At 40.6% G+C, this 134,871-nt stretch overlaps 9 protein-coding genes and 1 long non-coding RNA gene across 11 annotated transcripts in view; 5 read left to right on the top strand and 5 right to left on the bottom strand.

Moving 5' to 3' along the window:
- The window catches only part of LOC308092620, a 48,169-nt gene extending 46,505 nt beyond the window's left edge, over nt 1-1,664 (bottom strand). The window contains exons 1-3 of the long non-coding RNA XR_013933803.1: nt 1,454-1,664; nt 1,148-1,243; nt 780-911 (exon numbers count right to left, since the gene is read on the bottom strand). This is a non-coding gene — a long non-coding RNA (uncharacterized lncRNA). The remainder of the gene's footprint in view (nt 1-779; nt 912-1,147; nt 1,244-1,453) is intronic.
- A 2,047-nt stretch (nt 1,665-3,711) lies between these two features.
- Nucleotides 3,712-10,420, bottom strand: LOC308092644 (ADP-ribosylation factor 4). Its single transcript, XM_080438686.1, has 6 exons — nt 10,199-10,420; nt 8,766-8,846; nt 8,398-8,507; nt 7,211-7,282; nt 5,460-5,585; nt 3,712-5,109 (listed from the first exon to the last, which is right to left on the bottom strand). Exons 1-6 carry the CDS (start codon nt 10,263-10,265, stop codon nt 5,023-5,025), a joined length of 543 nt encoding a protein of 180 aa, XP_080294812.1. The 5' UTR covers nt 10,266-10,420; the 3' UTR covers nt 3,712-5,022.
- Nucleotides 10,421-13,405: 2,985 nt separating this feature from the next.
- LOC308091855 (uncharacterized protein) lies at nt 13,406-20,028 on the top strand. Its single transcript, XM_080437594.1, has 12 exons — nt 13,406-13,542; nt 13,687-13,730; nt 14,407-14,470; nt 15,347-15,484; nt 17,379-17,483; nt 17,793-17,842; nt 18,002-18,112; nt 18,238-18,289; nt 18,399-18,470; nt 18,661-18,814; nt 19,108-19,190; nt 19,343-20,028. The coding sequence occupies exons 1-12, from the start codon at nt 13,510-13,512 to the stop codon at nt 19,484-19,486; spliced, it is 1,050 nt and encodes a 349-aa protein (XP_080293720.1). The 5' UTR covers nt 13,406-13,509; the 3' UTR covers nt 19,487-20,028.
- A 3,845-nt stretch (nt 20,029-23,873) lies between these two features.
- Nucleotides 23,874-42,022, bottom strand: neto2b (neuropilin (NRP) and tolloid (TLL)-like 2b; the record flags this gene model as incomplete). Its single annotated transcript, XM_080438028.1, has 13 exons — nt 23,874-24,775; nt 25,435-25,524; nt 26,722-26,852; nt 28,778-28,891; nt 29,626-29,752; nt 30,300-30,401; nt 31,149-31,276; nt 32,280-32,327; nt 34,198-34,446; nt 35,614-35,769; nt 36,828-36,884; nt 41,307-41,318; nt 42,010-42,022. 13 exons carry the CDS (start codon nt 42,020-42,022, stop codon nt 24,323-24,325), a joined length of 1,680 nt encoding a protein of 559 aa, XP_080294154.1. The 3' UTR covers nt 23,874-24,322.
- A 7,458-nt stretch (nt 42,023-49,480) lies between these two features.
- On the top strand, nt 49,481-55,001 carry LOC308091531 (uncharacterized protein). The gene is made up of 3 exons (XM_080437194.1): nt 49,481-49,680; nt 50,585-50,675; nt 53,969-55,001. The coding sequence occupies exons 1-3, from the start codon at nt 49,571-49,573 to the stop codon at nt 54,323-54,325; spliced, it is 558 nt and encodes a 185-aa protein (XP_080293320.1). The 5' UTR covers nt 49,481-49,570; the 3' UTR covers nt 54,326-55,001.
- Nucleotides 55,002-62,083: 7,082 nt separating this feature from the next.
- Nucleotides 62,084-65,549, top strand: LOC308092617 (uncharacterized protein). Its single transcript, XM_080438627.1, has 2 exons — nt 62,084-62,223; nt 63,401-65,549. The coding sequence occupies exon 2, from the start codon at nt 63,409-63,411 to the stop codon at nt 64,291-64,293; it is 885 nt and encodes a 294-aa protein (XP_080294753.1). The 5' UTR covers nt 62,084-62,223; nt 63,401-63,408; the 3' UTR covers nt 64,294-65,549.
- A 1,648-nt stretch (nt 65,550-67,197) lies between these two features.
- terb1 (telomere repeat binding bouquet formation protein 1) lies at nt 67,198-82,798 on the bottom strand (the record flags this gene model as incomplete). The annotated part of the gene is made up of 17 exons (XM_080438027.1): nt 67,198-67,302; nt 68,229-68,399; nt 71,793-71,986; nt 74,455-74,525; nt 74,668-75,128; nt 75,980-76,471; nt 77,285-77,424; nt 78,671-78,796; nt 78,969-79,100; nt 79,200-79,352; nt 80,021-80,149; nt 80,845-80,963; nt 81,343-81,403; nt 81,574-81,705; nt 82,130-82,261; nt 82,541-82,651; nt 82,771-82,798. The coding sequence occupies 17 exons, from the start codon at nt 82,796-82,798 to the stop codon at nt 67,198-67,200; spliced, it is 2,757 nt and encodes a 918-aa protein (XP_080294153.1).
- Nucleotides 82,799-84,638: 1,840 nt separating this feature from the next.
- On the top strand, nt 84,639-91,982 carry pdp2 (putative pyruvate dehydrogenase phosphatase isoenzyme 2). The gene is made up of 9 exons (XM_080437173.1): nt 84,639-84,707; nt 85,247-85,385; nt 86,470-86,694; nt 87,770-87,889; nt 88,218-88,504; nt 89,287-89,392; nt 89,487-89,723; nt 90,079-90,378; nt 90,719-91,982. The coding sequence occupies exons 2-9, from the start codon at nt 85,305-85,307 to the stop codon at nt 90,992-90,994; spliced, it is 1,632 nt and encodes a 543-aa protein (XP_080293299.1). The 5' UTR covers nt 84,639-84,707; nt 85,247-85,304; the 3' UTR covers nt 90,995-91,982.
- Nucleotides 91,983-92,326: 344 nt separating this feature from the next.
- Nucleotides 92,327-105,849, top strand: LOC308091524 (B-cadherin). 2 transcript variants are annotated; one of them, XM_080437185.1, is made up of 15 exons: nt 92,327-92,901; nt 93,345-93,443; nt 93,848-93,973; nt 94,104-94,259; nt 94,823-94,964; nt 95,406-95,533; nt 96,521-96,649; nt 97,508-97,693; nt 98,143-98,387; nt 98,803-98,945; nt 100,799-101,023; nt 101,481-101,705; nt 102,134-102,261; nt 104,359-104,502; nt 105,019-105,849. In XM_080437185.1, the coding sequence occupies exons 1-15, from the start codon at nt 92,752-92,754 to the stop codon at nt 105,286-105,288; spliced, it is 2,496 nt and encodes an 831-aa protein (XP_080293311.1). In that variant the 5' UTR covers nt 92,327-92,751; the 3' UTR covers nt 105,289-105,849. The 2 variants fall into 2 exon arrangements, with proteins under 2 accessions (XP_080293311.1, XP_080293310.1); XM_080437184.1 differs by having other exon boundaries at nt 95,406-95,578.
- Nucleotides 105,850-106,329: 480 nt separating this feature from the next.
- Nucleotides 106,330-127,372, bottom strand: LOC308091781 (uncharacterized protein). Its single transcript, XM_080437502.1, has 2 exons — nt 126,888-127,372; nt 106,330-107,060 (listed from the first exon to the last, which is right to left on the bottom strand). The coding sequence occupies exons 1-2, from the start codon at nt 127,066-127,068 to the stop codon at nt 106,702-106,704; spliced, it is 540 nt and encodes a 179-aa protein (XP_080293628.1). The 5' UTR covers nt 127,069-127,372; the 3' UTR covers nt 106,330-106,701.
- Nucleotides 127,373-134,871: the final 7,499 nt, after the last annotated feature.

Here is a 134,871-nt window from a genome sequence, read left to right as displayed (position 1 = left end):
GCTGTCATAAATTAATTGGAACGGACATTTATAAATCATTATAAGCCCCATATAAACGCCTGCACTGCTATCACATACACATACCCTGTATGTACTGTACCTACTGTATACTGAAGCCGTCCGAGTCTTTCTTACTCAGATTTCAATATCATCATATATATATATATATATATATATATATATATATATATATATATATATATATATATATATATATATATATACAAATGGCGAGTGAGCATTAGTAATTATATGAAGATAAGGTTGACAATGGGTGGAGTGTTCCTTTAAATTAACACAGCATTAAAAGTAGCCTACTTTTCTTTTCTAAATAAACAGACATTACACATGTTTTTGAGTTACACAGGTTTTTGCAGTTTTTTATTTTCAGATTTTCTTTTGTTTTACAGGAACATATGCGTACAGCCTTAACAAATGCGTCTGTAATCGCAGGCACCTCAGGCCTACGATCCAAGCACTGCAGCTGGAAGGCCACTTACTGTAGGCCCAACAGATATATACCACCGTGCATATACAGTATATATATATCTTCATCTTTATTTCAGCCCCATGTACTAGGGCATTTCGTTTCTTTGTTGGATGCTTGGATGCTTCTCCAGCATTTTTACATTTTTCTACATTTTTGGTTGAGAGGAACCAAAAATTCACAGGAACTGTAACAAGTTCACTGGAATTTTTACATTTTTCTACATTTTTGGTTGAGAGGAACCAAAAATTCACAGGAACTGTAACAAGTTCACTGTCTGGAACACTGGAACTGCGCACCTCAGCCCCTGCAGTGCATCCCTGGGACTCCATGAAGAGCACTCACGACTGCATAGTCAAGGGACAAAGGTGACCGCACCCTTGGGTAGTGGGAATTTAGATGTGTCCTTCTCGTCCCCACTGATCTCTTCACCTTAATGATATCAAATGAAGACTTACTCACAGACATACATACATAGTTTACTCACTTTGTGTCACAGTACATTTAAGTAAAAGAATACGTACGGTATTGCTTTTTTCCCTCATTTTCCCCCACACAATTTACATTAGAATATGACCATATTCTGGCAATGTTTATGAGAAACAATGATTTGATACACGATCTTGCAGTTTAATAATAACATATAGGCTTGTTTCTCACCAGTTAAGGTAGATAAAGGACACATTTGACGCATTGTTTAGTAGAGCAAGCAGACAGATTAGGGCTCCATAGAGAATTTCTCCATTATGTGAAGTCCTGGAAGGGGAGTGGGGGGATAGTATTCAGTTTTTGTACAAAAAACAATGATCACATACTCCACCCTGATACAATAATAGTTAGTCAAATGTTACTGGAACCGTTGATAGAAATTATAATACTTAATAGGTCTTTCAATATAAGATATTAATCAATACAAAACAAGTGCAAAGTTTATTAAATTACCCCAGGTGTGTTGAGACAACTCACCCCTGTATCCATGAGCAGAGCAGCAGGATAGAAAAGACATTTGGATTCCTCTGATCTCCTTTTATATGCCAATGAAACACACTATCTGCCTGAGCCCTGCCTATGAGATAAGATAAACTGTACTTTAACGTGGACTCTGTCCTGCAATTCCACAGAAGATAAAAGCCGTACATAAACACATCTCAACAACACATAGCTTTCAACAGTTTCCACATACATACCTTCTGACAATGGCGACATATTGCACAACTCCAGCGTCTCTAACATCATACGTTACCTGGTTGTTAATGTGGGGAATCTCATGAACATAGGCAGGACATAACAAACATGATTACATTAGATAATTTTCTACTACAGTAATATACTATAATGATACTATACACACTATACGTGTGTGTGTGTGTGTGTGTGTGTGTGTGTGTGTGTGTGTGTCTCTCTCTCTCACTCCACCAACGGCTCCACCCAGCCGTTTCATTTTTAACAAAATGAAAGGACACAATTCCTCTAAAACTTGTACTTGTTGTGGTATCTGTTTCCACTGGAGAAAATCCAAATCATCCAAGTGTACATGTCTGTTGCATTGTCCTTCACTGTATCCCAATTGTACTGGTTTATGTTTGTGTCAAAGGTTAAAACAAAACGTTCTTTGTTAAAAGGTAAAGCTCTATATTCTGATAGTAATCATTGCTATAGTGTTTGTTCAGTAAGGGTCTCCCCGTCTCTCCAACTCTTTAGTAAACAGAAAATACGTTTTCAGGTGGGCCACCAATTTCATCCAAGGAGAGAACCCATTCATAGGCTTCCATTTTAGTGTTCCAGTTAAGAATGTTATGTATCCTATGTTTTCTCTCTTGATTGGATTAAATTAATATCCCAACCTTAAAATGTATTTTCTGTTTAGAAAAGAGCCTAGAGACAGGGATACCCCTGTTCCTGAACGAACACTCAAACACAAATGATTTGCCTGCCAGGGAGTGCTTTGGTGCCACCCAATACAGCCCTCTGGTGTATTGAGATTGAAAGTCTGTACGGAATAATAGCTTATCAGCTGTGAAGAGCTTCCTCACCTTAGTCACCTGCCACAATTTGTTTTACATAGATGCATTACACTTTAAAGGTTTAATGACATTCACTTTTACACCACATTCAAAGTCTTTGTCCTGGTCCTTCAAAAGTGTACAAAAAGTTTTAAGTGAAAATTCCATTCCAGTGATCCATGGCAGGTGTTTTTCTCTCACATTTCTAAAGCCTTTTCAACTGCAATGAAAAAATAAATCTTTGCCTGCGGGTGTCGCTGGTGAGGGATTTTGCCTGTCAATCATCGCCTCTGCTCCGCCCCCCCCCAAAGGAAAGGATAGGGGAGGGGAGGTGCGAAGGAGTGGGCGGGATTAATCGACTGTGACCTCACTGTCAAAGGGCCAAGCTCAGATTACTTTTCAGCCTAATTATTCAGAAAACCCCAGACCACAGAAAATCCACTGAATGTTCTAAGTTCAGGTTTTTTGGGTGTAATTGAGGTCATAAAACCCCAAATAAAACATTGAAAATAAAAAAAGTGAAAATGAATGTCATGATACCTTTAATGTGCACACAACCTGAGGCATCCCAGGGTATATTCTAGATTGAGGAAGTATCATATTTTAACAGGATGTGTCCTGTGGTTTAAAGCCAAATACAGATGCAATATTATAATCAACTAATTTGATTTACGACTTCTTTAGTGGCAGCTCTAAATACAGTATGCAATGGTCTGTAGTATACCCACTTTGCTCCTATCAGAAATGCCTACAGGTAGGCGTAGCCAGACGATCAGAGATCTCCACCTACTGGCTGGTGACACTAAGTGAATCGGCCAAAACTATGTGGAAACACTTGGGACATTTAAAAAAAAAGTGACAGCATCACAGGCCCAATGCAAAGACTTTAGGGTGTTCCTTCATATGGGATGGTATCAGCATTGGTTTTGAAAGCAGTGGGTGTAGGTTCGTTACCGCTGGTTTTCTCTAGCATCAAGCCCATTCGTTGAATTTAGATTTCCCCAGACGGATCAGTAGACTGAGATCTCTGATAGCCTGGCTAGTGGCTACGTGAGACTACAGGTATAGCAGCTGAAAACCTTCACTGCCCAGTAAGGTCACATTGTGGACATTATCTGCAGTGCCAATGTCACAGTTTAAATTAATCTTTGAGAAAAAAAAGCCTTTGTCTCATGAGGCATTGCTTATCTTCACCAATCAGTCGAGTACAGGAGTCACGTCTTTATTTTTTTAAAACAGTGATTTATTTAGACTTTTTTTTGTAAAACATTAGTTAGCACATCGTTTTAAAGAGTGGCAACTGCATGCAGCATCAGAAAGCATAGGTTGGAATGTATGCCCAGACATGTTAGTGGGCAGGTTTATCTGTGTATGTGTGTTTTGTGGGAGATGGAGGGGTAGAATATTAATCAAGCACATAGCATCAGCCATCAGAGAACTGCAATAAGCACTGCCAAATTTAAGGAAGGAAAAAAAAGCATGCCACTTATCTATAATCACACTGACCCTGTGCCAATACTGAAAACAGCACCTCCCTTCCCTCTTTTCTTCCCCAAGGTTGATCTTTTATGACACTTTGAGAATAGAAGGAAGAGTTTTCAATCCAATTCTTTTGTCCAAGGCGGTTATAAAAAATAATGGAAGAAAGGAAGGAAGAGAGGGTGAGGAGTGTTTGACAAGGTATTCAACGAAGCAAACATCCTGGTTGAGGTTTGTACTCGGTTACAACGATGCCTTTTACGCGCACACTCCCGCCGTGGTTTGGCTTCACCACAGCTTTCAATTGGAGCACAGAAGGAAATGTCTTCTTATATCGCATAAATCTGTCTTACAAAAAAACAAAACACAAAACATGAATACTAAAGCTTCTTAGGGAGGAAAAGGGCTACCTAAGAATGAGATTAAGAAAGGATTACACAGATTTGTTTAAAGAGAGACCAGAAGGCACAGCTTTCCTCATCCTTTTTGGTTCCATTCACTGAAAAAAAAAAGAAGGTCCACGTAGTTCTGTACTACCAGAAAGAAAAAAAAATAAGCAAAAAAATAAACAACTCTCTTTGCAAAATCACCGCAATCTTTCTCCATCTCATTCTACAATACCTCTGTTGTGAAAATGTCCAATGTTGTCAAGTGGTTATGAGCCATTTCTACCAACTGCGGCTGAGCAGGAGCCGCGGCCTCGCAAGAAATATAACTTGTGATTCTCTTTGCCGTCTCCAGGACACTTCCTTGAATGGCCCCCCGTTTGCTCATCAACTGAAACTTAACTTGTTGTAGACCGTATATTGAGGTTGGGAACAAAGGGGAGAAAAATAGAGACTATGTAAAGGGATAATAATGTAAAATAAAGGTGTAAAATAAGGATAATAAGATGTTCCAATTAAGTTGATTGCATTGTCCACCAGCCTTGTCCTTTGAATACAGGTGTTTGAAGACCAAACGGTTTCTAAAGTGAACGCCTCGGTCTTCTCTCCTGCTCTCCGGTGTTCTCTCACTCTGTCTCCATCGCTCATCTGTCCAGTCAATCCCACATCACTGCTTGGACAGTTCATTGGACAGCCAGTCCAGTCCTTCATACAGCCCCGTGCCCTGCGTGGCGCAGGTTGACTGAACGAACCACTGTATAGGGGATTAATTAAATGTTTTCAGATATTATAGCTGTAATATTCCTACAGGCAATGGGCATAGAATCTACAACCTTTCAATTATTAGACCATCTGCCATCATTAGGATAAAATCCTCCAAATTATAATAATTACTGATTGATCAGTTGAATAATTGTACCATGTAGCAGTGAAGTCATGTTAAAAAAAAACAAGCATGTAATGCATGATAAGCTGTGACCAGCTCTCAGTTTGCACATTGGACAGACAGACAGGCTTATAATAGCTGTGTGGTCGCAGCAAAAAATATGGAATAGGGACTCTGTAATCAAAAAGATTCTCATTATGTAATTACTTGTGACTTACAGTTCTGTTACGGAGGCCCTGTAGGGCTAGTTTGTCTGTGAGCTCGCTGACAGATAAGGCATTGGGAAGGTCCTGTTTGTTGGCAAACACCAGCAAGACGGCATCTCTCAGCTCATCCTCCTGCAGCTGGGGGCACAGAGAACGAGAGTTCGAATATCAACAGAAGCCACAAGATTTGACGTTTCGTGTGACTTTTTCCTCATTAGGATTCGATTATTCATTTAGCGAAAAACCTCCACAACATGGTGCAAAAATGGTTACGGCAGTTCAGCATTTTGACATGACAGAGACAGAGCCGTGACCATTTTCTATAGCTATATTGCTCGGCCCAACCCTGGCCCATAATTCTGAAATAGTAAATGCTGTAACTTGTGGAGCCTAAACTAGAGAGTGAAAAGATGTCACCTAAAGGCATGACTGACATTCAAAATTATTCTACTGATAAGACCCTTTGTCTCGGTGAACATGTGAGATGCTAGCAGAGCAGGCTGCACAAACATTCAGCCATTCCGCAACCAGTGTTGGAACTAACTCGTTAAAAGTAACACACGTTACTGTAATGCAACTACTCGTTACTCAGTAACTAGTAACGTAATTACCGTAGTTACTTTTTCCAACTCTGTAACGCCGTTACAGTTACTGACATTTAAATGGGCGCATTACTCATTACTTTATGTGAAAATAGACGACAACTTCCGAGGATTAAAGGTTCATTATGATCCAACTTTTACTGTCACACAAGCCCTGTCTGTCAACTCCCTCCGCTCGCTGGCTGCAGCTGCGGGACTCCCTCACCGTGTTGTCGTTTAGAGCCGGTTGAGGGGACGATGGGATCCTCAATTCTTACCTTTTTCTGTATCGTATCTAAAACCGGTTTTAGCCAGCATGCCTGCGCTTAATTTAACAATGGATGCACGTTTATTAACCCATTTAGACCTGAGGCCCGATTATAGAAACGCCTTCTAAAACCTAACCTAGGTTTTCTGAAAACGTTCAAATTCTTACTAAAAAAAATGAATACAAAATGATTGACTAATGAAACAGAGGTGGCTCCCGGATTGAAAGGTATAACAACGTATAGGTTACAACAGGTCTAAATGGGTTAATATGGAGACGTGAAAGACTGATTTCAAAGTATCTTGTTGTGTTAGACATGATTCCCATTTACTTTTCATCAAAGTGAGCTGCCTACAATAGATGAAAGTTGTCATTTTGTGCACACACAAAAATAAACTGAAGGAAAAAAAGGTAACACAAAAGTAACTAGTAACGTAAATGCAATTATTAACTAGTTAATTAACTAAGTTACTATTTTAAAGTAACTTGTCCAACACTATCCGCAACACTCTCCCCTCATTTCCTTTACTCCCCACACATCTCTCTAAGTAGCTATCACCAAACCAGTGCCACATGTTACACAATCACCAATCTGGAAACCCATTCGGTTAAACTATATATTTTTTACTATCTAGGGACAAGCTTGTTACAAAGCCTGAATAACGCGTCCTAGTTCTTCTCCCTGAAAAACAGGGGCCCTGGCCCCTGACCAACGTGTAGGATACGCCATGGTGCCGTGACGAATATCGCCCTCTCTGCCCGGCTAATTGTGTTTGTAGGAGCGCCCAGCCAGGCCAAATGCACCGGAGGATTCAAACACCTAGTCTCCACGGTGATGGGCAGGAGCTTTACCCTTGTGCTACCCAGACACCAGAGTAGTAAGGAGGAGCACGTTAAATACTACCAATACGTACCATCTTGGAGAGCTCCTCTGCAGACTCAGTCACTCTTTCTCTGTCGTTACTGTCCACTACAAAGATGAGACCCTACATGGTGAGAATCAAGTCAAACCAGTTAGATGTTTACCAATGCAGTTCATGTAATGGCCATGATTATAGCATTTAAGTGGGACGGACAAACAAGATGTATGTACATTCGTATTTTTCTTTCTCAGTGGCATGAAGAGAAACAAACAAGTGTAAACATTGGCGGTGCTTGCCTCATTCTATATTTATTAAGTCTTCTATTGTAGGTCTGTTGTTAGCCTGGTAGTACAGACAAAATGTATCACCGGGAGTGAAAAGTTGTCTCATCTTTAAAACTCTTCTGAAGATCCTACACTCCAAACATAAATAAATGCTGAATTTGTATTATAAAAGTGTTATATTGAGGGAACAAGCGAATCTTGGGTTACACAATAATCCGTTAATGTGCTTCCTCATTCCTGCCTAGTGCCTAAGTCAAGTTTCACATTTACTAATAGGATATAATGTAACTACGGTATTCCCTGAACTATCAACAACGCCTTACTCAACTAGAACTCGAGTAGAAGCTGTCGTGGATGTTCAATATGTGGAAGGGGTCATCTGGAATTTGGGTTATCGTTTTGACTCCTCCCATTGAATTGGCCTTGAGGAACCAACAACATTGTTGCCAACAAATGGCTGAGATGAAAACATGTTAAGGCTGATCCTGTTTGTGTATGCCATGAGAACTAAAACAGAATGAAATCAGTTTTATTCAAGAAGGTCTCTTTTGGACACCTTCGCCCACTCTGAGTGAAGACCAAATGTTATGGTCATTTTCTTGTCATTGATTCCCTTTCAAACTCAATGTCCTTTGACATTTCCTAATAATCAAAATCTCATAAGTGTTATGATACATAAACCTAGCCCATCACTGTTGCATCTGCAGCCAGCAGATTGGATGTATTGTAAAGGCTGGCATCTTTGTGTCTGTCAGAGTCTCAGAGATCGTCAGCAATAACTAGACAGTTTTAATATAATTTGAGTCAAACTTGGCAGATGAGTTGGGTATACGGTCAGGTCCTGTTTAATATTGAATCCCGCCCCCCAAAAAGGTCATTGTTTGGCTGTATGCTCATACACAGCATGTGGCGCGGGTGTAGCATCTCCATGAGGGCATTTCAATGATGTCATACCTGTGTGTTCTGGAAGTAATGTCTCCAGAGGGGTCTAATCTTGTCCTGGCCACCCACATCCCACACAGTAAAACAGATGTTCTTGTATTCGACTGTCTCCACATTGAAACCTGTCCAAGACAAAAAGGGAGGAGAATGTTAGAATTAAGCCTAGTTTATGCTTTGACAAAAAAAGTGTTGTGCAACATGATGAAGCATTCATATGACACTTTTTTGTCAAGTGACACACATTGACACTTTTTCACCAAAGCATATCATATAAATGTTAATTACACTTTACACTCCATTCTGTGGCTAAAACATAAAAGACACGTATAGAAATTAATTTGAGCATGGATAACATTGCTATTAGACCAAACACCTCTTACCAATGGTTGGGATAGTGGTTACGATTTCACCAAGCTTCAGTTTGTACAAGATGGTAGTCTTTCCAGCAGCATCCAGTCCAACTGCAAGTAAATACAATGGGATTTAAATGTAGCTGAGGTTGGACAAAAACATTATTGCATCAGATAATACCCCCTAGTCAAAAAAAATATCGAATTTTGGAACATTGGAAAATCCTATAGGATATTTTTTGACTAGTGTAAATCACATTGTGACACTTTCCTGCCTATCTCACAGATGAGTCACCTTTCCTTAACTAACCAGACCAAGGCAGCAGAGGACACATTCAAAGAAAACTAACCTACTGATATGCTTATTAATGTCACAACAATTAATAACATTAAGCATAAATAATACACAGGTTGAGTACACCGGTATCAACGAGAAATTAAACCAATCAGAATGCATTTGTAAAACCAAAAGACATTTTTACAGGATATGTTATGTGTTCTTGAGGAAAGCAATGCCCCCAAAATGGGTTCCCACGTGAAACTGAAGCTTGATATTAAACATTAACCAAGCTTTTAGTTTCTTTTAAATCTACAGAAACATGCAAAGTGTTAACTTGTGGCTAAACTTTAGATACCATGCTAAGCTAGCACTATAATGCATTGGTTCTCAAAGTGGGGTCCGGGGACCCCCAGGGGTACTTGAGGGGATACCAGGGGGTCCCCAGTTAAATGATTTATAGGAACCAAATGGACCCTTATGGGTCTGTAACTCTGAGAGTGTACAACGGGTCCATTTGTACACTCTCAGAGTTAAATTAAGATAGATTTTACAATATGAATTGGGGTCCCAGAGATAGAAATGCCATTAAATGGGGGTCTGTAGCCTAATGCACGTCAAACTGGGGGGGTCCTTAAATTACAATGATGAGAATCACTGCTAGAGCCGTACAAATCTTCTCTTATGGGGGTCCCTGGCTTATCTTTTCAAATGGGGGTCCGCAGGCTAATAAGTGTCAATTTGGGGGTCCTTGACATGAAAAAGTTTGAGAACCACTGCTACAATGCACACGGAATCAACCATCAGTAGAACTAATCACATACAACATACAATCAATTTCTCCTGGTGTCCCATCATAACTGTGTGTAATAGTGTAATAGTTTACTAGCAACAAACTGAAGTATCAAAGTGAGCTAACGTTAGCATTAGCTTAAAAAGTGCTTGGGGGAAAAACTTCCCTGGAAAGCAACAGCCCACATTGTCATAGATAAATAAAAAACTTCTACAAAAAAATCTATTTTTTCACAAGCGACGAATTGCGGATGGTTCAACGCGTATTAACGAGGCTATAGTGGAAAAAAAGTTTGACATTATAAAATCATTTAATTTCCTTTTAGACGGGCCAACACTAAAAAAAACTAAAGTAAAGCTAATGCTAATGCTAACCCTTTAGCCACAAACTCACCCATAAGGATTCTCATCTGTTTCTTTCCGAACAGCCGGCCGAACAGCGACGAGATGGTGAGCCCCATGATAATATAAGTCTCTTATATTATAACACTATGGAACTGTTGTTTACACCTCTAAAACCAGCTGTATGTGTGTGTGTTTTTTAAGGACGCTGGGGTGTATTCTATTCTATGTGTTTGTGACTCTAAAGAAGTGTCGTCTCTTTGCACTGTGCCACGTCCGGGCCAACGTGGAACCCGTGACGTCATCCCAGTTTGAATTAGCTTTATTAGCAGCGGTGTTAGATGACACAGCTTCAGAGGGCAGAGCTGTGGCCTCTCCTATATCAGTGGTGGAAAGTAACTAAGTACATGTACTTAAGTACAATTCTGAGGTATTTTTTATTTTTACTGAGTATTTCCAGTATTTTCAGTACCGTAAATATTGTACTTTTACTCCACTACAATTATTTGAACACTTTAGTTACTAGTTACTTTATAGATTTGGATTATTATTACAAAACATGCATTACCCACTTCAGCCCATTTCGGCCATTGGAAAATGTGAGCTTGTAGAGCTGCTATTTTCAAAAGATTTTTATACATTTTATACATTTGAATACTTGTGAAATGGGACATTCTGCACAATGATTACTTTCTACTTTTGGTACTTTAAGTACGCGCGGCGTTACCAACATGCAAAGGTTCATTTGGAACTCCCCCCATTGGCCCCAAGGTACCCTGAGCCCTGGACCCCACTTGTCTTCTAGATCACCACTGTCCTAGAATAGATAGATCAATGGTCCACAGGTATGTGACTCTGACAGGGTCCTGGGTCCATTTGGTTTCATGTACAAACTCTCATGGGGTCCTTGAAATTAAAAAGTTTGAGAACCACTGTCCGAGATACTTGGAGGGAGCAGTTGGTTGTCAGGGTTGATTTTAGCCAGTGCTTAGAATGAATATATTCCTAAATATATATTTCTAGATATAGTTTAGGCCAGCCAGTGTGTGAGCAATATGTTACAGTACAACTGTGACCATATTTGCTGATTACCTACTTTGACCTTTCCCCAGAAGATCACTCACTGCCTGGCAGGCACACAGTGCATGTTGACAAACCTGTTTTTTGAGATTGCTATGCAGTTCCAATTCCTGTCACATGATGGAAATGTAAGACAGAGTTTCGTGTCTACATGGATCGACTTTGAAATAGTAACTTCTGCAGTGAAGTGAGTATGCATTTGTCTCTCTCTGCCCCCGCCCCCCCATAAAAAGCATTTGCAGTCATATGTGTGTGTCAGCTGTCTGTGACACAGAAGAGGCGTGTCATTAAAGAGGTGTGTCATTAACAACCACTATCACGTGCTCAGTACAGGTGAGCAATGAGGTTAATAAATGCAGGGCTTCATCAATTGAGTGAGAGTTTGGCTTGCTAGCAATACAAAACAAATTCAATGAATTCACAATTTAGTCATTCTACAGAGTATTTATTCAGTATTGAAGTATGACAAATAAACATATGATACATATGATACGCACACACCAAAATGAAAGAGGGTTCATTATTGAGGTACAGATGACAGGAGCTTCAGTCACAAATACTGCTCAGCTGTTTAGTGTAGAAACAGTGGCTAATGGGTTGCGAGTAAAACCTTTTGTTTATCGTTTCCTACATTTAAATTTTTTTTATTGTTATTTAAAAAGATGTTCTAGAATAGCATAGAATTTAATAAATAAAGAAAAGAAAATCTAAGAAATTCCATGAATTAGAAAAAACTAAAAGGTTTGAAGAAGTAGTGAAAATAGCTACAAGCTCACAGCACGTCATGACTCGTTGTGAGCTTGTAGATCGGCTATTTTCACTAGTTTGGGTCCCAAGCTAAAAAAATTGGAAACCACTGCTGTATACAGTAAATAGGGTCGGAAATCCAATGACCGTCATGCTCATGAATTTGTGTAATATAAGGAAAAACAAGAGCAACTCTTCCTCTGACTGAGAATGTAAATGTAGGACATGATCAAACTGTCAGCAAGAACATCGATAACTACATAGAGAGGGATATTATAGTTTATTTTTAGGCTATGTAATGTTATGTAAATGTATCCACCGTTTGTCTGTTTTTCTGATTTTATGTTTTGTGTGAGGACTGCGGATGAAAATTAGCATCTTTGCTAAATCCGGTGTATTTACGTTCATGTGACGTTCATTAATATGCTCTGTCCTGTCTAAATAAACAAATAAAGTAAAAAGTAAAGTATAGTAGAGTTACGGTGCATAAACCCCACATTACAAAGGAAAAAAACATATTTGAGTGCAAATACCATAGGCCATAGACCAGTGGTCTACAGACATGTGGGGAAAAAGTGGTATGGTCAGATGAGTCATCCTTCACCATAATCTCTACAGCAGTGGTTCCCAAACTTTTTTAGCTCGAGACCTAATAGAGAAATACAAACTATAGTGAAAATAGATGCGTTGTGAGCTTGTAGATCTCCAATTTTCACTTCTTCTTAAAAATGTTTGAATTAGTTTTTAATTTATGAAAAATATTGAATTTTTGGGGGCAACATTTTGAAAGCTTTAAAAAAATAAAATAATAATAATAATAAATAATTACTCCCGACCCATTAAACTGGGTCCGTGACCAAAGAATGGGTCCCGACCCAGTGTTTGGGAACCACTGCTCTACAGCCCCGAGTGCATGAGTTGCATACATTACAAACATACACCAAGAGACAAGTACATGCCTAAAGGTTTGACCCTCTGGCTCTGTTATGCTGGGTGGAAGATTTTAAACATCAAAACACCAAATGAGGGAATATTATTTGTTAGAACAGTGTTACATCCCTCCATAGAGTTCCAGAGACTATTATGCCATGGCACATTAAAGCTGTTCTGGCTGCCTGTGGTAGCCAAAAACTTTACTAAGTTACTTAATGTTGGTTTTTCCTTTAATTTGCCACTGTATAACCAATAGAACACACAAATAAATTCCTGTTTGTTGGAATTTTGCCTACTCAATCAGTCATTTCAGGATTTTACTTTCAGTTAAGACAGGGGAAATCCTACTCTGTGGGGATTCACGCACCAAATTTGACAAGATTGGCAAATCAGGTGGAGCAAAAGCATTACACCTACAGTAGGCTAGACTTGGCAGTTGGCACGTGACGTGCAGGTCCAAGGTGCAGATTTTAAAAGAGGGCGTGCTCTCGTAATAAGACGACGCAGTGTTATGAAGGTCTATCATGGACACTGGCCACTTTGCCCACGCTAAAACACAGCATCAGTTTATACCAAGTTGTTGACCGTTGTTGGATATTCACCATGGAGTTAAACGGCACACTGAGTAACGATCAGGTAGGCACCACACTGTTGTACAATTATATATTATTATTCACCAAATATGTTCATATATCAGCAATAATCTATAGGACATAATAACGTGATAACGTTAAAAGATAAATAATGCATTTCTAAAACTTGCTAAATCTTATATTGCAGATCCGTGCTCTCTCTACTGTATACTTAGTGTCCCTTACTCCAAGGTAATCTTCCTCATGTTAGACACATGTTCTTTCTGCACATGCTGCTATACCGGTTATTTGCTCAAGCCATTTTTCCAGTACTTTCATAATCTCAAATATGTCTCTGTAACACAAAAGAACATGTCAGTTTGTCAATGTGAACCCTGTAGAACAGTATGTGACATGCCTGCAGCATGTAATTGCAGCACAGGTGTTCGCACGCATGATCTGGAATTACTGTCTGTCACCCATGAGATCCTTCATTGTTCACATATATCAGAACCAGGATCACCAGAAACCAGAACCTTAATTTGCTGACAAGTTTTGTTTGCACATGCAAGGGATTTTAGTAGGCTACTTATGTTGAATCTAGTGAATAGGGAAATATAATTTGTGTATTACGAGCTTTCAGTGCTCCTTAGGAACTTTGGAACCACAAAGATTAGGTTTTATTTGGTTAGATGTGTTGATCAGAGGCATCTCAGTGAAGATGGTTATTGTCAGTTTCTTACACTGGAGTCATCAGGACAAGAGAAAGAATTCTGTTGATTTCTTATCTGAAGGCAATTGTTCAATCAATCTATCTGCCTTGTGTGCATTATTAACCTTATGCTTTACCCATGTGCTTATTTGTTATCGTTTTACACCAGAGAGTCTAGTATTTCATATTAATGACACGACTTATATTGAATTGCAGTTTGATTGGAAGCTCCTCTGTCCTGGTGGTTTCCATAGCAAGATGGAGGCATCTGCAACAACAGGTGATTGAGGGTGCACATGCAGTATGTGTTTGAGCCAGTGTGTGTGTGTGTGTGTGTGTGTGTGTGTGTGTGTGTGTGTGTGTGTGTGTGTGTGTGTGTGTGTGTGTGTGTGTGTGTGTGTGTGTGTGTGTGTGTGTGTGTGTGTGTGTGTGTGTGTGTGCGCGTGTGCATGGATATTCATGGGAAGCACTTTTTCACAATTCTTTTGAAAACCCATATATTTTATATCTCAGTTTACTCAGTGATAGCTCTATTGAGGTATGCTCTTAGTTAGTATGAGTACAATGTTATCATCAGCTGGAAACAAATATGACCATAGACCACATTGTTCATGAAAGATATTACACTCAAAGACAACCAACATAACATACAGTATATCCACAGACAAACATACAATTGCACATAGCTGCTGTACGTGCGTGCGCACACACACACACACACACACACACACACACACACACACACACACACACACACGCGCGCGCGCGCGCGCGCGCGCGCGCACACACACACACACACACACACACACACACACACACACACACACACACACACACACACACACACACACACACACGCACGCATGCACACACGCAAGCGCGCACGCACAATACTGAGCTGAGCTGATCTTGTATAGATCATTCATTCTTTCTACAGATGTTAAGATGTAATGTTTTTGTCTATGGGGTAAGTACCATATGTTCATCTCTCTCTCTCTCTGTGTGTGTGTGTGTGTGTGTGTGCGTGTGTGTGTGTGTGTGTGTGTGTGTGTGTGTGTGTGTGTGTGTGTGTGTGTGTGTGTGTGTGTGTGTGTGTGTGTGTGTGTGTGTGTGTGTGTGTGTGTGTGTGTGTGTGTGTGCATGTGTGTGTGTGCAGGTAATGCCCCTAGTCCAGTTGGCCCTGGCAGACCTCCTGGCGGGCCTCATCCTGATGTTTACCAGTGCTATGAACATAGTAGCAGGCCAGTCCAGCCACAATATAAACATCTGCCAACATGCCCTGCCTCTGTCATTGGTGAGCCACAGATTCTCATCATTTTATGTCTATTTTTAAAGGTCAGTGTTTCTGAACCACTGGACCGGGACACCAAACATGGGTCACAACAAGATACCCTATATTTTTTTTATTTAAATAGGAGAGTGTAGAGCGACAGGAAGCCTAGGAGATACATGACAAGACATGACGCTTAATAGTCAGTGCACTGTGTATGAAATGTTTGGGTCCCAGTAACAAACCAGTGGAGTATCATGTCTTATAAAATGCAATTGTATGATTTATCATACTAAAAAGAAACAAAAAATAATCTCATCTCAAATTTCTTTTCAATGAGACAGATGTTCTTCCTTAAACGAGACACACAAAATCCAGAAGAGAGGACATCAATGTGGGAAATGTCCCGGTTCTTTTCGGGGAATTGTGACAGTTCAAATATCTGTGCTAAAAGTTACATTTGAATTTTCCCAGAGTCACTGTAGAGCACAGAGCGGCCGTATCAGTAAAGCAATAAAACAAGAGAGAACCCAGTGTTCCTTTACAATACCTCTATAAAGCAAAGCAGTGAAGCATGTGTACTTTATCACAAAGGCGAGTTGGAGATAACTATTCAGTCAGACAGCGTGCTTCATTCCTATGCTATGAGTGTTTATGTTTGGCAAATAAAAGTGTCAGAATCAGAAGCACTTCATTCAAGTCTAATAAATTCATAGGAATTTGTGACAATGGTGGAGGGATACTGTATGAACACATACAGTAACTGACATAAGTACCAAATTAATGGAGATGAATATCTATTAGCACATGTTTACAGGGGCAACAAGACAACCTGATTAGTGTCCTTAGTGTTAGCAAATGAGTGATTTAAGTGATAAATATTCTTCTATCCTATTGGCTTGCCTCATAAGTAAACTGCAAGGATGGATGCTGTCTACGTATAATTGTCCATGTAGTCTGCATCAGTCGGACCGTTTAGGACGTGGGCGGTTACTCCAGGTTATTCATATTCGTATAAAGAGACCTTTGAGATGGTTTCATTATGGATGACAAGTTGTCACCAACTCCCCTGGAGTCAAACACCATCTCCTCAGTATTTTTAACATTCAAGACAAGGTGGTTGTCATCACAACATTTTATAAACCTTTGTATCTCTCAATATTTGACAGACAGATGGCTATCCTTTTTCATTCAAGCAAAGATTGCAATATCATCTAAGATAATCATGTGATTGTTGTGGTTATGCTTCGACATTTGTTAGTGTATATAGGGTAAAAAGGACAGGTGAACGGACACAAACCTGGGGTCTGTGCTCAAGGTTCTAGATTCTGAGAGAGTGCCATTAACATGGTCCTATTGTTTACGATTGGTTATAAACGAGAGGTGCCATCTAATAATGAGAGGGTTGAGACATTAAGGTCATTCAGCTTCTTAATTAACAAATGCGGCTGTACCGTATTAAAAGCTGAACTAAAATCTACCAATAAAAGATGAACATATGCTATGGCCATCATCGTCTCTACCACTGTTACACCTATAGGCAAACTGAAAAGGATAGTGAGCAGCTGTTTTCAATAGGTTGATAATGATTTTCATAACTAGGCCTACTGACGTCAAAGCAACTGGATGGTAGACATTATTTTATTTACATCTTGTTCTTTTGGCATATAAATGATAATAATTATTATTATTATGGGTTCTTTGCTCCCTGCATACCTTCATACCTTCATAGGGGAGCAGGCATAAAAACGAGTTGGGCAACATACTACTACTGTACAACGACTGATGTGCCTGTGTGTATTTGAATAATAATGTTCTCTCTGTGTGTGTGTGTGTGTGTGTGTGTGTGTGTGTGTGTGTGTGTGTGTGTGTGTCTGCGTGTGTGTGTCTGCGTGTGTGTGCTCTTTTTCCGTTCCAGACATTTTACTTTGTTTCGTTTCTGCTGGTGGTTGTTTATGCATGGAAATCCAAGTATGCAATGCGTGGATGGAGAGCAACACAGGAAGAAGATGAGCGGCAAGAGGTCAGAATGCACACATCAGTGTTGTCAGCTCTTTTATTGCTATCATTAGATTAGGTTTAGATGCACTTTTTTAACCATAAACTGAGAGTCACCCTGCACAGAAGAATACAGTTACACATCCATTTTTTTACTCTGAAATTAACAGGATAAAGATACAGATACAGTACCTTGTTGTTAGCAGGCATGATGATTGGAACAAAACACATTACAGTCATTATTTTATAAATCATACTTAACACTGCACAAAATATGAACAAATATGAACCCTCTTTAACATTCTCTCCACCTGCTTTCTGTCTTGGCTTGCAGGCCCAGTGTCGGATGAGAATATTTACCGTACCAGTGTATGCCTTTGTGTGGTAAGACTGTTTAGCACCTCTGGTTGCATACAATATTTAATACAGTAATTACAGTTACACCCCCATGAAAATGGCATCTAAAAGAGTGAACACTATCTTTCTGCTTTCTTTCGCTGCGTCACACTCACACTTTTTCTCTGTCTCTTTATCATAATGCAGGCTTATACCCATTGCATTGTACATCGCATATGTGCTTACTAACTATTTGACCTCGGCCTCGCTGTTTCCACCCCCCGACGCGGCGGCAAACGAAAGCAAATACTGCAGCAGGTGAATATGCATTTTGTTTTCGACGTATAGTCATTCTTTTAAGAATAAGTTGTTGTGATGTGGAGTAAATTATTAAAATCTGATTTGGTTTGTGACCTTTTTTGATTGCCTGCTTGCCTCCCCAGCTGTATTCTGTTCTTGCACATCTGGAATCAATTTGATCCCTGCCCACATGCTGTGAGTACCATGTATAACAGGCTGCTGCACCTTCCAACAAGCAAATGCAATATTGCAATTGCAAAACATCCATAGATTGTTACTTAAATGTCACCCCTTTTTCTTTTAGGAGAGATTCCATGACATATTCGTCAATGTTTTTCTCATCCTGGCTGTGATACCAGTGTTAGTGTACTGCTCAGTAAGTATCAAATTCAATTCACAAATATTTGCGATTAAGAATCTCACACACACACTCAGTAGTGTGTGTGTGTGTGTGTGTGTGTGTGTGTGTGTGTGTGTGTGTGTGTGTGTGTGTGTGTGTGTGTGTGTGTGTGTGTGTCAAGGTGTACTTTTACATTTATTTTGTTTTCCTTGTTTCCTTGTTATAGGTCATTTACTATAAGGTTGGCAGTTGGTATCACAGATATGAGCAGGAAGGATTATTTCCTGTGGAGGGGGATGGACGCTCTAGAAGGAGACTGAGAACCATGTTCTCCACAGCCCGCAACATGGTGGCAGTAATCATCATATGTTGGGCACCAGGTAAATACAGTACTTTTTTACCACACAAAATATAGTTTATTTAATATTGCAAAATATATATTATACTTTTAGGCCATTGTGTATTTTGAAACATGCAAAGACATTTACTTAAACATTATGGGAGATAGATTTTGGTTAAACCAACATTTCTCTTTGGCTGGTATTTGTCTCAAGTTGGAAGTTCTTTTTATGAAATGAACATAAAGTTGTAGCTTTGTAAGTCTGAGATAAACTGTACTGTAGGTGATCCTTTGTGTCAAGAGGCAATGTCTTATGTTTCTCTCTCCTTACAGCACTTGTCCTTATTGTTCTGTCTACCCTCACGGCATGGGCCAACGTTGAACAACAGAAGCTCTTTGTCCTTTACATCATACAGGTATAGTTTTCAAAGTGAACAACATTTCAATTCTATGCACTGTGGGGGCTTTGCCATTAAAACAAAACAAAGGGTTAGGGTTAGAAAAGGGAAAAAGCAAACAAAAGATGAAGATTTCTGTCAATGAAGTTGCTGGTTTTGGTGTGTTTCAGGCAGTGACGGTGTCTCTGCATGGCTTTCTGAACAGCATCGTTTACGCATGGAGACGAGCCAACTTCAGGGAGGCTGTTCTGGGAGAGCGCACACGCCTGATTAACCGCCAGGCCTTCTTTGACGAATCATTGAGGGTTCAATGATGACTTCTGACCCCTCTAAACACCTAAAGACAATGGGACATACTGTACTCATCCCCTGTAGCTCCAAGGACACATGGAGCCCCAGGGGAAAACAACCACCCACGCCATCCCAATATAAATTCTAACTGTCGGACTATAACGTTGACACTGTCTATATTCATGGGAAACGTTCTGTTCTCACTGGAGGAGTGGAAGGAAGCAAAAAGGTTGAAGGAAGCACACTGCTTACCAAAATGATATGCGGTGTACCACTTCCAATTGTAGCTGCTGATTTAATTATTTCCGTGAACAAATAATGGATTAAGCATCTATTCACAATATATGTTTTTTGTGTGTGTATAAGTGAAAACAGCTGCCAGCACTTTATTTGGGCACTTTTAGTGTCTGTATTTTTTGTACCAGTACTGTATGATTGTTTGTCTGTTATATTATGTTTTTGTTATATGTTATTTATGCTACTAAATAAAACAGATTTTCACTAACATCTTTTCTTTTTGTAATTCTAAATTTATCCTTCATCGTCGTTTGAAGAACAGAGCTAACAACACGTTGCACCATGACGCATTGTTACCTTGCATTGGTGTGTATCACATTTTGACCTCTCATCCTTGACTTGAACTACATGTTCAAGGCCAGGATGAGCCATTTCCCATGCTGGTCTATTAAATTAAATCTGGAACGTTCATATGTGTAAGGAAAGTGTGCTGAGTCATGGCAGAAAGGAGAAAGGAGTGTACAGCCTGTACAGTATGCAGAGTCATGTGTGCAAAACCACTCTCATTAAAAATGTAATAAAAACAGGCACAGTTATAAAACTGAGGTCATGCAGGCCATCTCTCGTCACACACATACGCACTGTCAGGCACTAGAAGCTCTATGATAGGACACATTTAAGTTTTTGTGGAAAGGGGGTCGTTCAGAAATCTGGGCCTTGAAATAAAGGGAGGAATTATTCATTTATATATATATTTAAAAACGTTTAAAAAAGGGATTCTGTCCCCGCATTGACATAGTAAGTACCTTTAGCAATTGCTTTTGTCTTATGTCTATCATTAGCTAAATGATCATTTCGCTCAATGAAGACTGCCTTCACACACTGTGAAGGCAGTGAAGACTGTTCACTACATACATGTGGGAAGCTAGTGTCATGAGACAAGCTATCCCTCTCTCAAGTCGCTGCCCTATCACCTGACCATTTAGTTTTATACTAGTTTTATCACAGTTGGAACAAATTCAATAATGCCTGACCAGTTCATCATGTGAGGTCCACTCCTAGATGTAAAAAAGAAACAGTACGTCATAAGCAATTTATCTGTAATGAGATGCAAATTACAACAGCATGCACTCTCAGCATGCCTTATATGTATATCCTAGGAAAGATTCAAGTAAATAGTGATAAAAGGATAAATTAAGTCCAACTTAGCATTTGAATTCCAATACAACTTATTTTGTGAAAGACCCATTTACTGTACTAAGCAGCTTTTCTTTGGCTAGAGGAAAGAACATTTGGCTGCCGCTACAGTACTAGATGCCATATTACCTAACCTCAATGTTTGAGCAACCTAGATTTTACATGTTTACTAATATTGGGCAGTGGTGTAAAGGAACTAAGTACATTTACTCAAGTACTATACTTAAGTACAATTTTGAGGTGTTTTTACTTTACTGGAGTATTTCCAATTTGCAGTACTTTTACTTCTACTCCACTACATCTCTGAGGCAAATATTATACTTTTGCTCCACTACAATTATTTGAAAACTTTAGTTACTAGTTACTTTTAGGATTTTTAGATTATTATTAAAAAACATACATTAACCACTTCAGCCCTATATACATTTCGGCCATTTGAAAATAGACAATGTGACGCGATTCTGCCTAATGTGTACTTTTGTGCTTTTACTCAAGTAAATTTTTAATTCCGAACTTGTACTTGTAACAGAGTATTTCTATATTGCAGTATTGATACTTTTACTTAAGTAAAAAAATATTTTTCCACCACTGGTATTGGGCACATTAAACCAGGTCAAATACCATACGGCAGGTGTATGAGATACGTCACTGACCTATATGACCTATATATAGATATGGGTATGTTCCTGTTTGTGTCCGATAAATCACAATGAACGTCATTCATCAGTTCATCGTAAGGTCAGTACTTTTCTGAATATGATGAATGGTCTCATATATCAGTTATTGTATTTCCTGACCTGACTGTGACTTGAATAAAATTTCCTCTGGCGTTCCGAAACTACAGTAGATATGCAATCATCTATAACCTGTAGGGCAAGTTGAACATAAAACTGAGCCAATGTGAACACGTGCAGTTGATACCACACCGATCACACTAGAGCATGGCAGATATGGTGGAACTTTAATCTTTTTAGGTCATATTGTCCTAGACCACCGTTTACTGTTGACCGATATTTTGTCAATTGTGAATTTGTCTAATGTCTAATTAATTACAAAAACTTAGATTTGATAAAGTACCTATTAAAGTAATTATTTAAACACTTAAGCTACTTTCTTTCTCTGACAGGGCTGACAGGAAATGGGGAGAGAGGTGGGGGGGGGGGGTGACACACAGCAAAGCTCGTCGGGAGCGGGAGTCGAACCCTCGACACGCCGTCATTCTGGCATTGCAGCCTACGGTGCCTGGACCGTCACGCTACGGCCCAGGCCCACTTAAGCTACTTTTGAACCGTTTTGAAAACTTTGGAACATTTTCTCCAAGAATGACATGCCCAAAACATAGGGACGGAAAGGTTGAAACTTGAAAGTGGTTAAAAATCGGGACACATCGGCTGCATAACTGACTGTAAAAAAAATGATATATCGGTAGATTATAGTCACCTCAAAAACATGCCCAGTGCACATTTAGATTGTACACAGACCAAAATGTTGATGAGCTAAAAGGTCAGAGCATGAAGATGCTCATTATTAGCATGCAGTTTTCATTTCTACAATAGTCTTTTTTCAAGTTAGTTAAGTTGAGTTCATAAACAACCTCCAAGCACACACATAATGTAATCCTTTACTACTTGTATAACTACATTTAATAGCATATCAGTTCTAGCCTATAGTAGCTACTGTGTAGCATGTGTGAGAAGAAAAAGAAAATTAAACGAATTCAATGAGAGCACTGGAAGTTTCTGTCATGGTCCTCATTTAAAAGTTTTATTATTACTAAACAATAGGCAATAACCAACTATATAATGCCAATGTCAATCACAGTGGGAGTTTTGGTGTCTATAAAACCAGTTTACAACACTGAATCATCATGACATCACCACAACCAAAAAAGAAATTCCGGGTAGAGTGTCGCATTGGAGCAGTATTATTCATTTACCCGATCCTTATTTCTGGAAGAACAGGACACTGATATTGTTATTCACTATTAGAAATATATTATTTTGTTTTAGATATCCACAGGTTGACACACTAGACAAAGCTAATGTTCTGGTCACGTTATTTTATATTGTGAAAGAAACGTCCATAGACTTTCTACCTGGAAACAAACATTGTGATCTGGTCTATAGGCTGGTGGGTCATGAATGGCCTGTCTATGTAACTTTTAACTGGGGACATTCCTACCACCAGACACACCTTTTAGAAAAGCGAGTGAATTACCAAAGGGGATTTACAGTCATTTTGACTCCAAGCAATGATGCAGAAAAATCTTTAAAATCTTTAAGAAAGTTTTCACTGTTGTTCCCCAGGTGTGGGAACACACTCTCTTAAAGCAAACATTTTAAACCCATTTGGAGTAACGAGGAGGAACATTCTGAAAGAAAATTGTCCTGCTTTGCAATAAATGTTATTTTTCACAAAATGTTAAAACAAAAAAGCAAATATTATTGCCACTCTTCAGTTTCCCACAGTATGCAGCGAGAACGCAACAGATGGATTGAATTGAACAAAACATTTGAGCATATTACTTAGCATCGTGGTAAATCTACGCGGCAGCCGTTTGCGTTGTTCAGCCATGCCATCATTTATCCACAGCGTCTCCATCAATAATTAATCCTTAAAAGAGGTCTAATGAGACAATTACATTCTCTGAGAAGTTAGACGTTGTACATACATACATGATGTCTTTCTTTCTTCTCCTGTGCTTCCTATCCTTCCCTTTCTCTCAACAAATGGCATCTTGATCTGAGTACAAAATCATTATTCTGCACCAAAACTGTGGGACAAATCTAGAGTAAGCATTGGTTTGATCATAAGCGAGGTCTCCACGTGGCTTAACCCATTCAAACAGGGAACGCATCTGTGTAACCACTTTAACCATTATTTTATACTTTGGCTATTCAAAAACAGCAGATCTACAAGCTCATAGCACGGCTCCAAGTGCCGCGCTATGAGCTTGTAGATCATTTTGTTCTGCTATTTTTTTTAAATCGTGAACATTTGTGCAAATCTTTGAATAAATATATTTTTTAAACCGAACATTTGTAACTCAAATCTTTGCTTCTGGGGGGTCCCTGGAACAAAATATTTTGAGATGGGGGTCCGTGGCCAAATACATATCTTGGGGTTTGAGAACCACTGATTATAGCAACATAAGTTAAAACAAAAAATAAATAAAAATGTTAGGATTTAGAAGACATTTGTAGAATCCCCCAGAAGAAGAAAGATTTGAGTTAAAAATGTTCGCGATAAAAATAAAAAAAATGCAGATCTACATAGCATGCAGATCTACATAGCGCGGCACTCGGTGCCGCGCTATGAGCTTGTAGATCTGCTATTTTTGAATAGCCAATGAAATCTAAAAATGACACATTCTTTCCCGGTCTAAATGGGTTAATATTCTTCGTGCTCCCTTTGTTCCTCTCGTTTCAGAAATCCATGGACAAGGATCTTTGTTGAGCCATCTCACAGTGGCCTCTCCTACTCCCGGGCCTACGAATATAGATGTCATACCTCCCCTTCTCCTCCTCCTCCTCCTCCTCTTCCACCTCCTCCATCACCCTATCCTGCCGGCCCAGTCCCCTAGTATCCTCCATTCCTGGGTCTCCCTCCATTCGCACCAGTTTCAGATTGGGCCAGCTCTTCTTTTGCAGCATGCTCCTGTTGTTCAGACCACGGACGGGGGGGGAGGCACCCTGGACGACGTCACCCCTGAGCGGGGTCAGCTCCATGGATCCCACGCCCTCAGCGGGCACAACTCGACAGGACTTGATGGAGTTAACGGAGGCCTGGGAGCCGCGGTGGTGCTCGCGGACACAGCAGGAGGCCACAGGGGAGTTCCTGAGGGCCTGTAGCTCCTCCGATAGCTCCCCAGACAGCTCCTTTCAGGGGGGGGGGGGCAGCAGTACAGTTTTATTACGCTTTTTAACTACATGTGTAATTTAACCCATTAAGACCGGGAAATAATTCGTCATTTTAGATTTTAACCACTTTAACCATTATCTTATACTATTCAAAAAATGTCAGATATACAAGCTCATAGTGCGGCACTATGAGCTTGTATATCTGAATTTCTTTGAAAAATCATGAACATTTTTGCATATCTTTGAATATATATATTTTTTAAAGCGAACATTTGTAACTCAAATCTTTGCTTCTGGGGATTCTACAAATGTACAAAAAATGTACATAATTATATGTATTTGGCCGCGGACTCCCATCTCAAAATATGTTGTTCCAGGGACCCCCCAGAAGCAAAGCTTTGAGTTACAAATGTTCACTTTAAAAAAATATATATATTCAAACTAAAGATTTGCACAAATTTTCACGATTAAAAAAAATAAATAGCAGATCTACAAGCTCATAGCGCGGCACTCTGTGTCGCGCTATGAGCTTGTATATCTGCTATTATTGAATAGCCAAATAAATCTAAATATGACACAGATGCGTTCCCGTTCTTAATGGGTTAATGGTGCTGTACCATCATTCACATACAGTAGTCTGTAGTGTATATAGATAGTGCAGGTCTAATCTCACCCACCTTGTCTCTGAGAGTGAAGAGTTCATAGTGAGGAGGGTCAAACACTTCCTGGAAGTCAGCCGGGTTGAACAGGTTCTTACGCACCAACACCTTGGAAACAGGATATTGATACATTTTACTGACACAACTGGATCTTTTTTTTTGTAAGTTTTGTGGTATGATTGTTTGATTTGAAATAATCATAATTAAAGAAAACAACTGAAGATTGGGAGTCTTCTTTTTAACAATGAAGAAGGCCAGTAGTAAGGTACAATTAAAGGCTTTTAACTATTCTACAAATGGCAGTAAAAGTGAATCACTTTTACAAACAGAAATGTTGAACCTTTCACTGGAGCAGAGCATCTCAAATGTTCCCGTTGTTTTGCACTGACCTAAATATTTGGTTTGAAATGTCTGAGCTGTCTTTCTTTTATTTTAAATTAAATTTTAATTCATACACACACGCCATAACATTAGAAATGAATAACAAACACACACACAAAAAAAGGAGACTGCCAGTGGCAGCCATAAACATTGGATATGAACTATATACAATTCTTCAATTCTTTTCAAGATAATCTATGAAGAGTTCCCAATTCTTTTTATAAACAATTGCTGTATGTACCAACTTGGTACAAATATAAGAACCCTGATTATAAGATGACCCCCTCTCCCTTTTTAACATAATTATTGTAAAATAATAATAATAATAATAATGTAATAATAATAATGTTTTTGTTGGAACTGACACACGTCTTAACATTGATGTATTGGTCAGAAAAACTAAAGCAGAAGATGTGAATTCCTCAGGATTGCCCTTTCAGTGTGTGAGCCAATATAAAGGAATGATGGTGAAGACAGCAGCGAGAAAATGAAAGTAAAGCTGTGAAAAGACTAGAATTGAAATCAATGACAAGATGGCATGAGACGCTGATCTGTGCACTTTGTAAGCAATCAAAACAACATAGAAAAAAAGGCAGGAGGCTCTGTAATAGTCTATTCCATGAATTAAAAACAATATAATTAAAAACAATCTGTTGGAATAAAAAAAAAAAAAGCCCACTGTGTTATATTTGGGCAAATAGCAAATACGGTAACATTTACCGTATTTGCTATTTGCCCAAATATAACACAGTGGGCTTTTTTCTTTTTTTCTAGAAATTCTAGAAGAAAAAAAAATAGAATTATAGAAAAAAAAGAACATCATATAGAATTTCAAATGAATTTACCGGGTAAATTCATTTGAAATTCTATATGATGTTCTTTTCATCTCTATGTCTGCAATCATTTCATTTTAGTTGAGCTGACCTTCTTGCGTGGCTGTTTGACCTGCACCACGATGGAGATGAGAAGCAGCAGCACAACAATCCCAGTAGATGCACAGATGATGGTCTGTTGAGTCTTTGTGATCTGGGAGAAAATGCCTTTGCCTTTCCTTTCTATACGTCGTGAGCAGGAAACAAATAGAAAGATAGAGAGGGATAAGCCACCTTTATACTTTGTCGTACGATCACGTTTCTTTTTTTTCCTTTTTTTTTCTCTCCAGTTTGACTTCATTTTTTCTTTGTTTTGTAAAAGGGTAGGCGTATTAAGCTATGGCTTCAGCCTATATCTTTTTGGTCAGAAATGTGGTTATCTTTTCTTTATATATATATATTTTTTTGTATATAAAATCGTTTTAATGTTACCACAAAATTGACTGAAATAAACTAAACTAAACTAAACTAAAGGTATGAGCTTATGTGAACTTGTAGATCGGCTATTTTTGGAGTATTAAATTGAAACTTAAAGAACAGTGTAAATATCTTTACTTATACTGCTATATCTCTCAAGACGATGTCATGTCACAGTGACAACTTTGATATCTCTGTGATGACACTGACATGTATATCCAACTATTATGACATGCTGGGATACTGGTTGATCTTGTTCCTTTGCTGACATTCATATGAATGGCTTTTTACGGTGTGGCTCAGCAGTAGTCTAGTCTATTAAGAGATCTGTCTGTGTGTGTGTGTGCGTGTGCGTGTGCGTGTGTGTGTGTGTGTGTGCGCGTGTGTGTGTGTGTGTGTGTGTGTGTGTGTCCAGAGCTAATCTCACAAACTGCTGATCCGATCTTACTTTCTTGTGCATACTACCAGACGGCCACAGAAGTTTATGTATCACATATAGTTTTTTTTAACTTTTTGACTAACTTTAGCTTTATAATGGAAGTCAAAGGGACTAAAACCTTGACATAACATAAAAAGAAGCAGTGTAAAGTAACTAAGTCCATTTACTCAAGTACTGTACTTATACAATTTTGAAGTACTTTTACTTTACTGGAGTATTTCCAATTTTCAGTACTTTTACTTCTACTCCACTACATCTCAGAGGCAAATATTGTACTTTTACTCCACTAAAATTATTTGAAAACTTTAGTTACTAGTTACTTTGCAGATATACATTTTTATATTATAAAACAAACATTAACCACTTTAGCCCTATTTTATACCTAAGCTATTTGGAAATAGCAGATCTACAAGCTCACAACGCGTGGAATCGCGACACATTGTATGCATTAGGCCACAGACCTCCATAACTCAGGAGAGTGTACAAATGGAACCCAAGAGCTGACTTGTAACGATCAATCATTTAGCTGGGGACTGCCCGGAACCCCCCCTCGAGGACCCCGTGGGGGTCCCTGGACCCCACTTTGAGAACCACTGACTTGGGTATAAGTTGTTACCTTACAGTACTGTATATCTAGGTGGGCGACCGGCACGTACAGAGCAAAGTCCAGAGTGTAAATTTAACTCGTCTCTGAAAGTGTACAAACAGATCTGTATCAATGTAATAAAATGTATACTGTGTAGTATTATAGTGTCTGTCCTCGCCTTCTATTCATCAGTGAGGGCTTGAGCAGCCAAAACATGACAGGGTCTCGCGAGTTCCATCAATAAATCACAGTGCAAAGGAAGCCACCTAAATTACATTGAAAGTATAGCAGTGTCCTTGTGTCTCCATCATAAAAAGTTGAGGAAATACAGGGCTGATTTACAGCCGTAACAATCAGTCAGGCTGGTTCTAGACAGGCGGCGAAGAGTGCTATGTAAAAGCTAAGACCTTGCCTTTATGATGTACCACACAAAAATAAACACTGAGAGATTTATTTGCATTGCAATGCATACCACTTGCCAGGATGTTGGAGGCAAAAGGGCGTGCAGATAATTAACGTAATTTTGATCTGCTGTGCACTTGTGTATAGTTTGAATGACAGTAAAGTTGAACTGTACTACAGTTAACTACAGCTGCATTTGATTGAATTGAGGCCATGGAGATTAAAGAAGGTTTAACAGCAGAGACTGAAAATGGTTACATTTACCTTTACAATTGCTTTCATCCCACGGAAACACACAGTTTTGAAGTCCATTGCATACCAGAGAAGTGTTGATGCACATGTTGCTATGGCAAAAGAATGCATTTCCTGCACAGGGTGCTGAAAAATCATGATAGATTAGACAGACACTGAATTTTGTATCAATACACAGTATAAGTTCACAGACTGACACTTCCACCAAAGCCTGTGGATGCCTTTTTTCATGAACGCAACAAACAATATTCCACTCAAAAGGACAAGCTAGAGTTGTTGTATAGAGGTAGCAAATATAGACAGTCATAGAGTTACTACATTAATGCTCCACCACAAAAAAACAATTATTTGTCAAATCAGTGGATTTATTTTCTATTGTATGTGCAGCTGCACAGTCTGCGTTGGCTGAATAAGCTGTAGTACAATATAACAACCATAGGAGGGTGCTGCTATTATCGGAAATCAATTGGTTTGCAATCATTTTTCCAAGCACAGTGGCACGGAGTCTGTGAATGGGAAAATAATGATATAGTATAAAATATAGGGGCCCTGGGTGCTAAACCAGTTAATATGCCAACCACATAACCACAATGTCTTGGGTTGAATTCCCACTTTGGAATCTGTGTTGCATGTCATTTGCTGCCCTTCCTGTCTTTCCAGTCCTAACCCAATAAAAAAACAGAGGTATATGTTTACAGAGAAACCCAAGCCACTCCAAAAAATGCATTCAAAAGACATTATTTCATAATGGCTTAATATATTAAAAGACGCCAAACATGGCCTTCATCATCTTCATAAAATATTTTAAAAGGGGTAAAATTGAAGAGATAAAAGAGAACCTTCATGGAGATCAAACTCACGCTCTTGGAAAGAAGTGAACAGCATGCGGAAGCGGCTGAGACGACTAGTTTCATCGGCCCACATCCTCACTACCCCCACACCGGTGTCCAGCATGACATCATTAGCAACCGTACTGCAGAACTTTGCCTGAATGAAAATAAGATACCAATGAAAATAGCAGCAAAAACATGACCAAAAAAATAATAATTTGAGAATGTAAAAAATGAATAAAAGTTACTCTTCAGTTCTTGCCCTCTATGATTCTCTATGACCACTGGAACATTTTCTGAACACTATAGTTCTGATGTAACTTGTTAATATTGATTTCTCAGCTTACTATTTTTCCACATTCTGTCTTCACTCTGTCTTCACACCAAAATGTGTTCTCGTCAATAACTTCTGCTGTAAGTGAACACAGTGTATGGGATTCCTTCTTTTTCCTATGCGTTGGCTGTTCACTATACTCACCTGTCCTACTAAGTGGGTGTGCAAAACTCTTTTACCCAGGCAATCATTTTTTTAAATAGCCGATCTACAAGCTCACAACCTTTAGCTGTAGATCTAGTAGATCTTGTAGATCAGGCTTGTAGAGTTTGTAGATCTGCTATTTTGTCTAGCAGAGTAAGTCAAGCTGTGGTTTGTAACATCTACAAGTATCAAAGAGGCTGTTTTCTCACCACGTGTGACAACTTACCTTCAGGTCTTCGATGGCATTACTGCCGTCATAAACAGCCACAAAGTTTTTCTTGCATTCGTTGGAGTTCTCCATCTGGTACTCCAAGAACCGCAGGTAGATCTTTGGTTGAACAATGAGAAAAAGGAGGTGTAATTTCTTTACATTTTACACCTGTGTAAATACATTTGCATCAAGCAACAGGGTTCGATTAAAAAAAGAAAGAAAAAGGGGGAGGATGATTGCTTGACCACTTAAGACCTGTAGTACCCTGGGGACTCCCAGAACAGAGCCGTGCCACTAAACATAGAAACTGCTTAAATATTGCAATGAAATTACTGTTTTATGATTCAATAAAAAAGGTTTTATTTTGAGAAAGCGATCCTTCCTGACAGAAGTGAGAGAGTGGGGCTCTAAGGAATGAAAAGTCAGGTGATTCAAATCTTCTGGAACAGGGTTTGTCTGCCATTGGTATGTACTGTACAGTATTTATGTATTGTACTGTGGGCATCTAATAATGTCTGTACCGACTCCCCTCAAAAGTAGAGTAATCACAGCTCATTACAGCTCCTTAATCAAACTAATTGATTTAACCAATTATCTATTTTCAAAACTCACTTCTCGATTATTCGATTCACTGAAAAAGCAACCAATATAATAATCACTAAAAAGATAATCGATAGAATTTTGCAGTCATAGTCATGAAACAGAAGTGCTTGACAAAGTGAAAGTGAAAACTCATAATGAGAGTGAAAGTTTGGACTGTGGCGCACTTTTATACTTAAATAGATACTGTATGGAAGGAACGGCTTTTGTGGCTGTGCAGTGTGTGTGTAACCAATCTGTGCAGTGTGTGTAACCAAGCTCTACCCTGTTGTTAGTCGGGGCACGGATGGTCCAGATGCAGTCTACAGCCTGATGTGGACTGATTTCGGTCTCCTCCTCAACCTGACTGGAGTGGATCAGTCCGTCAGCCCCTGACAGCTGAAACTGACAGTCTGATACGCACGCACGCACGCACACACACACACACGCACGCACGCACGCACACGCACACGCACACGCACACACACACACACACACACACACACACACACACACACACACACACACACACACGCGTGCACGCATGCACGCATGCATGTATCCAGGTAACAGTACAAACCCACACATGTATACAATACACAGAAAACAGAAGGGAAGAGAGAGAGAGCATCAAGGTCTGTCCTATTCAGAAGCCAATGTAAAATGGCTGATTTCGAAGGCAGCATCCTTCTCAGGTTAGGATATTCCACAATTCTGTGCCGACAGTAAATTCACTTACATTTGTCAAATGCGATGTCTTTTTTATTTTAAGTTGGATGCTAATTTAAATGGTGCATTTAACCAAAACGCTTTACCCACCGAAGGCAGAGGAAACCATGTAAGGAACCAACCTGCTCATTGGGGGCAGTTAGGGGTGCAGTGACTTGCTCAAGGACACTTCGACACTGACCCAGTGGGAGCACGGGAACAAACCTGGAACCTTCCATTTCCCAAGCGGCACCTCTACCTCCTCAGCCACTGCTGCCCCAATTGACTCATACATTATTTGGAGTGTGAATTTGACTAAGTAACATTTTAGTGTTTTTATCTTATTTTTTATTATCTTGTAATAACCGCTTGATTATGAGGGGGGGGGGAGTGAACCGCTAAAACATTCAAGTTCATGACGAACTTCATTACTTAGAAGCCTGTTTTAATCACATCCATTTTCAGGTAACTGCACAGTAAAATCCCCAGTTTTCATTTATCCATTTCTAACTCTGAGAGTGTACAATTATAACCAAATGGACCCCCAGCAGGGTTAAATGAACACTGAGGATTTTACTGTGTGCACACAAAAATGCTGCCCTTTGAAGGAACGTGGCTAATCACGCAGCTGCGCTCTGTTTGAGACGCAACCTAAAAGTCTTATGACACAGGAGTGTGAAAGTGTGCTGAGCTCTGTAGTTACAACACCTGGGATTGGGTTCAGCAGTCCTCCAGCATGCGGATGAAACTCAGGATCTGTAGGGGGTAAATGAAGACAAAAGACAACAAGCTGCATCACTGTCAGCAACAAAAAAAATCACACCCAGTGTGAAGAGAGTGGTGCCTTTCATGAGTTAATTTCATTAGTTACTTTTTACAGACGTTGATGACGTCAATGTATTTTTACTCATTTTAAGTACTTGAAAATGTTTGTACAGATGTGTACGTGTTTTTACTAATTTTAACATCTTTTAAGTATTTTTACGCATTTTAAGTATTGTTACTCATTTAAAGTATTTTTACTCAGTTTAGGAACTTTAAAGTATCTTTAGTAATATTTAAGTATTTTTACTCATTTTAAGTATTTTTACTCATTTTAAGTATTTTTACTCAAAAGTGTGTGTGTGTACTGTACTGTACTGTACGGTCTGTACTGTACTGTACCTGTACTGTACCTCTACCTGTACCTGTATGTACGTACTGTACTGTACTGTACTGTACTGTACTGTACTGTACGTACTGTGCTGTACTGTACTGTACGGCCTGTACTGTACTGTACTGTACTGTACGGTCTGTACTGTACTGTACGGTCTGTACTGTACTATACTGTACTGTACGTCTGTACTGTACGGTACTGTACTGTACGGTCTGTACTGTACTGTACTGTACTGTACTGTACTGTACTGTACTGTACTGTACTGTACTGTACGGTCGTACTGTGCGGTCTGTACTGTACTGTACTGTACTGTACTGTACCTCTACCTGTACTGTACTGTACTGTACTGTACTGTACTGTACTGTACTGTACTGTACTGTACATACTGTACTGTACGGTCTGTACTGTACTGTACTGTACGGTCTGTACTGTACTGTACCTGTACCTGTATGGTTGCATCTTTGTGTTGCAATCAGCCGCAGCTGTTGAGGCTGTGCTCAAACATACAGAGAGGCCGTGCTCATACGGACACACAGACGGACACACAGACGGACGGACACACAGACGGACACACAGACACGGTCAAATGTAGGAGTGGTTGGCACCACTCAAAAATCCATTAGAACACTTTGATTCAAATCAAATTAATATATTATATTATCATTAATATATTACATTAAAATGAACTTCTTTTTACACAAGGGGGAACTGCGCTGCATGAGAAATAACATACATCTTGCCACATTAATTGACAAGCACACTCATGGAGTGTACACGAGTGTATGTGGAGGGTCTCCAAGCAGACACATGGCCCAACTACCTCCAAACTTTCCACAAAAAATCCTCAACATTCTGCCTGTAACAACAGCTGCTTCCCATACTGTTACTGTACTTGCACGATGTACAATTAATATCAAACGCGTTATGACCCAATACTATTCAGCTCGCAATTTACTTCCGGATGGTCCGTTTTAACAGCCAATCATCATCATCTGCGACAAAAAGTGAGCGCCTTCTTTGACGTTGCCACAGCCGTGACACAGGCAAGAAACAAGCGCTGCCGTGGTCTATGCAAACAAGCCCAAAAGCGCGCCCAAATAAGCCCAAAATCGCTTATACAAAAGGCAGACCTGGCAACGCAGGCTACGCCAATCATGTGCGAGAGATCTACAAGCTATGGGGCAGAGACGCTATGTGCCATACACCGTATCTTAAAGAATACAAAACATCCTGGATTAGATCTTCTAGATCTGCTATTTTTGCCGAAGACATTTGGCGTAGAGAAAAAAAAGGAGGGGACCTAGTAATAGACCCCTGGGGGACTCCGGTCAACCAATTATATGGGGTTTAAGTGGTAATTGGGAATAAGGGTAACCCAGGTGAGGTGACCCAGTATTATGCTAAAGTGGCGCAGACTGACGTTGGTGGTCAAACAATTTAACCTGTGTGTCAACATTCTGCATGTAGTACCTGGGGTGAAGCTGTACTGGACCTGGAAGCCGGTCCCTTCCAGCTCTTCGTCACTGTAGAAATGGATCCACATATAACGCCCGCTGGAGAGCACCAGGCCCGGGCTGGTCGAGCCACAAAAACGGTCGATGAGCGGCGAGAAGCTGAAGGGGCCGTCGCGCACCTCGACGTGGTCGAAGCGACACTCAAAAGACGCCTCGATGTAGAAGGTCTCATCAAACAGCAGTTCTATCCTCTGACGGGGCAGAGCTGGCCGATGGGTGGAGGATGGGGAAGTAATTCATAAATGATGGCTAATACAAAAAAACTAAACATGTTTTTCTGTATAAATCAGTTTTCTTCAGCGAGTGAGAATAAAACATAGTCAATTTAATTTCCTTAACACTATTTTTATTTTTTTTAAAGATTTTATTTATGGCTTTTATTGATAGGATAGTAGTCTGACAGGAAATGGGGAGAGAGATGGGGAGTGACATGCAGCAAAGGCCGTCGGGATCGGGACTCGAACCCGTGACGCGATGTCAGGCTACTTCAGAGCCTGTGCCTGGACCACTACGCCAACGTTCCAGGCCTCATCAACACTATTAAGTGTAAAGCTGGACCTAAATTTGGGTCTATTTGGATCCACAAAGTTGACCCTTGTGGGTCCATTTGGGTCCATTCTTACACTTTCAGAATTGAATAAACACAGCAGATTTTGCTACACAGATGAATACATACACTGTACACAAACCCTTTGTACCTTCTATGATAAATTATAAATTAGGCTTAAAGGACCATGACAGCCTACTTTATGTCATTGTCTACTCACAGCTTCGGCCATAAATCATGCATAAGCACTATTTCTATTTCCCCATTTCATTATTTCCGTTTTAGAGGCTGCATTTGTCGTACACACAGTGAAATCGTAAGGGTTAAGTTGAATTAACACTGGATTTAGCTGTGTAGAGTTTCATGTAGGCTACAAGAGCAGCAAGAACAAACATTAGTTCATTGCTGTGTGCCTGTGTGAGTGTGTGCTACTGTGCCACTACTGTATGTTGGTGTGAACCAAATGCTAAATATTTTTTTTTAAATGTGATGTTAGGTATTTGATTTGAGTGTGTGCAACATGCATGCATGCATGTGTAAATGTGCTCCTGTACCGTGCAGTTCAGCAGTGTGTGGGTGTATTCTTTTATTATTGATGTGCACTTGTTTGCCTACGCACCTGCTCTTAAGCTTTTATTCTAGGTGTGTGAAAGTTTTTCTCAACACAAGAGTTAAAAGGGAAATGTACTTTTCCCTTTTGTCACAATATCGATATTGAGGTATTTGGTAAAAAAATACTTGTAATATTAGGTTTTGTAGTGTGCGTGTGCGTGTGCGTGTGCGTGCATGCGTGCTTGTGTGTGTGTGCATGCATGTGTGCGTTACCTTCCAGTATGTACAAACAGTCCTTGTTGGCAGGATATATATTTGGGTAGTTTGGGGAGCTGAAGACCCCTCCATCTGTATTCCGTACCCAACTCCCACAGTAGCGAGGAGTAGGCTGAACACCTTTCAGTGATGCACCCGCATTCTGCTTGGCCTCTACAAGCAAGCATTATGGACAGTCAACCCAGTTACATATTATATATATATAGCATACGCCAACCATATAGCCTATTTTATTTTCTCCCAATTTAGTCATTGCCAATTCCCCCATGTGCACTGCTATGTCTTGGGGAAGGTGTAGACCAGTGGTTCCCAAACGTTTTAGCCCAAGACCCAAAAGAGAAATTACATGTTTGCCCGGGACCCAAACTAGTGAAAATAGCAGATCTGCAAGCTCACAGTAGATCTCCTATTTTCACTACTTCTTAAACGTTTTCTTTTTTTCCCCTGGAATTTCTTAGAATTATTTCAATTTTATTAATGCAATTTTGCAATTGTTTTTAATTGATGAAAAGTTGTAATTGTTTTGTTTACCATTTTTTTGTGCATCAATTTTTATAGTATAGTTTGTTGATTACTTTTGATGCAGTAGGTCTTTTTTCCTTTTCTTGCTTTCTTATTTCTTTAGGTATTAAACAGGTCTTAAAAGTCCTTAAATTGTCACTTCACTGTCATCTCGGGGGACCCCCCAAAGATCGTGGGGGCGCCGACCCACAGGTTGAGAACCACTGTAGACAACCACATGCCTCCTCTGATACACATGGAGTCGCCAGCTGCTTCTTATCACCTGACAGAGGAGTGTAACATCCACGGAGGTGCACGCTGTCTTTCGCAGTTCTCCTCCCCGCTGAAACAGGCCCCCGACCTACGAGTAGGAGTCACTAGTACAGTGACAAGGACACAATCCCCTAATCTGGCTTCCCACCCATGCCATGAACACAGCCAATCGTGTTCATCAGAGCGCCCTGCCAAGCCGGAGGGCACTGCTGCTGAGAATAAAACCAGGGCGGAACAGTGTTTTACCTTCATGACAAGTGGATGCAAAGTTAATCAATCATTTTATTGTTCACTGTATTCCGGGCCATAACACAGTCAGTAACAGATTATTGATTATCAACATTGCATAAATGTAAACCCGAACTGTGCCCAGAACATTGGCATTTGCAAAGAAAGCACTATTCGTGTCAAACTGTGTGTAATAAGGCCAAACTCACCTTTAGTCCATTGAGCAAATGCAAAGCCCTCCTTGAAGAATAAGAAAAAGATCCACGCTAAAGAAGAAAAGAGGTAAGATAGAAAATGGAGTTCAGTGAGAAAGCCATGAGTGCATGAAGGGTTAACAACAACAGGAATTTAAAAAGTAGAGAGAAGCTTAGCAGGATCTCAGTATTTGTGACTGGTCTGTCTGTCTGTCTGTCTCTCTCTCTCTCTCGTTCTGACTGTCTGAGCATGTTATCGGGCCAGATGTGTGGTGTTCATAAGCCATAGAGTGAGACAATGACATTTGGAATGCATGTTATGTGGGCCCAGTTCTGGGGGACCACTCGTCCGATTGAATTCACACACACTCATCAACACTGCACTTTCTTGGGTCCTCAGCAACAGCAGTTATCTTGACTGGTCTGTATGGTATTGGCAGAGTATGTTAATATAACTAGTACATCTGCAGTGATTGGAGGTGCTCTTCCATCGAGAACTTTAGGCCCTGGTGTAGAACGCCTACTTGGTAAACAAGCTGTACTTAACTGTAGGGCATCCAGTACCCCTGGCCAAGAGAGTATTTCCTCTTGCATAAGCGGTAGATGTTTGGTCTCCCATGTGGGAGACGGGTTCGAATTGCGGACTAGGATATAAAACGTATGGATTGCAGCTTTTAATTGACACACTGAAGATTTTACTGTGCATACAGACAGACAGACAGACAGACGCATGAATATATGTGAGCCTTTGTTGTGAGGCATACAATTGAATGGAAAAAGCCTTGGTAGTCCATATCTTGACAAGCCTGTCATGTGTTAAAAGGTGGTGGGGTGGTGCTGTTAAGCCACGTGTCAACAATCTCATGAGGCACAATTAGTGTCTCTATCAGTGTTCCTTGATCTATATAACCTTGGTGTTCCAAAGCGTGTTCCCTATGCCTCAAGACAACTACACTTTTTTAGTAGCCTATATGTGCTATTTATAGCCACCTGCACATTTTGTAGACTGGGTGGAGGGTGGGTGAAACGGGAGCTGTCACTTCAGCACCGCGTTTCCATCCCCAGGCTGCCACAGTGGTGTAAAGTAACTAAGTACATGTGTACTCAAGTACTGTACTTAAGTACAATCTTGAGGTACTTTTACTTTACTAGAGTATTTCCAGTTTTAAGTAATTTTACCACTACATCTCAGAGGCAAATATTGTACCTTTACTCCAATACAATTATTTGAAAACTTGAGTTATTATTATTACAAAATATACATTAACCACTTCAACCCTTCATACATTTCGGCCATTTGAAAATAGCCGATCTACAAGCTCACAATGCTCGCGATGCAACACATTGTGAGCTTGTAGATCTGCTATTTTCAAAAGATTTTTATACATTTGAAAAACTTGTGAAATGGGTCATTTCGCATAATGAGTAGGCTACTTTCTACTTTTGGTACTTTATGTAGGCTACATTTTGATACCAATACTTTTGTACTTTTACTCAAGTAAATTTTCAATTCAGGGCTTTTACTTGTAACAGAGTATTTCTACATTGCAGTATTGATACTTTTACTCAAGTAAACAAATGTGAGTACTTTTTCCACCACTGCACACCTGCACATTATTGTCGACTGGGTGGAGGGTGGGGGAAACAGGAGCTGTCACTTCAGCACCAAGTTCCCATCCCCAGCCTGCCAACATGTGGGAACAACCAACAACCCAGCCATTAAGAAGAGCTGTCACATTTGTCCTTGGCATAGCCTACATTTTCCTTTGCTTTCTAGGATGCAGCATGGATTCAGGTTTCCAGTGCTTCTCAGCACAAAGCCAACTGGCTTCATACAATAATTGGGTTTTGTTCACTCTTTGCACTGCGGTCTTCGTTAACATTCAGATGAATACATTGGTATTGGATTAGGCTATAAATTAGTGCCTATACGCGAATGGGTTGAGTAGATGGAATACAGAACCTTTAAAATTAGTCACATGTGTTTTTTTTATTTATTTTTTATTTGTTTGCATGGAGTTTCAATGAACGGTCGACATGCAATAGGTAAATAGACTGTTGAAACACTCATTAATACGTTTGTGGAGTACAAACTTGACTCTCTGTCTCTCCCATCTCATCCTCTCTGAAACATTGGCTACATAAAGGGACACAGGATAGGTGGGCACTAGGGACATCTGGGCACCTCGATGTAAAATTGGCTATTTTTCCAAAATGTTAAACAATAAAATATTTGAAAAATGGCCTTAAATAATGTAAAGTATACATGATGTGCACAATGAACATGCATGGTACATCATTATCAGACTTAATGTTATCCTTCAACCTCTTCTTGTTTGTGCACTAAAATGACTGCATATTCAGATTTGTTTTGCAATTTGTAGCAATTGTAGAAATATTAAACCTTAATTGTCGAATGTTTAAGCATGTTCTAATCATGTATACTTTACTTTACTTAAAACATTTTCCAGATATTTAATTTTGTAACGTTTTGGACAAAATAGCCATTATTACATCGAGCAGCCCAGGTGTCCCTAGTGCCCACCTATCCTGTTACCAAATAGACAGTCACTATTGCAACATAAATGAATACGTTCATGGAGCAGAAACTTATATCTCTGTCTCTCATCCTCTCTGAAACATAAAGCCTATACACAAGTCATTTAACAATCACACAATATCTCGACATCACAAGCACATTTCTCAAACCCACCTCTATGCATCCTCTCAGCAGGAAACCGATTCAGAGATTTCAGACGTCAAAGTTTCCAACTGAACCTTCTTGTCTCGTGGTGTAAAAGAAGATGCCTTTATAAAACACGGCGTCATTAAATACCTCCATATTCATATGGCGCACGGCAGAATGAGAATGAACACTTTTCCTCTGATGTCCATAATATCAGACCTCATCAGGTCCAGATCATAACTAATAGTAATAATTATTACTCCTCACAGAGCGAGTCCAGATCAACTTCAGATTCATCTCCACATGGTGCGTAAATATTCCATGTCTGGCTCGGCTGTCTGTCTGGTAAAGGACAAACCCGCAATCTGCCGCGGCTCTCTGTGCGTCCTATTGGTTTAAAGACAGTGGTGGAAGAAGTAGGCTACTCGCATTTTTTTACTTAAGTAAAAGTATCAATACTGCAATGTAGAAATACTCTGTTACAAGTACAAGTACGGAATTCAAAATTGACTTGGGGAAAAGTACAAAAGTATTGGTATAAAAATGTACTTAAAGTAGGCCTACCAAAAGTATTATGCTGCATTATGCAGAATTCAGAATGACCCATTTTTGCATCGCCGACGCCATGCATTGTGAGCTGAGCTTGTAGATCGGCTATTTTCAAATGGCCAAAATGTATATGGGCTGAAGTGGTTAATGTATGTTTTGTAATAATAATCAAAATCTACAAAGTAGCTAGTAACTAGTTTTCAAATAATTGTAGTGGAGTAAAAAGTACAACATTTGTCTCTGTACGTACTTGACTGAAAAAACTGGAAACACTCCAGTAAAGTAGAAAAAATACCTCAGAATTGTACTTAAGTAGCCTACAGTACTTGAGTAAATGTACTGAGTTACTTTACACCACTGCCTCCTGGTTTAAAGATCGGGCTCAGTTGGCGCGGGCAGCGGGGAGAGAGCACAGTGCGCATGTGTGTCTGATGACACTTCATTAAGCCTCTCCTCTATTTAGGTTTTAATTTGGTAGTCTACTAGGACAGGAGGACTGTGCATAGTAGTCCAAGAATTTTCATTTTGTGACACACACACACACACACACACACACACACACACACACACACACAACACACACACACACACACACACACACACACACACACACACACACACACACACACACACACACACACACACACACACACACACACACACACACACCTGTGTCAACATCGCAATAATTGGGCATTAATCAGGGCCACAGTTCTGCTGAGCTGCCTTTGTTCTTCTTTAGTCTATCTATATATGTCCATAGGAGAGAGAGAGAGAGAGAGAGAGAGAGAGAGAGAGAGAGAGAGAGAGAGAGAGAGAGAGAGAGAAGATAGGGGATGGATGGAGATTTACATTTTAATTAGTTGCTTTTTTTCAACAGCAATATACTGTATCTTATCGAGCAGCAGCAGTTAAGTTCCTCTTCAACTGATTGTGATGGCTATAAATCAGTGTCTTGGCTTTCATTGATGGAATACCTTGGCAACCACAGATACTCTCACTTTCATTACAGTTGTAGTCTTTCTTGTGACATTCAAAGCTGTAACTTACTGGGCCAGAGAACTCTGTAAGTGTCAGTCTGTCTGTCTGTCTGTCTGTCTGTCTGTCTGTCTGTCTGTCTGTCTGTCTGTCTGTCTGTCTGTCTGTCTGTCTGTCTGTCTGTCAGTCAGTCAGTCAGTCTGTCCATTTATTTCACGAGAGGCAGATGCAGAATCTGGACCTGGATCACAGGTTTTGCATTATATGACATAAACACTGACCTGGCTGGATCTCTAAGGTCACATAAGGAGTGCAAGAGAATTAACACAGAATTTGCTGCTGGAATAGTTACCCTTGACCTTTGATGAGGCACAAGTCACAAACTCCTACAAATTCATTTGTGATTCATACCTCATCCAGATCGTTGCTGTCGGGTGGAAACCTCATTATGTCCAAAACTGTTACTTTTCAAAACTATAATTAAAAAAATAACAAGATTGCAGGTCTACAAGCTCAAAACGCGTTGCATCGCACTGCGGAAAAAAAGTTAGAATGGACAAAGTTAAAATATGGAGGAAAGAGGGTTCTGCCCAACATCAACAACATGAAAAAGACATAAGACACTTAAATAATGGACTAGGTTGAAGTGCATCACACACTTCACAAGTTCACACAAACAACCCAACTATTCGGATCAATAGAGAGCACAGCTAAATCAATATGAAATCATTTATTTATTTTTGGATACCTACTGTATTTCATCCAGCGGGGGAATTTCAGTTTTCAGCTTCACCCAGCGAGTATGGAGGGGGGAGCAGTCAGGGGTTAAGTGTCTTGCTCAGGGACACATTGCTGAGGTCTGAATTGAACCTGGGACCTCTCTAACCATTCAGCTATGACCGCCCAAACTTGCCACCTTAAAGAATGAGGCATTGTGGAAGGAGCTAAAAGCATGAACAATGGGCTTGCTTGTGATCTATCTACCAGTTAGAATCATAATCGAAGTAGTCGAAGTAATACAAATCCAATTCGTTTTTACTCATTTTAGATCTGAGAGATGGTACTGTCACCATCTTTCACCTGATGGACGGTACTAAAATATCTGAGGCAATACTTGGAAAGACTGGTGACGCGAGGTTAAGGCAATACAGGGTCTCAGTTAAAATCGGTATGCCACAATAGTGTCAAAATCTAACATATTATATTAGTAACATATTGTTATTTTTCTTCTACCGTTTTGTTTCTGAGAGAAGAAAACAAGCAACAGATAAGGGCATAACCTTAAATAGAAAACTATAAACCATAAATCTACACAATGCCACAACGTCAAAGGGCCATTCTGTATGTTCCGGGGGACCAATTTCTCTTCCACAGCAAAAACCCAGTGGTAGATTAATTAAGCGAGCAGGGGGGAAACCACGCACACACACACACACACACACACACACACACACACACACACACACACACACACACACACACACACACACACACACACACACACACACACACACACACACACACACACACACACACACACACACACACACACACACACACACACACACACACACACACACACACACACACACACACGCACACACACTCGCACACTCACGCAGGAACAAGTTTGTGCACACACAAATAAACATAACCACCAGTACATCCAATCATAAAGTATCATTTGGGGCTATGTTTAAAACAAATATAGCCTTTATGATTGATTAAAGTGAAAATGTCACATCACAGAAACATGAATCGTTTACCAGAGTCTGTTGGGAAGGATTGCTGATCCAGTAGCTTTGTCTGCCCCTGTTGGGAATTACAATAAGAAAGTATCAGCAAATGCTCCTCAATAATTCCTCTGGGAATACGGTTTCTTATCAGTACACATACACTCACACATGATGTGACACCCTCTGGCAACTCTTGACTGATTTGTCCCTCTCTCAAATATACTCACACATGCATGCAGGCACGCACGCACACACACATGCGCGAGTGCTCGCTTGCACACACCATTGAATGTTTACCTCACATCAACGATTCTAACCCATGAATCTGTTTCCATGGTAACCCAACTGTCTGCCACCTCTTGAGGACTAAAGAGCATACAGTAGGTTTGGGATTCAAAAAGCATATTGGGGATGTGAAAGGCACTCAGTAGTTTGGGATTCAAAAACCACTGACAGCGACAACGTCAGCTCTTGTAGGTTGGGGGCATGTACTGTTGAACTTGGAACCCGACCAAGTGGGAAAAGCTATTTAATTTTTTTTATTTTTTATCTCAGAAGCAATGCAGTGTACCGTAGGGCAACAACTTTTGTAGGATTCGGGGGTATGAAGATGAGATAAGAAAAGCTTCAGTGATCCTTGTGGCATGAATTCCCCATGTGTTGCGAGTTCCTCTGTGTTTTCTGCTATGCACTGAGGGAGTAATGCTTTACTTACTGTTCTCAGTGTGTGGCGGTTGTGTGTGTGTGCAGTCCACATTGTAAGTCTGCACAGGAGGCTGATGAAATGGGGTATTTTCTGATAAGAACTCAATGTTCCCAATATACAAGTTGATCCGTTTTAGCTGTAGCCTACTAGCTTTGTCGGGAATTGCAGCCAAGGCAACAAATAAATTGCACACCCTGATTTTAAGTAAAACAGGGAGAAGGCAGGAAACCTTATGATCAGAATGAATGTATGACTAGAAGGGTACAGGCACCTTGAAGATCTTATGTTGCCTTCTTGTGCATGCACAGTAGACATACAGAGACATAAGCATTCATTTCACATACGGCTTGTCTAGACTGAGCAATGGTTCTCAAGGTGGAGTCTGGGGACCCCCAAGGGTCCTTCAGGGGGTTCCAGCGGACCTCCACCAAAACTAGCTAGTTTAATACCCACTTTAACGCATTTTCATACTTCGGCTATTTAAAAATAGCCCATCTACAAGCTCACAACATGTTGCAATATCTGCTATTTTTGATATATTTCTAAAAAAGACACATTCTAAATCATTTTTAACGCAAATCTTTTCAGATGGGCTCCGTGGCGGCGTGGCCTAATACTTTTATAATATTTGAGGGTCCTTGACATGAAAAAGTTTGAGAATCACTGGTCTAGAGCAAGGTAAAGACAGGTGTACAAGGAGATAGAGAGCAGAGTGGAGAATATTGAAACTGAAGCATTCCATTTGGAGGAATAGGAGGACTGTAATTAGCATATTCATTAAGCAACTGGTGGATCCTTTTAGTGTGCCTAAGTGTGAGAATGTTTAGAATTTTTTTTTATTTGGCCCAGGCTATGGGTGAGTGAATTATACATAAATCACTCGTTCTCTTCTATCGGTCTCCATTGGGTCTTCCTTTACTTTGTGTGTGGGATTGTGCATGAGCGAATGCATTTTGTAAGTGAGCATCTGTGTGTGTGCTTGTTTGCATGGGTGCATCTCATGTTACAAATCATCTTGTTTGTCTGAGCGTAGATGTGAGCAGCAGGGTCAGGGATTATCATGTCAGACAGTTAAGTCACACACAAAGCCACCATCATCACCACACAGAGCAGAGCAGGCCCGGAAGAGAAGCAGCATAACAATGGATTCGAGAGATCGTGACATCCTAGTGGATTCTAACCATCTGCAAGTGGAATAAGGCTGATTTAGCCTACGTCCTACTCCTCCTGCCCAACACTCCCTGCTGACAGGTGCCCTGTAGGAATACGTGTAGTGGCAAATATCAACCCCCCCTCCCCCCCCGGCTTCCCACCCCCAATTCATGGGCTAGTTGTGTTCGTATAGACAAAGCTGGTCCATTCTAACCCAGATGGTGGGCAGCTACTTAACGCCACCAATTTTGATCAAAGAGTTCCTTCTGGGGGGAACACACTGTCTTCCTCTGTCAGAGTCTATTGCTTTTTGGATTCTAACCCCGATACATTTTCATTAGTATAAAAGATGTGATAAAGCCCCTGGAACACATTTATGATGAAATACCACTGAGGTGAGACTGATCAAGCATTCTTCTGGCATTCTGTGCATGCTGGCAGACAGGGGACCTGCTGTATTTTGGTATCTGTCATCATTTAATGCTAACTATATAGGACTCAAGGGAGGATGTCTAAAGAAAGAAAGGCATGGTGGCATCCATCCAAGATGCTGAACTCTATACACCGAGGAGCCAATTATCCTTTCTGTAGAATTGGACACAATCCAATTCCAACTGAGACTAGAATCACAGAGAAACAGCATTGTTTATTTATTTTACCCTCTTTTTTACTGAACCAGAAATAGTAGAACTTTAGCAGATTGAATAATCATCTCAACCTGAAGACGTTTCGGTAGCTTCAAGTTCGCTTCATGACAGTCACATCACATTGAGAACTTTTGAATCCTAATCCCAGGGCCCCAGTCTAACTCTTTTAATTAGTTGCACTAGTATCTCCAACCTCCTCATTTAGGTGCACCCAAAACCTTTTACACAGCCTTATTTAAGCACTACCTTTTGTCAGTTACCATACACATGCAGTAATTTCTTAACACATTGTGTAAATTATTGTAAATCCGAATAAAGGTGCCGATACATCATTTTGTTAATGTCACACCAAATTTTGTTTTGTTTGTTCTTTTTTTCTTATTTTTTTCTTCAAAACACAAACTTATATTTACTTTATCTCTTTGCTCTTTTAACACCACTCCTTCTTTTCTTTATCTCTTTGCTCTTTTAACACCACTCCTTCTTTATCTCTTTGCTCTTTTAACACCACTCCTTCTGATTCCTAGTCTGACCAATGATATTTAAACTTAAGGTGTATCCAGAAAATGTTTGACAATGACAATTACTATATTTTTAATCTATGCAAAAGTGGAGCTTACAGAGCACATGGAGATGGATAGCATTTTTCAGTAATTTATATTTCTCACTTATCACATAAAACCAATGTCGCTTTAAAATGTGAGGGTCAGTTATTACGTAACTATTAGGGGTGTAACGATACGTTTTAACAACGATTCGATATGTATCACGATACTTGGTTGTCGATACGATACATGAACGATGCAGTTACTGTATCGTTACGGGCCTAGTAACTATACATTAATGTATCATGTAGACAAATCTGACAACTTTTAAGGGCGTTGTCAACCTTTGCAAGGCATTGTATTGTAGCCTATAGTGTATAAACAAGAAAGGGTCTAATAAAAGTGTGGCTTCCCTCTGGATCTCTGACATCATGATGTGAACGCGATTTATTTTCTTGGCCTACTAGCAACACATTTGGTGCTGATCAGTCTAGTGGTCTCACACACACACACACACACACACACACACACACACACACACACACACACACACACACACACACACACACACACACACAGTCAATGTTTTTTGTTGGATAATTACATAATTTTAATTATGGTTTATTGTCCTGGTTAAAAATAGCTTTTGAACAATGACCGAAATACAAGTACCATATTGTAGGCTACTTATTTCATTAATAACCATAAGTGGAATACCGTGGAAAAGGAGAATATAAAGCTATAGATGAAGATTCTCTCCAACCTATATGATGTGAACTTTTGGGACAATTACAATTAATGAAGCACAATAAATTAATTAACGTTTTTCTGTAATTAATTGCAAACTGCCCCTAGTTAGTTGACATATACAACACTGCTGCTTAACAGGGAAATAAGCTCTGAAAAGCAATTCAATATTGTAAAATAATCATACCAAAATCCCCTGTTCTTCATTTTTAAATAATAACCTGCAGCAATACTCTTTTAAAGAGTGGTAGGAGATTTTGAGTAACAGTTCAATCTTCCAATTGCATAATTGTTAAAATGTCGCTGGCTTAAAATATTAAGGAAAATGTCATAGTCCATGTCTTGATCTGCGCAACCCGATCGCCAGAGGAAACGTTCGCTTTGAACGTTTTTTAAAATCCGTGAATAGACAACTGGAAAACCCGAAATTCCGTGCATAGCCGCCTCGCATCTCCACCATTGTGACTAAACCATTTCGGAGGCGCGCAGTCTCAAGGGAATTGTCGCCACGTAAGGGGCCACCGAGCGAGCTAAAGCGAGCGAGTTGCCGTCCCGAACGTTGCGACATTCCCTTGTGCCTACTCAGCGCCGTTTGAGTTATGTACCGATAGGCACAGAATCGTAAATTTTGTTGTGGGGACTGCTCTGCTTCCGGGTTTTTCCACTGTGGGACTCGCCGTACATATGCACGGAATTTCGGGGTTTCTAGGCGACTATGCACGGAATGACATGCACTGGATCCGTGCAATGTATACTAATTGGCGATCAGGCTGGTCTTGATATGAATGAACAAAGAGGAATGCACTCAGAAAGGATCAATTTACTTTCTACCATTCCAAACCACAGAACATTTTCCACCATCTGGCATCAGTGTGTATAAATGTTAGCACTTGTTCCCCTTTTAACCACTTGAACTGCTGCATCCCTATTCTGGGGGGAACGTTTGCAAAAGAAATTGCAGATCTACAAAGAAGAGATTTGGTGGGACCAGTAAAAGGCAGTTTTACTAAGAATAGAGGGTTTAAGTGGATAAAGGGGAAGGGTTGATAGCAGGTGGATTTGTGATAATCAGTTGCCAATCATTGTAATGACACCCACACCCAAGAAGACATCTACGATATAAATTATACATCAATTAGACATACTGTAAAGATCATCATAATAATAAAAACAAGTATAAACCACAATAAACAACAACAATCAATGATCTATCAATAGACATTCCAACAACCATGGTTGTCACTGAGAGGACGTATTTTTTTTTGCTGTTCATCAGCTCCAACCACTGGTTGACAAATAGACATAAAAAGGCATATTAAATATTGATGCATTTGAATGTCACCAAGGAAAATAGCCTAAATCTGTTTCTCAATTTTCACCTATTATTTAATGTAACACACACGCACGCACACACACACACACACACACACACACACACACACACACACACACACACACACACACACACACACACACACACACACACACACACACACACACACACACACACACACACACACCGCGCGCACACACACACACACACACACACACACACACACACACACACACACACACACACACACACACACACACACACACACACACACACACACACACACTCACACACACACACACACACACACACACAGTATAGAAGAGGGAGATCTTATGTTCACTAGATACAACTTTTACAGTTAATTTATTTCTCCAAATTCTATTTGTGTTGTGATATGTCTCTAGTATACAGGTTTACTGTACATGTCTATGTCATACACGTTTGTGGTGAAAAGGTGGCAAATTATTTCACGCTAAACTATAAAGCTCTACTGACACCTATGGGACAAATATTTTACAACTAACAAAAATATTCAGCAGGAGTGCAAGACCTATTAAAAATGGATAAATTCAGTCAAACCAAATGTGGACATTTAGACTACAACAAATAAAATAAAGGTTAGACGCCTTTTTAATTTCAATAAACACAGTGGTGGACGAAGTACTACTCAACCCCAGTACTGAGTCAAATATTAGCCAACGAAACTACAGGTGAATGCTGCTCAGTCAAATTTGTACTTAAGATAAAGTACTGCAGTGCTTGCTTTGAAAAAAAAAAAACGTATGTATTCAAAAGCAAATGCTTTCTAAAATACTAAGTAGCCTATTCAAAACTACAAATGACAACGTACACTTTAAAAATAAAACGATATTAATATATTTCTGTATGAATTCAGACATTTTCCAAACAAATTCAAAGATTATTCAGACATTTTCCAAAAAATATCAATAATAGTAAAAATGGCAGATCTTCAAGCTTGGAGCTTGCAGATCTGCTATTTTCACTATATTTGAGAATTCATAATGTCGTTTTTCCCTTCCTAGAAATGTAGAGGCGTCAAAAGAACAATATTGTCTATGAAATGTAGTGTAGTGAAAGTCATAAGTTTCCAAAACCAAATACTCAAGTAAAGTACATATACTCAAATAAATGTATTTAAGTACAGTACTGAAGTAAATGTAGACTGATTTACTACCAGTGGTGGAAAGTAAAGTACATTTACTCAAGTACTGTACTTAAGTACAATTTTGAGGTACTTTACTGGAGTATTTCCAGTATGAATTTTTTTACTTCTAATCCACAACTCAGAGGCAAATATTGTACTTTTTACTGTACTACAATTATTTGAAAACTTTTACTTGTAACAGAGTGATTCTACATTGCAGTATTGATAGTTTTACTTATGTAAAGAAATTGAGTACTTTTTACACCACTGTTTACTGCCCACCACTGTACATAGTAGTATATATTAATAGTTTGAACATTTGAAAATAATGTGCGTTCCTTATGCACTGCAATATTTGGCCACTGCAAGGCGATAACGGACAACAATCTTTTATGCCCTCATTCCCAGTCGGCCACCACAACAACAATGCTATGCTATGCTCGCATTACACGAGGGAATATAAAATGACTCAGTAGCACAAGTACAAAAGGTCCGTTTAGAGTAACTCAATATGTCAGAGAAGCTTAGACCATTGCCAACCTGGATGGCAAAGAAAGAAGAGAAAAAAGCCACAGGAAAGGAGACACTGGGAGGAAGCAGGAAGAGAAGACGAGTTGCTAGGTAAACAATAACAGCTAAATATCGTGATTCGTGGCAAAACGCAAAACAATGTCAAGCGGTGTTCAGATGAAACGCAGCCCTTTCACTGTCCCAGTGGTTTTCAACCTTTTTCATGCCAAGGACCCCTAAATTGATATACATTTGGCCGTGGACCGTGACGCTATGTTAACTAATTTTGCTGGCTGGTATCCCCCCAAGGACCACTGGTTGAGAACCACTGCACTGACCAATATAATTATAAATAATTCGCTAACAAGTCAGGTTGTTATAACTGTAGTAGAATACAACTCTCGTAGACGTATTTATGATTCTGACGTTTTCAATTTACGAGAGTTGTAGGGTTCACCCCCCATGGACACAGGGACTTTCAGCACTATGCCCCGTAGACACTCCAAACATGTACAAATTGAAAAACACGGTGCTTACCGCGACGCCCCAAATGTTAACTCTCGCTACGGGGTAGTAGTTTAATGTAATAATCCATATCTTTCAATAAATGTTAATGCCGTCTGTGGCCGATTCTGTCTGAAGTTCCCAATGAGCGGTAGTGACGGGGCGCATCCGGTGAAACCCGGAATTACACTCAATGTAAACAGGAAGTAAACGAGGGTGAAAAAATGGCGTTCGGCCACAGACGGCATTAAAACACTTCTTTATTGAAAGATATGGATTATTACATTAAACTACTACCCCGTAGCGAGAGTTAACATTTGGAGCGTGGGGTAAGCACCGTTTTTTTCAATTTGTACATGTTTGGAGTGTCTACGGGGTATAGTGCTTAAAGTCCCTGTGTCCATGGGGGGTGAACCCTACAACTCTCGTAGATTGAAAACGTCAGAATCATAAATACGTCTACGAGAGTTGTATTCTACAGCTAAGGTTGTTATTGATCTTTGTCTTGCAGAACCATCTATTGTATGAATGAGAAAGAGCTGGTGGAAGCAGCTGTTGCATACCTCACCAGTGAAGATGCTGATTCGCCGATCGACCTTCAGGTGGCGCACTTTCTCCATATCTGTACTGAATTGTACACCAGTGGTTCTCAAACTTTCATGTCAAGGACCCCCAAATTGACACTTATTAGCCCGCGGACCCCCATTTGAAAAGATATGCCAGATATGACCCCCACAAGAGAAGATTTTTACGGCTCTAGCAGTGATTCTCAACCATTTTAATTTCAAGGACCCCCAGTTTGACATGCATTACGCTACGGACCCCCATTTAATAGAATTTCTATCTCTGGGACCCCAATTTATATTATAAGCCACATTGGGCTTGTTTTTCTGAAGTTGCTTGTAAATAATGTTAGAACGGTTGTGAGCTTGTAGGTCGTTTATTTTCAAATAGCCAACATATATAAATATGCACATTGTTTAATGGACGACATATATATAGGTTTGAAGTGCTCATGTGGCCTATTATAGTCGCTTCTTTTGGCCTTGTTTTCATAGACCTAGTTGCTTATTCCTCTCGCACAATCTGGCAACACTGCTCACGTTCCGACAGAGGGTACAGCCACACATGATGGGATACCGTCCGTAACACGGGCGGAAGTCCCATACACACCCATGTTAAGTTTAAAACCGGAAGAACGGTCGCGATAACATGGATGTGTATGGGACTTCCGCCCGTCTATCCCATCCCATCCCATCATGTGTGGCTGTACCCAGAGTCTGACATGAACTCTGCAGCCGCACCATGGGGATTTTACATTGAGCACACACACCCGATGTTTGGCTTCTAACTTAGCTCTGGACTTTAATTGCCTTTCAATAAAACCACATTTGATAGACATAAATATCACCTACATGTTACTGATTAGAGATTATTTTATATTTTTGTAATCAGTTCATTATTTCCTGCGTAATCGATGAATAAAACTGACGTGTGTAAATTGGAACATTGCATTGTGTGATGCTTAACTTGCCTTCTTTAAATAAATTAAATAGACTACCATCTTATATAAACACAATTGGCACAAGGAATTGACACTCTCCCTTCAGCTGATTATAGTAAAATTAGAATCACTTTGTTGACAATGATAGCTGTAGAGAGAGGTGTGCGCTTAGTTTTAACAGGGATTTTGCTGTAGCGCTGCGGCTTTGTGGGTGGATAAAAATAAACACCTTCACTTTGGTGGGTAACGCACAAAGTAACGTAGTAACGTAGTGTCATTTTAATAATATATTACAGCTTCTCCTTGTAGTAATGCGCTATATTACCCGTTACCGCAATTCGGTAATATATTACGTAACGGCGTTACATTACTACAGCACGTTACCCAACACTGCTGGGGACCCCCTGGAACTCCCTCAAGGACCCCTGGGGTCCACTTTGAGAAGTACACAGTACACACACACACACACACTCACACACACACACACACACACACACACACACACACACACACACACACACACACACACACACACACACACACACACACACACACACACACACACACACACACACACACACACACACACAGTATAGTATTTTGTGTTTAAACAGTTTATGGGCATTTACCCATGCAGTGCACATGCTGTGTTACAGCCGTGGCATCACATTTACAAACACAACGGTATAAAAAGGCATTCAATAAATAAAGCAAAATTTTTTTTTTGCAATTTGTAAGCTAAAATGTTTTGATCATAAAAGCCTGGAATTAAAGGAATAGTTGGTGCAATCCTCAAATAATATACTCTACTATTTGTGGCATAAAAACTAAACCCTGCTTCAAGCAGTAGCAGATCTACCAACTTTCCCCATAATTATTATTTTGTTTTAATTCGGCGAAAGGTTAGTAGATCTGCCACGTCAGGATTCATTATGTAAATGCAGGAACATGTGTTTGGCCCTAAAGCATCGAGTGATTTAGATAAGATGGATAGATACCTTATTATCCCGCGGGGGACATTCAGTCGCCCAGAGGCAGCACAGCAGTTAAGGTTACAGAGTTGCAGGTAAAGAGTAAAGTAACAAAAAGAAAAAAGACATCTGAGAATTGACATAATGTGTAACGTGTTCAGCTTTCTTAGTTTTAGTTATAACTCTAGCAGCTGCATTCTGTGTGAGCTGTAGGCAGCTGTCTGTCTGTTTTGGGGAGACCTGAGAGAAGGCCATTGGTGATGGAAGAAGAACTAAAATTCTTCACTTAAAGGGATATTTCTCTTTCAAACATGTTTGGGTTCATTTTAACATCTACTCAGGCTTTTGTGAGCACCCCAGATTGCAGACAGTTTTTACGTTGCTTGATTCAGTATTTAGATATTTGATATTTTTTATCAGACACGCCCCCTCCAAACCCATTGTAACTTCAAACTCCATTTTAACCATGTTAGACTTATTTAAAACACACGTCCTTAGTTTGACATGCATTACGCTACGGACCCCCATTTAATAGAATTTCTATCTCTGGGACCCCAATTTATACTGTAAAATCAATGTTAAAGGGACTACACCATGAATTTTAACTTTTTCTTATTTTTTGTGTGTTTTTGGTCTCCCTTACCTCTCTTCTATCCCAAAAAATACCCCAGTTTGAACACTCAGGCTTTCACAGCAAATCTGGGGTTTTCTGTAAATTGGTCTCAAAACAGGCCAAACTGATTTGCACCCTGACGTGACGTCACGTTCGGGTACAATCCCTCCCGTTTTTCAGTAAAAAAAAAAAAAAAAGAACCCTTGTTTTTTGTTTTACTTTTTCCACACAAAACTAGGAGATAACATGCATACAAACTGGCTCAATAGCTTCCCGTGCCAAACAGGACAATGTGGTATTGCAGGTGAAAGTGCTTTATAAGCCAGAGAGAAGTTAGTTGGAATGAGTATATCTGAGGCTTGATTTAGGCTCAAACCTTTTGAAAAACGTTTGAGGGACATAAACAATATGATGTTAAATATTATTTTATTTTTTTTAATTCATGGTGTAGATCCTTTAATTTAACTCAGAGTTACAGACCCATAAGGGTCCATTTGGTTTACTATCCATCATTTAGCTGGGGACCCCCTGGAACTCCCTCAAGGACCCCTGGGGGTCCACTTTGAGAACCAATGTTGTACACAACACACACACACACACACACACACACACACACACACACACACACACACACACACACACACACACACACACACACACACTACAGTATAGTATTTTGTATGTGTGGGCCTGTCTGTATGTGTGCCATAATGAAATGTTGATCACGTTTAAACAGTTTATGGGCATTTACCCATGCAGTGTTACAGCCGTGGCATCATCCTAATAATGAGTGTTTCTGCTACATAGGTTAAAGGCAAGGCGAGTGACGACAAGGCGAGGAAAGGCTTCGAGAAGAACCCTGCTACAAAAAGGACAGCGAGAGACTCAACAACATCAGCTGGTCGTTCCTCTGGGGTCCAGGAGACGACGTACGTTTCAGAGACTGACGACACTGACATTACTGAAGCAGAAACGGTGCCATACACCACCAGTAGCCCAGAACGCCGACGGCCTGAGGGGCGCGGTTTAAGCGCCTTGCGGGATCAAATTGGTCCAGTGAACCCTGGGCTGGAGGCCCACAGGGCAGAGGAACACACCCATACGTCACCTACAGCGGAAGCGGATGATGCCCTTCAGCTTGTGCGGGAGATTTTCTTCACCTGAGGAAGAGCTATGTTGAACTTAGTTCGTTTCTGCACTGTAAATCCCGAGTGTTCATTTAAATGTGTGTGTACATTAACCTGAAAGGGTCAATTTTTTTCACACTCAGATTTAAAGGAACACTCAGGAGTTTACTGTGTGTCAACCAAGTGCTGTGGTCCCTAACCCTGGACCTCTTGAGTCCCGTCCTGGTTTTCTATCCTACCTGGAAGTTGCATTTATCTGGCATTCTTGTCAGTCGGGCCCACGTCTACATTTGATAATGGTAACCGCTGGCCTAGTGTCCTGTACATTGACCACATGAACTAGCGTCCCTATTATGGGCATGTCATAATAAGCAAACATTCCGCGAAAATGGCAGATCTACAATGAAGTATATAGGGTTAACATGGTTAAAGATGAAATGTACCCTAAAACAGATGCTGTATCATGTTCATGTTATGTATTATCATGAATGGGAATTATGACAAGACTGTAGAGCTGCTCAAGTTCATATGAACATTACCCACAGTGATTTTATAGTTAGTTAGATTCATAACTTCTACTTGTTAAGAGAGTTGAGCAGCTCCTTGAGTGAGAGTTGTTTACAGTTATTAAGACCATGGAGTAAGGCAAGGAAAGTATACTGTATTTGTATAACACGTTTACAAACACAAGGTATAAAAAGGCATTCAATAAAATAAAGCAAAAAAATAATAATAATAATCTGAAATTTGTAAGCTAAAATGTTTTGATCATAAAAGCCTGGAATTAAAGGAATAGTTGGCGCAATCCTCAAACAATATACTCTACTATTTGTGGCATAAAAACTAAACCCTGCTTCAAGCATTAGCAGATCTACCAACTTTCCCCATAATTATTATTTTGTTTCAATTCGGCGAAAGGTTAGTAGATCTGCCACTTCAGGATTCATTATGTAAATGCAGGAACATGTGTTTGGCCCTAAAGCATCGAGTGATTTAGATAAGATGGATAGATACCTTATTATCCCGCGGGGGACATTCAGTCGCCCAGAGGCGGCACAGCAGTTAAGGTTACAGAGTTGCAGGTAAAGAGTAAAGAGTAAAGTAACAAAAAGAAAAAGTACTGTTGTGTAAGACGATCACTAATCTTTTTTAATCAATTCTATGACTTTAGTTTTAGTTATAACTCTAGCAGCTGCATTCTGTATGAGCTGTAGGCAGCTGTCTGTCTTTTTTGGGGAGACCTGAGAGAAGGCCATCGGTGGTGGAAGAAGAACTCAAATTCTTCACTTAAAGGGATATTTTTCTTTCAAACATGTTTGGGTTCATTTTAACATCTACTCTGGCTTTTGTGAGCACCCCAGATTGTGTGATTCAGTATTTAGATATTTTATATTTTTTATCAGACACACGTCCTTGGTTCTGGTGACCAATATTGTCATTTTAATACATGAGGGGGGCATGTTTTTTCAATTACTTTTTTTCATAGATTTTTTAATATTTTTTGGGAAAATTTCAAGAAAGAAATCCAATAAATGAAAAAAATAATTGTAAAGACACAGTCTCGTCACGCATTAGAAGGACAATATCAGTCACCAGAAACAAGGATGTGTATTTTAAATAAGTCTAACATGGTTAAAATGGAGATTGAAGTTATAATGGGTTTGTGTAGGAAGGGGCCGTGTCTGATAACATTAAAATCAAATATCTAAAAATACTGAATCAAGCAACTTAAAAACTGTCTGGGGTGCTCACAAAAGCCTGAGTAGATGTTAAAATGAACCCAAACATGTTTGAAAGTGAAAGTAGCAATACCGCAAAAGAAATAAAGGCCTGTATTACAAAATGTACTTAGTGAAATCAAAATATATACAGTACCAAAGTAAAACTATTATGAATGGCCAATTATACAAATAACTTAAGAAAAGAAAATCTAAACATTTCAGAGCTTTTCAAAAATAGCAGATGTACAAGTTCAGCTTAGTACGGATATTACAAAATAGTACAATATTTGCCTCTGATATGTATTGGAGTAGAAGTGTCAAGTATTGAAAAATGGACGTACACAAGTAAAGTACCTCAAAACTGTTAAGTACAGTAGCCTACTTGAGTAAATGTACTTAGTTACTTTCCACCACTGGAGACCATAATAGTGGTCTAACCTGCTGGAGATAAAAGCATGGATACGTTTTTCCAAGTCTTGTTTGGACCTGAATGCTCCAATTGTAATCCTGTAGTGTTTGCCTTATGGAGTAACCTAGTGTGTCATTCCTGTTTTCTGTCTCCCAGGTTACTTGCTACCATGAATGCAAACCTCGCCAAACTGTCACTTAAAAGCTACAAGCTATCACTATCATATTGTCTCTGTCGGGTGGAAACCTCATATGTCCCAAAACTGATACTTTTCAGGATTCCAAATTAGTAGAGGCCCTAGGAGTGTGCCCCTACACAGGGACAAGCTGGGTTTACAGACCGGGCCATGGCCTCGTTGGCCCCAATGACGATACGCGCCTGACGCGCACCCTCAAATTTTTTCTCCTAGTTTGGCTGAAACGCCGGCGAGACTGTCTTTCGGAGACTGTGGCACGCTCAAATTTAGAAGAAAGACAGTCTCGCCGGCGTTTCAGCCAGCAATCCTGCAGGTCTCATAGGGATAATAAAACATTAAAAAAAAACACTTTGGACCACTTTTTTTCTTGGGATCATCAAAATCCCTATATTAGAGGTCCTATGAATGCCAAACATCCAAACTAGGAAAAAAAATAAGAGGGTGCGCGTGGACCCCTCCTAGGGCCTCTACTAAATTCAAAAGTAGCAGAAGCTCAAAACGTGTTGCTTTGCGCTGTGTTTCGAGCTTGCAGATCTTTTGTGTGACACTGTAATATGATGGGGCATTAATTTACGAAAATAAAACACAAAAAGTTAAAATATGGAAATAAGAGGTTTCTGCCCGTAAATCTGTAAATCGACAGGACCTTTCTCCAAAGCACTTTACAGTGTATTTCATATTCACCCATTCACACTCAAGGGCTCCAGGACTTGCTCAAGGACACCTTGACACGCAGCCAGGAGCTGGTGATCGAACCAGGAACCTTCTACCTCCTGAGCCACTTCCGCCCCAATTCTTTTTTTTCTCTCTCTAAATTTAGAGTAGACAATTATTTCACCCCCTTTTTCTCCCCTATTTAGTCGTTATGCCATTTAATTCCTCCCCACACACATTTCCGTGTTGTCACTGCTGTTGTATCCTACTGACTCACCTGCCAGTGAGGAGCCCCCTGCGGGAGGACGTAGAGCCTTCGTGTCCTACTCCTCCCGCCCAACACTCCCTGCTGACAGCACCATGGTGGATTCGAACCCACAACCCTTCCGCCCCAATTCTAATAAGAAAATATCACTAACTAGATAACAATATAAGATTAAAAAAAGAGCAGAGCTGCAATTTTTGTATTTGATGGATTGCACTGGAGGAAGCTATTATTGGGTGAGTTCGGATATAGGGCACTGAGTGCACTGGTCCAATACAAACCAATACGAGTGAGTGTGCTCCCGGTGCGCATATCCGAACGCACCCTATGTATCTGCATATTACCAACTTTTGATATTGAATGCTTCAGTGGAAAATCCAATAAACAAAGGGCTGTACGTTAGAGTATTGACATACTCTACCAAAGAGGTTCCGTCATTAAAATAAGTAAGCTGGATTGCAGCTTTAATATTTAAAAACAGATTAAATCTGTATTATATTTAACTGAATAAAAGAAAACGAACATCACATGATGTAAAAGCCTTTTGGCTTGTGCAAGCTGTTTTTATTGTAAGAATGTAGGCCATGATTGAAGATGATTTATTATCTTACATGGCTGTTTTCTCAGACCTAAAAATGTACACAAAAAAACGTATAGAATGCAACAAATATTCATGGAATTCTACTTCACTTTTTTAAACAAAACAAACTTAAAATTATACAACCTCATCAAAATGTCACTATAACATTTTAAGACAGAAGCATATTAAATCTCTATTATATACTACAGTCTGAAAAACAAAAACCTGTAGGCTATTAATTTATAAAATATTGTACTTTTGCCTTGTGCAAGCTGTTTTTAGTAAATGAGTAAAAGTAGGCCATGCACAATTCAAGCTCTTTACCCATTTTAAATTTCAACCTATCTTCATATAATTGGTCCTCTTCACTAATGTTCATGATAAAAATGGTACCATTCTCTCTACTCGGTCTGTGTCTCATAGGAGGGCTGAGGACACAAACCCGCCTACCAGTGGCATCATCGTTTTTCTCAAACAAGATTTAAAAAAGTTCACAAACCAACATTTTACAGAATGCAACAAGAAATATCCAGACTTGAAAATATGCAAAACAGTAAAAAAACAAATGAATACAAAAAAACAAACAAAGGAAAAAAACAGTTCAAAGCCCGGCTGAAAATCAATCGCTCACCGGTCTCCATCCTGACAGGCAGAGCCAACCAAGCTGTGATGGCCAGTTCAGCAGGCAAACACAAACACACATAGAACCATACAGTCATGTCAGCCAGGCTCACACAGCACCAGTACAGGCCCACAAATGCAGCAAGGCCCACCAGGGTGGAGAGGCTGGACACAGCCAGGCACAAAACACTGCACCACTGTGCCCCTTGGTCCTCGCCATAGGCAGAGAGCAGCATGGCCAGCAGGGCAAAGCTCACCAGCACCAGCGGAGAATACACACCCAGGATAATGGTAATTCTGAGAATGTTAACAATCGTCTCAGGAAGAGTAGATCCACTTGCTGGCAGAAAAGGACTGATGGAGGCTTCGTTGGAGACAATGAACAAACCATGATAAACTATGAGCGCGGTTAACATCTGGAGGAGGATGGTGATGAGGAGCAACAGTGTAACCCACCACTGTTTTTCTGCAGGCCTCATCATCGTCACAGAGGGGATTACCATGGTTGAAGTCTTCTGACCTCTGGCCTATATAGGAAAACCAGGGTAGTTTCAGTTTGCCTACTCAAACTGACAGATTAGCAAATCATTGAAAATAATTGTTTACCAGTGATATATCTAAACTTGCGTTTTAATAACATGGTGTGAAAAGCAATTAATTTTGTAACAATGATTGGGTATTTAATTTATTTTGAGATTTTTCAAAGGAACATTTAGTCAGGACTCCTGTCTGAGTCGGGACTCCTGTCTGAGTCAGTTGTACTCCTGACTCAGGAGTACAACTGACTCAGACCTACATACACAGTCACAGTCAATGTAAAAAATCCTACACATAATCAGACACATTTATAGTAATACAAAAATAAAAACAATAAAACGCAAAAAAATATTTTAAAAAATAATTTGCCTACATTTTCTAATTCATTACCTTCTAGTAGAATTCCAAGTTCCAAGTCCTGTGAAGAAACAGCCTCGAATAAGATAGATGACTGTAAAGTTGTTCAATAACTTTAAGTAGCACTCCAAGAAGCAAATGTTCAACTTAAAGTCAGCTGAGCATGATAGGTGCTGACTCATGATCATATGATATATAACTTATCAAAATAAACCAGCATGGGCTACTATCAGTTTCGTTGGGGCTTTAACTTTCAGTTTCGCTTAAAGGGATATTTCACTTTTTTCGCTGTCATTTTAAGGGGTACTCAGGCTTTTGTGAGCACCCTAGACAGTTTTTAAGTTGCTTGATTCTGTATTTAGATATTTGACATTAATTTGATCATGTTAGATTAATTGAAAACACCCGTCCTTGGTTCTGGTGACTGATATTGTCCTTCTAATGCGTGAGGGGGGCCTGTTTTTTATACTGTTTTTGGAAAAGTTTAATAAAATAATAATAAATGAAAATAAATGAAAATAAATGAAAATAAATGAAAAAAGTAATTGAAAAAGCACGGCCCCTCACGCATAAGGACAATATCAGTCACCAGAACCAAGGATGGGTGTTTTCAATGAATACATCATGGTTAAAATGGAGTTTTAAGTTACAATGGGTTTGTATAGGAGGGGTGCGTGTCTGATCAAACTAATATCAAATATCTATATACTGAATCAAGCAACTTACAAACTGTCTGGGGTGTTGGCGTTCACAAAAGCCCAAGTTGACGTTAAAATTACCCCAAACATGTTTGAAAGTGAAATATCCCTTTAAGCTGTTTAAAATTCCAAATTCAGCTGTAGTAGGCATATAATATGTCAAACTTTTGTGCTTGTTCCAAGTAGCAATTAAACACCCATCATAACTGCAGGCATTTGACCACACGTCGTTAATTGGACAATTAACAACAGCATGTTTTGTTATGCTTCGCGCGCGACACCACCATACGATGATGTATTCGGCAATCAAGGGTTCTTTTGTTTCGCCGTTGAAACAACTCAACCGTTAAACGTTAATTCAATTAAAACGCTACTGGAGGGGATCATGCCGAAGGGGTCTAAAGTAACTAAGTACATGTACTCAAGCACTGTACTTAAGTACAATTTTGAGTTGCATTTACTTTACTGGAGTATTTCCAATTTTCGGCAAATATACTTTTACTCGATCCACTACAATTATTTGAAAACTTTAGTTACTTTGTAGATTTTGATTATTATTACAAAACATAATAAGTGCTTTCTACTTTAGGTACTTTAAGTACATTTTGATACCAATGCTTTTATTCAAGTACATTTTGAAATCCGGACTTTTACTTGTAACAGAGTATTTGTACATTGCAGTATTGATACTGCAAATGTAATGGATCCACCAGCAGTGTGTTTACGTCGAAGTGTGTGTGTTGTTGTTGTTGTTGTTGCTGTAGTCGACGACTCCCGTTTTCTCTCTAGTGATGCCAGGTTTTGAGAGAGAAACAAGCAACCGGGATCTTTGAAAACAAGCCCAAAAGAAGCGAGCCCTTTAAACATAATACGTTGGCTATTTGAAAATAGCCGATGTACACAATGCCTCGTGATGCGACGCGTTGTGAGCTTGTAGATCGGCCATTTTCAAAACAAATCTTGGAAGTATTCTTTTTTTTAATTAGGAAGATTTTTGAAACATTTTAACAACACAAATCTTATGGGGGTCCCTGCCATAAAATGTTTCCAGATAGGGGTCCGCAGACAAATAGGTCAGGGTACTAAAGTATAATTCGTTGTCCTTCCCTTGAAAATGTTTGAGAAACACTGGTTCAAACAACGTTTGGAAACAAGCCCAAGAACAGTAACCATCAATATTTACAAGCAGGTTTACAGGAAAAACAAGCCCAAAGTCGCTTGTAATAAGCGGACATGGCAACGCGGCTTCTCTCGTAAAAAATAAAGAATGCACGAGCAGTGGAGGTGAGCGCCAGCGTTGCCATGTCGGTTTATTATAAGTGACTTTGGGCTTCTTTTTTCTGTAAAGTTGCTTGTAAAAATTGGTAGTTGCGGGTTGTATTTTTTGGGGCTTGTTTCTTAAGTGTAATTTTTGCTTTGGGCTTGTTTCCTAATGTTGTTTAAACCAATGGTTCTCAAACATTTTCAAGTCAAGGAACCCCAAATTAATACATATTTGTCTGCGGACCCCAATCTAAAAAACATTTCATGCCAAGGACCCTCATACAAGATTTGCGTTGTTAAAATGCCAAATGTTTCCTAGATTTGTTTGAAAATAGCCATATTCATATATGTTTAAAGGGCAAAGGGGCTCGCTTCTTTAGAACTTGTTTTCCTAGACCTGGTTGCTTATTCTTTTTCACGAAGCCTGGCAACGCTGGTGAGCGCGCGCGGCGCGCGTTCCCCCATTCGCAAGTTGTATTTACGGTGCACGCGCTCACAGCCAGCTCACTCTGAGCGTCCCTCAGCAAGTCATGAGAGCACCGTGTCTCCTGTGCACGTCTTCTTCTTAGCTCTCTTTCCCCGAAAAAACGTGTGGTTTAATTCTTTTTTTTAATTCGCCGAAAACGCACATAAGGTGGGTTTACATGTTTTACATTTGTTCAATGCACGCTTCAAATTGTTATTTGTTGTTTTTATTCGTGTGTTTTTTTTCCACTGCTTTTACAGTTTGTTCAGCACGATACAGCTTGTTCAGCACGATAGGGAGGCGGGGTCGTCTCTGCAAGCAAGAGAGCTCCCTTTGTTCTTTAGTGTTTTAATCTTTATATCTTAACCGACCGTTCTTTCACTGATTACTGATTAACAACGCTTAACCGCTTAATAGCTAAACCGTGGGTGCTCTTTCTTGGTGTTTATACCATTTGCAAGGTGTGAAAAAAAGTGAGTTTGGTTGGGAATGTGATCCGTGGTCTAATGGACAGCAGCTAGATTAGAAGGTGTGGCAACTGGAGAAAAACAATCGGCTCATTTGATTTGATCGGCAGCTTTTACTTTCATCAACAATCGATTTGTAAACATTTATTCAACACATGGTCCAGGCTTGTCCGACATTAATTTCGTCAAGGGTTAAAACATATACATTGATAGTGCCTATTAGTTGTGATTTATTCTGAAATAACAGGCATTAAAAAGGGGAAGTGGTGACAAATTAGGCCTTATGTTTTAATAATCGTGTGTTTTCACGGAAACCAATGAGGATTTTGATGGATCCGTGCTTTAACAGTGGCCGTCTTCTCCCTCTATACCATAAGCACACACGTGATAGCAGTTGGTGAAGGGAAGAGTACATCATGTTCCAATACATGCAACCTTGCATCTCCTTGGCGTCCATGTGCAATGCACACACTAAAGTGCACAGATTTCCTTCCGATGAATGTTTTTATTTACAGTCTAAATGACGTGTGCGAGTGCTCAATCGGACCTAGTAAAAACAAATAGTTTTGTTCAAGACGGTATTCGACACGTTGCGTTAAGTCTGGTAAAGTTTTGCAAGGCATTTTTGCGCAAGTAGAGCAGCAGGGCAGGGTATGAATCATATCCTTTCCTCAACGAAGTCGCATGTAATCCTATTTAAATTCATAACTACCACTTGTCCACTTCAGAAACCAGTTAGAGCAATTTGTGAATCCCTCTGTTTACTGTTGCGATATGGAATTGCATCACCCTGACCCATGTGCTGATTTCTGTCTCTCTCTCTCTCTGTGTGTGTGTGTGTGTGTGTGTGTGTTTGTCTTGGCAAATTTAACTCCTAGGCTCAGCCATGGGAAACAGCTTCCGCAAATCGGTCTCACCCAACAAGGCTGAAACTGTTGCCACCCAACCAAAGGTTGCAGAGGCGCCAGCTCCTACACAGCAGGTAGAGGCTTCAGTGATCCCCCCAGAAGCTGTGGTGGCAGAGAAACCAGCTGCGGTAGTAGAGGAGCCAGTTGTCGAGTCGGTACCGGAGACCAAGGCAGAGCCTGAACCAGAGGCCCCTGCTGCCCCGGTCCCGGTGGAAGAAGTCGTACCAGAGGTCCCCGCTGCCCCACTCCCAGTGGAAGATGTCGTACCGGAACCAGTTGAGGTGGCAGCCCCAACACTGGCTGAACCAGAGCCAGAGCTCCTAGTCACAGTCTGTGAACCACCAGCCCCAGAGCCTGTTGTGGAGGCAGAACCAGAGGTAATCCCAGTGGCTCCAGAGCCTGTTGTGGAGGCAGAACCGGAACCTGCTGTAGACCTCTTCACCCAAGAGTCCGTCCCTTTCTCAGCCCCTCTGGTAGACCTGGGTGTCCCTGATTTCGCTACCATGTCTTTCGACACGCCTCTCTTCCCAGACCACAGCGCTGAAGCAGCCAGTCCACTCGAGCCCGCAGATGTCCTTGGGGATGAGGGCTGTGAAGACAGCATCGAAGCCGCCGTGAATTCCGCTGCCAGCCCAGAAGAGCCAGAGGAATGTATGGAGGAGCCAGCCGAGCTAGTGAGTGAGGGCATGGGCAATGTGGTGGAGCAGATTCTGTGTGATGTCAACCAGGAGGTGAACGACGGACCCTTAAAGCACTTAGACCTGACAGGAAATGGCTTCATGAATGACCTCATTCCCAACGATGTCCAGATCCCTGACGACATTCCCATTGCCGACATTAGCCTCTCCAATGAGCTGATGTGAGCCACTGGCAAAGGAAGCAAATTAAAAGCAGAGATTAATGGACAATGACGATCTGAGAAAGCTTCTTAACCCTTTACTGTGTGAATTCTGAAAATACCATGGAACCATTTTTTTTTCTTACCTGAAGTGGTCTAATAAAGGGATATGATGTTGAAATTTTCAATGTTCCCATATGGTGACACTGAAACATGCTGTAAAATGCTTTATCTCCTTCATGATTCTTATCTCAGCTCTGGGCCCATCTTTTTCTTCTGTTTAACTGAATGAACATCTCTGTTACAACTTAATGTCCTTTTTTGACAGGTTTGACTAGAAATTATTTCATAGAAAAGACATCTTACACAATATAGAAGCTTAAGGTTGAGCATTAAGATTCATGTTCAGGTCATGGGCTTACACTCAAATGAGCTAGATCTGTCACTACACTATTGTGGTCTTAAACAAGGGAATATATCATTCTGATCCTGATAATCAACAGCATTTATTTCTGCTACAAAATGACTTGGACCAGCCTAGGGTATGATGTGTTCTGTTTTGGTTTAATATCTCAGTGCCATTTTCATGTGTTTTCTCTTACCTTTATGCATGTCATGCACATTTGTAAAATTTGATATCTAACCTTGTAACTGATGAAACATTAAGTAAACATAGATTGAGTTATTGTAGGAGAGATGCCCGCATTGTGTATTTAGAGGAGACCCTGCCTGGAGCACTTTGTTGCCTCATCAAAAGTGTGGGCGGGGCGTAAGGGACACACCCTCTAGCTGAAGGAAGGGATTTGAACCAACCAAAGTGCATCATTGGGTTAAGGGAAATGAGGGGTGAAACAGAAAATACATAATTGGATTTTCATGTTTAGTAAGGCAAAAGGGAAATAACTGCTTTCTAAGGAGATGGTGATGTAGGTATGTAACACTACTTCTGGGTCAATGCCGAGGGAATTTTGGTGAACAGGCACAGAGGGGGCAGGCAAGGCAGAGTAGCAGACCAATCAAATCTGATCAAAGTAGTGGAAGCCAAGAGTCCAGCAAAAATATCTGTACCACATTGTCCAGCAGCTCGCTAGCTGGAGAGATGATAGAATCGGTCTGTATGCTGTGATACTCAACGCTTGGACTCATATTCCTCTTTCTAACTCTGTGAAACAGAGTAAGTGACCTTATTGTTTTTTCTCAATGGTGAGAAACAGTGGGGGAATGTATATTTCAGGCGATGGCTTGGTTGTGAAAATAAAGTTAAAGATTATTCCACCTCAACATGTGTTTGGACTCTGAATACTTTTTAAAAACTTTACCACAGCATATTTTCAGTTTGTCCTTGTGACTCCAATAATGCTATAAATAAGACCAAGTTTGACATGTAATAAATTGTACAGACATGCACTGTGAGAGAGAGAGTACAACTTGGTTAACCAGTAACTCGGTGAGATTAGAAAAACCTGTTAGGTTTGCATGGGGGGGGGGTCTTTAGAGAGAGATGCAACTTTCACCCAGTGCTCCCAGTCAGACCCTCAAAGTTTCTGGATCAAACAATTGTAGTCTTACAAATAACGTCAATGATTAGCAGTATACTATTAGTAGTAGTAGTAAAAAGTATTGAAGTCTGCAATAGTAATAATAAGTATTGAAGTCTGCATTTGTCAAGACCTTGCCTTATTTCTAACTTTCTTAAAGTTGTGTGGGACTATTACGATGAAATATATATTAAGTTAGGCTTAATTTTGATATGCTAGTATTGATATGAATTGTGCACAGGGAATGGAGAAGTGTCTTGATGGTAGTACACAAGTCCTGATATTACAGTCATGTTCTGAAGAAACATCATTAGGTAGACCACCAAGAAGTGTACACAGATTAAGATGTCTGTTCAACTCATTAGTGAGAAGCGTGTGGGATTTTAGCTCAAGTAAAATAAGCAGAGGAATCATGAGTGTGCGTGTGCACATATGGATCTTCTGTTCCCCTGCTAAAGGGAGTTTCCTCTTTTTTCATGTTACATAAGACTCAGTTTATCAGCCCGGCCCTCAACACCACACACACACACACACACACACAAACACACATGTTCTACACACATGTTCTAAACACAGACATGTGTGTCTGTGCACATGAGAATTCAAGTTCCTGCTAACATGGTACATAACATGCAAAAAGAGACAGAGGCTTCTCACAGTGAACTGGCAGATGAATGTGGGAGAGAGGAGAGAGAGAAAGAGGGGGGGAGGCGAAGTAGCATTCTTTCCAGAGGAAAGGGGGATTTCGGGGGGTCTAGGTCAAAAGTCTCCAATGTGACTGCCGCAGTGCATGTGAAATCTGCTCCTCACATACCTCTCCCACCACACTCTTCCCTGCTCACACCACATTACTCTCCTATAACTTAACTACCCACACTGAACTATTCAGCCTGGCTTAAAATAGATAAATGCAAAGATGGATATTAATTAACGGTGTGTTTGTGTGTGGTATTTATTTTAGCTTACCAATAGTAAGCAATACTACTTGAAAAATGTACATGCCATTCTTCTGAGCTATTTCCTTCCAGTACAGTAACAGTTCACCCACTAGCCATGAGATTGATCAAGAAAGTTTTACACCCCAATGAGCTTAATGTTTTTAATTGATTATTGTTCTGTACCACACATTCCTTTTGGGTGCTCCTACAGTCATGAGTTAATGCTCTGCAGAAATATACACTAACACAACACACATGCAGGGTTATATAGGGAAAGCAGATTCTGGTATAGTGCAAAGGTTTTTGGTCAGCGTGGAACATTGTGTAAGTTTACTGATTCAAACTGTCTGCAACCAAAGGAAGAGCATTTGACTCCCTACATTTAGCCACATTCCTGTTTAACTCTCAGGATTATGCCTTCTACAGCCCCTCCTAGCTGTAACAGCCTGAGCCTCAGGGCAGGGCAACATGAGGAAGTCCTATGGTTTTGGCTGCACAGAGATGAGTCCCTGTGGAGTGGGATAGGCGCTTGTAGACGGTGATCTCAGTCAGGCTGGCCTTTAGCATGCCATGGATTTAAGAGTGAGCTGATTTGGGATCCGGAGGACATGTGATAAGTGGTTCGTTTGTCACAATTTATGATTCCTGTCATACCAGAGGCTTTCGCCTCAATAAACAAAACTGCTGCCGTTTTGATTCATCTCCCTCCCTCCTTTGTTGATTTCCTGTTTCCCCATGGACTGGACCAAATGACTGGACCGACTGAACAAAACATAAGCAGAAAGAGCTTTTGTTTCTGTGCTCTTGTTCGGTTTAGGAGGTAAGATATGTGATATCTGGTTTATGAATGAATAACCAAATACATGGAAACAATGACACTCAAAGCAGAAAGTTATACAGAAACTCAAATGTTTACTGGAAATGATAAACAAAATATACATTGGGCAGTGTAAGGTACCATATACAATTGCTGCATACATTGTTGCTATATAGGGGCAGTGTAAGGTACCATATACAATTGCTGCATAAATTGTTGCTATATATTAGTAAGCGGAGAACACAAGTTCAGCTTCATACAGAGAACATCTTGTACAGAAAGCTGCCTTTTCAAGACTGAACCTAAATACCTATGCCCTAAAGGATAACTTTAGGGCAGAGGAACAAAGTGCAACAGAGCATTTCTGTTGCAAATTTAGTCAAATATATTAGTGCATCTCATTTCACAAAATATGGTGTTGCAATCGACAGAGTTTCAAACTGTGGCTTGAGAGTGAAGGTCTTTTAGATAAATCACTGTTGTTTATTTGCGTAGAACCACGATTAATGGTCTCAGGGCCATGGTTAGATACAAGGGCCAACATCAAGGGCTTCAGCTTTCTGTAAAACCAAACGGTAAACAACAATAGTCAATCTCATTGGTATCAACGCACACTTAGAAGAATTGATAGAATTCCATATGATATCTTATCTTTGTTTCTGTTTACCATTAGCCGCATGTATTTCTTGGCCAGGTCGACATTGGTGCGTCCATTCTTGAACGGGTATGACCACAGGATAGAGTTCCAGCGGGGGCCAAACCTTTTCACCCCTTTCACCAGGTAGTCAACCTCCTCGCGGTCGAAGTCCCGCCTTCTCCTCCGCTGCCGTTGTGGGGACTGGGGAATGAGGTGGAACGAGAGAAACAGGGATAGAGATGACACAAAAAACATTGTGTTACTGTGTGAATCGAGAGTACGAGCGAAGCTTAGAGGTGGCCAGAAAGGAGGGTAGGTGTGGTGGGCTGTGGCGTCACATACGTTGGTACATACTGTATGTACATGGGTGCATATTAACACAGGCTCGGTGCAGTTTGTTATTTCACTAGTTTTTTACAAGCCACACTCATGGTTCAGGCATTCAACAACACAGACATTTTTAAAATAGCATAGTCATTCCACCAATTTCACATTCCCAAACTACTCAAACACCTACTTTGCATGATCTCTCCACTATACACACCACCCCTCATTTAAACATTTAGTTTGTATCAATAAGCAGAGCAGGACATGTTCACCTGTTGAAAGCCCTATGATAATTGAATGGATGTAGAATTGCTAACGCAGAGAAATTCAGTCAGTACAAGAGTAAAAGAGCAGAATAAAGATAGCAAGTGGCATCGCTACAAAGTAAACAAAACACAAGTCAATACACAACTAGGACGAATACACTCAGTAGAGTGCATACCTCCGCCAGCACTAAGCCATGTTCATATGGTGGATAGTTCAGCATTATGTTCAGTGGCCATAAATGAGCTCTACAGCACCCCCATTTTGACTGGGGCGGTAGCATGATTTCTTTTCAGCAACTAGATTCACGGGCCAGTAATGTTGGAGTTTCCTCTTAAGAGACATGCAAAGTTACATTGTGTTACGTGAATCCGTTTGGAAGTTACGGTATATGAGTTTTGTGACCCCATCCCCACCCAAAATGGAAATATTTATACAGTCACATATCTACATACACAAGAACAGTTCACAATCAATTGTGGATTTGTTTTCACGAGGAGAACAGGTAAACAAACCTACACCAAGTGTCTTTATGCGGTGCTGGTACTGGCAGCAAGAATCAAATAGGGAAGAATACAGAAACACTCAATGTAACTCCATTTAGATTGTTTTACTGTAACTACCAACGTTTTGACAAGCTGTTTTTGTTTTCACCCCAACTTACAATGGAACTCAGTTCGCTGTTGAGTTGCATCTTCAACTGATTGCCCTCTCCATCTTCACGAATGGTTCTCTCTATAGATTGAAAGACAAGAGAGCATTTGTGTGTGTATGTGTGTGTGCGTGCGCATGCGTGTGTGTGTTTAACAAAGGCTGAGTGAGAACAGGCCAAGTGCAGATGCTGGACAGCTCATTCTGTTACACAACAGGACATCACCAGGCCTCAGACTACACTGAATAGAAGGACAATTTCTCTTTTCTGCCCCTCTCTGTTCATGGCTTGTCCCCTTCTTCATCAGACTGACATTACGTCACCCGTCACGCCTAACACGATAGAGGCAATAGAGGCAGAGAACAATCTACTACTGCGTGATAGAGAGAGAGAGAGAGAGAGAGAGAGAGAGAGAGAAAGAGAGGCAGGGAAAGTGAAATAAATGGAAACTGAAAGAGAAGGGCCAAGAGAAGATAAGATAATGGTCAAGGTCTTTGAGTACTTAGAAAAGCGCTATATACATTTGAGATATTATTATTATTATAGGACACACTGAATGAGAGGGCATGTTCTTGATAGTGGAGAAGAGGAGTACAACAAAGAAATGCGGAGGAGGTAGGGAGGTATCAAAGGGGTGACAGACAATCTTGGGGTGGGGGTGGCGGTGACGGGGTACATAAATCTGTGTTAAAGTACAAAGGGCACAGTGAGAGAGGAGCCTTTCTCCTAGTCAGCATGCAAAACACAGCAGAGACTATGCTGTTGAACTACAATCATGGAATGCCTCGAGCTTTAAGGGGAGATAAATTAACAGATAAGTACAAAACCAGGAGGAGACAGAATGAGGTGGAAAGGAGCACTTGGAAATGTTTACTGCTGTGACTCAAGCAGTGGTGATTGCATTGGGGGGGAGCATGTCCCTATTAAAAACATTGAATGTAGAATCTGGGCTAAAGAACAGGCTAAAAATGCTGTTCCACTTCCTCTCACAGCCCTGGCAAAGCACAAAAGCAATAGATATCTCACACACACACACACACACACACACACACACACACACACACACACACACACACACACACACACACACACACAGTGTTCTGCAGAGTGTGAAACAGCTTAGTACAGCTGTGGTGTTCAGAACCAGCTATGGCCTGCGCTGTGAGAACACTGGCTGAGGTTCAACATTCCTTCTGTTCTTTGGGCTCTCTGCTGCCAAGAGCTCACTGGAGAGGACGGCTCCCACCGCAGGCTCTCAATCACACACGACGACACACGCATGCATGCATGCACACACACACACACACACGACAAATATATTTACATTTCTGAACCATTAGATTCAGAGGTAGGTGAGGTAGATCATACTGTACCATCTTCTGAAGAGCAATGCTGTTTCCTAGGAGTTAGGCCTAAGAGAGAAAGAGATAGTTAGAATGACAGTCACAGAGAAGAAGACAGATTAAGTCTATTCGTATTCATAATGTTGATGTATGATTTTAGTCACTAATAAATTACGTTTAAGTTGCTATATGAATTCTTGGACATGCAGACCTTCCCTGTCATGAGCGGTGAATCCTCTTACTGGACTTCTGCCGTGTACAGGGGTTAGAGAGAAATCTGAAAAGCAAAAAAAACAGTCTCATGGACGCATTTCATTTTCAGATTGACAGACTGCTATCTGCATTGATAGAGCTAGATTGATACACAATTTGATTGCCATTTGTTGGCTTTTTTTTGTTTGGGATTTGAGGCTGTAAAACACAAGGTTTTTACTGCCATTAAATCTGCCATTTGCATCCTGTGTATCTTCTTCTATGAGGTCGGTAGTGTTTGTGCATCTGTACTGAGCACAAGCTACAAGGAGGTCAGTGATTTATTCTGGTTGAAAAAACAACAACATAGAAATACGGGTTGATGCGTCTACTCAGGGCACATAAGGAACTGCTTACTGTTCATTTTACAGGAATAATTCTTGAAAATGAAACAAAGAAACCCTGATCAGATATAGCATGTAAGAAATCTGTCACATTTGCCAATATAATTGTGGAATCAGTACCATTGTATTTCTTCAATTGGTGTTTCACTGGTCGCTGCTTTTCTCCTTTATGTATGGGAGTCAGACTGACATCTGGCAGAATGGAACAGAAAACAAAATATTTTACATTATAGTGAGAAGTACAGAAAGGGTTATTTGTTGTGCAGTGACCAGCTCCATTCATCAGCACAGGCTTAACCAGGAAATATTCAACAGGGATGGAGCATCTCGTTTTAGCCAATCACGTTGCTTGGGCGGGATTACAACTATTTGTGTGTTGACATGCTCAAGTGTCCTAACCCCTCCAGTGGACCGTGTTCCTCTGGGACTCTGTGCCTGTCTGTTGCCGTCTCTCTCTCCTCCTGCGTGTCTCTGCATCTGAGTGGCGGGCCCGGTACCTGTCTGTGGCCTCCTGCAGTGCCCCGTGCATGTCGCAGATGTGGAGCGATGAGCAGAGGAGAGCTGAGAACGTCCTGCTGGTCGCCTCCGCAGACAGCAGTACGCAGCCTGGTCGAGAGTAGGCAGATGCATTTTTGTCGATTTTTCGGTGGGTTGTCTATGTTTAGTCAACTAGTTCTATAAAGGCTGTATGGATAAGATTTTTTTATTGACGTTTATTTATTCAGGGTAGACCGTTGAGAGCAAGCTCTCTTTTGCGAGGACGCCCTGAGTACAACACAAATATATACAATAGAAAACAATATGGCAGTATGGCCAATGTCCACCAGATGAAGCTCAGTTCTCAAGCATGCATCTATGGACGTGAACAGACAATAAAACATGCACTGTTGATGGTCAAACAGACCCCATAGTTCATACCAGCAGCATTTACATACAGTAACCGCCTACTTTTACTATTGTTTCAATGTCTGGCTTAACAGCACGTCAGATATGCAAAAATCTAACTGGATTTTCTTTTTACCATTGTGGTGCTTGCAATGTGACAGCTTATACAGTACAGGTACAGAATTGGATGTTAACAAGCAGAACATCTTATCATAGCAGAAGCCCCTGTGGGATATCAGTTGGGCACTGGCCTAGTATTATTGCGTTATTATTAATATTAATTATTAACTTATTAATAAGCGAACAGAACAATCAATGCACACAGGGTGATCGTTTTCCAGTAAACCTGTTCCACACAATGGCCCACTCCCAGCACTATTTTAAACCGAGCTGGGCCAAATGAAGTGTGAAATACTAAAGTCAACTAAGCAGCCAGTAGCTAACTTATTATTCAGAGACAGACAGAGAGAGGAGGAAAGGAAAGTGAAAGAAATGGAGATTCAAAAAGAATTAAGGGAGACAGAGACAGTAATAGTGATAGTGACAGTGACAGTGACAGTGACAGTGACAGAAAGAGAGAGAGAGAGAGAATCAACACATCAAGTTTCTGTGTCCTTTTTTGGGGAAATGGGTTTTAAGTTGATGGACTGTAAAGCTCAACATTCACATGGTCTACTGAAGTGTTAACAAACCATTTCATGGTGCAGGATGGGCAGTATTTATCTAAGAATCTGGTACAGCAGCTCTCCTACCTGAGCACCTATTGAGAAGTGGTGAGACTCTTGTCTTTGACATCTTATTGATCTCCTCCTCCAGCAGCTCAGACAAGACATCTGTGAGAGAGTGTGTGTGTGTGTGTGTGTGTGTGTGTGTGTGTTTGTGTGAGTGAGTGAGTGAGTGAGAGAGTGAGAGAGAGTGTATTTACAATCAAACATTTAAAGAAAGACTGTCTTTTCACTACCCGTATTTTCTAGTGTTAAATGTACTACAGGCAGTGATTCCTGGTAACAAGCGATCCCTGGTAGTGCTGGTCTTCTACCTACCAGGATCTTATTACCATTCACCTGGTGTCATTCTAGCCGCCAAAGTATTCTTAATTGTCTTTCTAGCTGACTTTTTCTTTCCACAATCTGTACAGTGCCTCACACAAATTCAATACATCCACACATACCTGATATACAGTACACAGTAAATATATACACATCAATGCAAGATACAAACACAAACTGCTACAGCAATACATGACATTCAAATGAATACTTCGTTTAGAGACGGAATGGCAGAGGAGACAAAACACTTGACAAAACGGGCCCATTCAGTTCAGCGACCTACAGTATATCTGCGGCCAATGTAATAAATGGATTTAGAGGATGTCCAAGGTCATGTGCTATATTGAGTAATGTATGACTCATTCTGAGGTGTGTCCTTCTTCCAATATGAGTGCTGAAGTTGCACCGATTGTATTTGGGAAACCAGACATTGTTGCAAATTGCGTTTCGATGTTGGTGTGTTCATCCACAATGCAGGGAAACCTAATGTGTTGATGTTTATTAGTCGATAATAAAATATAATTTATAATGGAGAGGTGAACAAAAGGACCAGTTATGTGCAGCTGACCTACTGTACAAGAGAAGTCTCACCAACAAGTGCACTAATGGATATTGTTCTGATAAAGTTCAACACTGACACTCACCGCTGCCTTGTAAATGACATTTACTTCATTTTCCCGCAAGCAGTGTTGTATTGCATCTGCACCAGCCTTGGTGCATTTGCTTTATATCAGCTCAAGTATGTTCTACGGTACATATCTGGCTGCTTTTTTTATCTGTTTCGTCATTGATCATTATCAGTTTGATGCTGAAACCTGATTATAAGGTGGTGTGCTGTGTATACACAGAAGATGTGTTTGTGTATTAATCAGTAATGCTTTTTCTGGTGAGGCCTTATGCTCCAATATTCCATTGTGCAGCTTAGAACAGCAGCCTGACTACACAAGCATCACTGTATAATCATAGTGAATGATCTGTAAACTATAGATTACATCATTAGTAAAACAATGTAGTGAAAGAAAAATAAAATGCATACTTTTTACATTAACCCTTTTTGCCAACTGGCAACATCGCACTTATCAGACTCAAAAGACTGCGTACAATATGCATGGTGTAAAAGATATGTATATGATTTTCTACCTTCATCATCCTCCCACTTTGTCTCTTTTCTCACTCTGTGCTTCACCGGGGCTGGAGGCTTAAACACATGGCTGGAAAAGGAAACAAAACAAATCACTCATCAGAACCTTTGGATAAGTTGAACTCCTCTAACGTTAAGTAAAAATAAATAAATATATTAAGTCAGTTTTATCTGTGATCGATTCATTCATGCAATACTGTATTTGTGGTTACATAGCCTGGTCTGTTTGTAGCTCTCTGGCTCCCTCCAGTGGAACCACATGGGAAGAGACCAACTTTCCAGTCCCCTTGCAGGTTGAACTTGAACATGGCACATCCCCTCCATCATGGGTTTGACATTGGACCCCAAAATCAGCCTGACAGCATCGCGCTTCATCAGCTCTCGGTCCTTGACTGTTCAAATGGGACTTATCTTTCTTCAGTTCTCTGTTCTTAGTACTCTTCTTTAATGCTTTTCTGAGAGTTTGGAGATCACCGTTACTTTCTTCCTCGGCTCCCGTGACTGAGGAAGCAAGTAAGTAAGTGCCTGTAACTCTGTATGCCGTTTGTACCCTGCTATTGCTATCATTATGGAACACTTGAATAAAGGGGTTCCTGTCCTTAACTGCTCTGCTGGCGTTGGAGGAGTCCTGTGTTTGTTTGCACTCTTTGAAGATCTGCCTCCGTACAAGACCCTAATGAGAGACAAACAGATACCTGGGTTAGAGAAATACTGTGTAATACAGTAAATCTGATACTCGCGGACCACTAATACAGCTGATTTTCTATCCTACTACATTCATTGCAATCACCTCATGTCCAACAAATCCTGGTAGCCAGATCACTTTTCTAATTCAAACCTGAATAGCAAGTGGATGAAGCCTCTTCCGGTGAGTCCCAAGTCCCACTTGTTAATATCTGCTGGGTGTCCCCATGTTTCTAACGTTAAGTGACAACTACACTGCTAGCCACACCTTTCACTTGTGCCACTGGCCACCTGAACCTTCCGAGTCATCTCTGAAAGAGCAACGTTATCAGCCTACAGTTCAAGGTGTAGGTCACACTATGTGATTGGAGAGCTAGAACGACAAGACACCAGGTGAATATTATGAACTATCTGGTAGGATGGAAAACCAGTAGTTCTTGTGGTCAACCACTCTTGTGGTCAACCACAAGAGAGAGAGGCGACAACTCTTTTCACTCCAATGGGCCAATTTTGTAAACGCAATTTCCGGATTGTGGATCCTCCTGGAAGTTGTGATGCACATTTAAAAGGTAAGACATTCAAAGACTTATATTATATATTATCATCACATCTGAATCAAGTCACATGTAACTTTCTGAGGTCTACGTGAATGTCCACGTGATGATCAAGCATTTTGGACTTCCGTTGTCACCACTCTCTCTGTACATCACTCTGCCGAAGCCCTCAGATACACATTATATGACTGTTGTACTTAACACTTGAATAGCAGGTGGTCATGAAATTAAATGTGTGTATGTGATGTGTAGGCCATTAGTAAGCATTCCAGTGTGCAGTCACTACCATGCGGTGAGGAGCACTGTGTTGAGTCTCATCTGTTTGATTCCTCTCTGCTCCTCTCCTCTTCTGGACAGACAGCAGGGGAGTAGACTCCCTCCTCCAGTCCTCGTACCCCTCTCTTCCTCCATTAAGCTTTCTTTCTACATCTCTCCGAAACTCTTCTCTTCCTTCATCGCAGCTCATCAGTCCAGCAGCAACTGTGGTCTGCTCAACGTAGTTCTTCCACTCTTCCTCTCCTCTTTTGGCTCCAGTCCCGTCATCTTCTCTTCCTCCGCCTCCGCCTCCTCCTCCTTCTCCTCCTCCTCCTCCTCTCTCCACCGCCCTCTCGCTGTCCTCTCTGTTTGCTGCTGCTTCCCTGAACAGTGCTGAGGAAGGGTTTGGAGGGGAAATGTGGTGTAGTGGTGGAGGAGGGAGGTGCTCTCTCGCCACACCAACGCCAACCGGCTCTCCTGCTGGAGGTGCAGGGTCCGATGGGGCCTCCTTGTCCTCAGCCTCCTGAAGAAGAGATGGAAACTAAACATCATGGTTCAAAATATGGTTCAAAATATAGTTTACTTTCCTAATTACTGCAACAACAAAAAAAGAACATTGATATTGCAATGTTTTCCCCATATCTGCACACACTAAATGCGGGTTGGGATTAAGGTTTAACAATGTTGTGTGAAAGTATTGACCTGCTCTTCATAACAATTATTGACTGATTGATGGACATGCAGGACAGACTGCCTAATACAATGATCCCAAATGGACTAGATGATGATTGATTTCTATAAATAGACATAGTGTCACTTATTGTACAAGTACAGACCTTCAACTGCTTGGAGTTATTTACTGTTGTCCCATCTCCTCATCAGTGTCACTTGCAATGCACCGGAGGACCACTAGTGGTTCTTCCTAAATAGCTTGGGAACCTATGATGTAACCTTTTTGAGTGCCATCATCACTACATTCACCTGTTGTGATTACCTAGTAGGCATCCTACTGAGTCTCCTATTGACCGATGACACAAGTATTCAAGTAAAGTAAGTATTCAAGTATTAGTCTCTCATCTCAATGATTTTGATCTCTATTGATCTATAGCAGCCTGCCCTGGACACCTTTTCACTCTATGCTCCTGAATGGCAGAAGCAGATCTGCTGTGACTAGTCTTGTGAGCAGCCATAGTGTCTTTAATCTGATACCACACCAGGTTGATCAACATTTAAATCAAACCTTCCTGCTACTTAAAGATTACAGGCTTTACTGTTATATAGTACAACTCTACTGTGAATGTGTGTGTGTGTGTGTGTATGCAAACGCATGCCTCACCTCTGCCTGTCTGTCCTCTAACTGGTTGATCCTGTCCTGCAGCTCCTTTACTGACGTCCAGTAGTCCTCCATGCTCGCAAGGGCCTCTGTTGCTCTGACATCCCCCTGTTTCACTCCCACTGACACTCCCAGGGACATCGCTTCATCCAGGAAGACATGCAAATCATTAGTACAACTAATTATTCCACTTTTTCATCCCAGGTTGGGAACTGAACAATAAAATAAGCCTCATTGTTACAAAGCCAACAAATAATGCTTTCTGACAATATTAATTGTATAGACTGAATATTGCGTGAGATGGGTCAAAACATCTCCTCAAAGAACAATTTATTTTATGTGCAATTTGTGCATCTTAAATTGCAATCCTGAGCAGTAAATGTATATTTGGTGGCATGGCTCCGTTCTGTGATCTCATGAGGAAGGTAGTGCACGCACGGCACGCACATCCGTGGCCCAGGTGTAAGACAAGCAGCAGTATCACAAAAGGAAGTAGAGTGTGCACACTGGTAATACTGAAAAAGCTCCTTTGTATTTTATTGCATCGTCAACGTTTCAATCAATAAGATCTTCATCGTATATGTCCTGATGAAGATCTGATTGATCGAAATGTTGACGACGCAATTAAATACAGCGGAGCTTTTTCAGCATTACCAGTGTGCAGACTTTTCCGTTCTGTGATCTCCCTGCCCTTCCATGTGTATACATGGAATTCATTAGGCAGGGACAGCAGCAGCAAAGACCTACCTGAGGTGCTGCAGAACAGAGCAGACAGCCACCAACAATGGCATCAGACAATAAAGATCAAATCACAGATGGAAAAGAGGAGCTGCTTAACTATCGTAACCTGTCTAAACAAACGCTATGCTCTATATATCAACTCATCAAACTCTTTAACCCGTTAAAACCGGGAAAACGGGTAAGCAAAGCAAAGCAAAGTTTGTTGTTTACCCAGGGTGTTGGACTAAGTTAACACTTATTTACAGCCAGGCCCTGCATGGAAGCCTTGCTCAAGGGCTATTCAGCGGTGATTCATGATTGATGTGATGAATTGGGGAATCGAACTAGGGACCTTCCGGTATCAAGGCCGCCCCTCTAACCACTAGGCCACCGCTGCCACTAACTTTAGCGTTGGCTATTCAAAATTAGCAGATGTACAAGCTCACAGCGTGTCACTTCGTGCCGCGAGCTTGTACATTGCTTGCTATTTTTGAAAAATCTTGAAAGTGTGAGAACTACTTTTAGAAGGCATTTGTAGAATTGGCCTCAGGTCTTAATCGGTTAATAAACAAAATGCCTGCGTGCAGATAATTAAATTAAAATATTTTTTTCTCAAGTATAATTACAAATTATGACAAGCAGGACCGGAGAGGATGGGCTTGAACTCACTGGCCTGTTTGCAGGATTGCAGTATGAATGTAGCAGCTCTCCTCAGCTCCTCACTCTGGGACTCGGTGAGAAGTGTGATGATGGTGGACAGACCGCCACACTGCACCAAATGAACTTGGTGTTCCTCTGCAGAGAGAGGACAGAAACAGTGGTGAACTGGGAGATTTCTTGGTACCAAAGTAAGTTTATCGAGGGAAGAGACACTGCCAAATGCCCAAAGATAATTATGAGAAGACAACACTACAAACAAATGCAGGTGCACACAGACACAAACACGTTGCTGTTAAGTGACTCCTACCAGAGGCATCTGTAAAGTGGCCCAGGGTAAGCATCACAGAGAGCCTGTCTCGAGGGTCCAGGTTGGGGCTGGACAGCAGGGAGAGGAGCTGCGGTACCACGCAGTGCTGAGCCAAACCAGACACCAGAGCAGCTAGAAAGAGCACAATGGAGTAGGCAGTGATTTGGATCCTTTAGAGAAAACTATACAGTGTATATTATATGTGTGTGCACATTGGTAGGAGAGACTAACGGTTGTCAGTGATGCAGACAGACAGGGTCTTTGTCAGACTGACAGAGAGCCGACAGGACGTCAGGCTTTTGTCTGCCTCAGATGTCAAGCGAACTAGTGACAGGGTCAAAGTTTCCAAACCTCCAGAAGCTGAGAAACACTCCTGAGTATAAGCTGCAAGACAAAAGGACAAACACAGGTCAATTATAGGCTAATCTCTGTCGGCACCACTGCGCTGAACTTGTAGTGTTGTTGTTAGGAATAAACACAGAAGCACCCGGGAGGAAGTGGACTAAGAAAAGGGAGGAGCCAAACCGAGTTCCTGTTTCTACACAAAAAAGGAGGTAAACAAAGGTTCCTTTTTTTACAGAATGGATTCCCAGATTGATTATAGGCTAATCATAGAAGAAAGAAAACCCTTTTTGTTAGCAGGTTTCCTTTTGGCAAGTTAACTAAATGGATGGATAACAAATATACAGAAACAAAACAGAATGTAATAATGGCATGGCTTCAATATTTTGCCATTGATGGTGAGTTACTGTGTGTGCAGTTTGCGAACAGAGCTGCACAAATCACAACGCAGTGTTCAGTGGTGAAGAAGCACTATACAGGCTGGCTGCAAGCCAAATGGACATAGAGACCTGTAGAAATACTTCACACCAAAAACAACAAAAGTTCTTCACAAGAACACTTTGTCACTTTTTTTAATCTGCAAAGATTTTCAAAAACGACCCAACTTTTACGCTCTTCATAACTTCACCAGGCGTTTCAAGCTTCTGTTTTTACAGCCAAACGGAAGCAGTTTACAATTGGTGCACCCCAGTCTGTTCTATCATACTTACAGTTGTTGGCGACAGCCATGGCTATGAAGGAGCATACAGACTGAAACAGCTCAGTGTGGGCCAGTGTAATCTGCTGTAGCCAGCTTTTGACAAGGGGGAAGGCTGACACACAGATACGTTGACCCTCCTCTAGGACAGGGAAACAAAACCACAGTGGAGAGAGAATATCATTTTAGTCCAATGCTCCAGGTTACATTATGGATTAATTTACTGTAAACAGACATTAATAACAAAGGCTAAAGGGGAAGCAATGAACAGAGATTAGATTTTTTCATATCCAATAGCTCTATATGATATTTTTCATATTGTTAGATGAAATATGACATGACACTGATTAAGACATAGTATTGAAATATTTGTTGGCTGGTATTTGCACTACATTTCTTTTGCACGTTTTGTGAACAGATGAGCATGGCTTTGAATGCTTTAATTGTCTCCGCCAGGCCGAAGGCATGGCCGAGACTATGTTTTGCACCCCGTCCGTCCGTCCGTCCGTCCGTGTGTGTGTGTGTGTGTGTGTCCCCGTCCTTCTGTGAACAGCTCATCTCTAGCAACGTTGGCCCGATTGACGTGAAACTGTGCACACACTCCCTGAATGCCAGAGCAGAACCTCTTCCCCAGAATTGTTTTTATTTTTATATTACTCCTACAGATTTCGTCCAAACATCACACAAATCAATACACAGTATCTCTATTGGCATGTGATCAAGGCGGATCTGTTCGATATTCCATCCTGATTGGCTAAGGTTGGCTCAGTTGAATATGATATATATTGGAGAACTCAATATACGTTCAGGACTATTAAGATACACAGGCAGCTCTACCATTCTGAGGGTTGTTGATACAGCCACACAGCGCGTTACAGACAGATGTCCACAGCTGGCAGGTCTGAGTGATGTTGGTGGGCTTCCGGGTGGCCTCTGTGGTGAGGGGGAAACTGCTCCTACAAGGAGAAAATGTAATTAACCTTTTTTAATGTGGCAGCGCCTAAGGAGTTCACACAGCTATCTGGGAGCAGGAAGGTTCCTGGTTTGAGTGTCCTTGAACAAAAACGGAACCCCTAACTACTGAATGTGTAATGCATAATTTGTAACGGTGTTCCAACATGCACTATATACATGCATTCAATTTACTATTCATCCCCAAGTGTGGTTCAATGAGAAGATGGAAACCTGAACTACAGTAGGCTTGTCAGTTCATTTCTGAAGAAAAACAGGAGTAAAACTTTGCAGGGGCCTTTGCTTTGGGATATTTCTCATGCTGGGCAAGCTCTTGTAATAACCATAAACAAATACACCGAGAAATATACAGCAACGTCTTACCTGAAGAGGTCCAGGAGATTGTCTAGGCAGCTGGTCATCTGAGCCAAAGTCTGTCCTAATTCTACAACAGTACAGAAAGAGAAATAAATCAAAGTATTTTAACAGTCTTAAAAAAATAAAAGGAAAGAAAAAAAAAAAAAAAAAAAAACTCATAACATCTTGAATCAATTGTTGTAGCACAACAAAAGTTGGAGTAGAATTCAAACCATCTTTGTTCATCCTTTATCTTACTGTTGTTTCCCACCAGCACAGACAGCAGATAGACAGTCACTCTCCTCTGTGTTAGTGGGGTGTCTTCTCTCATCAAACAGTCGGCCAGGTCTGAGAACATTTCTCTTCTGCACAGTGAGTGCTTGCAGTGCACTTATGGGAGGGAACAACAATGATGTAAACCAATCCTTAACAATATACAGTATCTTTGGAAAATGTATAGTTAACCACATGAGTCAGATTGCATCTAATACAGATGATACTGTAGGTTTATTTAGTTTTAAGTATACAGTATGTACAGTACATATGCATGCAAGAAATAAAATATATTACAGTGCCTCCTTTTGTATGTAAACTTGGCTTACAAACAGAAGTGGGAGTACTGAACTCAAACTATGCAATGCAAACCCAACATTTTACTCACTGTCATCGCTAAAGTCTGCAACACATAGTAGTATGACGTGAATTGACAACAGGAATATTGATTTATGTGCAGCTGAAACACACACACAGCTGTTGCAGGAATCGAGTGTACAGCCTAAACATTCACTCAGACACACAAAGAATGCACGCATACCATTGGAGTCTGCAAACGTTCCAAGCGTGAATAGGGCAACCTCCTTGACATCTGAGTGAACAACACTGGACTTGAAGAGGTTATACACAAACTCCACACCTCCCATCTCTCGGAACAAGTCCACGTTATCATCTGAAATTATGAAAAAGATTGGAAAAGTCAAGCGGAAGGATGAATAGTACTAGTCTGTTATCTGTTGAAGAGACAAATTTAAATGGTTATGACACATCAAGCCCACAGACTTAATACATTTGTCAGTAATCAGTATTGCACTCTGGCAATGTTGAACTTGAACACTACACGAACAGGGAGACAAAAACAATCCACTTGCATGTGTGTCCATATATCAAGTCTATTTTAGTCTGCCCTTCGTTCTTTTTTAGGTTTTCAACATTTTTACACCCCACTAACCTCTGTTCTGACAGATTGAGTTGATGGTGAGCAGAGCTTGTTTCTGTGAATCTGGACATTTCATCTGGTACTTTAGACACTCAAGAAGCAAGCTGAGGTCTGTCTTTGTGGCTGAAATATTAGAAAACCGTGACATTGGACAGGATGTGTACAATGATAACACATTTTCAACATCTGGGGTTAACAAAAAACAACATTTGGACACCTGGGTGAGAGTTGATATTACTTACTATTATGGTCCCTGTTGGTGACATCCATTTCTGTTTACATGTCCTTTATCTGTGGTTAAATGCCAACAGGAAAGCAAACATTAAAAAGGCTATTAGACATTAGATCTACCCATTGCCTTAATTTAACTTATTTGGCTATGACACAACCTAATCTAAGCCACATATAGATAAGATATACCTCACCTACCTAGAATGGACCTAATCTAACCTACTTTAGGTTAGTCCTAACCAGTGGTGTAAAGTAACTAAGTACATTTACTGTACTGTACTTAAGTACAATTTTGAGGTACTTTTACTTTACTCAAGTATTTCCAATTGTCTATACTTTTTCTTCTACTCCACTACATCTCAGAGGCAAATATTGTATATCCATACAGTTATTTGAAAACTGTATGGATATTTACTTTGCAGATATAAATGATTACATTATAAAACATACATTAACCACTTTAGCCCCATTTTAAACCTGGGCTATTTGAAAAAAGCCGATCTACAAGCTCACAGTGAGCTTGTAGATCTGCTATTTTCAAACATTTTAGTACTTTTACTTTTGGTACTTTAAGTACATTTTGATACCAATACTTTTGTACTTTTACTCAAGTAAATCTTGAATTCCAGACAGAGTACTTCTACAATGCAGCATTGATACTTTTACTTAAGTAAAACATTTGAGTACTTTTTTTCCACCACTGGTCCTAGCCTACAGTAATATATATACCTAGGCTAGGACAGACCTAAGCTAACACACTTGGCTAGGATATGACCTGGCTACTGCTTCACTTTAACCCATTGACCAACCCAGATGTAGGTCTGTGAGCTCAGCTATTGTCAGTAAATATGTAACAGTTGTTCCTCACAACCTTTCCAAAGAACAAAGCCATGTAGGGAGCAGGTAAAAGGTCAAGAGTGTTCTTCTTCATACCTGTGCAATAATAAAGACGATAGAAGCGGGAAAGCTGCTGCCTACGAACGGGTTATTAGTAGTCAATTTGAATTGTTTGTTCATTTTATCACACGATTGTGATAATTAGTAAAACAAGACTGTCATTAAACTAGCGATGATGTTATTGTTGACATGAATTAAATGGCTACCTCGTCCACTTTAATCTGATCTCCCAACTGTAAACTGTAAAGTACTGAAACAGCAGATTGTTATTAAACAATCAAACAACCATCCAATCACAAGGACGCCGTTCTTCTGGGTCATGGGACAAACACACACTATGTTCTTCTCGACTATGGGATATTACCAGTGTTGCCAGATCTTGTGAGAGAAATAAGCAAACAGGTCTATGAAAACAAGCCCAAAAGAAGCCACATGAACGCTTAGTTTGAACCTACCATTGTTGGCTATTTGAAAATGGTTGATCTACAAGCTCGCAACGCGTCGTGTTGTGAGCTTGTAGATCGGCTATTTTCAAAGAAAAATCTTGAAAAATAAATATTTTTGAAACATTTTTAATACGCAAATTTGTATGGGGGTACCTGGGACGAAATATTTTCAGATGTGTGGCCGCCAAGGTACATGTTCATTTGGGGGGGGGGGTTCCTTGACATGAAAAAGTTTGAGAACCACTGATTTAAACAACATTTAGTTAAGCCCAAAAAACCGCAACCCGGCCACAAAATGTACGAGCAACTTCACAGAAAAATAAGCCCAAAGTCGCTTATAATAAGCAGACCTGGCAAAGGTGGATATTCCCTCCAGAATGTAGAAAAGAGAGTAACGTCACGCATTGATCTCGCCGCAAAGCCATCCATAGGATAGTTCCTATCTCTCATTGAGAGATAGAGCACCTCCGCATTCCATAGTGTCATAACTAACAACGACGCAGATAATGTCAACGTGATGACGTCACTCAGACAATCATCATGGCGTCCACCGGCTGTCATTAGAGCTTCTCAACCTCTGGATCACAACGTTTGGTAGTGTCTAGGTAGGTAATATCTTTTTAAATGAGCCTATTTATATTGTTGAAACAAGCCCACACCAGACTGTGTCATAAGTTGGTTACTTTTGTCTGTTTAATGGTATTATAAACTAGCCTACATGCATATACGCCTCTGCCCTCTGGCTAGCTTGGCGTTAGCTAATGCTTGCATGCCATGCATTACTATATTGAGACCTTATTGCTTCTATTTATTGACATTGGTGGAAGAAGATTACTTTTTTTTCCTACTTTGTAAAAGTATCAATACCACAATGTAGAAATAATCTGTTACAGTCTAGTATTCAAAATGTACTTGAGTAAAAGTATAAATGTATTTGCATCAAAATTAACTAGTATCTAGTTTTCAACTAATTGTAGTGAAGTAAAAGTATAATATTTGCCTCTGAGATGTATTGGAGTAGTAAAAGTACTGAAAATTGGAAATCCTCCAGTAAAATAAAAAAGACCTCAAAAGTGTATAAGTACTGTACTTGAGTACATGTACTTAGTTACTTTTACACCACTGATTCCTCACAAATGTATAGCTATTGAGGTGACCGAGACCTGAGCTATCAGAGCGACCAGACCAGCTGTTCCACTGAGATGTCTGGACGTGTGTGCACCAGCATCCTCCACAGAGCCTCCAGCTGCACACTGACACTGTCCTCCACTGTCTCCAGCCAGGTGACTGACTGACTGTCCCCAATCCTCATTCAATTGAATAATTAAACCATTAAGACCTGACCTACAAATGTCTACAAATGTCTACAAATGTGACGTGTCTTCTAAACGGTGGTTATGCTTTAATCCATTAAGACCGGGAACGCATCTGTGTCGCATTTTTAGATTTGAGCTAAAAAAGTATTATTTTACACTTTGGCTATTCAAAAATTGCAGATATACAAGCTCATAGCGCGGCACCGAGTGCCACACTATGAGCTTGTAGATCTGCTATTTTTGAAAAATCGTGAAAATTCTTTTTTGAATATAAATTCTCTCAAATCTTTGCTTCTGGGGGTCCCTCGAACAACATATTTTGAGATGGGGGTCCGCGGCCAATTACATCCTTGACTACTTTGAAAAAGTTTGAGAACCACTGATAATAGCAACATACGTTTTGTTGAAAACTGTTGGGGGTTTTGAAGAAATGTGTAGAATCGTCCTCAGGTCTTAATGGGTTAATGTACATGATATCATGGGGCGAAGTACAATAACACCCAGGTCGGTGCTACAGTAATTGTGCCAAGGAGCACACAGGGATCAGACAATAGTGATACTAGTTGCTTCAAGGACAAGCTGAACCATAACAAATTACAGTAGCTATCAGGCCAAGTGGAGACATCTAAGCTCTTACAAGCTACCAAATATCATAATGTATTATATAAGTACTATAAGTGATGGTAAAAGATAAAGGTTAGATATAAGCAACCATAATAACAATATAGTATAATAAATAATGATTCTGCGCTGTCTACCACTGTCCGACCAATTGACTCAATAGAAAGCAAGAGTTCCTCTTCTCCACCATCCTACAATATAGCTTCCAGCAAGCCAACATACACAATTAGCAGCACCTGGGCTCTGTTTGATCTAAACAGAACAGTATAATGTAATGTAACACCTGCACAGGATGTAACATTAACTTGCTATTTATGTCAATATGGCTGTCAAAGGTCTATTTTTACTCATTGTGTTATGTACCAAACTAAGGAAACCCCTGGCTAGTTTACTGCCCAACAGCTCCCAACCATATCTTAATGATTTTCAGGTTTACCAGTATGGCGTTGGTGCCTCCCCCTCCATCCAACAACCCACATGTACTCAACAGTCCCACTTCTCCTCCTGGAGCGGCTTCAAATCACATCGGCGGTGTCACAGCGCTGCCGAGACCGGATCTGTGTCTCGGGCCGACCGGCATCATTCAACCCATCAGGATCTAGCCTTTCGGCTCAGCCGGGTCCAGATCAACAGCATTCTGCGGGCCAATGAGCAGGTAAGCTGGAATCGGTCAAAGCGTCGACTTTAAACAACTTAGTTGTTAAACAACTTTAAAAACTAAATGAATGGATGGACCTTTAGAAATAGAATACTCTACAGTCAATGTTAACTGAACACATCCTATTATTTGCGCCCTAAATTAACCTCTGGGCATACAGTAGGCTTTGCATGTCTTTGAGAGGTTTCACACATGCACTGCAACTCTGAACTTAAACACATGTATGTGAGAACACATGTCTGACTGAGTAGGACCAAGCTTCTGGTCTGAAAAATTAAGCCAATACTGAAGTAACTAAACTTACATTCTAACTAATAGACAGAAGAGGGCGATTCCACTCATGGCAAAAAATAAGTTTTGATTAAATGCATGCAAGTGGAAAAATTACTCAAATGTACTGGGTCCCACAGGTGGACATTTAAATGGATCTGTCTGCACAGCTAATCACAGCTTAACTCTTCAACTGTAGATTGTACAATAAAAAAGTGATCGATATGAACTCTGGACATTGTACAGAGAAAGTATTTCATGTAGACACTTCAGCTCAGGATTAACCATTTACCATTTATTAACCATTTACCATTTATTGCAATGATGACATTGCATTCAGTTTGGCGGTGTGACAGTTATTACATTAACATAACATTGAACCTTCAATGCATAATAAAACTACCACATATGATAGCACAATCCATAGAACCACAGTACAAATCCACAAATCATCCTATTAACAATAAGAATTGGGCTGCAAGAATAAGGGCTGCTTAAATGAAGCGCCAGAGTTGCACTGTGGGGAATGAGGACGTGAGTGAGTTGGCTTGTAGCGAATAAGAATGACGTGAGGTTGACCGTACTGACTTGTGGGAGTACGAATGAATTAGCTTGTTAACGAATGAATGGGGGGGGGTCTGAGGAAAGTGAACCTCCTGCCTTCCGTGCCTACATGAACTATCGCTACGCTGAATGCAATTGTAGTACATTTTACATATGATAAGACTTTATTCTGCAGCCACCAGCCAATCACTTATCAAGGGTAAAATGCTTAATGCATGTCTTTGTCCCTGTATCACAGGCTGTGACTGTACCCGAGTTTGATGCAAGGGGCCTCAGTGCTGTGAAAAGGTTTGAGAGCAACCAGTTAGCCGCTAACACACCCTTTGAGGACCGACGCAGTGCAGCCTCCTGCCTACAGGTAGGCATGTTCTCCTCATTCCACATCAGTCTTAGTTTTCTTTCATCTAGCAAAGTTTGCCTGTTTCCTCCCAAAATATATAATTTGGACACACTTACAATAGGCGTGGGCAAATATAGTTAGTCTCTTCGTTTATCAGAGTCAGAAAATCCCAGACTTCCCTTTCCGTAGCCAATTAGGCAGCTGTGAGTGGGGGATCCTGAGGCGTTTTCAGGCTAGCGTGGAGATCCAATCCCCTCCACCTGGTCCTTGGTCTGCCCCATGGTCTCTTCTCAGCGTCTAAAATATGTTTTTAAATGCTTTTTCTTTCTTTTTTGTTGTTGAACAGACAAAAGGTATGCTCTTTGGAGTGTTTGACGGGCACGGGGGCGCTGCTTGCGCCCAGGCAGTCAGCGAGCGTCTCCCGTACTATGTAGCCGTAGCCATGATGTCCCAGCGAACCTTGGAGGAACTGGAGAGGTGTATGGAGCACGGACGACCAGTCCCTCCCATATTACAGTGGTACAAACACCACAGTGACGTTATCTACCGCGAGTCTGCCTCCCTCTACGTAGACCACCTCAGAGTCTTTTGGCAGGAGATGCTGGATAGTGAGGAACACGGCGATGGCATGAGGTATGTATGTTTGCAAACTAGGTGCCCAGACACGTGCATGTACAACTATTATTTGACACTTGACATACTGCTTCTAAATGAAATGAGCATACCACATAAACAAGGAAGACTTACGGTCCTTTCACACGGCAAGCGGCCAACACGCCTACGTAATTCATTTTCAATGAGCGGCGGGCGATTATTTGGGACGCACGGAGAAGTTGAGGGGCGGTGAGGCGAGCGGGCGCAGTCCTGTGAAATCTTCGCGCACGTGCTTGTTTGTGCACGCGCACGCGGGCGGCAAGAGCTGGATTGTGGTGAGCTTTTGTTTTCTCCGCACCACGCAGGAGGACAAAACAACAATGATCGCGGGGCGATGCCCACAGATCCGAGCGGTAACGCCCGCGTGAACCGCTTGCCGTGTGTTACGACCTTTACCCTCCCTCTCTGCAGAGCAGAAATGCCTCAAAACGATAGATAGACCTTTATTGATCGCTGTGTGAACATTTCGGTGTTTTAGCAGCAACAACATAAAGCATGAAACACAGGATAGGTACAAGGTAAGAGTAGAGAAATATAATATAAAATAAGTAGCTTTAAATTCTGATCCTCACCATCTGCACTTCGACTGACTGGGTTAGCATAATGAATCTATCCATTTGGGCATTCTTGCCAGAATGGACAGCCATTATGTGCATGTAGAAATAAATGTACTGTAACCTTGAATTTAGTTGATAAATTGTTGTTGATAACCTGCATTACTAAGTACGATCAGTGCACCCATTATTCCACTCTCCCTTTAGCCCACAGGAAGCTATGGACTATGCCTTCAAGCGACTTGACACAGATATCTCTTTAGAGGCGCAGGTCCCTCTTTCCAGTGACCTCATGAGAAGCACAGCTATACAGGTAAACGCTCCGCATGTCAGTATCATCTAGCTCAGATTAGCATAAATTGCACACAACACTAGTGTACAATATTCTGTATCCTCTTTTGCTACAGGTTGCCTTCGCTGGCTCCACTGCTTGTGTGGCCCATGTGGGCATGGAGGGGATCCACGTGGCCAACACCGGTGACTGCCGAGCCGTGTTGGGGGTGCAGGAGGACGACGGGACTTGGAGTGCCTTGCCGCTCTCCTTCGACCACAACTCCCAGAACGAGGCTGAGATGGAGCGGATCAGAGCCCAACATCCCCCCTCTGAGAGCAACACGGTGGTCACTGATGACAGACTGCTGGGGGTGAGCATTCACTATAGCTTCATAAGAATAAGATTAGATCAACTTTATTGTCCACACATCAAAAAAAGAAATTGGATTCAGTGGCACATGTGAAGCAATAGACAAATAAATACACAATAAATATGACGTAAGACACAAAGACAACGGAGTATAATAGAGCTTCTTGCACATATTCCAGTGTACGCTGACAAAGTCTATGCTTGCAAAAGCAGACGCTGGGGAGAAATTGGGTTGATGAGTAAACACTACTACAGTACATTGAAATAATAGCAGAATTCAGGAAGCTAGTGTCTCAGTGTACTTAATTTCTTCTCTCATAGTGAACTAACTAGCCTGTCCACATGTTTGCTGCCAGGTCCTGATGCCCCTGCGTTCCTTCGGTGACGTGAGGTTCAAGTGGAGTCGTGAGTTGCAGCAGAGCATTCTCAACGGGCTGGACTCTGGCTTGGACCTGGACTCTCTCAACTTGTACCAGTACACTCCACCCAACTACCTGACTCCACCGTACCTGGACGTGGTACCTGAGCTGACCTATCACAAGCTGAGACCTCAGGACCGCTTCCTGATCCTTGGCTCTGACGGACTGTGGGACGAGCTGAGCAGCCAGGAGGCTGTGCGACTTGTTGGGGAGCACTTGAGTGGGATTCACTTGCAGGTAGTGTGTGTGTGTGTGTGTGTGTGTGTGTCGGATGGAATTGACATGTATTGTGGTTGCTGCCAGTGTGAAAACCATTAAAGGCTAGATTAATTGATGAATGGTTTGTGCATCTTATCGTGTGCCAGCTTGTCAGGACATGTTCAGGTTGTTCATTCTCCTTGCACTCGCTGATGTCAGCACATCTAAAACCTGGTTCTGATGAAGGCTTGTTAACATTAATGTGATGCCATCCAAGTTGATTCACTTTTATGACGCTCCGAGTGTAAACATTTAGTTTTTTGTTCCAAAAGTTGCTTTGCTATGCCTAACTTCTACTCTTCGCCCTCCCTCTCCTCAGGCTCCAGTCTCTCCATCTGAGAAACGGATGAATTTGGGCCAGATGCATGATCTCTTGTTGAAACGGCAAGTCCGTGCCACTCCTGCCCTGGACCAAAACGTTGCCACGCACCTCATCAGACATGCCCTGGGCACTGGCGAATATGGAGAGCTCTGTCAAGAAAGGCTATCCTCTATGCTGACATTGCCAGCAGACCTAGCACGCATGTACAGGGATGACATTACAGTTACTGTGGTGTATCTAAACTCCGACCTGGCCAAACCTCGCCACAGCTGACACTTGAGCAGACACATGATGCACAACAATACTTAACTACGTGTAACTCCTGTCTTCATATTTTTGGACAAAAAGGGCAATTGGCACCTGTTGCTTAAAGCGATTTACAAAGAATTGTTTGCGATGACATTAACTTGAAACAGCTTTCTGTCTAGCTCTGTGCTTTTAATTTTTAATTCTTTAATTTTTTATTATTTTATCATTGATTTTATACAGATTACACGTTTTCTACTGTAGTTTACGTCAGTTGAAGTCAGAGTTACAAAAGCAATGTAATTTTTCATTAGTACCGTTATGTAAAATAATTTAGTTTATTCCATGAACAATTTGCAATTGTGCAATTTTGTAGTTTAACTTAAATTATGTGTGTTGTATACTTGAAACAGTGACTGAAGTACTATACTGTAAACTAATGCACAAATTCACTTTCTGCCTTGCCTGAGTAATGCTGTTGAAGAGAATGTTTTATTCTTGCTTTTAGACGTTCAGGTTTTGGCTCTGGACAATCCATTTGTGATATTTTCTTTGATCCGCAATGTGAAACCATTTCAAGCTGCAACCTGTAAGTTTCATGTGTGTTTGAACCCAGTTCTCCCGTGTGGGAAACTAAATTTCTTCCACCTCCAAGAGGCAATGAGAGATATTGTGTTCATGAGCTTCAGGCAGTGCTACATGTCAAGTGTCCTAACTGACACCAGGTAGGACACTTACTCCAAAGAGGTTTCAACCGTAACAATTTACAAAATGGCCTCCCATCAGTTAGATTGTCCGTCTTACTTTTGAGTATAGTATGAGATGAGGTATTGCTCCCAGGGCAGGCTCTCTTTCACAAAGTGAAAACCTCTGCTCTACCATATAGATTGGTTAAAACATTTTTTGTTTTTAAGTTTTTTTTATTAAAATAATTTCCGATTGCAGCTTTATGTTTACCTATGTGTGAATGTTTGTTCTGTCAAAGATTTTAATTTGGGTCTCCGCCTAAAGTAAAAAGGTGAATTAAAGGTACAGATGTTTAATGTTTAGAAACCTGTGTATTTTCAGAAACCTTGAATAAAACATTCAAGACATACAAAACTATTTCAGTCTTTTTTCAAAGTGTATGAGATGCAAATCTACAAAAGAAATATATTTTCCATTGTGCAATAAGTTAAACCATCATTAATCCAATCCTACCACATCACTCATATGCCCTGTTCTTCCCACCTCTTTACCGCTAACTGGTCTAGAACCTGTTTGAAACATTAGCATTCTATTTGCCGAGTGTCATATGAGCCTGTCCTGATACCCAAGTGTTTTGTAAACAGGTTACCGTCTTCTGTGAGGAAAATTCACCTGACTGGCACTCTTAGCCCTACCACAGAACATGTATCAGACATTTTTTTAAAACTTTTGTTTTTCATTAACAAAAATAAGTTTTTTTTTTGCAAAGAAAATGTGTCGCAGGCATTGGCACAATTTTTAAAAGGTGAGATGCACTTAATTCCAAAGCAGTGACCATGTACTTACACAGTAAACATGCACCTGCATGTCTGTAGGAGCCTGCCCGAGGTCACCTCTACCACTTTGTTTTGCACCCAACTTTGCTCTGATACTATCAAACAAGGCTGTCGTCGATTTAGCATCAGCAGGAACCAAATTAGTCAACACCATCTACCTTTACCCACAGGCAGATACGGAACCCAAATACTTTTTTTAAAAGAACAGTTATTTGTATTCTTTGAGGAAGTGGCCCGGCTTGGATTAAGGACTCACTACTGATGATTGTTACTACCCTGACGATAAGCCTTGAGAAAGGAACGGCATATCCAGGTCACAGAAGAGCGTGGAAGACAATCCTTACATCTAGAAGGAACTTAGTTATTGTAAAGCGGGTGATGGGCAACCTGGGGCTACTAAGGCACATCCAGGTGAGTGCTGGAAGCGCAACAGACTTGGTGTGATTTCTGCAAAGAATCAGAAAAATACCCTGTAGATAAATGGTATACAACATTTGCCATTTATTATTCAACAGCACCATTTAACCACTTAAGCATAATATACTTGTTTTGTATGATTAATAGCAAAATATGACCGCCTATAATGACATGCACAACATAAGGGTTAAAGTGGTTAATTATACAGTGAGTTTTATTTCAGTTGAATTACCTCCAACAATCAGAATGAAACAAAATAATGTGGTGATGAGGTACACTGTAAAACCCTCAACTCTGACAAGGGTACAGTACAAAAAGACCCAAGACGTTGACCATTTCTGGCCAATTTGTACAGTACACTCAGGATTTTACTGTGTTATCTTGTTGGCTGCATCTTAAGAATATGATATAATGTAGGACTGATGTTTGCTTCTCAGTGTCTGGCTTTCCTGATGACAGCAGACATCTCCCCGTGCTGCTTGGACCAAAGTGCCACAAGTTCTAAAAATGAGGTCCCAAGGAGCAATATTGTAGAGGTACAAACATTGTTAAAAAAGTAATGAAATGTATTATATCTACTGTGTTGTAAAAATTACTTTCAAAATGTAAAACATTACACATTACTTCAGTTGAAAGTAATGGTACATTACAATATGACTTTCTATGTCAAGTAATTTGTTCAGAAAACACCTTCAAATGAAGCACAAAAAGGACTGGGCATACATAATAAAGGAACAGGGTAGGCTGAATGGACAGAACAATGACAAAATAATGGTAGTGAAGTAATGTGTTGAGTGCCTTACCCAATCATGTGTTCCTTATGAAAGGCATTGGCACTGTCCACACCATCACTTTTAAATTATGTTACTATTACATTTTGCCTAAGTATGGTACAGTACAGTATACACATGGAAACAACGTTTCTAATGTGGCCATCTAGGAACATCCCATCATGGAGTTCCGACGTTTTTCCAACGGTTTGATACGGATGAAGAGAGACTGGATTATTCCACCAAATAACATCCCGGAAAATGACAGAGGTCCATATCCCAAATTCATGGTGCAGGTAATGATGCTCACAATGAATTGCATGACACTGGCAGGATCATAGAAGGATTTTGAATTCATTCACACATTGTAGGTATTTTGTACTAACACATTGAATGACATATTTTTCTTGTTGAACAATGCTTTAGATCAAGTCAAACAATGCCAAAAAGGTGCCAATAATGTACAAGATCACAGGACCAGGAGTCGATGAGCCTCCAGAGGGCCTTTTTACGTTTAATTCACAAACAGGATCATTGTTTGTAACCAAGGCACTGGATAGAGAGAAACAGGATGAATACCAGGTCAGTTGACATCAAAGTAAGACTTAACTGATCCCTCATGGTCAAATTTGGTCATTTTAGTTGCCAATAAGTAGATAAATAATATAAAGATAAATGAAGATATAAAGCATATTAAGTAAAGGTCAAAATAGAATAGGCTACAAGGCAGCAATCTTATTCCACATCATTATAAATACATTTTAGAATAAACATATGTAAAGCGTGTCATGCAGTGAGTGTTCAAGTAAATACAATGTATCTACATGTACAGTGTGCACATACATTCACACTATTAAGGGTATCTGTATCAAAAAAAGCACTAGGCAAGAGCAAGGTGTATAGGAAAACTAAGAAAACAAAAGGCAGATCAACGTAGACTCCTACACACTTTGAATGCAGAAAGATATTGATAGGGAAACGTTTTGATTGTTAGACCTTCATTAGGTTATTGTATATGACCTGAAGGAGGTCGAACGGCTGAATCATTGTTCCTTTTTGCATTTGAAAACAGTGTGTGGAGGGTTTCTTCATCCACGTACAGTCACTGTACTATCATACTATCTCCATATGTGTGATTTTTACAGCTCTGGGCACATGCCCTGAGTGAGGGAATAAATGTTGAGGAGCCCACAATGCTCATCATCAGAGTCATCGACCAGAACGACAACCGTCCAGAGTTCCCACATCAGTCCTTACTTGGCAGGGTGAACGAGGCCTGTGCCATCGGTGAGACACTGCATCCAACTGCACATAATCTCCAGCTGTGACCAGTGTTAATCATGATAATCCATGGGGTGCCCGCTGGCATAGCAATCCACGCACATACCATATACGCTGGTAATCCAGCTTTACACCGTGTCGTGAGTTCGACTCCCAATCCCGACGACCTTTGCTGTGTGTCACCCCCAATCTCTCTCCTCATTTCCTGTCAGCCTACTGTCCTGTCAAATAAAAGCCCCCAAAAATATCTTTAAAAAATCAAGATAATTCATGAACCCAAACGTCAATATTCATCATGTTTTCATATTGTCACGTTTTCTCTAAAACTACCCCCCCCACACACACACACACACACACACACACACACACACACACACACACACACACACACACACACACACACACACACATACGCACACATTACATTCTTTTTGCTTTCGCCCCTAGATCATTCCGTCATGAGTGTCAAGGCTATGGATCGTGATGACCCTAACACAGAAAACGCCATTGTCCGTTATCGTATTCAAGCTCAGGTCCCCACTGTGCCCCAGACAGACATGTTCGCCATAAACCCTGTGAGTGGCATCATCAGTGTGGTGGCAGCTGGACTGGACAGAGAGGTGGCGTAGAACTTCATTTTATTAATTGTTGTTTTGCTTAGAAAATATCTTACACTGTTATTTAGTCACACTTTCAGTGTACGTATTTTGTTTACATGTATTATTGTGCTTTAACCACTTTAAACCTGGCATCCCTATTTTCTGCATGCCATTATAGGAAACTCATTATCTTTCAAATCACATCTGAGCTTGTAGACCACCCATTTTTTAATAGCCGAAATATAAAATAGGGCCTAATTAGTTATTGTATGTTTTGTATTACTGTAATTTTCTGAATCTGCAAAGTAACTAATACAATAATAATAAACAAAAGAGTCTCAATGGAAAATATTAAGCTAAAATTTCAGCTGTCCAAAAAAACCGAAAGTTATTCAAGCCCAATGTCAAAAAGAAAGCAAACTCCAACTCTGTCTATGCAATTATGGCAAGACAGCCTACTCTTACCACCAGTCCAACTCTTCCTCACAGTCCGTCCTCATTAGAAACCCTTAACCCAGAAAATGTTTCACAATGGAAATAAAATCCATCCAGTGGATATCCAAACGATCCAAATAGAATGAACTTGGGAAAAGTCCCCTTCTTGCTTCTACAGTAGTCTCACCCTGTTCACATTCACCCTGGACTGTCAGAGTCACACTCTCCAGTAGCCCCTTTCGGAACCCTGTATACCTTTTTTGTATTTGGGACCGCCATCCCAAATACAAAACAAAGGTAACCTATACAGGGTTCCGAAAGGGGCTAACTCTCCATGTGTCCCAAACTGTCTGACTGGCAATCAACTCAAACCCCAATATCACTGCCCAACTCACAGACTGTACTGCACACCAGCCATAACATGAACATGAAATAACACAAGGTTACAGGTTGAAAATGGGTGAAGTGGTCCTTTCAGTACAGTACCTGAGTAAACGTACTTAGCTATTTTACACCACTGTCTGTTAGACCCACCCGGAGTACAAGTTGGTCATAGAGGCTGCTGACATGGAGGGGTCGGGGCTGAGCGCTTCCTGCACCGTTATCATCACTGTTACTGACAGCAACGATCACGCCCCACAATTTATACATCCATCAGTAAGTACAACTACGTAGTCTTATCATAATTTACACTGCCTTGATTATATTTTTTTCTACTTGTTCTATAGCTTCCTGTAATTAAATGTGTGTGCTGCACTACTGTATGAGAGGCACTGTTCAATTACATTTTAATAGTTAACTTCCCACTGGCACACAGAAACATCTTGATGAAAGTAGGTAGCTGATATACTGCACCTTTACTTTAGCGCTAGGTATACTCTTAGTTGCTTGTTTTAGAAGAGAATGCACTTAATACTTCTGGTAATTAGTAGTTTTGTTCCCTACCTATGTTGAATGCACTTATTGTAAGTCGCTTTGGATAAAAGCGTCTGCTAAATGACCGTAATGCAGGGCCGGATCTAGGCATGGGCAAGGGGGGGCAATGCCCCCCCAAATGCCCTGACTGCCCCCCCAAAAAAAAATCTAAAAAAAGAAAAACATTTTTTTTTTTTTTTTTATTATTATTATGGGGGGGCTTGTGAAAGTTACATTTATGTCATGATATGAAATGTGAGCTTACCATAATCAAAATAATCCTTAACCATATTCCATCATGTATCATTGCACTATTCAAATAATCCTCTGCCCTGATTTTCCATGGGCAGTCTACTCCTAAACAATAGGAAGCAGTATTACACAAACAGTCGGAAAAAACGCAAAAAAACTGCATTTCTTAATGCCCCCCCAATTCATAATTTCTGTATCCGGCCCTGCCGTAATGTAATGTAATGTAATGAAATGTAATGAAAAAAAACGAAGAAAAAAAAATGCAAACTAATGTTATAACCTTTACCATTACCTCAAAATGTCTGCTGTGAAGAGGGTCCATTATATCTGGTTTGGTATTTCCTGTAGATATCTACATCAGTCCCTGAGAATTCGGCAGGCGTGGAAGTGGCAAAGCTCACTGTTAATGACTTTGATGAGCTTGGGTCCCCCAACGCCAACACCAAATACTCCATTGTCAAAGGAAACCGTGGCGCTCTCTTCAACATCAGAACAGGCCCCAGTAAAATGGAGGGAATCCTCACAGCAGCCAAGGTGGGCATCAGTCCATAGGCTAATCTCTTTGATAGTTATTCACTGCGTAACATAACGTAGCGTAACGTAACATAGTGTAACATAACATAACATATTCACCAGAGGAAATTTTGTGTCCAGCATTAGAAAGTAGAATAGGCCTACATAAATCAATAATGATAAACAACTACAAAGGCTAAATCTCCTACACCCATCTGTACTGCTTACCACTGTCATCCATTTCCTAGGACTTAGGTCCTCTTGCCAGTTCAGTGTTTTATTGTTTTTATCTGTGTTTATTTTACATTTCTGTGGTTTGTTTTTATCATGCTATTCTATTCACTGATCTTATGTTGTAGTTGTATCTCTTATGGTTATCATGCTGCTCTTTTACCTTGTTCTGTAAAGCACTTTGTAACTATGTTTGGGAAAGTGCTGTACAAATAAATTCATTATCATTATCGTGAAAGGCGCTGGACTTTGAGAGTGTTGCGGTCTTCACCTTGATGGTGGTGGTGGAGAACGAGGTGGCGTTCACCGGGCCTGTGACCACCTCCACAGCCACGGTCACGGTGAGGGTGGAGGACCAGAACGAGCCCCCAGTCTTCAACCCGGCAGAGATTCATGTACTGGTGTCAGAGGACCTGCCTGTAGGGAGCACTGTGAGCACATGCAGGGCAGAGGACCCAGACACAGCCAGGAGGCAGACAGTTGGGTACTATGCACTCATAAACACACCTATTCACTCACACACACGCACACGCACACGCACGCGCACACGCACACGTTCAAATGCATGCAGACACTGTCAAGGCAATCATTTGAAATTAAGCATAATGCATTGTTGCTCAATGAGTTAATGACTGTGTAGTATAATATACATAAACAATTCCCTATTCTTACATAATTATTATGTAAGAATAGGGAATTGTTTTTGTAATTAGCAGTAGATGACAATGATTTTTACATTACTTTTCTGCATAATTATTGACCCGCTATATAATGGTGTTGCATGTTTCTGTAGTTCTAATCAGATTGGTTGCTCCCTCCTCTCTCTCTCTCTCTCTCTCTCTCTCTCTCTCTCTCTCTCTCTCTCTCTCTCTCTCTCTCTCTCTCTCTCTCTCTTTCAGATATAAGCTGAGAGGTGATATGGCCAAGTGGCTGAGCATTAATAAAGAGTCGGGACTGGTCAAAACTCAAATCACCATGGACAGAGAATCAATCTTTGTAAAGAATGGCAAATACACAGTTCTAATTTTGGCATCTGATAATGGTAACAGTTACTGAATCAACAGAATAGATTCTCATTATTCTTGTTTAGAACTGCTCTGAATTTTGATATATTATATTATATTGTCTCTGCCAGGCTGAAGGCTGGGCCTTTTGATGATGTTTTCACTTGTGTGTGTGTGTGTGTGTGTGTGTGTGTGTGTGTGTGTGTGTGTGTGTGTGTGTGTGTGTGTGTGTGTGCTGTGCGCGTGTGCGTGTGCGTGTGCGTGTGCGTGTGCGTGTGCGTGTGCGTGTGCGTGTGCGTGTGCGTGTGCGTGTGTGTGTGTGTGTGTGTGTGCGTGCGTGCGTGCGTGCGTGTGTGTGCACCCTTTTAGACATAACTACAGCAACGGCAACACATGGAGCTTCTACATCAGTGGTTCTCAACTTGTGGGTCGGGATCCCCGGGGGGGTCCCCACATGATTTTGTGGGGCTACCCAGATGACAGTGAAGTGACAATTTAAGGACTTTTAAGACCTTTTTAATACCAAAAAAAAAGAAAGAAAGAAAAAGACCATTACTGCATCAAAAACAATCAACAAACTATACTATAAAAACTGGTAAAACATTGGCCAAATTGTCAAATAATAAAAGAAAGAGGCAAATGTTTTGAAAACAGACGATCTACAAGCTCACAACGCCTCTTTTTTTTGTATATTAATTTGTATTGATTTTTTCATAAGACAAGACACAACAGGACAAACAAACAAACACCAGACTATAATGTGTAAGCATGAGTAATTAACCTATCTCAATGAGGTAATATATAGGCAGACAGAGTACAACAGACCACAATATACAATTGGACACATTAACAATCGAGCTTGTAAAAAAGAAACAGAGCAGTCACACAGAGTCGAGATGAGTCACGACAGGACCCCATATATATTCAAATGTTGCCAGACTGTCCGGTTTGTTGCAACGAAGCCTCTCCAGGTGTATCAAAGATACAAATTCATTGAGCCATCTGGTAAAGCAAGGAGCGGTGGCGGTTTTCCACTCTGTTAGAATAATTATCTTTGCTACTAGTGTGCCAAGCATAAGAGTCTGCTGGACAGAATACGGCAGATCAAGAGAGGCCTCTGAGCAACCGAACAATGCAGTTAGTGCATCAGGTTCGATGTCAAAACCATATACTGTTTGCTGTACCAAGCGAAAATGTTTTGCCAAAATAAAACAATCCTTGGGCAAGACCAGAAAGTGTGACCCAACGTGCCCTTGGAGATGTTGCATCTGTCACAAGTATCGGAAACAGTTGGATACATTTTATTCATCTTGACCTTAGAGTAATGTAATCTGTGCATGACCTTGAACTGGACAAGCTGCAATCTGGCATTGACTGAGCCCGAGTGAATCCTCTTCAAACCCTCGCTCCAGATCTCATCAGACAGTTCCACACCAATATCAGCCTCCCATGAGGTCTTGATATGAGTTGTTGATGGAATAGATAATTTAGAAAACAATGAGACAAATTTGGATATTAAGTGTTTAGAATTAGGATGCTGTTTCATTACAGCATAAAAACAGTGTTCCTGAGGTATGTTTTCAAAATTATTTTTACTTATTTTGAGCTCACAACGCCTCTTAATGCAAGGCGTTGTGAGCTTGTAGATCTGCTATTTTCACAATATTTATCTGTGGAACCGAGTCAAACTAAATGTAATGCCTCAACTCCTACAATTCCAAGTGCTTGTCAGGGTGGGGGGTCCCCACTTCCAATATGATTATTTTGGGGGGTCGCAGCCTGAAAAGGTTGAGAACCACTGGTCTACATGGTCACTCCTTGCATCTCTCTCTGGGTAATAGCGTCAACTAAATGGCTAAAACACATCAAAGCCACCCATCCTGTCTTCCAGATACGGTGCCAGCCACGGGCACGGGGACTCTGGTGGTGACTCTGTGGGACGTGAACGATAACGCTCCTCTGATCAGGCAGAGGAAGGTCAGCCTGTGCAGCGTGGACCCCGCTCCTGTCCTGCTGGACATCATGGACAAGGACGGGCCTGGGAATACCGGGCCGTACACTGTGGAGCTTCAGGGACAGCACCGAGCCAACTGGACCATTAGCACCAACACCACAAGTAAGAGAATACCTTTCATTCATAGGTATAGATTGTGAACCACGCCACTCCATCATTCATGACCCATAATATGCCCTAATCCTAATCTGTAGCGCTCTCTACCGCAGCAGTTCTGAAACTTTTTTTATTTCAAGGACCCCATGACCGTAGCTTGGTATGCATTAGGCCACGGACACCCATAACTCGGACAGTGTACAAATGGAATCAAATGGGCCCTTTGGAGTCCAGTTACAGACCTATAAGGGTCCATTTGGTTCCTAACTATCCAACATTTAGCTGGGAATCCCCTCAAGGACCCCTGGGCGTCTGCAGACCCCACTTTGAGAACCACTGCTCTACCGTAACATAGGGTCGAAGCCAACATGACAAAAATATGTTTACTTCTGCTAGAGTTGTTGCATTCATTAGGTATCTATATTCATATATGTCTCTCTTCTCCTCCTGTCTCCTCTCACAGGGGATGAAGCAGCACTGGTACCTAAGCGAGCGCTGTCTCCTGGGGATTATAGTGTGGTGATGCGAATCTACGACGCCCAGATGCTCTTCCAGGACAGCACACTGGAGGTGGAGGTGTGCCAATGTCAAGGAGCCCTCAGCACCTGCTTCATTCCACACCCAGAACCCCGGGCACACGTTCCTTCAGTCACAACTGGAGTTTTGGGAGCCATATTTGCAGTCCTGTGTATGTCACCCCATAAAATAAAGCAAATCTCTGCCCCCTGGTGGAGATTTGCCCTCCAATGAGGGCTCCTTTCTAGGTTGTGGGCAGTGGTGGACAGTAATTAAGTACATTTACTTGAGTACTGTACTTGACAACATTTTTGGAGTCTTGAGACCCAAACTTACAAAAATATATTATGAATTAACCACTTCAGCACCTTCCCAAATATAGTGAAATAGCCGATCTACGGTGCAACACGTTGTGAGCTTGTAGATGTACTATTTTCACAATATTTGAACATTTCACATTCAGAACATATTTTTACGATTTTTGCGGGAACATTTTCAATTCAGTAATGCACTGAAAAAGAAAATGTACTCTGTAATTTGCACTTTTGATTAGTTGTGTTGCCTATTTACTTACAGTATACTTTAAACTGTCCACCACAGTGCTGCTCCTGCTGCTGCTCCTGTGGCTGGGTAGCAGACGCTCTGTGAAAGCACTCCCTCTGCTGGAGGACGTGGACAGAGGCAACATCTTCTACTACCATGAGGAAGGAGGAGGGGAAGAGGACCAGGTGTGTCTCAATACATACTCAATAAATCATGTATTTTCGTGGGGAAAACATTTAGAGTTGTTGCTGTCATCAACAGCACATAGGAAGAATATTTTTTGCCACATCCAAACTGTATTTTGAAATACACAATTTCTTATCCAGTTTTTGTTCATTTTGAAACATAATGTGAAACACAGATGTTTATTCTGGTGTCTGGGGACGAGCACAGTAAGACCCGGAGCATTCATTTAACTCCAAGAGATTAAGAAAACTGTCCCATACTGTTTCATTCCGCCACACATTCCACACAGAGGTAAATTAACACTCCAGATTTCATTTCATTTCATTTCAAACCTTTATTTATTCTCGAAAGACATTGAGGTTGCCCTCATTTGCAGTGTCGTCGAGATACAGCATAGTACAACATCAATACAACATCAATAATCATATCAATGACATTCAGAACAAAAACAAAATTAAAAACAGTTACAGACATTTGTGGGTAGATCTGCAATCAAAGATTTAAATTGACCATATGTTATGGGCGAACTGATCTTAAATTTCAGCTGCAGGTCATTCCACGTAGTTGGGGCATTAACGCAAAAGGCTGTTTTCCCAAATTCAGTCCTTACCCTAGGGACTTTCAGCGTCAGCCAGTCATTTGAGCGTGTCCCATGCGCTCCAGGATTCCATTCTATCAATGAATTAATATATAATGGCAAAGTCCCATCAATTGCCTTAAAAATAAATAGGTACCAATGTTTGTTTCGCCTGTCAGCCAAGGATGGCCAACCTACTCTGTCATATAGGATGCAGTGATGGGTCCTAAAATGTTCACCAGAAATGTAGCGCAGGGCAGAGTGGTAAACTGAATCTAAAACCTTGAGGGTAGAAGGGGAAGCATTCCTATAAATGACATCACCATAGTCCAAAACAGGGAGAACAACAGCTTCAATTACTCTTTTTCTACAGGTCATTGGGAAACTAGCTTTATTCCTGTAGAAGAAGCCAATCTTTTGTCTGAGCTTGCAGGCAAGATTGTCTAAATGATATTTAAAAGTTAATTTTTCGTCAAGCCAAATTCCAAGATATTTATATTCAGTAACCCTTTCTATGATGGTTCCATTTGAGGTAGTAATATGTAGGCTATTATAATCTATTTCCTGGCCCTAGAGAATAAAATGTATTTCGTTTTTCCTTCATTAAGTACAAGTTTCAGCTCTTTAAGGGAATCCTGAAACACATTAAATGACAACTGCAATTTTTCAGTTGCCAGTTGGACAGACTCAGCAATGCAATAAAGAATGGTGTCGTCTGCATAAAAATGGGCTTGGCAGCCACCAAGAGACAAAGCTATGTTGTTTATATATAAAGTAAATAAAACAGGGCCCAGAATTGACCCTTGAGGGACGCCTTTGGAGATTGGCAAGAACCCTGATTGGGCTCTCCCAGCTTTCACGCACTGGGATCTCTCAGTCAGATAGCTCTGAAACCAAGTGCAGGTATCTCCATCAAACCCAGTGCTGTGTAGTATATTTAAGAGTAGTGAATGATCAACTGTGTCAAAGGCTTTAGATAAATCTATGAATAGTGCAGCACAATGTTTTCTTTTATCTACAGCAGAAGCAATATCATTTATAATTAGGGTAGTGGCAGTGATTGTACTGTGCTTGGCTCTAAAACCCGACTGAAGTGGGGTTAATACAGAATTGTTTGATACAAATATTTTAAGCTGCTTATTTACCAATGACTCCAGAGTTTTCGCTAAGCAGGAAAGCTTGGAAATTGGCCGATAATTATTTGGGTCACTTCCAACTCCACCTTTGTGTAGTGGTGAGATATGGGCCATTTTCCAAATATTTGGAACAATACATGTAGACACAGAGAGATTAAAAATATGTGTTATATGCTCTGAAATTAATGGAGCAGCTAATTTAAGGAAAAATTTGACTGTGTGGAGAGGGGATCAAAACATTATATGTCTTTAGTGTGACTAAGGTGTGATTATTTTCAATTAGATATATTCTGCAAGGGAAAGCCTTATTCAAAATTTTGAATTAGGCTTGTTTTGAATTGATTTGAGCTGTGAATGTGTGTGTTTGTTCCTCTCTACAACAGAAGTATGACCTGAGTCAGCTCCACAGAGGACTGGACAACCGCCCAGTGGTTTTCTACACTGATGTGGTTCCTGCAGCCCAGACCCACTCCCTCTATCGCTTACAACCACAGGAGAATGAGGACATTGGCAACTTTATTAAGGATGTGTGTAGTATCATAATATACAGAAGTATTAATTTATTATCCACTTGTGTTAAAAGTAAAAGTAGCAATACCACAATATAAAAAGACTCTGTTACAAGTAAAAGGCCTGTGTTCAAAATGTTACTTGAGTAAAAGTACAAAAGTATTGGCATCAAAGTACCAAAATTAAAAGTACTAAAAATGTTTGAAAATATGATGCGACGCGTTGCAAACTTGTAGATCGGCTATTTTCAAATAGCCTATGTATAAAGTGGTTAATGTAGGTTTTATAATAAAATCATTTATATCTAAGTAACTAGTAACTAAAGTTTTCAAATAAGTGTAGTGGAGTTAAAGTACGATTTTTGCATGTAGTGGATGTAGTGGAGTTGAAGTAAAAGTACTGAAAATTGGAAATACTCCGGTAAAGTAAAAAATACCTCAAAATTGTACTTAAGTACAGTAAATGTACATACAGTAGTTGCTTTACACCATTGTGTAACGGTATATATATGAAACCCCTGTCGACCCCTGTAGAACCTGCGTGCGGCTGACAGTGACCCCTCGGCTCCTCCCTATGACTGTCTGCTGGTGTTCGACTACGAGGGCGCGGGGTCAGACGCCGGCTCCACCGCCGGCTCTCTCAGCTCTCTCAACTCCTCCGGCTCAGAGGGGGAGCGGGTCTTCCACAGTCTGGCCCTCTGGGGGCCTCTTTTCTCCAGGCTGGCCGACCTGTTCGCTTCGTGGGCCGAGGACGACGACGACTCCGACGAAGACACACTGCCGGGGAAGACGGAATGGGTCTGACATGCATGTGCTGTATGTACTGTATGTATGGCCAGAGGTGGACAAAGTACTCAACCCCAGTGCTGGAGTCAAAGTATAGATACTCCTGGTCAAGTGAAAGTTATGAAAATGTGTACTTAAGTTAAAGCACTGGAGTATATGCTTTTAAAAACTACTCAAGTATTCAAAAGTACAAATTCAAAAGTAATTTTACTTTTTAATATCAATGCATTGCTGTATAAAAACTTTACATTTTCCCTAAAATCCAAAGATAGTGAAATTGAAATCTTCTATTTTCACTATATTTGAAATAGGGCTCAAGTGTTTAATTCACAATGTTGTTTTTCCCTTCATAGAAATAGTAGTGGAGTCAAAAGTGTAATATTTGTCTTTCAAATGTAGTGGAATGAAAGTCATCAAGTATCCTAAAAAACAAATACCCAAGTAAAGTGCAGATACTCAAAAATGTTACTTAATTACTGTCCACCACTGTGTATAGGATCAGGATCCGGACACGGAAATAAGACATTCATTCATTCATTCACACCGTTTTGAAGCTCATTCAAATCCACCATCTTGGAATTTCCGGTCCAGAATGTCACCGTAAAACAAATGCCATCAGGTGGAAGAGGCAATAAAGTTCTCTCAAATGTAGAAAAATTCTAATTAATTTCAAGATTTAGTTTGATGTTTTATAGACTACTAAAACGAACATAAACATGAATATGACATCCAGACGGTTTCTATCGAGAAAAAAAACATAGACAAATGATTACGTATTGTTGGGTGGTTTAGTGTGTGTGTGTGTGTGTGTGTGTGTGTGTGTGTGTGTGTGTGTGTGTGTGTGTGTGTGTGTGTGTGTGTGTGTGTGTGTGTGTGTGTGTGTGTGTGTGTGCACGACCGCACGTGTGTGTGTGTGTGTGTGTGTGTGTGTGTGTGTGTGTGTGTGTGTGTGTGTGTTACTTTTCACCTTTGTTATGTACTGTACGTACAGTAGAAAGAAACACGTTGACTTCAGGTGAACATACCGTGTTTATTACTCCAACATAAACCAACCCAAAACAACAACAAACAATGTAAACAAAGGAAACTGCCACAACAAACAAACAGAGCCAACAGAAGGCGTCTGGAAGGTGACCATCTTTATATATCTTTGTAAGTAAGAAAATGATATATATTGTGTGTGTGTGTGTGTGTGTGTGTGTGTGTGTGTGTGTGTGTGTGTGTGTGTGTGTGTGTGTGTGTGTGTGTGTGTGTGTGTGTGTGTGTTAAAAAAGGTAATTCACTTTAAAACACTTCTAGAGTCATTTAAACGTCTACTCAGGATTTTGTGTTTCACCCCAAACAAGTTTGACAGGCTGGGGGCGGAGCCTGTCAACAGGGAGTGTTGGACGGGAGGAAATAATTGGCATAAATTGGGGAGACCTCCAGTCTTCACTTCATCCTCTGTTTCTCTACGACCTTCAGACGACCTTCGACACCGCTCGGACGCGTCTCTATGGCATTGGCGACCGCCTCCAAGGCCCCTCCCCCTCCACCGTTGAGGCCCAGCTGGAAGCAGACGAGCACCAATCCGGCGGCCCGCACCGCCGTGACTTTAGCGGTGGGGGAGCCGCTGTAGACGATCAGGAAGAACATAAAGAATACGGTGACCGTTTTGACAAACCAGGCATACAGCCTCAGCAGTTCCATCAGCAGGGGCAGGACCAGAATGTAGACAGTCAGAGCGAACAGCGCCACCTTGGCCAACGGAACCACCTCCGCTAATATCAAGTGAGCGAACTGCAGCTTGTCTGAGAGAAAAACACAATAAAATGAAAATAAATACATAAATAAATACATAAAACATAGCTAAATAAATTATACATAATAATACAAATAATAAATAGATAAAAGTAAAGAATTGGAAAAGCTATAATCCGTAAGGTTTCCCACCCTGGTTTTCAAAGTGGGAATCCGAGTTACTAGGGTGTCCCCCAGCTAAATGATAGATAGATAAGAAATGCACCCTTACGGGTCTGTAAGACTGAGAGTGTACAAATGTAACTAAATGGACCCTTTACACACGTTAACATGGAGGATTATAAACTGCCCACAAAAAGTTCGGAAACTTAACTTCGGTCGATTATTTCTCCCCTTCAATAATACCAATTGGCATTGTGTTTTATATAATTTTTATCGTTGTTTAGTCACCTTTACAACAAGGTATAACACCCTACACTGTAACACTGTCATTTAACACCACCCTACACTATAATACTGTCATTTAACGCCACCCTACACTATAATACTGTCATTTAACGCCACCCTACACTATAATACTGTCATTTAACGCCACCCTACACTATAATACTGTCATTTAACGCCACCCTACAGTATAATACTGTCATTTAACGCCACCCTACAGTATAATACTGTCATTTAACGCCACCCTACACTATAATACTGTCATTTAACGCCACCCTACACTATAATACTGTCATTTAACGCCACCCTACACTATAATACTGTCATTTAACGCCACCCTACACTATAATACTGTCATTTAACGCCACCCTACACTATAATACTGTCATTTAACGCCACCCTACACTATAATACTGTCATTTAACGCCACCCTACACTATAATACTGTCTTTTAACGCCACCCTACACTGTAATACTGTCATTTAACGCCACCCTACACTGTAATACTGTCATTTAACGCCACCCTACACTATAATACTGTCATTTAACGCCACCCTACACTGTAATACTGTCATTTAACACCACCCTACACTGTAATACTGTCATTTAACGCCACCCTACACTGTAATACTGTCATTTAACGCCACCCTACACTGTAATACTGTCATTTAACGCCACCCTACACTGTAATACTGTCATTTAACACCACCCTACACTGTAATACTGTCATTTAACGCCACCCTACACTATAATACTGTCATTTAACAACACCCTACACTATAATACTGTCATTTAACACCACCCTACACTATAATACTGTCATTTAACACCACCCTACACTACAAAATAAATGCCCCGCATTATGCTTGCAGCCATAGTGTGTGCTGTTGGCATCCATATACTAGTGTGTTCAGACTACAACCTAAGCATGGTCAGGCAATCTAAACCCGGCCAACATCACCCAATATGAGACACTTTTTATTATTTTTTTTATTAATTTTAGAAATTGTTGTCACTGTCTCAGTCAACTTTATCTTGATGCAAAGGAAACAGGTTCCCCTCTTGACCTCGCTTTACACCCACTCTACGTATGAGGAACGCTGGTCGTGAGGAAACCACAAACTTTCTGTCTGCCTTAAACAGCTGCAGCCACCCTACACTATAATACTGTCATTTAACGCCACCCTACACTATAATACTGTCATTTAACGCCACCCTACACTATAATACTGTCATTTAACGCCACCCTACAGTATAATACTGTCATTTAACGCCACCCTACACTATAATACTGTCATTTAACGCCACCCTACAGTATAATACTGTCATTTAACGCCACCCTACACTATAATACTGTCATTTAACGCCACCCTACACTATAATACTGTCATTTAACGCCACCCTACACTATAATACTGTCATTTAACGCCACCCTACACTATAATACTGTCATTTAACGCCACCCTACACTATAATACTGTCATTTAACGCCACCCTACACTATAATACTGTCATTTCACGCCACACTAAACTATAATACTGTCATTTAACGCCACCCTACACTATAATACTGTCATTTAACGCCACCCTACACTATCATACTGTCATTTAACGCCACCCTACACTATAATACTGTCATTTAACGCCACCCTCTCTCAGAGCTCGATTTTGGAGCGTTGACGCGTGGCACAGACCATCTGAAATGAGTTGGGCCATGTGTAAAGGTAACCTCTTGTAATTTTTTATTTTCTCTTTATGCGCGTCAATGACACTTGCATTAGTGACGCTTTCAGTGTGTCACGGTCTTAGAGTCCGAAATACCGGACACACCTTTTTGCTGTTATGCAGCTTTTTAAGATTCTGTGCTGAGCGGATCACAGTTAACTGCGACCTCAGCACCATTCTGCATAGTTACAATTTAACTAGGACCAATGGGGTACCCCCCTAAGTTCCATGCCTTCTAGGTTCAACTGCTGAACTGCAGTAGTCTCTGTACTTGGAGTCAACGGATTCAACTCCTGAACCACAGACAGATTGTGCTGGAAAAGGAACACAGATAGATGCTCAACTCTCCCCATATAACCATTCATGTGTATGTTGTTTTCTCTCATTCTGGGCTCATTATACTGTAAGGCCACAGTGTTGTTGTAGTTGGACATGGTAAACTTCAACCTCAGATTGGCTCAACTTTTGATAGGCCAAGGTCAAAAAGTCCACAGAAATGGGGCTTGAGCACACAGTTTTCCAATCAGATTTAAAGCCTTGAATAATATATTATTATAGCTGTCATCAGCCAGTACAGCTGCTCGCCCCTTCCCTCCTTTACGAGGTCTAGTCTTTGAGCACTGTCACTTGCCTGGTCATGACAACAGGGTGAACATAGCCAGAGTCTCATACACTAATAGCCAGCCATGATGGGACACACAAAATAAATGCCCCGCATTATGCTTGCAGCCATAGTGTGTGCTGTTGGCATCCATATACTAGTGTGTTCAGACTACAACCTAAGCATGGTCAGGCAATCTAAACACAGCCAACATCACCCAATATGAGACACTTTTATTTATTTTTTAAATTAACTTTAGAAATTGTTGTCACTGTCTCAGTCAACTTTATCTTGATGCAAAGGAAACAGGTTCCCCTCTTGACCTCGCTTTACACCCACTCTACGTATGAGGAATGCTGGTCGTGAGGAAACCACAAACTTTCTGTCTGCCTTAAACAGCTGCAGCCACCCTACACTATAATACTGTCATTTAACGCCACCCTACACTATAATACTGTCATTTAACGCCACCCTACACTATAATACTGTCATTTAACGCCACCCTACAGTATAATACTGTCATTTAACGCCACCCTACACTATAATACTGTCATTTAACGCCACCCTACACTATAATACTGTCATTTAACGCCACCCTACACTATAATACTGTCATTTAACGCCACCCTAAACTATAATACTGTCATTTAACGCCACCCTACACTATAATACTGTCATTTAACGCCACCCTACACTATAATACTGTCATTTAACGCCACCCTACACTGTAATACTGTCATTTAACGCCACCCTACACTGTAATACTGTCATTTAACGCCACCCTACACTGTAATACTGTCATTTAACACCACCCTACACTGTAATACTGTCATTTAACGCCACCCTACACTGTAATACTGTCATTTAACGCCACCCTACACTGTAATACTGTCATTTAACGCCACCCTACACTGTAATACTGTCATTTAACGCCACCCTACACTGTAATACTGTCATTTAACACCACCCTACACTGTAATACTGTCATTTAACGCCACCCTACACTATAATACTGTCATTTAACACCACCCTACACTATAATACTGTCATTTAACACCACCCTACACTACAAAATAAATGCCCGCATTATGCTTGCAGCCATAGTGTGTGCTGTTGGCATCCATATACTGTACTAGTGTGTTCAGACTACAACCTAAGCATGGTCAGGCAATCTAAACCCGGCCAACATCACCCAATATGAGACACTTTTATTTCTTTTTTAAATTAACTTTAGAAATTGTTGTCACTGTCTCAGTCAACTTTATCTTGATGCAAAGGAAACAGGTTCCCCTCTTGACCTCGCTTTACACCCACTCTACTTATGAGGAACGCTGGTCGTGAGGAAACCACAAACTTTCTGTCTGCCTTAAACAGCTGCAGCCACCCTACACTATAATACTGTCATTTAACGCCACCCTACACTATAATACTGTCATTTAACGCCACCCTACACTATAATACTGTCATTTAACGCCACCCTACAGTATAATACTGTCATTTAACGCCACCCTACAGTATAATACTGTCATTTAACGCCACCCTACACTATAATACTGTCATTTAACGCCACCCTACACTATAATACTGTCATTTAACGCCACCCTACACTATAATACTGTCATTTAACGCCACCCTACACTATAATACTGTCATTTAACGCCACCCTACACTATAATACTGTCATTTAACGCCACCCTACACTATAATACTGTCATTTAACGCCACCCTACACTATAATGCTGTCATTTAACGCCACCCTACACTATAATACTGTCATTTAACGCCACCCTACACTATAATACTGTCATTTAACGCCACCCTACACTATAATACTGTCATTTAACGCCACCCACTATAATACTGTCATTTAACGCCACCCTACACTATAATACTGTCATTTAACGCCACCCTACACTATAATACTGTCATTTAACGCCACCCTATACTATAATACTGTCATTTAACGCCACCCTACACTATAATACTGTCATTTAACGCCACCCTACACTATAATACTGTCATTTAACGCCACCCTATACTATAATACTGTCATTTAACGCCACCCTACACTATAATACTGTCATTTAACGCCACCCTATACTATAATACTGTCATTTAACGCCACCCTACACTATAATACTGTCATTTAACGCCACCCTACACTATAATACTGTCATTTAACGCCACCCTACACTATAATACTGTCATTTAACGCCACCCTACACTATAATACTGTCATTTAACGCCACCCTACACTATAATACTGTCATTTAACGCCACCCTATACTATAATACTGTCATTTAACGCCACCCTACACTATAATACTGTCATTTAACGCCACCCTATACTATAATACTGTCATTTAACGCCACCCTACACTATAATACTGTCATTTAACGCCACCCTATACTATAATACTGTCATTTAACGCCACCCTACACTATAATACTGTCATTTAACGCCACCCTACACTATAATACTGTCATTTAACGCCACCCTACACTATAATACTGTCATTTAACGCCACCCTACACTATAATACTGTCATTTAACGCCACCCTACACTATAATACTGTCATTTAACGCCACCCTACACTATAATACTGTCATTTAACGCCACCCTACACTATAATACTGTCATTTAACGCCACCCTATACTATAATACTGTCATTTAACGCCACCCTACACTATAATACTGTCATTTAACGCCACCCTATACTATAATACTGTCATTTAACGCCACCCTACACTATAATACTGTCATTTAACGCCACCCTACACTATAATACTGTCATTTAACGCCACCCTACACTATAATACTGTCATTTAACGCCACCCTACACTATAATACTGTCATTTAACGGCACCCTACACTGTAATACTGTCATTTAACGCCACCCTACACTATAATACTGTCATTTAACGCCACCCTACACTGTAATACTGTCATTTAACGCCACCCTACACTGTAATACTGTCATTTAACGCCACCCTACACTGTAATACTGTCATTTACTGTAACGCCACCCTACACTGTAATACTGTCATTTAACGCCACCCTACACTATAATACTGTCATTTAACGCCACCCTACACTGTAATACTGTCATTTAACGCCACCCTACACTATAATACTGTCATTTAACGCCACCCTACACTATAATACTATCATTTAACGCCACCCTACACTATAATACTGTCATTTAACGCTACCCTACACTATAATACTGTCATTTAACGCCACCCTACACTATAATACTATCATTTAACGCCACCCTACACTATAATACTGTCATTTAACGCTACCCTACACTGTAATACTGTCATTTAACACCACCCTACACTGTAATACTGTCATTTAACGCCACCCTACACTGTAATACTGTCATTTAACGCCACCCTACACTGCAATACTGTCATTTAACGCCACCCTACACTATAATACTGTCATTTAACGCCACCCTACACTATAATACTGTCATTTAACGCCACCCTACACTATAATACTGTCATTTAACGCCACCCTACACTATAATACTGTCATTTAACGCCACCCTATACTATAATACTGTCATTTAACGCCACCCTACACTATAATACTGTCATTTAACGCCACCCTATACTATAATACTGTCATTTAACGCCACCCTACACTATAATACTGTAATTTAACGCCACCCTACACTATAATACTGTCATTTAACGCCACCCTACACTATAATACTGTCATTTAACGCCACCCTACACTGTAATACTGTCATTTAACGCCACCCTACACTGTAATACTGTCATTTAACGCCACCCTACACTGTAATACTGTCATTTAACGCCACCCTACACTGTAATACTGTCATTTACTGTAACGCCACCCTACACTGTAATACTGTCATTTAACGCCACCCTACACTATAATACTGTCATTTAACGCCACCCTACACTGTAATACTGTCATTTAACGCCACCCTACACTATAATACTGTCATTTAACGCCACCCTACACTATAATACTATCATTTAACGCCACCCTACACTATAATACTGTCATTTAACGCTACCCTACACTATAATACTGTCATTTAACGCCACCCTACACTATAATACTATCATTTAACGCCACCCTACACTATAATACTGTCATTTAACGCTACCCTACACTGTAATACTGTCATTTAACACCACCCTACACTGTAATACTGTCATTTAACGCCACCCTACACTGTAATACTGTCATTTAACGCCACCCTACACTGCAATACTGTCATTTAACGCCACCCTACACTATAATAATGTCATTTAACAACACCCTACACTATAATACTGTCATTTAACACCACCCTACACTATAATACTGTCATTTAACACCACCCTACACTACAAAATAAATGCCCCGCATTATGCTTGCAGCCATAGTGTGTGCTGTTGGCATCCATATACTAGTGTGTTCAGACTACAACCTAAGCATGGTCAGTAGGGGTGTAACGATACGTTTTAACAACGATTCGATACGTATCACGATACTTGGTTGTCGATACGATACATGAACGATACAGGTTAATTTAGAACGATACGATACGTTTCGATTCAGCGATTTAGTCGATACGATACATGAACGATACAGGACAGGTTAATTTAGAACGATACGATTCGATTCAATGATTTAAAATCGATATAGTAACTATTTATTTACCCAAGAATTCTGTGTGAAAAATAAATACCTGGATACTGGATATAAACCCCTCTTTCTCTTTTCTTCTTCTTAAAAGTACTTAGTATTGATATAATTGATTATTTGCATTGCAGAACGATTCGATACGATTATTTGCATTGCAAAACGATTCGATACGATTCAAAGTCAAACGATACGATATTTAGCTGTTTGCATATCGATATAGTAGATCGTTGAAAATTCAAAACGATGCATCGATGCAGTTACTGTATCGTTACGGGCCTAATGGTCAGGCAATCTAAACACGGCCAACATCACCCAATATGAGACACTTTTATTTCTTTTTTAAATTAACTTTAGAAATTGTTGTCACTGTCTCAGTCAACTTTATCTTGATGCAAAAGAAACAGGTTCCCCTCTTGACCTCGCTTTACACCCACTCTACGTATGAGGAACGCTGGTCGTGAGGAAACCACAAACTTTCTGTCTGCCTTAAACAGCTGCAGCCACCCTACACTATAATACTGTCATTTAACGCCACCCTACACTATAATACTGTCATTTAACGCCACCCTACACTATAATACTGTCATTTAACGCCACCCTACAGTATAATACTGTCATTTAACGCCACCCTACACTATAATACTGTCATTTAACGCCACCCTACAGTATAATACTGTCATTTAACGCCACCCTACACTATAATACTGTCATTTAACGCCACCCTACACTGTAATACTGTCATTTAACGCCACCCTACACTGTAATACTGTCATTAGGGTTAGGGTTAGGGGGTCATTTACTGTAACGCCACCCTACACTGTAATACTGTCATTTAACGCCACCCTACACTATAATACTGTCATTTAACGCCACCCTACACTGTAATACTGTCATTTAACGCCACCCTACACTATAATACTGTCATTTAACGCCACCCTACACTATAATACTATCATTTAACGCCACCCTACACTATAATACTGTCATTTAACGCTACCCTACACTATAATACTGTCATTTAACGCCACCCTACACTATAATACTATCATTTAACGCCACCCTACACTATAATACTGTCATTTAACGCTACCCTACACTGTAATACTGTCATTTAACACCACCCTACACTGTAATACTGTCATTTAACGCCACCCTACACTGTAATACTGTCATTTAACGCCACCCTACACTGCAATACTGTCATTTAACGCCACCCTACACTATAATAATGTCATTTAACAACACCCTACACTATAATACTGTCATTTAACACCACCCTACACTATAATACTGTCATTTAACACCACCCTACACTACAAAATAAATGCCCCGCATTATGCTTGCAGCCATAGTGTGTGCTGTTGGCATCCATATACTAGTGTGTTCAGACTACAACCTAAGCATGGTCAGTAGGGGTGTAACGATACGTTTTAACAACGATTCGATACGTATCACGATACTTGGTTGTCGATACGATACATGAACGATACAGGTTAATTTAGAACGATACGATACGTTTCGATTCAGCGATTTAGTCGATACGATACATGAACGATACAGGACAGGTTAATTTAGAACGATACGATTCGATTCAATGATTTAAAATCGATATAGTAACTATTTATTTACCCAAGAATTCTGTGTGAAAAATAAATACCTGGATACTGGATATAAACCCCTCTTTCTCTTTTCTTCTTCTTAAAAGTACTTAGTATTGATATAATTGATTATTTGCATTGCAGAACGATTCGATACGATTATTTGCATTGCAAAACGATTCGATACGATTCAAAGTCAAACGATACGATATTTAGCTGTTTGCATATCGATATAGTAGATCGTTGAAAATTCAAAACGATGCATCGATGCAGTTACTGTATCGTTACGGGCCTAATGGTCAGGCAATCTAAACACGGCCAACATCACCCAATATGAGACACTTTTATTTCTTTTTTAAATTAACTTTAGAAATTGTTGTCACTGTCTCAGTCAACTTTATCTTGATGCAAAAGAAACAGGTTCCCCTCTTGACCTCGCTTTACACCCACTCTACGTATGAGGAACGCTGGTCGTGAGGAAACCACAAACTTTCTGTCTGCCTTAAACAGCTGCAGCCACCCTACACTATAATACTGTCATTTAACGCCACCCTACACTATAATACTGTCATTTAACGCCACCCTACACTATAATACTGTCATTTAACGCCACCCTACAGTATAATACTGTCATTTAACGCCACCCTACACTATAATACTGTCATTTAACGCCACCCTACAGTATAATACTGTCATTTAACGCCACCCTACACTATAATACTGTCATTTAACGCCACCCTACACTATAATACTGTCATTTAACGCCACCCTACACTGTAATACTGTCATTTAACGCCACCCTACACTGTAATACTGTTATTTAACGCCACCCTACACTGTAATACTGTCATTTAACGCCACCCTACACTATAATACTGTCATTTAACGCCACCCTACGCTGTAATACTGTCATTTAACGCCACCCTACACTATAATACTGTCATTTAACACCACCCTACACTGTAATACTGTCATTTAACGCCACCCTACACTATAATACTGTCTTTTAACGCCACCCTACACTGTAATACTGTCATTTAACGCCACCCTACACTGTAATACTGTCATTTAACGCCACCCTACACTGTAATACTGTCATTTAACGCCACCCTACACTGTAATACTGTCATTTAACGCCACCCTACATATAATACTGTCTTTTAACGCCACCCTACACTGTAATACTGTCATTTAACGCCACCCTACACTGTAATACTGTCATTTAACGCCACCCTACACTGTAATACTGTCATTTAACGCCACCCTACACTGTAATACTGTCATTTCACGGCACCCTACACTATAATAATGTCATTTAACAACACCCTACACTATAATACTGTCATTTAACACCACCCTACACTATAATACTGTCATTTAACACCACCCTACACTACAAAATAAATGCCCCGCATTATGCTTGCAGCCATAGTGTGTGCTGTTGGCATCCATATACTAGTGTGTTCAGACTACAACCTAATAGTGCAGCAGTTAAGCTCATTATATGGAAGGTATTGTGCATTTTAAGAAAGAAGCATGAAACTTTCAGCATATCATCTACATACCCCAAGGTTTGATTTCAGACGTGGAAGCACTTTCAGATTGACCTCTGGTGACCTTGAGTGGTCATTGACCTCAGAATTGCATTTTTGGCACTTTTTGCCCCATTTTTCTCCATTATAATAATATATGCTTGATAAAATGTCAGTTTTGTTCTAATAAATGAAAAATCACACCCTGTGTGAAGTGGGCGGTGTCTTGCTAGCTAATCACAATACTGAATGGAGTCGATCAATCATGTACAAAGGATAAATACATTTATTGAAACACTCTTTATGATGGACAAAACCATAACTTGAAAAAAACCAAATTTTGGTTTTTTTCAAGTTATGGTTGCTTATATAGGGCTATGCACATGTGTCATGTGACACTGGCCAATCACAGTCCTGAATAGGCTGTGATTGGCCAATCACAGCGCAGGATAATTCTACTAATTTCCTGGGCCCAGATCACAGCGCAGGAAAATGTACATTTTTCCAAATCTCACTTATAGGGGCGGTTTCACCGCCCAAAAATGAAACCTAATAGTCACTCTACAGAAATGGTGATTATTACTATTATGATAGTTCTGTTATGACATTGTTATAACATTAAAAACATCTAGGAGAGAGAGAGCAGCAGTAAAATAAAGAAAAACAAGAAAGAAAGTGCTAATGCATTCAAAGTGCAATATAGGTACAATGCTATTCATTCATTTAACGCCACCCTACACTATAATACTGTCATTTAACGCCACCCTACACTATAATACTGTCATTTAACGCCACCCTACACTATAATGCTGTCATTTAACGCCACCCTACACTATAATACTGTCATTTAACGCCACCCTACACTATAATACTGTCATTTAACGCCACCCACTATAATACTGTCATTTAACGCCACCCTACACTATAATACTGTCATTTAACGCCACCCTACACTATAATACTGTCATTTAACGCCACCCTATACTATAATACTGTCATTTAACGCCACCCTACACTATAATACTGTCATTTAACGCCACCCTACACTATAATACTGTCATTTAACGCCACCCTATACTATAATACTGTCATTTAACGCCACCCTACACTATAATACTGTCATTTAACGCCACCCTATACTATAATACTGTCATTTAACGCCACCCTACACTATAATACTGTCATTTAACGCCACCCTACACTATAATACTGTCATTTAACGCCACCCTACACTATAATACTGTCATTTAACGCCACCCTACACTATAATACTGTCATTTAACGCCACCCTACACTATAATACTGTCATTTAACGCCACCCTACACTATAATACTGTCATTTAACGCCACCCTACAGTATAATACTGTCATTTAACGCCACCCTACACTATAATACTGTCATTTAACGCCACCCTACACTATAATACTGTCATTTAACGCCACCCTACACTATAATACTGTCATTTAACGCCACCCTACACTATAATACTGTCATTTAACGCCACCCTACACTATAATACTGTCATTTAACGCCACCCTATACTATAATACTGTCATTTAACGCCACCCTACACTATAATACTGTCATTTAACGCCACCCTATACTATAATACTGTCATTTAACGCCACCCTACACTATAATACTGTCATTTAACGCTACCCTACACTATAATACTGTCATTTAACGCCACCCTACACTATAATACTGTCATTTAACGCCACCCTACACTATAATACTGTCATTTAACGGCACCCTACACTGTAATACTGTCATTTAACGCCACCCTACACTATAATACTGTCATTTAACGCCACCCTACACTGTAATACTGTCATTTAACGCCACCCTACACTGTAATACTGTCATTTAACGCCACCCTACACTGTAATACTGTCATTTACTGTAACGCCACCCTACACTGTAATACTGTCATTTAACGCCACCCTACACTATAATACTGTCATTTAACGCCACCCTACACTGTAATACTGTCATTTAACGCCACCCTACACTATAATACTGTCATTTAACGCCACCCTACACTATAATACTATCATTTAACGCCACCCTACACTATAATACTGTCATTTAACGCTACCCTACACTATAATACTGTCATTTAACGCCACCCTACACTATAATACTATCATTTAACGCCACCCTACACTATAATACTGTCATTTAACGCTACCCTACACTGTAATACTGTCATTTAACACCACCCTACACTGTAATACTGTCATTTAACGCCACCCTACACTGTAATACTGTCATTTAACGCCACCCTACACTGCAATACTGTCATTTAACGCCACCCTACACTATAATACTGTCATTTAACGCCACCCTACACTATAATACTGTCATTTAACGCCACCCTACACTATAATACTGTCATTTAACGCCACCCTACACTATAATACTGTCATTTAACGCCACCCTATACTATAATACTGTCATTTAACGCCACCCTACACTATAATACTGTCATTTAACGCCACCCTATACTATAATACTGTCATTTAACGCCACCCTACACTATAATACTGTAATTTAACGCCACCCTACACTATAATACTGTCATTTAACGCCACCCTACACTATAATACTGTCATTTAACGCCACCCTACACTGTAATACTGTCATTTAACGCCACCCTACACTGTAATACTGTCATTTAACGCCACCCTACACTGTAATACTGTCATTTAACGCCACCCTACACTGTAATACTGTCATTTACTGTAACGCCACCCTACACTGTAATACTGTCATTTAACGCCACCCTACACTATAATACTGTCATTTAACGCCACCCTACACTGTAATACTGTCATTTAACGCCACCCTACACTATAATACTGTCATTTAACGCCACCCTACACTATAATACTATCATTTAACGCCACCCTACACTATAATACTGTCATTTAACGCTACCCTACACTATAATACTGTCATTTAACGCCACCCTACACTATAATACTATCATTTAACGCCACCCTACACTATAATACTGTCATTTAACGCTACCCTACACTGTAATACTGTCATTTAACACCACCCTACACTGTAATACTGTCATTTAACGCCACCCTACACTGTAATACTGTCATTTAACGCCACCCTACACTGCAATACTGTCATTTAACGCCACCCTACACTATAATAATGTCATTTAACAACACCCTACACTATAATACTGTCATTTAACACCACCCTACACTATAATACTGTCATTTAACACCACCCTACACTACAAAATAAATGCCCCGCATTATGCTTGCAGCCATAGTGTGTGCTGTTGGCATCCATATACTAGTGTGTTCAGACTACAACCTAAGCATGGTCAGGCAATCTAAACACGGCCAACATCACCCAATATGAGACACTTTTATTTCTTTTTTAAATTAACTTTAGAAATTGTTGTCACTGTCTCAGTCAACTTTATCTTGATGCAAAAGAAACAGGTTCCCCTCTTGACCTCGCTTTACACCCACTCTACGTATGAGGAACGCTGGTCGTGAGGAAACCACAAACTTTCTGTCTGCCTTAAACAGCTGCAGCCACCCTACACTATAATACTGTCATTTAACGCCACCCTACACTATAATACTGTCATTTAACGCCACCCTACACTATAATACTGTCATTTAACGCCACCCTACAGTATAATACTGTCATTTAACGCCACCCTACACTATAATACTGTCATTTAACGCCACCCTACAGTATAATACTGTCATTTAACGCCACCCTACACTATAATACTGTCATTTAACGCCACCCTACACTATAATACTGTCATTTAACGCCACCCTACACTGTAATACTGTCATTTAACGCCACCCTACACTGTAATACTGTTATTTAACGCCACCCTACACTGTAATACTGTCATTTAACGCCACCCTACACTATAATACTGTCATTTAACGCCACCCTACGCTGTAATACTGTCATTTAACGCCACCCTACACTATAATACTGTCATTTAACACCACCCTACACTGTAATACTGTCATTTAACGCCACCCTACACTATAATACTGTCTTTTAACGCCACCCTACACTGTAATACTGTCATTTAACGCCACCCTACACTGTAATACTGTCATTTAACGCCACCCTACACTGTAATACTGTCATTTAACGCCACCCTACACTGTAATACTGTCATTTAACGCCACCCTACATATAATACTGTCTTTTAACGCCACCCTACACTGTAATACTGTCATTTAACGCCACCCTACACTGTAATACTGTCATTTAACGCCACCCTACACTGTAATACTGTCATTTAACGCCACCCTACACTGTAATACTGTCATTTCACGGCACCCTACACTATAATAATGTCATTTAACAACACCCTACACTATAATACTGTCATTTAACACCACCCTACACTATAATACTGTCATTTAACACCACCCTACACTACAAAATAAATGCCCCGCATTATGCTTGCAGCCATAGTGTGTGCTGTTGGCATCCATATACTAGTGTGTTCAGACTACAACCTAATAGTGCAGCAGTTAAGCTCATTATATGGAAGGTATTGTGCATTTTAAGAAAGAAGCATGAAACTTTCAGCATATCATCTACATACCCCAAGGTTTGATTTCAGACGTGGAAGCACTTTCAGATTGACCTCTGGTGACCTTGAGTGGTCATTGACCTCAGAATTGCATTTTTGGCACTTTTTGCCCCATTTTTCTCCATTATAATAATATATGCTTGATAAAATGTCAGTTTTGTTCTAATAAATGAAAAATCACACCCTGTGTGAAGTGGGCGGTGTCTTGCTAGCTAATCACAATACTGAATGGAGTCGATCAATCATGTACAAAGGATAAATACATTTATTGAAACACTCTTTATGATGGACAAAACCATAACTTGAAAAAAACCAAATTTTGGTTTTTTTCAAGTTATGGTTGCTTATATAGGGCTATGCACATGTGTCATGTGACACTGGCCAATCACAGTCCTGAATAGGCTGTGATTGGCCAATCACAGCGCAGGATAATTCTACTAATTTCCTGGGCCCAGATCACAGCGCAGGAAAATGTACATTTTTCCAAATCTCACTTATAGGGGCGGTTTCACCGCCCAAAAATGAAACCTAATAGTCACTCTACAGAAATGGTGATTATTACTATTATGATAGTTCTGTTATGACATTGTTATAACATTAAAAACATCTAGGAGAGAGAGAGCAGCAGTAAAATAAAGAAAAACAAGAAAGAAAGTGCTAATGCATTCAAAGTGCAATATAGGTACAATGCTATTCAAAGGTGCTATTCATCTCATGTTGGTTTTGGTTTTGGGGGCAGTATATGGTGAGCGTTCAAGGTTCTGATGGTTTGGGGAAGAAACTGTTGGACAGCATGCTGGTGCTTGTCCCGATGCTCTTTTTTTTTTTTTTTTTTTTACTTAAATTTTTATCCCACGATTTTGTAACCCTTATTTTTCACCCGGTGCCAAAAGTGATCCTGGGCATTATACTCCCCTCACCAGCCCGATGCTCTTAAACCTCCTATCAGATTGCAGTAGTTCAAGGATATGGTGGGAGATAATATGGTACCATTTCTGTCAGAAACCTGTCTACGACTACCAGTGACATCGATGGGGAATCCAAGCTAATATAAACTGCAGGCTTTATATTCCTGGAAAGTTTGCATGCTATAATAGAAGCCATTGTTCTCACATTAATAAAGAAATAAATGAAAAAAAATTAAAGGCAACTGTCCACAGCCCTCCTATATCCTCTGAGACACAGAATGAGTAGATAAAAATGGTACCATAATGAGCATGAGTGAGTACACTTGGAACCATAATCTAACACTCAATGGTCTTTTTCACTCTCTTCATCTTCTCTCTCCTTATTCCCTTCAGCCTCCTCATCTTCGTTGTCTTCATCTTAGACCATGGCAAAATTCAGACTTCTGCTTCAGTAAGGTTATTGCTGCTCAAGTGGTCAGACATGAGGTCGTTAGGGATTAAGGGTCTTGCTTATGTACACCCGACATATTGTCAGGGCTGGGAATCGAACCTGGCACCTTCTGTTTCCCAGGTGGCCTCTCTACAGCTATGGCCCCCCTTCTTCTTAATGGGTTGTAGTGGACCTCTCCTCCTTCACACTTACATAGTCAGTCTTACAGAATGGTATCTGCAGTTTATTTCGCTGCATGCCTTCAATGCTCTACAGCTGCAGCTGGAGCCATTGCCTGGGAGTAAACAGTGGGCATGACAACCCCTCCTTTAGCAACCTCCCACCCGGATGTAGTGATGTCCCTTTCCTCTGCAGGTGGCTCGATCCGATCTGCAGCTTTCCACAACATGACCTGCAGATGAACATGCAGTATACTGTGTGCAGAATCATATTTGTCTGTCAATACAATGAGAAGAAGAACTCTGCACCGGTATCTTTTAGGTCACTGTGCGTGGCATCAAGTTCCCCAAGCACTGTATTGAGACTAGTCATGGTACTTTCTAGGAGTACTTTAAGCACATACCTTGCCCTTCTCACAGGGTAGGAGACAGTATCACATCCTAACAGGTTCTTGGAGGAGGACAACCACAAGCATCCGATAAGCACAGTGTATTTTGTCTAGGATTTACCATTGAGAATGAAGGCGATGCCACCGCAAGCAATGCTTTTATCCCAGAAATGTTCATCAATGTTCCACTGCAACCAGGGAATGACATCAGAGTGCCAGTGGGCATCATGCGGGGATCGATGATGGTAAATGGACTGCATTTAAATAGAACCTTACTAGTCTTCCTGACTCTTCAAAGCACTTTACAATGTACTTCACATTCACCCATACATTCACACACCAATGGTAGAGGAAACACAAATACAATACCCCTACCTGCTCATTGGGAGCAGGTAGGTTCAGTGTCTTGCTCAAAGACAGGAGGAGCCAGGGATGGAACCTTGAATCTTTGGATTCCAAGACGGCCGCTCTACCTCATGAGCCACTGCCACCCCGCATGATGACAGACTTATATCGCACTTCCAGTCACTCAAATGGATTATACATGTCATGACGCTTGAGGTCCAGTGTGGGGTTCATACTTAATGGCAAAGCTTTTCAGTGATTTCTCAAGGTGTACAAGGGTTGTGAGCACAGGATCCAGGTGAGAAGGTGGAGAATCGATACATGGACATGGATCCAGATAAATTGCTTTTTTTTTGGCAAGATTAATTTCTGGACATTCAAAAATAGACTTAAGGTCCTTACACACCGGGGCGATTTTTTCGTGCGAATAATACGCTTTTTTTTAAAACCTTATAAAGTCAATGCAAGCGTACATGGCGCGAAAAAGCGAAGCGAAAAAGCGTCTTTTAATTATTCGGAACGAGTCCGAATTTTGCGTATATTCGCACATTCGCCGGTGTGTAAGGACCTTTAGTCTCTAAGAGCACCTTTCTAAATTGACTACCAGCTAAAACAAGACTTTTTCCTGGTCTTGGGCCTAATTATTACATACTTTATGCAAATTGTGCAAATGAGGAAAGGTTGCATGACTTCACCATGATAATAGATGAATTTCTGCACATCACAAACATGGGCTTTGACTCTTAAGTCACCTTTCTAAGTTAACTGGACGCAAAATGTTAGCCGCAAAATGTTAGCTATTTCCAGGTAATTTGCTCATTAAGCGATACATTTGCTGATTATGCTTATTACTCAAATTGCCCAATATGCAACTTTTAGGAATCAAGCTTAAACTCATCTGCTAAGCCTATATATGACATTTTAATCATAAAGGTTTACAGGAAACAACATTTCTGGTTTTAACATGGGTTTGACAGCCCAAAATGTGTACAGCCTCTGACAAGTCTCAGAGGTCAATTGAGAAATGCTTCCACGTCTGAAAACAGACTTCATGACATATAGAAACACTGTAGGAAGTTTCATGCTTCTTTCATAAAAAGCACGATACCTTCCATTTATGAGCTTATCTTCTCACTAGAACCCTGAACGCTCACCATATACTGCCCCCAAAACCAAAACCAACATGAGATGAATAGCACCTTTGAATAGCATTGTACCTATATTGCACTTTGAATGCATTAGCACTTTCTTTCTTGTTTTTCTTTATTTTACTGCTGCTCTCTCTCTCCTAGATGTTTTTAATGTTATAACAATGTCATAACAGAACTATCATAATAGTAATAATCACCATTTCTGTAGAGTGACTATTAGGTTTCATTTTTCATTTATTAGAACAAAACTGACATTTTAACAAGCATATATTATTATAATGGAGAAAAATGGGGCAAAAAGTGCCAAAAATGCAATTCTGAGGTCAATGACCACTCAAGGTCACCAGAGGTCAATCTGAAAGTGCTTCCACGTCTGAAATCAAACCTTGGGGTATGTAGATGATATGCTGAAAGTTTCATGCTTCTTTCCTAAAATGCACAATTGGTTTGCTTAACTGCTGCACTATAAGCATGGTCAGGCAATCTAAACCCGGCCAACATCCCCCAATATGAGACACTTTTATTTCTTTTTTAAATTAACTTTAGAAATTGTTGTCACTGTCTCAGTCAACTTTATCTTGATGCAAAGGAAACAGGTTCCCCTCTTGACCTCGCTTTACACCCACTCTACTTATGAGGAACGCTGGTCGTGAGGAAACCACAAACTTTCTGTCTGCCTTAAACAGCTGCAGCCACCCTACACTATAATACTGTCATTTAACGCCACCCTACACTATAATACTGTCATTTAACGCCACCCTACACTATAATACTGTCATTTAACGCCACCCTACACTGTAATACTGTCATTTAACGCCACCCTACACTGTAATACTGTCATTTAACGCCACCCTACACTATAATACTGTCATTTAACGCCACCCTACACTGTAATACTGTCATTTAACGCCACCCTACACTATAATACTGTCATTTAACACCACCCTACACTGTAATACTGTCATTTAACGCCACCCTACACTATAATACTGTCATTTAACGCCACCCTACACTGTAATACTGTCATTTAACGCCACCCTACACTGTAATACTGTCATTTAACGCCACCCTACACTATAATACTGTCATTTAACACCACCCTACACTATAATACTGTCATTTAACGCCACCCTACACTATAATACTGTCATTTAACGCCACCCTACACTATAATACTGTCATTTAACAACACCCTACACTATAATACTGTCATTTAACACCACCCTACACTATAATACTGTCATTTAACACCACCCTACATCACGTGAGATATGTCATGTCTAATAACATTTCTTACCAGACTGCTGTTTCTTGGGTGGATATTTATGCCAAGTTGGAGTCTGGGCGTCGACGTTCCAATAAACTACGTCTTCTTCTGCAGTTTGAGCATCGAAATCGCCATAGTCGTCTTCTGCAATCTGAGCAGACTCATCGTCCTCATTGACCTCGATGTGGTCAGAGTGTAAAGTCATGGTCATTTCTGCCTTTAAGACGTTCAATGTTCTGCGAGCTGTCTGATACGGAGTGACTCTTTACTGCACACTGACAAAAAGAGAAGTGGAGCCTTGGTCTTGGTTTGGTTACTTAAGACACAAACTTCCTGTTCTCAACCTCGTCTGAAACGCAGTTGTTTTAGTTCCTTAAATGCATATTAGCATATTGTGGTTTGTCACAATATGCGGCCTTGCCTCAGAGGGGTCCTCTGAGGCAAGGGTTGATAATAATAATAATGCATTTTATTTATAAAGCACTTTACATTCTTGTGAATCTCAGAGTGCTAAACAGGGGTTTAAAAGTATGGCATAAAAACAGCATAGGAAACCACAACAATCACATAGGACCCAACTAGGCTAGACTAAAAAGGTCAGATCCACACCCACAAAGACAGTCTCCTCGACACCCTCTCTTGGCATCTGACACACATTCGGTCTTCCGCTTAATATCCTCGTTATAATCTCTAGGCCCCCCCGGGTCCATCGGAGAGCGATTAAGAGTATAGAGTCATCTCATCAAATACATGGATTCCAAAATGTGAGAACTCACACAGTCATGGATAAGGACTCAATATATAGCCTACTTTACCTAATGCATGAAAGGTTAGCAAACTTGACAGTAGTAGTACTTCACAGTTTATTTTCATATATGCAAATACACAGAAATAAAATGCATGGGCCATGGGCCATCCATTCATTGTCATCTTATTTTTTTGATTCATACGAATGATGTGTACACTTGACGTAGCCATCCAAAAATCCAACTCTGAGCCCTGACATAAGACATTATGGACCGAGTAGGATTTTTGGCCACCCTCACCCATGCAATCTGTATCCACACACGGGTCCCTCAGCTGCTTCTCGGTAGGGCCCCATCGGTGTGTAGACCGCCATGGGTTCTGATTTGAGAGTGTAGGCTATTTGTTGCTCTTGCAATCTTTTTCTTTCTGGGATCCTTCCTTTTAAGCCCCTCATACACTGCAATCAAACACACCCATTTCTACAATGGCTGCAGCCACACTTCAGGCGTCACTTGGATGCGTCAAAACCTGTGGACGCATCTCTCAGAGCTCGATTTTGGAGCGTTGACGCGCGGCACAGACCATCTGAAATGAGTTGGGCCATGTGTAAAGGTAACCTCTTGTAATTTTTTATTTTCTCTTTATGCGCGTCAATGACACTTGCATTAGTGACGCTTTCAGTGTGTCACGGTCTTAGAGTCCGAAATACCGGACACACCTTTTTGCTGTTATGCAGCTTTTTAAGATTCTGTGCTGAGCGGATCACAGTTAACTGCGACCTCAGCACCATTCTGCATAGTTACAATTTAACTAGGACCAATGGGGTACCCCCCTAAGTTCCATGCCTTCTAGGTTCAACTGCTGAACTGCAGTAGTCTCTGTACTTGGAGTCAACGGATTCAACTCCTGAACCACAGACAGATTGTGCTGGAAAAGGAACACAGATAGATGCTCAACTCTCCCCATATAACCATTCATGTGTATGTTGTTTTCTCTCATTCTGGGCTCATTATACTGTAAGGCCACAGTGTTGTTGTAGTTGGACATGGTAAACTTCAACCTCAGATTGGCTCAACTTTTGATAGGCCAAGGTCAAAAAGTCCACAGAAATGGGGCTTGAGCACACAGTTTTCCAATCAGATTTAAAGCCTTGAATAATATATTATTATAGCTGTCATCAGCCAGTACAGCTGCTCGCCCCTTCCCTCCTTTACGAGGTCCAGTCTTTGAGCACTGTCACTTGCCTGGTCATGACAACAGGGTGAACATAGCCAGAGTCTCATACACTAATAGCCAGCCATGATGGGACACACAAAATAAATGCCCCGCATTATGCTTGCAGCCATAGTGTGTGCTGTTGGCATCCATATACTAGTGTGTTCAGACTACAACCTAAGCATGGTCAGGCAATCTAAACCCGGCCAACATCACCCAATATGAGACACTTTTATTTATTTTTTAAATTAACTTTAGAAATTGTTGTCACTGTCTCAGTCAACTTTATCTTGATGCAAAGGAAACAGGTTCCCCTCTTGACCTCGCTTTACACCCACTCTACGTATGAGGAACGCTGGTCGTGAGGAAACCACAAACTTCCTGTCTGCCTTAAACAGCTGCATCTCAAAAACCCACTGCTTGTCTGAATCATTCCTTTCAGCTGCTTTGAATGCAACAGTGATTAGTTTAATTTAGTTTAGAATTGAAGGTTTAGGAAAATTCAATGTATTGCATAAATCATATGCATACACATTCTTTTTTTCACACAGACACATTCTAAACATATCTGTTGTTCGTTTCGTCTCTCCTCCACACAGACACTTACATTCACACATGGACACATACATTCACACATACAGTTGTGCAGAGTGCTGACTTACTTCCTATAGATTACACTACAGGTTGGTTTTAACAAGTTTTCACATGCACACTCATGCACTTGCATAAACTCACATGAACTGTCTTAAACACAAACTCAGTATCAATTTGCTATTAGTAGGATGTCAGTACCTAACATTTTACGGTATCATCCTCATCATTCAGTACATTGACACAGCAACATCCTGAAGGTTAGAGTGATTATACCAGGGCCAGAAGGTCAATGAAAAAATAATCTTTGTGTGTTTGCTTATGCTCTCTCTGTGTGTCAGGTAACTGGAGCCGGGGTTAAAATAAAATCTAGAATATGAACCTCAGTCCCCACCAGCTCATCAGTCTCCCTCTGTTGTTACCCGGACAACAGAGATAGCACAGATAACTGTATCTTAACGCTTTTTTTGCGCAGTCTGGCAAACAGCACTTCAGGCCAATTCAGACCACATTATCAGCTGGGCCGCCCCAGGCAATGGGCTTAAATCCTTGCGATGGGTTGCATACTAGCCACACCTCTTCGCATATGGACAGTCCTCATTGCCCATCGGGCATTCCCAATATGGCCCACTTAGCTTTGATTATCGAATTTATCAGGTAAGGGAGTCTCCTACATCCTAGGCTCCGGTCAAATCCCCGGGCTCCCTGGACACCACATTTATGGGTTGTAGCCAGGCGGTGACTGTCTGGGTGTGTTGGGTAAGTTTCCCAGGCGGCTGAGTCCTGTATGGCTGTGTAATTTTGCCTATATCGGACTCTCGCCCCACCAGGTCCACTTCCCCTGTTACCTAAACAACATTCCACCGCCTAAAAGTACAATATGTCATGCATAGCCACTTTCTCACGTCAGCATATTATCTCTAACATAGGTCATCACCTGCTTTGTGGTAATGAACAGTAGGACAACAGCTGAGGTTTAGATGGGCTAACTGAGCTTCATTTCTCATAGTACGATGTGACCTTCAACCGTATGTCACAATCCGTACTACCCAGACCTTTTCTGGAGCCAACGGGCAATGGAGCCAAACTTCCGTCCTCACCTGAAGAGATCAGAAACACCTCACTGCCTTGATCAATGGTTCCGCGTTACTCCCAGTAGTCCCCGGCAGTCTGGATAAGCTCCATATGGCCATATCCATCATGCTGATGGGACAACATAGTGAGCACACGTTACCAAATCATAGGGCCCCGTTATAGGTTTTCTGGTCAGCGGTCCGGTATCAGCCATCCTCAGCCAACCATCTCTACTTAGGTACAGACACAGCTCAGTCTCCATAACCTTAACATCTGCATACAAACAGCCCCACACCGGTCCCTGAGGTACAACTTTTGTTCCACGGGACACAGAAGTGAGCGCAACACTTACGCTGAAGTGCTACTGTTCTTCTTTTTTTTTTTTTTTTGCCCAGCTCATGACTTTGAGCCTCTGCCTGTATCTGGTGATCCTACCAGTACTTTCCCAGCCTTGTTAGGCGGTCACAGTGATGAACCAGGACAGGAGCCTATTTGGGCAGGTCAAGTTGAATGTATGAGCCACTCACGATTCAGTCCAAGGCCTCTTCTTTTTTTTTTTTTACCATGCTCCTGGAATTTTGACACCAGGATGGTAGACTAATCGTGGTTACTCTGATTTCTGGCCTGGGGACACTTCTACAGTCAGTATTAGACCAGCCATGGTGTGGTTAAGGATGACAGTCAAGCCTTTTTTTTTTTTAGCTCGACACAACGTCTGACAGAAAGCGTTGGGTCACACCTTCTATATGTTCCACACCTGGCTTGGCGGGTTCCGTTCCCTCCGTGGTATACAGCACGCATATATACATACAGTATATACATATACACACATTTTACTCAACAAGCGTGGAACAATGATGAGTACATTCTTTACAGCACATCACCTGCACACACTGGCTCGGAGTATAATGACCTTCACAGAGTGGAACCACTAGACTGGCCTTATATTTGTTAGACAGTGGATAATAGACACCTGTCCAGTACACCTTTTTACTCAACAACCCACTCAGGCCCACATGAGTGTCAATTTTTTAATTAATTTTGTTATTGGGTCCTGCAGCTCCCTAAATTCGGAGCGCGGCCCCTCACACGTTGGTCATCGACCAACCTGGCAACTATACACCAGGCCATGGTCATGAACTTAGAGCCTGCTAGCATACCTGCAGTCTCTACTCCATAAAGCTCTTCCCTCATAGTGCTATACGACATCCGCCCGGGCCTTTCCTAATAGGGACTTAATAGGGACCTGCCAAAGTAAAGCTGGGACTGAACAGAATGAAAAACCTGTTGGTTACCGTTCCGTTAGTCCGCTCTACTTCATAGGTGCAGGCCCGACAGCGTGCATGTATCAGGGAAATAATAATAATTTTACCTTGGGGGGAGGGGGAGCAGTTAGGGGTTAGAATCCTGCTCAGTGACCCCTCTACACCTTGCCAAGGCCTGGGAATCGAACCTGGGACCCCATACCACTCAACTTCTGGCATGGTCTATCTTCCGGGAGACCACCTCGGGACATATAATCAACCGGTCAGACAGAGCCCTGGTCATGGGATTCCCTTTAGCAGCCAGCCCGCAAAGGCTGCACCTTGTCTGTTGTTACCAGAAATGACCCACACTCATCCTTAGGTCTTAGACTTTGACTTAGACTTAGAGAAAAGAAAAGAACCCCTACGTTACCATTTGTGTAAAAGCCACAAATAGTGTAGTGTTGTAGCAAATAGCAATACTAACATAATTCTACATATCACTATGCTAATTTATCATAATTATTTATTATTAATTAAATTAATGAATTTTCCTTTTGCTCTCTTCACTCGTGGATTTGTAATCCAATTTATGTCTCTATTGTTTTCAGTTTTGTTAAAAACTAATTATGAAGCTATGTTATTTCGATGTTTTATTGGGTATTCAAATAGGCTAGAATAAATAAGCCTTGGCTTCAGCCTACAACTTTTCGGGCAATTTGCTTTTTAGAAGCAATGTACTTGTACATGTTTGTTCAACTGACCGAAAAATAGAATAATATTTATCTATCTAATCATCCGGTCTATTTTAAGGGCCGTGCAATTCACTCTAATAAGCTATTTCTTATTTAGTCTTAATATTATTCACGTCAGGGAATAATATTACTTAATGACACCCACATGTCTTAGTGAGGAGATTCCATTTTCAATCCTCACTGTCAGGGACGCTAAAGGTCCCCCTCTCTTCTTCCTGCCACGCGGCTGGAAGAAATACGGCGAAATAGGCTACCGCCTACCGTATCTAGAACCTGTCAGGCCAATACCGAGCGGACACATCTACCAAACGATCGCCGATCGCCTCGTATAGAGGATATGCGCATGCTTAAAGTGAATGGCACATCGAGTCGCAAAGCGAGTGGCAAAGCAACATACAAAGTGAGTTTAACATTGTTTAATGTTGTTTAATGCAATCAGATATGACTTTTCTGTTTGGATGCATGGGCTGTCAAGGCCAGAAACAGGGACGTGCTGGCCACTGGGAAATGTGGGACAATTCCAGAAAGGCCTCTCCATTCCATGCCGACCAGGCCGGCCGTTTAATAAAAAACGGCCGAAATTAAGTAAAAAACGGCCGAAATGAAGTAAAAAATCCACCTTAGGGGCCTCTCTATCTGAGATCCCCAGGCTGAATTAGGGCACGCACAGCACGACCCTGCCTGGCGGTTGTCGGTCATGTAAATGTAGGGCTCCTGGTGCTTCTCGGCCTCAGCCTGGACCTTCTCAACCAGTGGCTGGATCTGGGCCTTGCCGCCCTCAAAGTAAGTCCTGTGACAGGAAACAAGATAATTGTAATTAAGGAAGATAAGTATTAGTGATTATCTGCCCATGATGGTTGACATGGTTTGGACCAATGTTCACTAGATAAAAGTTGATATTGGCTTAAAGTAACTTCACTCACTACATTACATTATTTTCATCAAAGGTTGTGATGGAGCGACTTAACTGATTGATTGATTGATCAGTACAGAGGTACAGTAAAACACTTAGGCTAAAAGGATAACACAAAAAAGCCATGGGGACTTTTCCATTGTGGTTTTCTTAACTGATGCATGTAGAGTGTGAATTACAATGAGCAAAAAGGCAGAACAATCTTTCTAATTCCTATAGTTACAGCACCAATTGGTTTAAACTGTATTAATTTGTCTTACAAATGATCATCTATGATAAAGAAGTGCACAGTAAAATGCTCAGGGTTAATTTAACTCCAACAGGTCAATTTGGTTCCATTTCTATACACACTGAGTTAAATTAACTATTATATGAAATATAATACTATGAAATAAGAGTAGAGGAACAATAAACTTTCCAGTGGTGGAAAAAGTACTAAATGTTTTTCCTTTAATAAAAGTATCAATACTGCAATATAGAAATACTCTGTTACAAGTAAAAGTCTGGTAATCAAAATGTAAGTATTGGCATCAAAATATACTTATATACCAAAAAGTAAAAGTACTCATTATGCAGAATGTCCCGTTTCACAAGGTATCATTATGTATAAAATGTATAAAAATCTTTTGTAAATAGCAGATCTACAAGCTCACAACGCGAGCTTGTAGATCCGGCTATTTTCAAATAGCCAAAGTTTAAATAAGGCTGAAGTGGTTCAGTAAATTTACTTGAGTAAATGTAATTGGTTACTTTTCACCACTGTTGTTTTCTAAATGATGACTTACTGTGCCTTGTTGGGCAGCTCCAGAGCCTTGACCTTGTCAACCATCTCCTGGCCAGCCGTGGTGACAGAGGCCGACATGTCCTGGGTGATTCTCTGCACTTCAGCAGAGATGTCACGCTTCGGCCTCAGTGACACAGACTCAGTGCCTGGAAAACACATTTAAATGCTTTGTTCAAATCCTCATTGAAATGTATAGAATACAGCTTACCTAAGATTCAGACTTTGCTGACATTACTCATAAGTGCATTTAACATTTAAAAAATATATATATATAAAATACATGTTGTAGGTTCCTAATGTATAGTAGTTCATGTAAAAACGATTTGAAAGTTGAATATACAGTTTCAGGATTCTTACCATGACCGATGGCCAGCACAACAACAAGGGCAGCAACAATGGAGAATTTCATGGCTACAGATGGGCAATATGAACCTGGAGGGTGAAAATGTATTTTTAAAGATGGTAAAATGGTACCTATAGGCTTGTATGAATCTGGCTTTACATTACAATACAGTGGTCATTGTGGTCAAAAATCTGTACTCCTGAAACAAGCAAAGCTGTGCCAATGAAATGGCAATTTACTTGTGATGTAGCATTGACATAAATACTCAAATATAAAAAATACAAAAGTACATTTTCCATGAATACATCATACAATCATTTAAAAAGAGCACATCTCAGTGTTAAATGA

The sequence above is a fragment of the Gymnoscopelus braueri genome (assembly GCF_963280865.1).
Source record: "Gymnoscopelus braueri genome assembly, chromosome: 9".
Classification (NCBI taxonomy): Eukaryota; Metazoa; Chordata; class Actinopteri; order Myctophiformes; family Myctophidae; genus Gymnoscopelus; species Gymnoscopelus braueri.
The sequence above is the reverse complement of the archived record's forward strand: the minus strand, read 5'-3'. Positions and strand labels throughout refer to the sequence as shown.

Coding starts and splice junctions, on each gene's coding strand:
- LOC308092644 (XM_080438686.1), bottom strand. CDS start 10,265: ATGGGGCTCACCATCTCGTCGCTGTTCGGCCGGCTGTTCGGAAAGAAA. Junction 8,508..8,765: donor AACCACTATCCCAACCATTG/GTAAGAGGTGTT, acceptor TGTCTTGGACAG/GTTTCAATGTGGAGACAGTC. Junction 5,110..5,459: donor AGGGCCTCCGTAACAGAACT/GTAAGTCACAAG, acceptor TCCCCTATACAG/TGGTTCGTTCAGTCAACCTG.
- LOC308091855 (XM_080437594.1), top strand. CDS start 13,510: ATGGAGTTAAACGGCACACTGAGTAACGATCAG. Junction 13,543..13,686: donor GCACACTGAGTAACGATCAG/GTAGGCACCACA, acceptor CTTATATTGCAG/ATCCGTGCTCTCTCTACTGT. Junction 18,113..18,237: donor GAAAGCAAATACTGCAGCAG/GTGAATATGCAT, acceptor TTGCCTCCCCAG/CTGTATTCTGTTCTTGCACA.
- LOC308091531 (XM_080437194.1), top strand. CDS start 49,571: ATGTCAGAGAAGCTTAGACCATTGCCAACCTGGATGGCAAAGAAAGAA. Junction 49,681..50,584: donor AAGAGAAGACGAGTTGCTAG/GTAAACAATAAC, acceptor TTTGTCTTGCAG/AACCATCTATTGTATGAATG. Junction 50,676..53,968: donor ATTCGCCGATCGACCTTCAG/GTGGCGCACTTT, acceptor TCTGCTACATAG/GTTAAAGGCAAGGCGAGTGA.
- LOC308092617 (XM_080438627.1), top strand. CDS start 63,409: ATGGGAAACAGCTTCCGCAAATCGGTCTCACCCAACAAGGCTGAAACT.
- pdp2 (XM_080437173.1), top strand. CDS start 85,305: ATGTCTGGACGTGTGTGCACCAGCATCCTCCACAGAGCCTCCAGCTGC. Junction 87,890..88,217: donor GTGCAGCCTCCTGCCTACAG/GTAGGCATGTTC, acceptor GTTGTTGAACAG/ACAAAAGGTATGCTCTTTGG. Junction 89,724..90,078: donor CTGATGACAGACTGCTGGGG/GTGAGCATTCAC, acceptor GTTTGCTGCCAG/GTCCTGATGCCCCTGCGTTC.
- LOC308091524 (XM_080437184.1), top strand. CDS start 92,752: ATGATTGTTACTACCCTGACGATAAGCCTTGAGAAAGGAACGGCATAT. Junction 94,260..94,822: donor AGAAACAGGATGAATACCAG/GTCAGTTGACAT, acceptor TGATTTTTACAG/CTCTGGGCACATGCCCTGAG. Junction 96,650..97,507: donor CACAATTTATACATCCATCA/GTAAGTACAACT, acceptor TATTTCCTGTAG/ATATCTACATCAGTCCCTGA.
- LOC308091781 (XM_080437502.1), bottom strand. CDS start 127,068: ATGACCATGACTTTACACTCTGACCACATCGAGGTCAATGAGGACGAT. Junction 107,061..126,887: donor ACCCAAGAAACAGCAGTCTG/GTAAGAAATGTT, acceptor TTTTTCTCTCAG/ACAAGCTGCAGTTCGCTCAC.